This window comes from Pleurodeles waltl, chromosome 1_2, assembly GCF_031143425.1.
Source record: "Pleurodeles waltl isolate 20211129_DDA chromosome 1_2, aPleWal1.hap1.20221129, whole genome shotgun sequence".
Classification (NCBI taxonomy): domain Eukaryota; kingdom Metazoa; phylum Chordata; class Amphibia; order Caudata; family Salamandridae; genus Pleurodeles; species Pleurodeles waltl.
Genome location: NC_090437.1, coordinates 209380707 through 209524885, shown reverse-complemented (window position 1 = coordinate 209524885; position 144179 = coordinate 209380707).

The following is a 144179-nucleotide window of genomic DNA, read 5'->3' as shown; positions in this document are numbered from 1 at the left end:
TCTTAGGTGACACCTACATCTATGTCTGCATCATAATTATATGTATCTTGTGGTGACAGACCTGTAGCTACACACATTGCATGCACATTCCACACTGAGTGCTGCGTGAGATGGTGGCTGATTTCCAATGTGGCTTCAAGTCATAATAGAGTGGTAATCCACAAACTTGTACATATAGTGCAGGCCATAACAATGGCACTGTGGACTCATACATAGGCCCCTTAGTGATCCTGAGTGGCAGCTGATGTTTGTGCCGGGCATCAGGTGTCTAAGGGTGTGCATCTGATTGTTTCTGAATGATCACCATCACTGCCAATGTCTTTTCTATCTTCCTAAACATGATTCAGCATTTACACTGTCCACACATGCACAGTGCAGGCAATGGGATGGAGCTCAGCTACTTAGCAAATGTGTCCCTTAGCACAGAACATGTAAGGTCAGTGAGGTCCTCTATACTCCTACAGGGTCCCACTATGGCATCCATGGTCTGCACTCTCTGACAGTGACTGTACCCCATGGTGGGCCATTTATTGTTTATGGTACGGACATGATGGTGTTGTGGGTCAGTAAGTGGTGCATGTGAGGTGGCACTACAGTAGATGTGGTGCCACTTCTCACAAATCTGGCACATGGTATGTGATGGCTGTTAATGTCGTAGTCCTATGTGTGTGACCCAATGCATCAGGCAGATGTATATACACACTACAGGTAAGTTAGGTATGTGTTGATGAGATGTAGTTGGTAATGGCACCAGTTGTCTAGTATTTGATGTTTGTTCTGGCAGAGACTTGCACTGCGTGATTTGAGGGACCTCTGCCTATGTGTGACTTATGTTACATGAGCATGGTGTATGCCATTGACATTGCTGTGCCATTCTTTGTTTGGTGTACTATGTGTGTGAAATGTATGTAGTAGGCAACTTGTGGGCACTTGTAGTGGTTTGTGTACATCTTCTGTTTGCAAAGGGTACATATCTGCACCTGTCCTTCACGATGTGTGCCTTTGAAGTTGTGGGTGTGTTACGTATATGTGGGTGTATGTGTTTGTGGTGTGCACTGTTTGTGCTGTACTGCAGCATGGTGCATATGTGTTGTAACCTGAACATCTGTGTTACCCTGGCCATGTTTTTTGGAGTGGTGTATGTCTTGTGTGTCTTACAGGGTTGGTGTGTTGTATATAAATTGCTAGGTTTGTTGACTTACCCACAAGTAGACCATTTCCATATTGGCCATCCTGAAAGTGTTTGTTGATCCTGCTGTGCCTGAATATGTAGGCATCATGGACACTCCCAGGATACTTGGCCAAAATGTTTGTGAATAGTCCCTGGTGGTTCACCATACCCTGCACATTTATGGAATGCATGTGTTTGCGATTCCAGTAGAAATGCTCTGCTGCTGTAGGTGGAACAAGTCATACATGGGTGCAGTCAACTTCACCGAGCACATGCGGGAACCTTGTTTTATCTCCTGCATTTTCTGGGTGTTGGGGAGACAGATGTGGCGAGGTGTCAGAGAGATAATTGCATCTAACACCTTTTGGCAGGAACACCAAGAATGATGGCTGTGACACACCAGCAACCAGGGCACCCGTTGTTTTGAGCCAATGATGAATGAGCCACTTGCCAGCATGTGCAGGACAGCTAGCAGCTTTGTCACAGGTGGTATATTATGTGGGGTCTGCAGGCTGGCTGTGATCTGTGGCTCAATTTGGTGTAGCAGGTGTAGTATGGCTTTCCGGTTGAGTCTGTACGTCCTTGTGATGTCTTGTTCCCTGAGGTCAAGGAGGGTTGTCCTATTTCTGAATATCCTCTCCTGCTTTCTGCTTTGCCTTTGTGGGCCCCGTTGTGGTGGTGGTAGTTGCAGTTGTTGTTGCTGTCCTCTGCGTCGTCTTGCAAGCTGGAGCAGTATCTTGTTCTGTGGGTTGGTAATGTTGCTTCTTCGTGTTTTCCTTAAGTAGTGATGTGTTTGCCTCATTTTAATGCCTGATCTGACCTAGGCGTTAAAATTTGGCGCAAATCAGAGTTAACATCATTTTTGAGTCTGTCTCCCACCTGTGCGTCATTTTTGCCCAGGTGGATAAATATGGCGCTAGTTGCTTAGAGTCCTTTTTTGACGGGAACGCCTACCGTGCATCTCATTGATGCAGGGTGGTTTCACGCATCCAAAAAATTACGTTAACTCCAAACTTTTGGCACCAGGTGGGTATGGTGTCAAAAGGTAAATATAGAGTTAAGTTTGTGCGAATTAATGTGAAAAAAATGAAGCTAATTCAGCACAAAGCAAGTATAAATCTGGGCCTAATCATTCTGGATTTTTGAAGTGGGATTTCTTTTGATGTATAAAGAGTCAAGGCAGATAAGATGAGAGGAGAGTCTGTGCTCCGTAAAAGAGACTGATGAAGTAGTATGACAGAAGTTCAGCAAGTAAATTGGGGAAGGTAGATTGAAATGCTACTTTCAGTAAATTTCTTTGAGGAGGTTAATATTTGCACATATACCTTTGGTTCCAAAGAAAGAGTGAGCTGAATTTAGAATGATTCAAGAGTTGTCATGCCGTGAAGGTCAGTCAGTGAATGATTTCATATCTGAGAAATTGAGTTCCGGGAATTATTATTTGGTGAATATGGCTAAGGAGCTGGTGTAGACAGCAGGTGCTAGGGCACGTACGGCAAATAGTGACAAAAACCAGCATTCATACATTTATGGGTTCATTCAGAATATGTTGAGTTGTTGGATATGAAGTTTGAGAGTCAGTTGTTTGCAGATAAGGCACTACAGATGGACTGTTGCATTTGTTGTGCGTTATTAGAGAAATTTAGGAGCAGATTTATGCAAAGTGGTGCTGCACTGAATGAAGTGTCACTTGACCTGCACTTCTTAGCGCCCCCCCTGTGTGGACCATATTTACAATACAGCACACCATAGCGCAGGGTAGGGGGCAATAGCATCATTTAATGTGATGCTATTGATTTACTCTGCAAGAGTAGCTCCAAACTGTTGCACTCCTCCTGCAGAGTACATAGGGGCCCATTCTAAATTATGAAAGCACCCTTTTAACGCCTGCTCTGAGCAGGCATTAAAAGTGCTGTAAAAAATAGCGCAAGGAAATCTCATAGATTTCCTTGCGCCATATTTTGGGCTCCCCCTGATGGGGTAACGCCCCCTTTACATACATTATGCCTGGTGCAGGCACAATATAGCGCAAAAGGTTACAGAGTGGCGCAATGCATGCATTGCAAAACTCTGTAAATACTGCATGGGGATTTTGGCCTCGTTGGGCCACATTAACATAAAAAATAATTACGTTAGTGTGGCGCACGGTGGCGCTAGGGGATTATAAATATGCCCCTTAGTTCATTTCCACAAGGGCTGATTACCTATACATTTGTGTCATCTGTGAATCTTTATTTGGAAGATCTCATTTTTGTTGGCCAAATATTTGTAGTCAGGGACTGACAGTTTCTCAGGATTTTCTGTTGGATGTGGGACTTCCTTTAGCACCTGAAAAGACATTGGGCCCAAGCATAGTGTTGACTTTTCTTGGCATTTAGATTTATTCTGTCAGAATGGAGGGCAGGTTGCTGGAATATTAAAAAAAGTATTTCAGTTGTTACGTTAAATGTTGAAAATGATGATCAGGGACATTCAGGTGTAGGTTGGCCACCTACGTTTTGCACATAGAATTGTTCGGGCTGGAAGGACATTTTCAAGAGCCTTGGGGCCTGATTTAACCGCAAGCCATGTCAGAAGCGGGTTTGAAAAGACTCTCACATCAGCGGTCTCCCACCCTCTTTATTTAGATATATTGTCACTAAGCCAAAGACTGCCACGACGGAATGTACTCTGTGGTGTCAGCTGCACCCCATAGCCGATGCGGTGCACTCCAATACTGACGATTAGCACTCCGTTGCCATCTCAACAGCGGTATCCTGCAAAGCCTATTTAGATCCTATAGTCATGGTGGCGGTGTGCCAGTGGCAGGCCCATGACAATGGGAGTCCATGGCGGGACCAGTTCAGTATAGTACCATGGCTGTGGCCATTTGTTAAATGCTAATAGCCCACACCTGTCACAAATTGGCCAAATGTGAACACCTGTAAAACACACTTTAAAGCATACTCCATTTCAGACCATGATCCTTTGCCATTCCACTACAGAAGACCAGACAGCCAGCCAAATCTACAACATAGGAGGCAGGAGTTTTGATTCTGTTTACCTCTCCTTCTGAGTCTTTTTTGTCAAATAATTTATTTTACAGTAGCCATCTTTCTTTTGAGCACTTGTTTTAAGAATAATTTCATAATGGCAGTGAGAAGAAATTCCCATTTCACAGAGGAAGAATTGTCTTGCATGGTGTATGAAATCATTACAATTGTTTGGAGAACAATACCAAAATACTACAATTTTCCAGAATAGTTGACAAGATGAATGCAGCAGATAACAACCTGAGCACACAGGAGGAGATTAGGAAGAGGTGGAATGACCTGCGGGGGAAGGTTTGTTCACTGGCCTCTAAGCATCACCTGGAGAAGCAAAGGATTGGTGATGGTTTTTCTCTCCCCCCATTACAACTCTTTCACTGGGAAAAGGCCTAGCTAATCCTCCATCCAGAAGGCTTGACTGGAATCCCTGGTGGAATGGAGACTGGTAAGTGAGACCTATTTATGTCTCCCTATCATTAATGAGGTCCTGCCTTTAAGGTAGACCGTTAGAATGCTGCAACAACCTTAGCTACACGGATGTAGTTATTTGTGACTAAACAAAATATGTTTTGTCATACAAATTGCCAGCAGCATGGGTGTAGCTCTGCTCCTAATAGAATGATATATGGCTAGCCAGATTGTGTGTAGTTCCCCATGTATCACCCCTTACATTGCTCTGCCGATTGCTGTCTATCAATGTATGTTGTTGTCCTACCCAAAAAGAACAAGTGATGGATGGAATGTTAAACAATGTCACAAATTCACCACCATTCCAGTGAACGGTCCTAAGTTAATAATTTTTTTGCCAACCACTCTATTCCAGTTTGGATCCAGCCATATGTAAATCAGTCTTGGCCCTGCTCCTCATTGGAAAAGTACAGCCTAAACTGCCAAGCCAGGTTTTCCCTGGACTGGAAACAAGCATTCTGGGATTGGGTTTAGCATATCACCATCCATCAGCCAGGCTAGCTTGACTCCAGTGGCATTGGGAGCAAGGGACCTATGTCTTGACGTACCCTTCCTACTTAGGGCAACAAATGCAAAAAGAACAAGTGATGGATGGAATGCTGAACAATGTTAAACATTCACACTTAGTACAGAGATCTGGGCCTAAAACCATTGTTTATTTTGGTGCCCATGTCATTTAAGTTTGGGTCCAGCCATATGCAAATCAGTCTTGAGCCTGTTCCCCATGGGAACAGTCCAGTCTGAACTGCCAAGCCAGGTTCTCCCTGGACTGGTAAAAAAGCATCCTAAGACCGGGGTCAGGGTATCACCCCCTTTACATACATTATGCCTGGTGCAGGCACAATATAGCGCAAAAGGTTACAGAGTGGCGCAATGCATGCATTGCAAAACTCTGTAAATACTGCATGGGGATTTTGGCCTCGTTGGGCCACATTAACATAAAAAATAATTACGTTAGTGTGGCGCACGGTGGCGCTAGGGGATTATAAATATGCCCCTTAGTTCATTTCCACAAGGGCTGTTTACCTATACATTTGTGTCATCTGTGAATCTTTATTTGGAAGATCTCATTTTTGTTGGCCAAATATTTGTAGTCAGGGACTGACAGTTTCTCAGGATTTTCTGTTGGATGTGGGACTTCCTTTAGCACCTGAAAAGACATTGGGCCCAAGCATAGTGTTGACTTTTCTTGGCATTTAGATTTATTCTGTCAGAATGGAGGGCAGGTTGCTGGAATATTAAAAAAAGTATTTCAGTTGTTGCGTTAAATGTTGAAAATGATGATCAGGGACATTCAGGTGTAGGTTGGCCACCTACGTTTTGCACATAGAATTGTTCGGGCTGGAAGGACATTTTCAAGAGCCTTGGGGCCTGATTTAACCACAAGCCATGTCAGAAGCGGGTCTGAAAAGACTCTCACATCAGAGGTCTCCCACCCTCTTTATTTAGATATATTGTGACTAAGCCAAAGACTGCCACAACGGAATGTACTCTGTGGTGTCAGCTGCACCCCATACTGACGATTAGCACTCCGTTGCCATCTCAACGGCGGTATCCTGCAAAGCCTATTTAGATCCTATAGTCATGGTGGCGGTGTGCCAGTGGCAGGCCCATGACAGTGGGAGTCCATGGCGGGACCAGTTCAGTATAGTACCATGGCTGTGGCCATTTGTTAAATGCTAATAGCCCACACCTGTCACAAATTGGCCAAATGTGAACACCTGTAAAACACACTTTAAAGCATTCTCCATTTCAGACCATGATCCTTTGCCATTCCACTACAGAAGACCAGACAGCCAGCCAAATCTACAACATAGGAGGCAGGAGTTTTGATTCTGTTTACCTCTCCTTCTGAGTCTTTTTTGTCAAATAATTTATTTTACAGTAGCCATCTTTCTTTTGAGCACTTGTTTTAAGAATAATTTCATAATGGCAGTGAGAAGAAATTCCCATTTCACAGAGGAAGAATTGTCTTGCATGGTGTATGAAATCATTACAATTGTTTGGAGCACAATACCAAAATACTACAATTTTCCAGAATAGTTGACAAGATGAATGCAGCAGCTAACAACCTGAGCACACAGGAGGAGATTAGGAAGAGGTGGAATGACCTGCGGGGGAAGGTTTGTTCACTGGCCTCTAAGCATCACCTGGAGAAGCAAAGGATTGGTGATGGTTTTCCTCTCCCCCCATTACAACTCTTTCACTGGGAAAAGGCCTAGCTAATCCTCCATCCAGAAGGCTTGACTGGAATCCCTGGTGGAATGGAGACTGGTAAGTGAGACCTATTTATGTCTCCCTAATCATTAATGAGGTCCTGCCTTTAAGGTAGACCGTTAGAATGCTGCAACAACCTTAGCTACACGGATGTAGTTATTTGTGACTAAACAAAATATGTTTTGTCATACAAATTGCCAGCAGCATGGGTGTAGCTCTGCTCCTAATAGAATGATATATGGCTAGCCAGATTGTGTGTTGTTGTCCTACCCAAAAAGAACAAGTGATGGATGGAATGTTAAACAATGTCACAAATTCACCCCCATTCCAGTGAACGGTCCTAAGTTCATCATTTTTTTGCCAACCACTCTATTCCAGTTTGGATCCAGCCATATGTAAATCAGTCTTGGCCCTGCTCCCCATCGGAAAAGTACAGCCTAAACTGCCAAGCCAGGTTTTCCCTGGACTGGAAACAAGCATTCTGGGATTGGGTTTAGCATATCACCATCCATCAGCCAGGCTAGCTTAACTCCAGTGGCATTGGGAGCAAGGGACCTATGTCTTGACGTACCCTTCCTACTTAGGGCAACAAATGCAAAAAGAACAAGTGATGGATGGAATGCTGAACAATGTTAAACATTCACACTTAGTACAGAGATCTGGGCCTAAAACCATTGTTTTTTTTGGTGCCCATGTCATTTAAGTTTGGGTCCAGCCACATGCAAATCAGTCTTGAGCCTGTTCCCCATGGGAACAGTCCAGTCTGAACTGCCAAGCCAGGTTCTCCCTGGACTGGTAAAAAAGCATCCTAAGACCGGGGTCAGGGTATCACCCTTCATCAGCCAGGTTAGCTTGAATCCAGTGGCATGAGGGGGGGGGGGGGGGGGGACTTCTGGGTATACCCTTTCCACTTTTAGCAACAAATGCAAAAAGAACAAAGAGATGGACGGAACACTGAACAATGTCAAAAATAAACCTCCAGTACAGAGATCTGGGCCCAAATCTATTGTATTTTTTGATAACCATGCTATTCCAACTTGTATACAGACATTTGCAAATCAGTCTTGACCCTGTTCCCCCATGGGAACTGTCCATCGTAAGGCCAGGTTATTCGTTTTGCATTTGTCACCCTAAGTGCGCCGGGTATGCCCCGACGTGAGTCCCAGGCTCACTATGCCACTTGTTTCAAGCTAACCTTCCTTATGAAGGGTGATATCCTGAAGCTGGTTCCATGATTATTGTTGATGGGCCAGAGAGGATCTGGACTGATAGTTTGGGCTGAACTGTACCCATGGGGAGCAGGACCCCGACTAATTTGCATTTGGCTAGGTTCAAATTGAGGTGGCGTGGTGAGCAAAATAATTGTTGGATTAAACCCAGCTCTGTGATTGAGAGAGAATGCTTGATAGGTTATGCATTCTGTCCATCTTTTCTGTTTGTTTGCTTTTATCACCCTAAGGCCCATATTTATAAAAAATGGTGCAATACTGTGCAAACTCAGTTTCACCTCATTTTTCTTAACACCTGCTAGTGTCATTCCTTAGCGCCATCCTAGCACCATATTCATAAAATGACGTAGGATGACATTAAGGAATGGATGGCCCCAAAAAAAGGTGCTAACCGCTGCGCAATGCTGTAAGTAAAAATTACATTAATGTTGCAAAAATGGTCCAACACCGTTTTGCGGCACGTAAACATGTCGCAAAAGGGCTAGCGCCATCTTAATACCGCATCAGCGTCAAACTAAAATGCAAAAGCAGGAAAGAGAGCAATTACAACAGAAGATGGAATCAACAGGCCAGGAGAGACCCTAGGGGGACCCCCAACACCCAAGGACCAGCCAGGAGGGTACAGAAAAAACAAAGGAGAAGGAGAAAGCGTAAGTTTCGCTTTAGTGAAGAGGAGCACGACATCCTGGTCAGAGAGGTGACGGAGTACCAGCATTAGCTATTCGCCTCATCCAAATTGCCAGTTGGGAAGAAAGACACAATATAGCAGCAAATAGTGGACAAAATAGACAGTGTCGCTGAGGTGAAGAGAACTGTCACTGAGGTCAAAAAGCACTGGCACGATTGCAAGCGCAGAACTCAGGAAAAACTTGTTAGGAACCATAAAGCAGCACTGCAGACTGGAAGTGGAAGTCCTGCACCACAGGAGGACCTGGATGAGCTGGAGGAAATGGTTGCAATGGTCATCCCGGAGGAACTGGTCACTGGAATCGCAGGACAGGACAGCACAGACTACCAGGAACCACCACAAATGCAGGGTAAGTTGCAGGGGGGATATCTGGAACTCCACTAATGGCAGAAGGGGAGAGACATAGGGCACACTCATTACATACTAAAGGATTGCATTCGGACACATAGGCTTTGAGTAGATGTACCATCCCCACCCAAGACATATATGTACTGACGCTGTGGTTGTGCTATGCACACAAACATATACACAACATAGGCCAGTCACTATGGCTGTACACCACCATGTAAATGTGCACCACATTGCCTGGTAGGCACGAGCAAATAGTGTTGCTGTGGCTGTGCCATCCCAACCCCCATTGCATATAGTCTAAGCCCCTGCACTAACACAACGTAGACATCAGAGGCTAGGATGGAAGTCAATACTACCCCAGAGGGGGTGTCAGGGTGATGCACCCAGGCCAAAATGCTTCTCCAACTAAGGCCCATATTTATACTTTTTGACGCAAAACTGCGCCAACGCAGTTTTGCGTCAAAAAAATTAGCGCCGGCTAACGGCATTCTGAACCGCCATGGGGGCGCCGTATTTATTGAATGACGTTAGCCGGCGTTAGCCGCCGGCGCTGTCTGGTGTGCGTTAAAAAAAACGACGTACACCAGTCAGCGCCGGCATAGGGGGAAAATGGCGTATGGGCATCCAGAAATGGTGCAAGTCAGGCTGAGGCAAAAAAAGCGCCACAACCCGAATTGCGCCATTTTTTAACGATGCCCATCCCCCATTGAAATGACTTCTGTCTTAGCAAAGACAGGAGTCATGCCCCCTTGCCCAATGGCCATGCCCAGGGGACTTCTGTCCCCTGGGCATGGTCATTGGGCATAGTGGCATGTACGGGGGCACAAATCAGGCCCCTCTATGCCACAAAAAAATAAAATAATAATACCTACCTGGACTTACCTTAATGCCCCTGGGGTGGGTCCCTCCATCCTTGGGTGTCCTCCTGGGGTGGGCAAGGGTGGCAGGGGGTGTCCCTGGGGGCAGGGGAGGGCACCTCTGGGCTCATTCTGAGCCCACAGGTCCCTTAACGCCTGCCCTGACCCAGGCGCTAAAATCCGGTGCAAATGCAGGTTTTTTAGACCCGCCCACTCCCGGGCGTCATTTTTGCCCAGGAGTATAAATCCGACGCAATAGCATCGCAGTCATTTTTTAAGACGGGAACGCCTACCTTGCATATCATTAACGCAAGGAAGGTGTTCACGCAAAAAAATGACGCTAATTCCATGAACTTTGGCGGTAGACGCGTCTAACGCCAAAGTATAAATATGGAGTTAGTTTTGCGTCGAATTTGCGTCGAAAAAAACGACGCAAATTCGGCGCAAACGGAGTATAAATATGCCCCTAAATGTCACATTGCCTATACTCATGTGTGCTGAATCTTGCAGCACACATTAAAATGCCATGCCCACCCCCAAAAAAAATAAGATGTGCATATGCAGGAAGGAACACCTCCCTGCACATGAACAAATCATCACTTCAAGGCAGCCACCTTGTCAGTCATTGTGCTGCAACAACTCCAGTGTTGGTGCAAAGAGCACTAATCTGAGCAGGCACAGGGGGAATTGCAGGGCTATACAGGATACAGGAAAATATGGCACCTCACAGCGTATCGAAACTGTTGCAGTGTACTGCAACACATCTTGCAGCTGCCCTGAGCCATGCCAAATGAGTAAATATCTGCTCTAAAGCTTGCTACCTGTGGAACACAAGACATACAGGCTGAACCCACAACAGCTCACACACAGCCATATGCATCACATGGGGATGGTAACAAAATAAATCCATACAACACATTGTGCATGTATGGAAACATCATGTGTAAAGCTGTAAAAGTGGCTGTAATCTCAACATTTGACAAGTTAGAGGTCTAGATTAAACAGAAAATGATGGTGTGTGCTGCTGTGCAAAATTAGGCAGCATAATGCACTATTGTATTAGAAAAGGCAGGGATGCACCATATACATTACCGTTGTATATTACTGCTCCCCTGTATACTTCCCTGCACAAGTGGTAATCAGATGTTGTGCGACAGTGCAGCCACCCTTGCACCACAGTGTAAGGATGGCTGCATTGAAGGTGAAAATGTGTCTGTGCTGAAAGGAACTCCGTCCTGCACAACAACAACCTGAAAGTGTGATTTGCTCTTAGTCTGTGTGCTGTATAATGCAGCACACATAGTAAAAGCAAGAAATGGAGTACTAATGTAAGCATCACTCCTGGATCATGACATGCAAAACCCACCCCTGGACTGGTGCTGGGGCAGTGTCCAGAATACAATTAGTAATAAATCAGAGGAAGTGTCACTACGCAATGGGTGTTGCAGTGGTACACCCACTGCAACACCCATTGCATTTGGGCTCTGCCTTAGATTTACAAGTATCAGTGAACATGTAGCATCGTGAAAATCTAAGCCCAACCCAGGGGTGGTGCCAGCAAGGCCCAATCAGGAGGCATAAATTAATTTCCCGTTTTTTAATATGTGTGCTGCATTCTGCAGCACACACAGAGGAGCCAAATTGCCATGAGTGTTTGTGTATGTGCAAGAACGGACACCTTCCCACGCAGAAACAATCAAACCTTGCAACGCAGACATACTTGCACAATGGTGCAAGGATGCGTCTGTTGGTGCTAGGCAGCTCTATGTAGTGCCAGAGCAGGGGACAACACAAGGGGGCCCCGTGTGCAAATGACTACGGTGCATCCCTGCATTGTACAATGGATGCAGCAGGGACCTGCACTCGGAGTGCAACGTTGCGCTTCATCATATTCCATTACTAGTGAGCTTGACCAATGTGTGATGCACAATGTTACATATAAATGCAACCATAATTTTGGGTCAGTGACATGTCAGTGAGCCTCCAGTGGCAGATACATGATGTCCCATGTCTACGGCTGATGCAATACAATATTGATTTTATACTATCCTATTGCAGAGGATAATGGCTTACCTCCTGCCGACCTGCCTGTCCTGGATTTCCCTGATGACATGGATGACCAGATGCCAACCCTCAAAGAACAGACCCTTCAGGATGTCCTAGGAGCACTCCATACACCACCTCCAGTCGCAGGGAGAACACACAGCATTGCGGGGTCTCCACAGGAACCACCCAGCCAACAACACACTCTACCAGCCAGTACACACAGAGCCCTAGACTCCGAGGACCCAGAGATTAGCTTTCAGAGGACAGCACCTGGAGTCCAGCGGGAGCTGGCAAAGCAGGTTCGGGTGGGGATGGAGACCATGGCAGACAGCCATGAGGAAGTGCGGACGTGCCTCAGTCCAAATAATGACAACTCAGTTGCCATCAGAGGCACCCTCTCCCCGCTATGAGGAGTTCAGCAGTCTCTGGCGGACATAGCTGCTAGCATGAAGGAGAGGCTATGACAAATGCCCTCCCAAAATGCCGGCAGCATCTAGAATAGCCTGGACTCCATACAGTGTGAAGTGGCCTTCCTAAATAAGAACTTGGCTGCCTACCACTGTGATGTTGTAGCAGTCTCGAAGAATCAGCAGTTCCTCTTGCAGCAGCGATGCCTTATGTGTTGCCACAAATGGCAGCTGCCGGGTCCTTTGAACTCACATCCCTATCCCCTGAAGTGTGTGTGGCCCCCTCTACCTCTACAACAGCATCAGCCATGGCTCAGGAGGCACCACACATACCAGAGGATGAAGATGCAGAAGGAAAAACATTCACATTTGAAAGCACCTGGTATTACCTGTCTGTGTCACACAGACAGTTCCTCCTTAGTTCTGGGCTTAAGATCATGTCAGTTTTGAGACAGCATGAAATGTGCCCTCTTCATCTCACCACTGTAGAAATGTCTGCTACGTGCTGTCATTGTCTCTACACCTAACCATGTCTGATAATATGTCCCTCAGCCCTGGACTCCGACTGTGCTACATATGGCAAAAATTCACTCATGTTATGTTATGATATGTTATGAAAATGTATAGAGTGCATAGCTACCCGAAGGCCTCCCAGTGCTATAGAGAAAAACCTTTCTATATACAGCTTTGGGACACAAACTAAAATAACCAAGTTTTTAATGGTCGCCGGAACGACAGTTCATGGCTGGTTTGACGTAGATTCAGTGGTAATGAATTCCAGAGTCTAACTCCAAGATACAATATTGATCTTCCTTTTCATTTGGCCTTTTTTATTGGGGGGATGACAGCTAGGGCCATGGAGGATGATCTAAGATGTCTGGTAGGTTTGTAAAAAGGAGCCAGGGCTCGCCATATTGGTGGGCCTTTGTCATATAACGCTCTATGAATGTAACATAAAGATTAAAATTGTATCCGTTGCTCCACAGGAAGCCAGTGCAACGTTCATAAAGCTGATCTGGCCGATTCATGCCTGGGTAGGTTGAAGAGAAGGTGGACAGCAATGTTCTGCACCACATGCAATTTCTTCATTACATATTTTGATGCACCAAGAAACAGGGCGTTCTCATAATCCAGCCGAGAGATTATTAAGGCCTGTATGATGAGCCTCTTTGCAATGAACAGAAGTATTTCGGAAATCTTTCTAAGAAGTCAAGAAGTCTGAGTATGCCAAAACAGGAGGAGCATATTTTTTTCGCTTGATGATCCATTGTCAACCATGGATCAAACCATACACCCAGACTCTTAATGCTTTCTTTGGGCAATGGAAGATCTTCTAATGGTTGTAAGACTGGGGAGCTTAAGTTTGGTTTTGCCAGGTGACCCAGAAACATAACCTCTGTCTTGTCTCTGTTCAACTTAAGTCTACAGCTGGACATCCATTTGGAGATTGCCTGTAGACAAGGAATGAGCCAATAATTGGTTGGGTTCTGATCGGTAGAAAAGGATACCACAAGCTGGGTGTCATCTGCATATGACACTACAGAGAGTCCATAGGGCTCCACTACTTTTGCCAGAGGGCCCATATAGATATTAAATAATGTAGGGCTCAAAGAAGGGCCCTGAGGCACCCCCCACTTACTCTTAAAACAGCTTAAATAAAAGGAACAGTCCAAAAACTGAAATGATCTTGCTTCCAAGAATGTGGCAAACCAATTCAGGGCATTGCCTGAGGCTGTCAAAGCCCAGCTCACCTGAGTTCTTGTTCAGTTCTGATGGAGGTTGAAGACAATCCGACCCCACCCTGAAACTGCTTGTTCCAGCACACTAGTTTTTAAAACAGTGCACTAAGAACAGAAGCTCAAGGGAAGGGGGGAAGTGGATAAAATAAAAAATAAAAAGACAACACCGTTCTTGCGTTTCCACTGTTGAAGTGCTGCACAAATCTGCGGCCCTTTCTGACTTCTGTAGAAACTGGTGCCTAATGAAACATAAACAAAGAACAGATAAGTGCAACCTATTCCTAAATGGGTTCCTGACTATCCCTTTATTTATTAGAAATTCTCTTCTAAAAGTACCTCTTGGATCCTGGTCTCTAGTTTCCAGGTTTGGAATGTGTTACTGCTCTGGGATGTGTTTTCTATTACTGTAAAGCTTCTAAAACATTAAACAAATACCGTTATCAGAATTACCAATATCAAACATTCATCATAATATAACTAAAGCCTAAATTCCCAATAGTAGACTCACTTTTCCCATATTTCCAGAATCTTTTATAAAACAAATACTGTACTTTTACATCAAAATACAGCATGTAATTTGTGCAAGTCCTTGATTTACTGTTTGCCTTGCTGTCAATGGTTTTCACTGTTCGATTCCCAAAAGTTCCATTAAAAAAAACAATGTCCGCTTCACAAAGTTCTGCAAAATACTCCTGCAACAAAGAGCCTGAATCACAATGCTCGTGGAAGGCACTTCGCCTCAAACTGTCTATACACGAATCCAGAAATTGCCGTCAAAGCTTCCTCAGGTAATAAAAAGTTTTGCACTTACTTGTTGCTGGCAAGAGATACTGATCAGTCTAACCTTGTCTTCTTTCTCTTTTGCAGGTTACTCGTAGGAGAGAGGCTGAGGCAAGGAGGAACCGGAAACCGGAAGAAGGAAGAGCCAGCAGCTGCGCCCATTGAAGTCAAAGAAAGTCTGTAAAGAGCAGGAGTGCCAGCGCCGAGGGATCTGTTCTCAGGTAAGCTGGAGGTAGACGAGCACAAGCACTGGGTGAGGCTCGGGGGATGCCTTTTATAGACAGGGCTGGGTGTGGCTCAAACAGCTGGGTGTGGTTTGAAGGGCTGGGTGTGGTCCTCACATGCTGCACATGTTCTTGGAAGGTGTGCAAAGCTGGGTGTGGTTTGAAGAGCTGGGTGTGGTCCTCACATGCTGCACATGGTCTTGAAAGGTGTGCAGAGTTTCAGTTATTATGCAAATGAGTTGGATTAACACATGGCCTAGGGAGGAGTGTTTTAAAGAAGCCTTGGTAAAAGCAAGGCCCAATGTGTAAACAAAACAGCACATTAAACAACATACACAGAAGCCTAGGGGGGGGAAGGTGAAATAACAAGAAAGGCTTTTAATAGTAAGTTTAAAAGGGAGCTATTACAGAACCCACTAGTGCAGTGAGAGGGGACATGCTCTTTGCTGTGTACAAACCCTAACAGTTGCCCCCCTCAAAGGCCCTCCTACAGGACGGGGTTTTCCTGGATTTTTTAAATAAAACTGTCTAATCAGCTGTGGGGCATGTACATATGATGCTGGTTCCCATGAATTCTCAGATTCATCATATCCTTTCCATTCTACTAAATAAAACAGACGTCCACTAATTCTTTTTGAGTCTTTTATGCTTTTCACTTCATATTCCAGATTTCCCTTAATTGGTATGGGTGGAGGTGGTGGTTCAGGTCGGGTTTTTGAGTTGTACGGCTTAAGCAAGGACACATGGAATGTAGTATGTACTGGATATTCTTTTGGTAAATCTAATTTTACTGTTACCGGGTTTACTATGGCAGTTATACTAAAGGGTCCAATGAAACGTGGTTGCAGCTTTCAAGATCCCTCTATGTTTAGGTTTTTTGTGGAGAGCCATACCTTGTCACCAATTTTATACATTGGGGCCTCAGACCTGTGTTTGTCTGCTTGTCTTTTCATGCTTTCCTTGTACTTTAATAAATGTTTCCTGGCTTTGTCTTGTATGTCACCTAACCTCGTTAGTCTATCCGTTACTGTAGGCAACAGGGAATCTTCTAACAAAATGGGTATAGCTCTTGGATGATACCCCTGCAAGAAATAGAATGGTGAGCAAAGTAGAGCTGAATGCTCAGTATTATTATAAACAAACTCTGCTACAGGAAGAGCTTCCAACCATTCACTAGAATAATCAGCCAATAAACAACGTAGCGTTTGAAGTAAGGTTTGGTTCAGTCGTTCAGTCTGTCCATCTGTCTCTGGGTGGAAAGCAGTGGATAAGGCCACATCTATTTTCAGTTTTTCACATAATTTTTTCCAAAATCTGGAGTTGAACTGGCTCCCTCGGTCTGACACCACTTTGCTTGGCAAACCATGTAAACGCACAATTTCCCTTATAAAAATATCGGCAAATTCTGCCGCCGAGGGTAATTTCCGTAATGGTACAAAATGTGCCATTTTAGATAAAAAATCCACTATAACCAACACTGTTGTGAAGGATTTTACAGGTGGTAAACCTACAATAAAGTCTACGCTCACAGTGTGCCAAGGTTGTTTGGGTGTTGGCATTGGTATTAACAAGCCGTCAGGAGCCTTATGAGAAGATTTATGTCTTGCACAAATTGGACAGGTAGTGACAAATTGCTTAATGTCCTTTCTTATAGTGTCCCACCAAAAGTGTTTTTGCACATTTTCCAGGGTTTTTACCCAACCAGGATGACCTGCCAACGGTGAGGCGTGATGCCAAATTATCACCTGTGTTTGTAATTCAGAGGTGGGCACTAACAGCATGTTGTCGTGATACAATAAACCTCGTTGTATTGTGTTATGGGAATCCTTTAACCAATCCTGAGGTGCTATTTGCATGTGTGCATTATATAGATCTGTGATGAAATCCTTCTGTTGTACTGGTGCCAACAACTTTTGGGGAGGAATAATGGGTTCTCCTATTTTATCTTGTTTCATGTCTGAGGTATGTCCGTATCTAGATAACACATCAGATTGAATTTGTTGTGCACCTGGTCTATAGGTTATAACAAAGTCAAATGTGCTAAAAAAATTTAACCAGCGCATCTGACGTGGTGTTAGTGCTTTAAGTGATCCAAAAAACTGTAGGTTCTTATGGTCAGAAAAGATTGTAACTGGGTACTTGGCTCCCATTAAATGGTGCCTCCATTCTGAAAAGGCTACTTTGATAGCTAGTAGTTCCCTTTCAGCCACAGTGTAATTTTGTTCAGCTGGCAATAACTTTTTGGAATAGAAGGCTATAGGATGTAACTGGCCATCTACTGCATCTCGTTGAGAGAGAACTCCTCCTAAAGCTACTTGTGAAGCATCCGCTTCAACAAAAAAGGGCAAGTCAGGATCAGGATGTTTCAGAATTGGGGCTGAAGTGAACTTTTGTTTTAGGAGTTGAAAGGCGTGTGCCGCCTCATCAGTCAAAAGAAATCGTTGCCCTTTCCGCAACAAGGTAGTTATTGGGGACGCAATGTCTGCAAAATGTGCAATAAACCTCCTATAAAAATTGGCGAAACCCAGAAATTTCTGAATATCTTTTACAGAGGATGGTTCTGGCCAATCAGCAATAGCACTGATTTTCTTTACATCCATAGTTATTCCTTGAGGTGACAGGCAGTATCCTAAAAAGTCCACCTTGCTGACATTAAAAGTACACTTTTCTAACTTAGCAAAAAGATGATTTTCTTTTAACTTTGATAATACTGCACGAACATGTTGGGTATGTTCTTCTGAGTTCTTAGAGTAAATGAGGATGTCGTCTATGTATACTATGACACAAACGTCCAGGAATTCGTGTAGGACCTCATTTATAAAGAACTGAAAGGCCGCAGGGGCATTACATAACCCAAAGGGCATTACTGTGTACTCAAATAAACCAAACTTTGTCTTGAAAGCTGTCTTCCACTCATCCCCCTCTTTTACTCGGACCAGGTGGTAAGCTCCCCGCAGATCTAGTTTAGTGTATACAGTAGAATGTCTTAATTGATCCAACAACACAGGTATTAGAGGAAGAGGATATTTATTCTTTATTGTAGCCTTATTTAGTCCTCTATAATCGATACACGCGCGCAGGGATTTATCCGGCTTCGGGATAAAAAAGAGTGGAGATGACACCGGAGATGTGGAATGACGGATGAACCCAGACTGTAGCAGGTCATCTAGGTAGGTTCTTAAGTATTTGGTTTCTTCGTCAGTCAAAGCATATACTCTGTTATTAGGTAAAGGGGCCCCTGGGATAAGATCTATACGGCAGTCATAAGACCGATGTGGGGGCAGCACACTAGCCTTTACTGGATCAAAGACGTCTTTAAAGTCAGAATATTCAGGAGGGAGACTTGGTTCATCTTGTGTAACACTAGCACAGTGTAATACTGTGCTCTGTTCTGTACCTGCTTCTTGATAGCAATTGGTTCTACAGAAAGAGGAATCCAAAGTAACAGTTCTATTCACCCAATCAATTTTTGGGTTATGAGTTGTTAACCAGGGTACCCCGAGAATCAAACCAAAATTAGGAGTATCTATTAGATTAAAGCTAATCACCTTTGTGTGCCCGTTCTGACAGACCATAACAAGTGGACTTGTTTGTTTTGTGATTAATCCAGAGGTCAATTCTGACCCATCCACTGCACATACTGCTTCTGGACAAGGCTTTAGGCACATAGGAAGTCCTAAGATTTCAGCTAACTTATTATCCACAAAATTTCCTGTTGCGCCTGAGTCCAGTAGGACAGGGAGAGAATGCCTCACTTGGGTAGTAACAATTAAAACGACCTGAATTATGAAATGTCTAGGTATGTGCGGTACCCTGAAGGGTGCAGCATTAGAGGTTTGATTAAGATGTTTTCTCGAACAAGTAACCTCTCCCCTTGTCGAGCTTAATCGTTTCCCGATTCAGTTGAGGAGGTGGAGGAAACAGCACCCTTTCGTGGAGTTTTAGACTTTACTGGACATTCTCTGGCAAAGTGACCTGCCCTGCCACAATATAAACATAATTGAAATTTTCTCCTTCTTTCTTTTTCCTCTGATGTGAGTGGACCTCTGAGTGTCCCTATTTGCATAGGCTCTGGTTCAGGGAGTTTATTATCTGTGTCTTTCTTCTCATGTCTAATAAAAGTTAACCGTGATTCCAGTTTGTATTTATCTCTCTTTCTTTCTCCTAGTCTATGTTCTAATTTCACAACTAAATCTACAAAGTCCGAATAGTCTTTTGGCAAATCAACGATATGAGCCAGCGCGTCTTTTAACTCGTCTCTCAAACCTTTATAAAAAAGGGAGACACGCTTTTCTTCTGGCCACTGTGTCTCGGTGAGTAAACGATTAAAACTAGTGAGATAGGTCAATAAATCCTTGTTACCTTGTTTAAGATTTAAAAGCTCATTATCACTTGCCTGCATGAAAGTGTGTTTTGCAAAAAGGCTGGTCATGGTACGTTTAAATTGATTCCAATTATGGAGGATGGGATCATCTCTATCCACGAAAGGAATTGACCAATTGGCTGCTGTGCCACCCAAATAAGACAAGACGAATGCCACTTTCGTATCATCAGTAGGGAACTGTTGTGGCTTACAAATGAAGTGTAATTGACATTGATTGATAAAAACATGGAATTTGTTACTATCTCCATGAAAACGTTCAGGTGCTGCTAAGGGCACAACATTAGGAACATTAACAGTAACCTCAACTGGGGAAGGCAAAGTTGTATGTTTTGATGGCGCCCCTGTCTCTGAGGAGGTTTTAAACAAAGGCGTAGAAGCTGTGTTCCACTGAGATCCCCTAAATTTATACCTGCTTAAATCCTGTTTTAAAGAGGTATTCTCCATCTTTAATCTCTCTATTTCCTCTTGCATATGTTGCAAGATGCCAGACACTGATTCATTATGAGCCAAGTCCTCATTTAGGGCCAGCGCCATATCCGTGACGTCAATGCCCTCTATTTCTTCCCCGGTATTCATCATCCACCAGAACTGAAATTTTTTAAGGCTTGTGCTTCTGTCAAAGCCCAGCTCACCTGAGTTCTTGTTCAGTTCTGATGGAGGTTGAAGACAATCCGACCCCACCCTGAAACTGCTTGTTCCAGCACACTAGTTTTTAAAACAGTGCACTAAGAACAGAAGCTCAAGGGAAGGGGGGAAGTGGATAAAATAAAAAATAAAAAGACAACACCGTTCTTGCGTTTCCACTGTTGAAGTGCTGCACAAATCTGCGGCCCTTTCTGACTTCTGTAGAAACTGGTGCCTAATGAAACATAAACAAAGAACAGATAAGTGCAACCTATTCCTAAATGGGTTCCTGACTATCCCTTTATTTATTAGAAATTCTCTTCTAAAAGTACCTCTTGGATCCTGGTCTCTAGTTTCCAGGTTTGGAATGTGTTACTGCTCTGGGATGTGTTTTCTATTACTGTAAAGCTTCTAAAACATTAAACAAATACCGTTATCAGAATTACCAATATCAAACATTCATCATAATATAACTAAAGCCTAAATTCCCAATAGTAGACTCACTTTTCCCATATTTCCAGAATCTTTTATAAAACAAATACTGTACTTTTACATCAAAATACAGCATGTAATTTGTGCAAGTCCTTGATTTACTGTTTGCCTTGCTGTCAATGGTTTTCACTGTTCGATTCCCAAAAGTTCCATAAAAAAAAACAATGTCCGCTTCACAAAGTTCCGCAAAATACTCCTGCAACAAAGAGCCTGAATCACAATGCTCGTGGAAGGCACTTCGCCTCAAACTGTCTATACACGAATCCAGAAATTGCCGTCAAAGCTTCCTCAGGTAATAAAAAGTTTTGCACTTACTTGTTGCTGGCAAGAGATACTGATCAGTCTAACCTTGTCTTCTTTCTCTTTTGCAGGTTACTCGTAGGAGAGAGGCTGAGGCAAGGAGGAACCGGAAACCGGAAGAAGGAAGAGCCAGCAGCTGCGCCCATTGAAGTCAAAGAAAGTCTGTAAAGAGCAGGAGTGCCAGCGCCGAGGGATCTGTTCTCAGGTAAGCTGGAGGTAGACGAGCACAAGCACTGGGTGAGGCTCGGGGGATGCCTTTTATAGACAGGGCTGGGTGTGGCTCAAACAGCTGGGTGTGGTTTGAAGGGCTGGGTGTGGTCCTCACATGCTGCACATGTTCTTGGAAGGTGTGCAGAGCTGGGTGTGGTTTGAAGAGCTGGGTGTGGTCCTCACATGCTGCACATGGTCTTGAAAGGTGTGCAGAGTTTCAGTTATTATGCAAATGAGTTGGATTAACACATGGCCTAGGGAGGAGTGTTTTAAAGAAGCCTTGGTAAAAGCAAGGCCCAATGTGTAAACAAAACAGCACATTAAACAACATACACAGAAGCCTAGGGGGGGGAAGGTGAAATAACAAGAAAGGCTTTTAATAGTAAGTTTAAAAGGGAGCTATTACAGAACCCACTAGTGCAGTGAGAGGGGACATGCTCTTTGCTGTGTACAAACCCTAACAGAGGCTCCACTTTCCCTCATTCTCTGGAGTAAAATATTGTGCTTCCCCGTGTCAAAGGTGGCACTAAGATCGAGAAGCATGATTGCCGAGACCAAGCCCTGATCTACACGCTTCCTAACTTCTTCAGTGACTGCGATTAATGCAGATTCTGTACTATGTAATGGTCTAAAGCCCATCTGAGACGGATGGAGAATGTCATTTTCCTCCAAAAAACTCGAAAGATGAGTATTGACATGTATTTCAAGTACTTTGGCAAGGGCTGGCAGCATAGAGATTGGTCTATAGTTGCCAGGGATGAGTGGATCCAGGCTGGACTTCTTAAGCAACGGCTTCACAATTGCTTGTTTCCATTGTGGAGGAACGGTGCCGACTGATAGTGACATGTTCAGCAGCTCAGTTACCACAGGGACTATTATTGAAGCCCCTTATCCTAAGATTGAAGGCGGGCCGGATCCTGGGGAGACACTGATTTAAGGGTGGTCAATAGTATAGAGACTGCTTCAGGAGAGAGTGTAGGAATATATGTAAACCTTGCTGCACCCTTGGAGCACTCCTCATCTACTGCCTGGGGACTATGGGTATCTATTTGGAAGGTTGAATAGATCTCTGCAATTTTTTCCTGATAAAATCCAGCTAAGTCATTATTATGTTTATGCGAGGCTTCTACAGTGTCTGTGTGTGCCTGAGGAGAGGTAAATTCCTTTAACAGGAGAAAGATTTCCTTCGGGGAGTTAAAGCTCTGTTCGATTTTATCTGCATAATATGCGCTTTGGGCTCATGGGATCTATGAAAAGGATATTGCACAGAAATCACTACAGCTATTGTACCTGTAAATAAAGCACCTTGTACACATGCAGCATTTCTACGTTTACTGTGATCCATCTACTCAGATAAACGTTTTTCATTGTGTCAATCTATGTCAATGTGTACAGAATATCACTACATGAGTTAATGACTGTCAAACACTAAGGGGGTCATTCCGACTCCCGCCGGCGGCGGTAACCGCACGCCCGGCGGGAGCCGCCGAATGACTGCACCACGGTCAAATGACCGCAGCGGCCATTCTGGCTTTCCCGCTGGGCTGGCGGGCGACCGCCAGTAGGCCGCCCGCCGGCCCAGCGGTAAAGCGCCTTCAACGAGGAAGCCGGCGGAGTTGAAGGCGTGCGACGGGTGCAGTGGCACCCGTCGCGATTTTCAGTGTCTGCTTGGCAGACACTGAAAATCAATGTGGGGCCCTGTTAGGGGGCCCCTGCAGTGCCCATGCCCTTGGCATGGGCACTGCAGGGGCCCCCAGGGGCCCCACGACACCCGCTACCGCCATCCTGTTCCTGGCAGTGAAAGCCGCCAGGAACAGGATGGCGGTAAGGGGGTCGGAATCCCCATGGCGGCGCTGCTTGCAGCGCCGCTGTGGAGGATTCCCTGGGGCAGCTGGAAACCGGCGGGACACCGCCGGTTTCCCGTTTCTGACCGCGGCTGTACCGCAGCGGTCAGAATGCCCATGGAAGCACCGCCAGCCTGTTGGCGGTGCTTTTGTGGTCGTTGGCCCTGGCGGCCAGTGACCGCCAGGGTCAGAATGACCCCCTAAGTCACACACTAGGATCAAAACAAGAGGAAGCTGAATGATGGTGTTGTGGCAACAAACAACTGACTGTGCACAATAAATGCTTTGGGACCCATATCCTTTGAAGTGGACATACGGCATGTATAGCTCACTACTCGATCAATAATAAGTAACCTAGATGGGAGTACTAGTACGACTGATTTGTGTGGAACAAGAAAAGCAGTAATGGCCCCCTGTCAGTGTTGCAGAATACAGTTCCAAAATTAGGAGTTGTCAGATGTACCACACTCACCAACATTGAAATAGCAGGACCCCACCAATTACAGGTGAATTACCATGTTTACCTGTCCAATATAAAGATAAAATACACTTTGTGAATGGCTGGAACACAGGATGGCAAATGTATGCACTAGTAGACAGTATGTAGCTCCCATTCTGTAAGCTCCTTGGTAATGGGGATGCATATGGGAGACCTGGTAAATCAAGACAATAAGCATACCCTAGGCCATTCCCACAACTTGGCAAGTGCACTCATTTCAAGCCCCAGACCCAATCAAATACAAAACTGAATTTGCAATGATGAACAGTATTTAATATCAAAAACATCACGCTAATTATAATCTAAAGCCTATCCTTAACTTATTACTACACCTATCTAACCTATGCTAAACGTATCTTACACATGTGACATCACACTCTAAACAGTGTCCCTCACCCTCATAAGAGAGGAGATACAGATAGGACAACATAAACTCTGACTACAGATGTACTAACCTAACCTACGACCTAAACAAATTTATATTTTTTTTTTATTTGTTTTACACAAATACCCCAACATAATCTCCCACCCAACCCCCAACAATGAAAAAATGTAGAAAACCCCCCACCCCATTATACTTAACCTAACCTATGCCTACCCTACACTAACCTAACACTACACATCTAAAAACCCCACATAAACCATATACAAATGTAAAAGGGAGGGGAATGAACTGGGATGTCGTATCACAAGTAAAGGGTTAATTTCTTGCTCTTTTTTAACTTATTCTTGATGGATGTCAACAACTTGTGGTCTTCCGCAGCATCCTGCTCCAATTGTGTGAGTCTTGCCAAAATCTGGCCGATGTCCCTCCTTGTGCCCTGCTCAAATTGAGTCTGCACTACTGCTGCAGGTGGCTGTGGTGGGAGCTGCACTGTCACTGTTACTGTAGATGTTGATGGCTATGGTCCAGCTGGTACCCCCTGCACCCCTGATGTCTTGTCATCAGTGTCCGGTTGTGGCTGTCTTGGATGTCCCCCATGGGGAAAGGCACGCCATTCCCCTGATGCTTTCTCCTGACTGAATCCCCTGCCCATTCAGCAGTAGGCATCATCAACCTCCATTATGTGGTGGTACCAGTCGGCCCTTCTATAAAAGTCTCACCTCTGTGCCTCAGTAATGTTGGCAGCTGAAACATGAGAAGCAGCACGCATCAGTATCAGCATTGGTTGGAGGTAGCACAGACAAATAGGCCCTCATTACAAACCTGGCGGCCGGTGATAAAGCAGCGGTAATACCGCCAACAGGATGGCGGAAAATACCACCAAATTATGACCATGGAGGAAACAGCTCAGACAGACAGCCACTTTACCACACTGACCTCCAGGGCGGAAACAACAGGCACCACGGCGGTAACCGCCTACAGCTAGGCAGAAGCCAATGTTCCACCCACCGTATTATGTGACAGGAAACCGCTGCACAGAAGGGAAACGACTCACCTGTGGAGACTCAGGGAAGAACCCCGCTGCCATGGAGCCTGAACTGCATATATTCCCAATCCTGTTCTACGTTCTGCTCCACCACGAACAACAACGCCGGCGAAAACGACCGCAGTGAGTACAGCCACCTAGCACACATGGGAGGGGGGAAGGAAAAATAAAGTGACACACACACGCACAACACACACCCCCACCCCCAACACCATGCACACAAGCAGATGCAGTAACATAACATATTGACCCCATACCCCTCAGGAATAATGCAAGGACAACACCGATAGATCAAAGCGAGTGTAATAAAATAAATATAGTAGTAATACGTGCATCCAAATCTAAAAGTATATACATATTTACAAATGAAGGGACACTGCCCAGTCCTCAATGTTCGTGGGCCACAGGGCCACATTACAAAGTCCAAGGCCCCACTTGACTACTGCAATAACACAGAGAGAACACTGTGGGGGAATCGGTTAGCAAATAGGGAGGCACCTCAGGGGGACAGAGAACGGGGGTGTACCTCAGCTGGCAGATGGAACAAATCCACTGGTCCTGGAGGGGACAACATGCCCATTGTTCAGTCCTGGGGAGTGCAAGGCCACAGTCTCTCAAGTGACTGACTTGCCCACATGCTCTGGAGGAGGCAACATGCCCTGTGCTTGGTCCTGGGGAGTGCAAGGCCACAGTCTCTCAAGTGGGTGACTTTACCACTGAGTCTGGAGGGGGCATTGTGCCCTGTGATCTTTATCCTGGGGAGTATGGGGCGGGTGGATGGCTTCTCCACTGGTTCTGAAGGGGGCATTGTGCCCTATGATCTTCATCCTGGGGAGAATGGGGTGAGTGGGTGCCATAACCACTGGTTCTGCAGGGGGCATTGTTCCCTGTGATGCTGATCTTGGGGAGTACAAGGACACAGTCTCTCAAGTGGGTGACTTTACACCTGGTTCTGGAGGGGGCATCATGCCCTATGATCTTCATCCTGGGGAGGATGAGGTGAGTGGATGGCTTCTTCACTGGTTCTGGAGGGGGCATTGTGCCCTGTGATCTCCATCCTGGGAAGGATGGGGTGAGTAAGTGCCATACCCCCTGGTTCAGGAGGGGGCATTGTGCCCTATGATCTTCATCCTGGGGAGGATGGGGTGTGGGTGCCCTACCCACTGGTTCTGAAGGGGGCATTGTGCCCTGTGATGCTGATCTTGGGGAGTACAAGGACACAGTCTCTCAAGTGGGTGACTTTACCACTGGTTCTGGAGGGTGCATCATGCCCTGTGATCTTCATCCTGGGGAGGATGGGGTGAGTGGATGGCTTCTTCACTGGTTCTGGAGGGGGCATCTTGCCCTGTGATCTTCATCCTGGGAATGATGGTGTGAGTGGGTGCCATACCCACTGGTTCTGGAGGGGGCATCATGCCCTGTGATTATGATCTTGGGGAGTGCAATGCCACAGTCTCTCAAGTGGGTGACTTTACCAGTGGTTCTGGAGGGGCATCGTGCCTTGTGATTTTCATCCTAGGGAGGATGGGGTGAGTGGATGGCTTCTCCACTGGTTCTGTAGGGGGCATCGTGCCCTGTGATCCTCATCCTGGGAATGATGGGGTGAGTGGGTGCCATACCCACTGGTTCTGGAGGGGGCATCATGCCCTGTGATGCTGATCTTGGGGAGTGCAATGCCAAAGTCTCTGAGGTGGGTGACTTTACCACTGGTTCTGGAGGGGCATCGTGCCTTGTGGTTTTCATCCTGGGGAGGATGGGGTGAGTGGATGGCTTCTCCACTGGTTCTGTAGAGGGCATCGTGCCCGGTGATCCTCATCCTGGGGAGGATGGGGTGAGTGGGTGTCATACTTACTGGTTCTGGAGGGAGCATCATGCCCTGTGATGCTGATCTTGGGGAATGCAAGGCCACAGTCTCTCAAGTGGTTGACTTTACCACTGGTTCTGGAGGGGGCATCATGCCCTGTAATCTCCATCCTGGGGAGGATGGGGTGAGTGGATGGCTTCTCCACTGGTTCTGGAGGGGGCATCGTGCCCTGTGATCTTCATCCTGGGAAGGATGGGGTGTGTGGATGGCTTCCCCACTGGTTCTGGAGGGGGCATTGTGCCATGTGATCTTAATCCAGGGGAAGATGGGGTGAGTGGATGGCTTCTCCACTGGTTCTGGAGGGGGCATCGTGCACTGTGATCTCCATCCTGGGGAGGATTGGCTGAGTGGGTGCAATACCCACTGGTTCTGGAGGGGGCATTGTGCCCTGTGATCTCCATCCAGGGGAGGATGGGGTGAGTGGATGGCTTCTCCACTGGGTCTGGAGGGGGCATTGTGCCCTGTCATCTTCATCCTGAGGATGATGGGGTGAGTGGATGCCATACCTACTGGTTTCAGAAGGGGTATCATGCCCTGTGATGCTGAACTTAGGGAGTGCAAGGTCACAGTCTCTCAGCTTGGCGTCATACCCACAGGATTTGCAGGGACAGCCTGCACAACAGCCCACGGACGCAGTACTACACACTGTCCGCCGGCAGTGACGGCTGTTCAGTGGTGGCAGTGGTGCTGCTGCTGCTGCTGGTAGTGGTGAGGTGAGGCACCAGCCTATCCCCTGAAGCATTGGACGGCTGCCCACTGGTGCTGCTGGTGCTGGTGGCGGTGCTGCTGGTGGAGCAGCTGGTAGTGGCAGTGGAGGCTCTAGCCCATCCCCTGCAGCCTCAGACAGCTGCCCACTGTTTCTTCTGCTGCTGCTGGTGGTGCTAGTGGTGGTGCTTCTGATGGAGCTGCTGGTAGTGGGGAGGGGAGGCTCCAGCCCATTCCCTGCAGCCTCGGACCGCTGGCAACTGGTGCTGTTAGTGGTGGTGCTGGTGGTGGTGCTTGTGGCAGTGCTGCTAGTGGGGCTGGTGGTGGTGGTAGGGGGAGGCTCCAGCCCAGCCCCTGCAGCCTTGGACAGCTGCACCACAATGGTTGGTGGTGTGGGCTCCGACTGAGTCCCAGCACCAGGCCCCTTGTCCTTTCTACCTGCTGGTGCAGGCCCCTTGTCCTTCCTGTCAGCAGCTGGGGATTGATCCTTGCCCTTCCTTTCAGCAGCTGGGGGTGGCACCTTTCTCTTCCTTACAGCAGCTGAGGGTGGCACCTTTCCCTTCCTTTCAGCAGCTGGAGGTGGCACCTTTCCTTCCTTTCAGCAGCTGGGTGGCACCTTTCCCTTCTTTGCAGCAGGTGGGGGTGGCTCCTTGCCCTTCCTGGCAACACTTTCAGTGTGGCTGCCTAGTGCCCGGGACCTTTTTCCACCAGGAGTTGCTGTGGACACTACTGGGTCCATGAACTGGGTAGCTGAGGTGCTTGCCTGGGTTTTACCCACCCTGGCCAGACATGAAGGACGGGGGGAGGAGGGGTAGGGAAGAGGTCAACGGTGGAGAGAAAAAGCTTCTTAGGGACATTGGGGTGGGAAGAGGGAGATGGGTTAGGAGTGGAGGAAGAGGGAGTGGTTGTAGGAGGTGTCTGTCTGCTGATTTTGGGTGCCGATGCATGGGCTGAATGCTGTTGTGAGGTGGATGGCTGTAGGGTGTCTGAATGCTTGGGTTTGTGTACTTTTGGAGGAGAGGGCACAGACACATTGGGAGTGGACACAGGGGACGTGTGCATGGATGTGGCGGTGGTGACTGCCAGTGAGGTGTGTGCTCTGATAGGTGTACTGGTGATGTGGTAGTGGATGAGGATGTAGTGCTTGCAGGTGTAAGTGTAGACACAACTGGGATGGAGGTGAAGGACGGGGAGGAGGCCACAGTGAAGGGAGTGGATGTTGGTATGTCTGCATCTGGATGGTGTTTGTGCGAGTGCCTGTGGGATGATGTGTGGTGCTTGTGTTTGCCTGTGCCACTCTTGTGTGTTGTCCTGTGTGCATGCTCGTCTGCCTGTGTGCTTGGGATAGGTTGGGGTGAGAGGAGTTGGATTGAGTAGAGGAAGTTGGAGGGGGTGGTGGAAAGAGGGACAATAGCTGCCATCAGGGAGGAGGCCAGAGCCTGGATTGATCTCTTTTGGGCTGCCAAGCCAGTGTGGATGCCCTCCAGAAATGCATTGGTCTGTTGCATTTGGGCTGCCAGCCCCTGGATGGCATTCACAATGGTTGACTGCCCCACAGAAATGGAGCGCATGAGGTCAATAGCCTCCTCACTCAGGGCAGCAGGGCTAACTGGGGCAGGGCCTGAGGTGTCTGGGGTGAAGGAGATGCCCACCCTCCTGGATGAGCGGGCAAGGGCAACTCACTGAGGGGCTGCTGGGAGGGCAGTGCTGGTACAGGGTGGCAGCTGTACCTGTAGCTGGGGTGGGCACAGAGGTGTCCACCACCACCAGTGAGCTTCCATCGGAGGAGGTATCCGTGCCCTCCAGTCTCCGCTGTGGTGCTCCCCTCACCCTCTGTCCCACTGGTGCCTTCACCGTTGGTGGACTCTGCCTCTTGGGTCCTGTGGGATGCAGCTCCCTCCATCACCGGTGCCTCTGCTCCTTCGCCAGATGATGCTAATGCACATATGGAAAGGATGACAAAAGGATGACAAAACAGAAAGGGGTGAGAGACAAAGGAAACACTTGGTAAATTACTGTACCAACACCACCGTTGGTGTACACAACACACTCACACACAGGGAACAGCCCTATACACTAGGCAATGAACTACCAGTAACAATGCTAGTCACCAGGGAATCCTGGAGGGACACATACTGCCAACTGCAGCATACCTGGGACCCACACAGCCCTGCCCAGTAGTGGATGCCTACTAGCTACGTTGGAGGAATTTCACATCAGAACCCTGCCCAACATGGAACCTACTCTGCAATGTGAGGCCTGGCCTAGGGGCACCCACAGGTACACATCCCCCACCTGCATACCACTCTACCAGGCGTACGTACCCCCTTGTGGCTACTGTGTTGCCCCCAAGCGCCCATCCAGCTCCGGATAGGCCACCGCCAGTATGCGGCCATAAGGGGGGTCAGGGTATGACAGGAACCCCTTCCTCCTTAGTAGGCCATCCCCTGCTGGGCCTCCACTATCTTCCGTGCCCAGCATCTCATGTCCTCCCACCATTATCGACAGTGGGTGCTCCGCCTGCCGTAGACCCCTGGGGCCGCACATCCTTGGCAATGGCACGCCATATACCCTTCTTTTCATGGGCGCTGACCTGCAGAGGAAATATACACAGGGAAACGTATTGGTCAGACCGTCCTTCCTGTTACACTCATAGCCCACCATATCCCGTCCCATCCCCTTATGCACAGACATGGCCCAGCATACATGCTGCACGCTGCCCAGGGCCCATCCAACAGCCCCCCCATACACAAGGCCTTCACACACAGCACTCCATGCATTTATCCCCCATGCATCGTGCTCACAGTGTACTCACCCGTTGGTCTGGAGGCCCATACAGCAGTCGGTATTGGGGTAGGACCCCATCCACCAGTCGCTCCAACTCCGCCGAGGTGAAGGCAGTGGCCCTTTCCCCAGTCACACGAGCCATGGTATGTTCCAGACACATGCAGTGCAGGTCCTCTCCTGTTGAAGGTCAGGTAGCAAGTGATTGAACAGATAGAAAATGGCAGTGACGTCCGCTGCGGTGTATACCGTCACCACCGGCGTACATCGCCATTGGCCACTGTACCTCATAGGGCCCAATGATAACCAAGGAGGAGTTGCGCGGCAGTTCCCGACCTGCGCACAACGACAGCGGAATTACCTCACTCCTACCTGTCCCTCCATACAGGACAGTCAGATGCCATTTCAGGGGGGGCAGGCTATGGATCCTAACTGCGTCACAGTTCACAATTGTCCATTCAGGACATATGCCACTAATAAATTATAAAAATCACATCATACCTTGAACTGTAGTGGTTACAATGTACAGATTATGACCGGCTCCTCACTCTTTTTCCCCATAGATTGCAACCGCTGCGGATGAATATGAGATGGAGACGTCCCACCATGTACAGACCCCTGGTGGACTCGGCAACAATGGAGAACAGGCACATCATCCTCACCTACAGACTTGACAGGGCCACAATCACAGAGCTGTGTGCCCAATTGGAGCCTGATATCTGCCTCCGTCACCCCACTGGGATTCCCCCGCTTGTGCAAGTGCTATCAGTGCTCCATTTCTTTCAATAGTGCTGACAAGAGTGTTGTCTGCCCTGATTAAACACATGTGCAGCTACATCGTTTTGCCCAGGTGGAGGATTTGACCTCAGTGAAGGCTGACTTCTGTGCAATGGGACATATCCCCAACATTATTGGGGCTATTGATGGAACACATATTGCATGTGTACCCCTCCCCACCCAAATTAACAGGTTTTCAGAAATCGAAAAAGTTTTCACTCGATGAATGTGCAGATGGTGTGTTAGGTAGAACAGTACATCTCCTATGTCAATGCTAAGTTTCCTAGGTCAGTGCATGATGCTTTTATCCTGAGAATAGCAGCATCCCAAATGTGATGTGCCAACTCCAGAGGCACAGGTGTGACTAATAAGTGAGCCCTGGTTCCCACCCAGTAGATGGTGGTGTATGGAAATGGTATGGGGCATAAGAGTTAGTGTGTGTCTAAATGTCGTCCCTCAATATTTGCACGTGGCTCTGGTTACTCCAACCTCTCATGGCTACTGACCCCTGTGAGGAATCCCAGGACAAGGCCAGAGGACTGTTACAAAGAGGCACATGGTCAAACAAGAAGGATAATTGAACGTACACTTGGCCTCCTGAAGGTGAGGTTTTGGTGCCTCCATCTAACAGGTGGATCCCTATGCTACTCACCCAAGAAGGTCTGCCAGATCATGCCATGCTGTATGTTGCGCAACCTTGCCTTGAGACACCATGTGCCTTTTCTGAGGGTTGAGGAGGCTGGAGATGGCCGTGTGGCAGCAGTGGACCATGTGTACAGTGAAGATGAGGTGGCAGAGGATGAGGACAACAGAACAGCAGTGATCCGTCAATACTTCCAATGACACACAGGTAAGACAGTGTAACTTCACATTTCATTGGCAGTTTAATGTTTGACATTGTCACGGGCAGGCTGTGAACTCCTACTTCTATATCCACTCACTGAACCCTTTGGCATTTCTTTTTGCAGATATTGGTGCCCTACTATTGCTCCTGCTGTGTTCACTGCAGCCACCTACAGGTCTTTCCTATGTAAACATTACTGTACAGTTGAATTGCAATGTTTAAACCTTGTTACAATAATACATACTTAAATCATTTGACATGCTCCATACTTGTATTTTTTCATAGTGTGTTTATTGCAGTGCTCTGACGAAAAGGGGGAAGTGCAGTGGGCTGGGGGATAATGGAGGAAAGTCCAGGGTGGAATCCAGTCTATTGGTAGCACAGGTGCACTGGCCAAGGGGGCATAGGAAGGGGAGCAATGGCAGTTCAAGGTGGATAGGGTGACAGAGTGGGACACAAGGGTGACAAGGATAGTCTTATTTCCTGGTGGGGGTCTTGGCAATAGTCTTTTGCTTCTGCTTGGATCAGAGGGAATGTTTGTGGGGTGGTTCTCCTTCTGCAGGGGGAGGGGTGCTGGTGGCCTGATGGTCCTGTGGCGGGGCCTCCTGTCCACTAGCGGCAGCGGAAGTGGAGGGCTGGTAAGTAGTCTGGCTAGTGGCAGGGGCCCGCTGGTGTGACACTGCCTCCCTCATATTGTTGGCCATGTCTGTCAGCACCCCTGCAATGGAGACCAGGGTGGTAGTAATGGACTTCAAGTCCTCCCTGATCCCCAGGTACTGTTCCTCCTGAAGCTGCATGTTCTCCTGCAACTAGTCCAAGATCTGGCCCAGCGTGTCCTGGGAATTTTGGTATGCTCCCAGGATTGTGGCGAGCGACTCCTGGAGAGTCGGTTCCCTGGGCCTGTCCTCCCCCTGGCGCACAGCAGTCCTCCCAGCTTCCCTGTTGTCCTGTTCCTCTGTCCCCTGAACTGTGTGCCCACTGACCCTAGGCCCCTGATTGCCCTGGGTATGTGGGGTGGCATGGGGTCCCTGTAGTGGTGGACACACTGCTGATTGACATGTCCTGGAGACAGAGGTATGGGCCCGCTGGGTGGGTGCTGTGGTGGTGTTTCCTGAGGGGGTAGGCTCTGTGGTGGTGTGGTACTGTGCCTGGGTAACCAACTGTCCGGAGGTCCATGAAGGGCCAGGTTGGTCACCCAGATCCAGGCTACCAGAGCTGCTGTCATCACTGTGGGCCTCTTCCGTGGGAGAACTGGATGTTGCTGGCACCTCTTCTCCGGTGACATTGGCTGGGATAACGGTGGGGATGTAAATGCAGTGTTATTGTTTCTGTGTGTGACATATTGTGCATGGGTGGGCTGCCCTCTATGGTTGTTATTGCCCGGGCAGCTTTGCCTTGTGTGAGTTGTTATTTGGTGGGCTAGCTGTTTCCCTCTAGTGTGCATGCTTTAGTGGTAGGTGTCCATGTAGGTCTGTGAGTGGTGTCCATACATTTGTGGTGCATCCAGGGCTTGGCATTGGGATGAGTGGGTTGTGATGGTAGGGTGTCTGGGAGGTGGTGGAGTAATGGGAGTGAGTGTGAGGGTGGGGGTATGTGATGGCATGCAGGTAGGGGGATAGTAGTAATATAGAGCTGACTTACCAGAGTCCAGTGCTCCTGCTACTCATGCCAGGCCCTCAGGATGCATGATTGCCAAGGCTTGCTCCTCCCATGTTGTTAGTTATGGGAGAGGAGGTGGGGTCCACCGTCAGTCCTCTGTACAGCGAGTTGGTGTCTTGCTGCAATGGAACGCACCTTCTCCGTAGGTCGTTCCACCTCTTCCTGATGTCATCCCTTGTTCTGGAGTGCTGTCCCACGACGTTGACCCTGTTCACGATCCTCTTCCATAGCTCCATCTCTCTAGCAATGGATGTCTGCTGCACCTGTGATCCAAATAGCTGTGGCTCTACCTGGATGAGGTCCTCCACCATGACCCTTAGCTCCTCCTCAGAGAATCTAGGGTGTCGCTGTGGTGTCATGGGTGTAGTGTGAGTGGTGTGGGGGAGGGTGTGTAGGGTGATGTGTTGCGGTGTGTGATGTAAGGTGCGTGGGTGGTGTATAGGTGATGGTGGTATGTGGCTCTGGTTGTGTGAGTGGTCTTGCTGTCTCTCTCTCTGTTGGCAATTGTTTGTAGTCGTGAAGGGTTGTGGGTGATGCAGGTGTGTGTTTTATAGTGGTGTGGTATGTGTATGGGTGTCAGGTATGTGTTGTTTGAATTTTCCAATGTGGAATTTGTTTTGTTTGAGTGTGTGTATTTTGAGCTCAGTGGTATCTACCGCCAATGGTTTACCACCATTGAATGTCCGCAGTGGTGATTCATGGGTCATAATATGATGGGCGTTGTACTGTTGGCGTAATGGTGTGGGTTTGGATACCGCCAGTTTATCACTGACCTTTGATGTGGCAGACTTGTGTCTGTGGCTGTATAGTGATAGATTGGTATGTGTGTGTCATAATATGGTAAGCAGATATCCGCCGCGGTGGCGGTATGTTGGCGGCAGTCAGCATGGCGGTAAGTGGGATTTACCACCAATGTCATAATGAGGGCCATAATGTACACTGCAACTGCAGATAACACATACAGTCCAACACACATTCCCCAAAAGTGACATAGGGCCTGATTATGACTTTGGCGGAGGGGATTACTCTGTCCCAAAAGTGACGGATATCCCGCCCGCCGAATTACAAGTCCATAATATCCTATGGAACTCGTAATAGGGCGGGCGGGATATCCGTCACATTTGGGACGGAGTAATCCCATCCGCCGAAGTTGTAATCAGCCCCATAGTCCTCATCTATGACTATTTCTTACCAGCCATCATTAGTGCCATGCACATGTCACTAGGATGACGGAAGTGCACTTGAAACAACAGGGCCCGGAGCTGAGTGGACAAAATTGTCCATGATCAACATTTGTGTTTTCTAACTTGTAAGGATCACACAACCCTACAAGTTTGGATTTCCTGTGTCCCTGTGCATAAGGCTGGTTGTGCATGCAATGCATCACTTCGCCACACTTGGTGAAACACAAATGCCTGCCCAGTTATCATGGAGGCATGGTGTGGGACATATGATAGGGGGTCAGGTAACTTTCCACTTGCTATTCAAAGGTTTGGTTAATCAACACTAATGTGTCCTGTTGTAAGACCTGACCTGCGCATACGCAACAATGGGGCACGCCATTGCCCATAATGTGCCCACATAAACAATTGATTGAAACTTCCCAGAAGGTTTGGCTTTAAGCCTGAGCGGCACATCAGAGTTGAGAACACATTACAGAACTAAAGCCCCCTACCCTGTGCAATGTAGTGCTACATGTTATAAATGGCACACACATGGTTACTGTATGGGTCCCCTTAGGCTCACGGTGAGTTTGGCACTTCATTGGGTGCTGCAATACTATCCAGTAACATTGTACACCATGTGCACATGCATGTCAGACATCATCAAAGTACCAGGTATACTCAAAGCATTCACATCATATGCATATGTGATATAACCTACATCACTCACAAATATCATGGTGGCAGGACCATGTTGTGAAAACTGCTTGAGATCTGGTGTGGGAAGAATCATAGACTTTTCACACAACCATCTGGAGGTTAGTTGTCTACTAAATGTGTACACTACAGATTGTTGTGCAGCACAATATGGTTCCTTGCAGTACTACAGACTCATCCTGTTTGAAGGGTCTGAGGCACCTATAGTGTAGGTGTCTCCTACATAAGCCCCCTAGAGACCGCTGCAGATGTCACCCACAGCTGTACAGCCTGGTCATTAAGTGTAAGCTATGCGTGGGACACTGTGCTAACAATGGTGCTGTGAAAAAGTTGCTGTGACAAAGTGGTTGTAAACAGGCATGCTATGTACATAGACAGCTGCTCTGAGATCTATCATGGTAGACTCCAATGACGAACTGGCTATCCATGACAATTCCCATTTCACATAATTCCATGCCAGCACACGTTGCCCCTTGAGCTACATGCAAGCCATTATCATTGCACAATATTCCAGCATACATGTTGTCACCTTTCATTCTCCAATGATATCAGATCACTGGTCAGCCAAAACAATTTTTCATGGCATTCCACAATACAGACTGACTCACACCAAAACCTGGATTAGCACCCATGATGCACAAGATGACACTTACTGGATGCATCAAGGTCTTCGAATCACGCAACCTCTCCCACAATGTAGGGTGCAGGTCCACCTGCCTAACATGGATGGAAAACATTGGTCAGTGCGATTTGTACATTACAGTAAATGGACAACATTGTATACTGTTAACTTGTTAGGCTGAGTGAGCATGTCATCCTAGTGGTATGGCAGAGCAACTAACAAACATCTGTGAACAGTCAATCACACATAGTCACAGATAATGTAGACCCACACACCTTCAAACCATCACTGTCCCTGACACTCCTGTGGTGCTTCTCACTGCACCATTTACATATTTCATTGTCATGCAGGTGTCTGTTAGCTCTGCACTTCCATGAACATATGGGACTGCTTGACACTGTATTTTGCATCTGAGGGGAATGCAATGGTTGTTGCAGTGGCTGTCCCATTGTGGCACCCATAACAATTGGGGCTTCCTCAGATGTCGTAGACATCTACCTCATTGTCACAGCAAACTGACAAAGGGTTTGTGTGCGTATTCCAAGGTGTTGAAGAATGATGTGATGCATCCTTCAGTAAAATTAGTAATGTGTGTGTGCATCAAAAGGCACATACATGAGCAATAATGCTATAGGAATATACTAATGTGAAGAAAGTTGTACTTACGTGCACATTGACTGATAGAAATCATGGATGTCTTGCCAATAGTGTGTGGCCAGGCATTTTTGCCTTGGGCTATCATTATTTGTCCAGGGAGGGATAAGGCCATGGCCAAAGAATATGCCTCAACACAGAAACACTTGCTCTGTGGTCCAAGGATGCTTTTGTTGCTGCAGGTTCCTGAGTGATGTGCCAGTGAAGAAGCAGTTGCAGGGGCACGCCGTACTGTCAGTGAGAAGTGGCAGGCTTGTTGGACTTACTCTGCACATGTGTGTGGTGATAGACATAGTATAGGGTGTATGTGATGCACAAGGAACAGGGACAGGGAAGTGCTAGTAGTCTGGACCCAGTGCATGGTGAAGCTCCATTACATGGCCTTGGCCAATGACGCAAAAGGCCAATAGAACAAGAGCGGGGCTGCTCCAATTGCATTAATACAGTCCTTGTGGCCATCATTGCACCCCTCACCCCTGCCATGTCTGTGCCTAATGAGAATTAAGGCACAGCATGATGCAGGTAGGGTCCTAATGGATCAATTTCTGTGTAGGCAAATGATTTACTCAGCAGGAGTTGCAACAGATCTTTACGACTTGTACTGAGTACATTGGGGACCCAGCTCATACATTTTCATCACCCCATATCACACCTGCTCTCAGCAGCTGTTCACAGTGCCGGCATAATAATACTAAGGGATTTCCCAACTTACTCAGTGACTTATACATATGCAACCCATATAGATTTTAGGACACCTTCCATACATGATGCATGGTGCAGCCCTAATTTGGTGCTGTTCATCACTGACTAGGCCTATGCATTCATTACAACACTTTGTAATGATTGTGCAGTGAAAATGTACATCTGCCCAGCATTGGCTTCATCAGTGTACATCTGACTTGAAGGCCTAAGGTGGCTCTGGGACTCATCATACAGGTAGCACACAACATGTCCACATCCACAGGCATGACATGCAGCACAAACATATCTGGAACTGTCTTTCACATGTAAAGTAAGGACTTTGCATGGAAATGTGAGACTTCCCAACTGCTCCACCAATCTCAATATCCAAGGTGGTCCAGCAGATCTTGCTCCCTTGTCACCAGATCTGCCCATTGATGTTTTAGTTAATGGTCATTCTTTTCAACGTTGACTATTACAATTGCAGTTCACCTCAAACAAAAAACTGAAAGTAATTCTAACCCCTGACCCAACTACCCCAATAACTATTCTACTCCAGACAAACACCCTACAATCCAGAGACAAAATACAGTAAAATTACACTACAAAATACAAGTTGAATGACAACTAAGGACAACACTTACAAGACACAGCACACAAAACACTACAAACACTACAAAAACTACCAATTCAACTCCAACAACACCTACACACACCCTCACTCAGTCACATACAATAAGTCTGTACCATGTTTGGAGGCAGTATGTCTTGTTTCATCACTTCCTGGGCCTGTGTGTCACATTTCCAGGCATGTGTCATTTTTTTTTTACGCATGACGGTCATGTATCATTTTTCTCACCGTTAGCGTGAAAAGGCCTGTGGATGTGCAATAGACGCTTAGGGGCAAGGCGTCTTTTAGGTTAGGGGTATTGTATGGTATATACATATGCGGGAAAAAGTTTGATGCGTGACTATCATGTGTGGATTATACACAATGGTGCGTTCAGAGGTGTGTATACGTGTACTTGCTGCTCAGAGCCAAGACGTCATTTTACAAATGTTGCAATGTGTGGGTTATGCGTTTGCGTCCAAAAATGTTCTACACATGACTAATTTGAGTGGATTTTTGCATTGTAGGCCTCGAGTGCACCCTGCTTAACTTAACATGTTATATGGGCTGTGCAAGAATGTTGAACATGTGTTATGGCAACATGCGTGTGTATGACCAGTACTATCATTGCAGTGACAATGGTATGTGTAACCTATAGATTTGTTTATGAATCTTCTGGATGCGACTACTCATACCTTGTGCATATGTGCATAAGTAGCTACACTGTGTCCACATACATGTTTGCACATGTGTGTTATGTGTTTACACATGTGTATGTATACTAATTTGTGGGTGGACTACGTTGTTATGTCTGAGATACAAATGTACACATTCCTACAAAACATCCTATATGGTGGCTGTTAGAAACGGGGTCTTTGGTTGGCAGTCAGGTTACCCCCTGTCCAAGCAAGGACCCTCACTCCAGTCAGGGTAAGTCACACATAATCCAAATTATCCTGTGCCCACCCTCTGGTAGCTTGGCACTGAGCAGTCAGGCTTAACTTAGAAGGCAATGTGTAAAGTATTTGTGCAATAAATCATACAATAACACCATAAAGCACCACAAAATTACACTTCATAGTGTTTAGAAAAATGTTAGACTTTTCATCCTTGCCATGGTCTCCCTTAACTTTTTGACTCTGTTTCCCAGGTTGCTGATGTGTGCCGGACTCTGATTTTGCTATTTTTGTTACTCTGGGCACTTTACACTGCTAACCAGTGCTAAAGTGCAATGCTCCTATACAACATGTGTATGTAATTGGCTTATCCATGATTGGCATAATTGATTTATTAGTAAGTCCCTAGTACAGTGCACTAGAGGTGCCCAGGGCCTGTAAATCAAATGCTACTAGTGGGCCTGCAGCACTGGTTGTGCCACCCACATAAGTAGCTCTGTAGGGGAAGGCTTTGCGTTGATTTCCGCCGCACAGACTTGGTTCCTCTTCAGGTTGCGGGGTTTTTTGTTGCCCCGGGGACTGTGCGTGGAATCTTGAACTTCCGGAGCAAAGTCACAAGCGATGCGTCGATCCAGTGGGCGTTGCATGGAAATTTCTCCTGCACAGCAGGTGCTGCGTTGATTCCACTCTGCGTCGTCCCGGGTCAGCTGTGCGTCAATCTAGTGGGCCGTGCGTTGAAGTTCCGGTCGCAACGCTGGCGTTGCATCGATCTTCTCCTTACAAAGTCAGGCTGTGTCGTTCCAGTTCGCGTGCAGTGCATTTCTCACCACGGGGCAGGCTGTGCGTCGTTTATAGCAGGCTGTGCTTTGAATTTTCACCGCACAAGGAGTCCAGTTGTAGGAGTGAAGTCTTTTTGGTCCTGAGACTTCAGGGAACAGGAGGCAAGCTCTATCCTAGCCCTTGGAGATCACTTCTCAGCACAGCCAGGGATCAGCAAGGCAGCAGGGCAACAGCAAGGCAGCAGTCCTTGACAGAAAAGCAGTCCCAGTGAGTCCTTTGGGCAGCCAGACAGTTCCTCTTTGCAGGTCTGGTTCAGGGATTCTTCACCAGCAGGTTTATTGTCCAGAAGAGTTTGTGAGGTAGAGTATCTACCCCAAGAAGTGTCTGTGAGGTGGAGTGTCTAACCCAGGAAGAAGCTAAAGTCTGTGGTTTTAGGTCCTCTTCTTATACCCATTTTGGCCCCTGAAGTAGGCTTACTTCAAAGGAAAAGTCTCAATTGTTTTTGAAATCCTGCCTTGCCCAGGCAAGGCCTCAGACACACCCCGGGGGGTTGGAGACTTCATTGTGTGAGGGCAGGCACAGGCCTTTCATGTGGGAGAGACCACTCCTCCCCTCCCTCCTAGCACAGATGGCTCATAAGAATATGCAGGCTACACCCCAGCCCCCTTTGTGTCACTGTCTGGAGAGAGGTGTAAACAGCCCAACTGTCAAACTAACCCAGACAGGGAATCCACAAACAGAGTCACAAAAATGGTTTAAGCAAGAAAATGCCTACTTTCTAAAAGTGGCATTTTCAAACACACAGTCTCAAAACCAACTTTACTAAAAGATGTATTTTTAAATTGTGAGTTCGGAGGTCCCAAACTCTGCATGTCTATCTGCTCCCAAAGGGAATCTATGCTTTAATTATGTTTAAAGGCAGTCCCCAGGTTAATCAATGAGAGGGATAGGCCTTACAACAGTGAAAAACGAATATGGCAGCATTTCACTGTCAGGACATATAAAACACATTAGTATATGTCCTACCTTAACCATACACTGCACCCTGCCCATGGGGATACCTAGGGCCTACCTTAGGGGTGTCTTATATGTAGGAAAAGGGAAGGCTTAGCCCTGGCAAGTGGGGACACTTGGCAAGTTGAATTTACAGTTTAAAACTGCACACACAAACACTGCAGTAGCTTGTCTTCAACTTCTGTCAAGCAGGTCCCTCTATCAGAAAGAGGACCTTTCATCTCCGTTCCCTGTCTATTAAGTGTGGTTACTCAGTGATTCCACATTGAAAAATGATCTGAAGTCCTTCATGGAGTTGAATGCATCACTGATCTATTGGAGTGCAATCTGTATGTGACTGCGATGAGTGGGTTCATTCTTGTACTCCCCTGATGAGAGCAGAGTCCATTGTTCTCCCTTTAAATTGCCACAAGTATACAAATGTGCAAATCACCTGAAAGCTCTACCACCTGGCCCACACCATCCACCTTAGTAGTATGCAAAGGTCTTCCTGCCTTTTACCAGGATGATGGACAGCTTCCCAAAGGGCCCCTGGAGTGTTTGCTGTCAATTTTGGTGGTGCGTTCTTGATGCTGAAGGATATGAGGAAATCTCCACAAAACAAAGGAGTACTTAAGTCATATAGATAACTTGAAGGACCCTAGTTTGGTGGAGGTTTACTTCTTTGTAGTCTCATTGGCCTCTATAGGGGTATTCATGTTAACACATATTTCTAGATAAAGACTCACGAGGAACAATTACATTGCCAAAATGCACACAAAGTCACTGGTGACATTTTCTTGTGCTCCACTGCACAGCTATAGTGTAAAATACATACTGGATATTTTCCCATGGAGGCAGAAAGAACTCCACTTGGGTAAAAATTTTGAACAAAACTATGGACTCTTGTTGGATAAAATGGCAGGTGAGGTTCCTTTGTGGCTGAGTCACTCACACAGCTATTGACGCACCCACTCAAACACTCACCCAGACCCTCATGCACCCACTCACAGACACACTTTGACTCATGTACTCACAGACCCACTCAGACACTAATTCACCCACTCAGAGGCCCACTCAGACATTCACGTACCCACTCACAGACCCTCTTAGACATTCATGCACCCACTCGCAGACACCACTCAGGTAAGAACCCACTCACAAACCCCTCAGAGATTCATGGACTCACTTACAGACCCACTCAGAAACGCATGCACTCACCCACAGACACACTCAGACACTCATTGGTGGGTACACTAGCACACCAAAGAGCTCAATCACAGTAAGGTGTGTTGCTTGCAACATTAACACTTATTTGGGTATTCATTACATCCTTGAATATCAAGTTTGCAATAACCAATCCTTTTTGAATGTCTCATTTATTATAACCAATGCTTGTTGATTATGCACATTGTATCCCACCTGCTAAACTCGTGCCAACTGTAACTGCCAAAACGTGCTCTTCACAATGTGATCTGTATTGAACATTTGCACAATCAGGAGGATAATAGCTAATTTCCTTAACAAGCAATCAACTGCATCTACACCTGCTCCAACTGTATTGCCAAAATGTGTGCTCTTCACAATGTAATCTGTATTGAACATGTACCACAACCAGGAGGATAATTGTTAATTTCCTTAACAAGTAATCAACTGCCAAAAGGCACATATGCACATTCGATTATATAAGGATGCTTGTGAGTCTGGGGGCTTGCTTGGCTTTGTACCTATCGTTCTGCTCAGCTGTTTCTAGTCAAATCAAGTTCCTTGTCCTCCAACCTTTCTCCAGTTGAGTTCCAGTGTTCCTTGTTCTCCGACCAGCTTCCAGTCATGTTCCAGCAATTCTTGTTTTCCAGACAGCCTCCAGTCAAGTTCCGGCAATCCTTGCTCTTCTGTAGGCTTCCTGCAGAGTCCTGGCACTCCTCTTTCGTCTTCTGCCAATGATCCCATATTTCCTGTAAAAGAGAGAAAATAAGAAAGGAGAAAAAACTCAGTTTGGGTTCTTCTGAAGTTTTCAAGCAGTATCTCCATTTAAAGGTGAAGAAAGATTAACCACTTAATGCATGCTGCACTAAAATCAATGAAACAAAACAGCTCTGTCTTTTAAAGAATTTATGATAATAAGGACTAGAGTGATTTATCGTTTGGGTGGTAATCCAAGATACCACTAAACAGACATTAAGGAAAGACGTATTTACTGTAACAAGCACTCCCCTGAGAATTAGGGGATCTGAAATACAGCTAGTTGATCAAATCTATTATTGACAAGAGATTACCCCAGAACACAAAGAAGCCCTTTAGTCGAGTTGATTGTTTTTGAGTTTGGACATTGCTTCAGAGACTCTGTGAAAGTATGGTAAAAAGAAGAAGAAACTTGTTCAGCCTTATAGAAATGGATGTAAAGAATGCATAAAGGTTTGGCAATAACTAACATTATGCAATGGATAATTCTGCAATATTTTATGCAAGTTCAATGTCTTAATGAAGTAATTTTTTGCAGCCCAGTATCCTAAAAACCAAGCACTCAGTATTTTGAAAAATTAGAAGTCCTGATACCTAACACAACACGAAGTCAAGGGTCCAGCAGTCCGGTTTCCCAGTCCACGAAGCAGAAGCTGGTAATTTCGCTTTATCTCGTCTCAAACCCCCTTCCACTTGAGGACTAGTGAAAGGGTAATGTACTCTTCATCGTGGTCATGGTAGTCCTCACCGGGATTAGGGAATTGTCATCACCCTTTCGGACTGCCTGGAATTCAGGTGAGTGGCTCACACAGAAAATTCACACGCCCTTTCACAGACCCACTAAGGTCCTCACCCACCCTCACGGACGCACGCAGACCATCGTGCACACACTCACAGACCCACTCACACTCATGCACCCACTCACAGATCCATTCAGACCCTCATGCCCCCCCATTCACAGTCCCAATCAGAGAAGCATGCACCAACTGACAAAACCCCTGAGGTACTCATGCATACACTCTTCAGCCCACTGAGATACTTATGCATGTGGGGTTGGGGGTTATTGGGAGCTGGCTGTATGGCTTGGCCAAAGGCCAGGCCCTGTGCCTAACCCAACCATGTACGGCTGAAGGCCTGCATGGATCAGGGTTGGGTGGTTATAGGGGGTTGCCTGCAGGGCTTGGCCAAATGCCAGACCCTGCTGCCAATCCCTGCCACCCCCAACCAATCAAAATTACTTTAAGTAAAAAAAAAACATAGAAATTCACTGAAAAATCAAAGGTTACAGGGAGGTTCTAGTTAGGAAATAAAATGATTAATAGAAATTCACTTAAAAACCAAAGGTTACAGGGACATTATAGTTAGGATCTGAATTTACTCACATAAAACCATGGAAATTCAGCAGTTGTAGTTATGGTTAACTCAATTAACTATAACTAGTGCCATAAGGTAACTATAACTTGTGCACTCCCCATGCACTGCTAATTGCCCCACATATCACATCACTCATCTCATCTTTGATAACATCATTGATAATATCAATGTAATATTTGCAATAAAATTATTTAGGCAAAAACTGTGCATGGCAGGGGCGCAAGTTCTAATTATGTTAGGGGACGAGTTATAGTTACTTGTGCTAACCATAACTGTAATTGCTGAACTTCTATGGTTTTGTATGAGTAAATTCAGATCCTAACTATGACGTCCCTGTAACCTTTGTTTTTTAAGTGAAATCTGGCCCCCCTATGACACTTAAAAAAAACGAAAAAAAAACTTACCTCAACTTCCCTGGGATGGGTCCCTCCATCCTTGGGTGTCCTCCTGGGGTGGGCAAGGGTGGCATGGGGTGTACCTGGGGGCAGGGGAGGGCACCTCTGGGCTCCTTCCGAGCCCACAGGTCCCTTAACGCCTGCCCTGACCCAGGCGTTAAAAAACGGCGCCCATCAGGCTGTGCGCCGTTTTTTAAGGCCCACCCCCTCCTGTGCGTCAAAATGACGTCAGAGTATAAATATGGGGCACAGGCCTTAAAGTCATTTTTTGGAAGGGAACGCCTACCTTGCATATAATTAACGCAAGGCTGGTTCCCCCTTCCAAAAAATGAAGCACATGGTGGAATTTTGACGCCCGCGGGGTCGGACGTCAAAGTATAAATATGGGGCAGGGTTTGCGCCGATTGTGCGTCAAAATTTTTGGCGCACATTCGGCGCAAACAGAGTGCAAATATGCCCCTAAATGTATTATGAGTATACATTCTAGAATAATGCTTATATAATTCTCTTTCAATAAACAAATGTATTGCTACATACTTTTAAACACTTTTCCCCAGTGGAATTGTAACTATTAAATCACAGTCTTTTTATATCCCCCCATGCTCCTCTAGCTATGCTACCATGGTAACACTGTTTGTAGCATTCTCTTGCACCAGTAGGTCACAAGTTCTTAACAGTTTCTGCAAGCAGCAAGCTTACTAGTATATGAAAAATAGCAGGTGTGTTTGACTTTTTCAAATAATACACATATCACAAACATCAACAATTTTTGGCTTTCTCAAAAGCCAATCCAACATCTATTTTCTTTTTTTTTACAATATCACTACCTACCTTTATGTACCAACATAATTAGAACAACCAATACAAAATGTTGTTTAAAGTCTTAACGAGTACCCTCCATTTTCAACTATGGTTGTGGGAGAGTGTGTCAGGGTATGAGACTGGATGTGAGAGTGCTTGGGTGTGAGAGTGTCTGGGTGTGAGAGTGGGTGTGAGATGATGTGTTTCTGGGTGTGAGAGTGGGGTGTAAGAGTGTCTGGGTGTGAAAGTGAATGTAAGAGTGCTTATCTTGGTGTGAGAGTGGGTTTGAGAGTGTCTGGGTGTGAAAATGGGTGTGAGAGTGTCTGACTGTGTGAGAGTGGGCATTAGATTGTCAGTTTTAGTGTGTGAGAATGTCTGTCTGGGTGTGAGAGTGGGTGTGAGAATTTCTGTCTTAGTGTAAGAGTGGGTATAAGAGTGTCTGGGTGTGACAGTGGATGTGAGAGGGTATGTCTTGCAGTGAGAGTGTGTGTGAGAGTATCTCTATTGATGTGCAAGTGGGTGTGAGAGTGTCTCGCTGGATGTGAGAGTGTCTTTCCTGGTGTGAGAGAGGATGTAAGAGTGTATGTGTGTCAGTGTGAGTATGAAAGTGTCTGGGTGTGACAATGAATATGAGAGGGTATGTATTGCTAAGAGAATGGGTTTGACAGTGTCTCTGTTGATGTGAGACTGGGTGTGAGAGTGTATGGATGTGAGAGTGGGTGTGAAAATGAATCTATTGGTGTTTGAGAAAGGGTTTGAGACTGTATGGATATGAGACTGCATGTAAGAGTTCTGTCTGGGTGTACAAGAGAGTGTGAGACTGTCTGGATGTGAGAGTGGGTGTGAGATTGTCTGTGTGGGTTAGAGGGTATGTCTTGCGTTGAGAATGGGTGTGAGTGTATCTCTGTTGATGTGCAAGTAGGTGTGAGAGTGCCTTTCTGGATGTAAGAGTGTCTTTCTTGGTGTGAGAGTGTATGTGTGTGAGAGAGAGTGTAAAGGGTCTGTCTGGGTGTGAGAAGGAATATGAGAGGGTATGTCTTGCTAGGAGAGTGGGTGTGACAGTGTCTCTGTTAATGCGATACTGTGTGTGAGAGTGCATGTCTGGATGTGAGAGTGGGGGTGGGTAGGAGTGGGTGTAAGAGTGTCTATCTGGGTGTGAGATTGGGTGCAATAAGGTATGTCTTGGTATCAGAGTGGATGTGGGAGTGTCTGTAGGAATACCTGAGTATGTGTGCTAATATTTAATATTTTGTTCATGGGTTCCAAAATACGGGGATCCATCTGCGGGGCTCAGCGTGCCTCCCATGTTAATCAAGGGTGGATCGATGGATCTCAGAAAATTTCAAAAAGTACTTTTTACACATTTTTTCCAAATTATTTACTCATCAGCCACATTTACATGAACACTCTGGGGTTGGGGGAACTCCTACCTTGACCCTTTCACATCAATTTCAGCCCACATCTTAGTCCTGGAGACCGTTCCCCAATAAAACAAAATAGTGGCCACAACTTCCCTGTCAGGTTGCGGCCAGCCAATCTAAAACTTTCTATAACTTGTGGATCTGCAGATGATCCACATTGCTATATATCTACATTTGTTGGCCTTAAATAACTCCAAAACAACAGAACAGATTTACACAAAATCTTAAAAAGCATGCTTTTGGGACAAAGATATAGCTTTCTGACAAATTTGTTGTAATTCCCTTCAGCAGTTCGGGCACTAGTCGTGTTCAAAATTTTGAAAAATCCCATTAACATAATATGGGGAAAAAGTGCTTCGGGAATCCCCCTTTTCTCGTCCCCCACTTGAGAGATCACCTTGAAACTTTCTGGAAAGCAGCTGAACTGACCATGGTATACGTTTTGACAATTTTGCGAAGTTTTGTCAAGCAGCACCTCAGTTATTGGCAAAACAAAAAACACCCATCTATGGTAAAAACTAATTGTAACTATGGCAATTGACACTGGGTAATATGTAATATGTAATACATTCACCCCCAGTACAGAGATCTGGGCCTAAATCCATCATTTTTTTGCTACCCATGGCATTCTAGTTTGGACCCAGCCATATGCAAATCAGTCTTGATCCTGTTCCCAATAGGAACAGTCGAGCCCGAACTGCCAGGCCACGTCTTCCCTGGACTGGAAACACACATTCTGGGACCGGTTTCACCCCTCATCAGCCAGGCTAGCTTGAATCCAGTGGTATGGGAAGCACGGGACCCACGTCTGGGCATACCCTTCCCACTTAGGGCGACAAATGCAAAAAGAATGAGTGATGGACGGAATGCTGAACAATGTCGAACATTCACCCCCAGTACAGAGATCTGGGCCTAAATCCATCGTTTTTTTGCTGCCCATGCCATTCCAGCTTGGACCCAGCCATATGCACATATATATACAACTCAAATTGCTATTAACAAAGGGATAAAACCACTGACATAACACTTACATACTGAGGGCTGCATATACATTCATGCATATGGTTAGACAGTAGTTATGTTTCCAGCAGTATTGGACCCGGTTGCACAGATAGTTAGATACCCCTGTACTCATCATATTTACTTAAACATCGGTGAGACATTCACAGACGTACTTATACAATCAGACAGATATGTAGCTAAATAGTGACACAGTCTGCTCACCTATACACACAGGTACTAGTTTAAACATACTTGAGGACTACTGCTGGAGACTCTAAGGGCCAGATTTACAAGGCTATAGCGCCACTGAAGCGTCACTTTTAGTGACGCTCCAGTGGCGCTGTGCCCTGCGCTATATTTACAATGCTGCGCTAAGCCACTTTTTGTTGCTCAACGCCACCTTGTATGTATGGGCCTCTCCGACTCAGTTTTCTGCATCAGAGTGGTGTGCAATGGAGGTTGCTGTGGGTGTTCCACCCATTGCTTTTTACACTGCCACAGATTTACAAGAAGGAATAAATCTGTGGGAGGTCCAAAAACTAACACCATTCCTGGGGTGGTGTTAGCATGGCACAACAGAGAGGAATACTTTTATTCCTCCTCATTTTTTTCTTTTTCCATGTGTGCTGCATTCTGCAACACACATAGAAAGAACAAAAGTCCATGAATAGTTGTTTATGTGCAGGAAGGTGTACTTTCCTGCACATAAACAATCATACTAAAATGATGATTTGCTACTCCTGTGTGCTGCATTCTGCAGCACACATAGGTCTGCACTTTTATTGGCAGCTTGACTAGCCATTAGAAAGACTGATTGAGAATTCTCAAACTGTGGTTTTACTACTATGAATTTAGCACCCAGCTAGTCTGTAGGTAGGTGATACAGGACGGAGCTTTGTGGTTAAAACATTAAACATGTACTTCTAAGTTTTACTGAGTTAAACATGCACTTCCACACTCATTCTCACTTATAAAAGCAGTGCCCCACACATTTTTCAACTCATACATCTATTAAGAAAAGGATATAGCCACTGACACAACTATGCAGACTGTGAGAAGGCTGCTTTTAGATTCATACACACATGGAGGCAGCAGTTATGCATCCAATAAACAGTGAGTCAGTTGCACATGTAGATACATACGTCTGTACTCACCATATTTAGTTAGACATATGCTGGGATGCTCATAGACGGGAACTGATACACTAAATCAGATATGTACCAAATACTGACATATTGTGCACATCAATCCACAGAAGTACTACTTTAAACATGCCGCAGGCCTACTACTGTAGACCCTGAGTATGCAGTTCTACTGTCAGAAGAACTTGCCATTAAAAATCCTGCTTGTTAATCCTTAAAATATCACTCATGTATATACCAAGATAGCAGTTATGTATCCAGCAGAATTGGTTTCAGATGCACACACATTTACATACCCCTTTACTCACAATATATACTTAAATATATGGGGGGATAGTTATAGAGGTACCAAATACTAACAAAATGTATTTAGCTATCCACACAAGTACTGTTTAAAATATGTCAGCACTTTAGACACTGAGGGGCAGATTGAAGATTCCCTTGCACCACTTAAGAACAGACTTAGGGGGTCAGTCCGACCCTGGCGGTCCATGACCGCCAGGGCCGGGGACCGCGGAAGCACCGCCAACAGGCTGGCGGTGCTTCCAGGGCCATTCTGACCGCGGCGGTAAAGCCGCGGTCAGAAAAGGGCAACCGGCGGTTTCCCGCCGGTTTACTCCTGGCCCAAGGAATCCGCCATGGCGGCGCTGCTTGCAGCACCGCCATGGGGATTCCGACCCCCTTCCCGCCATCCTGGTCCTGGCGGTAAATACCGCCAGGAACAGGATGGCGGGAACGGGTGTCGTGGGGCCCCCTCACAGGGCCCCATAATGATTTTCAATGTCTGCAAAGCAGACACTGAAAATCGCGACGGGTGCCACTGCACCCGTCGCACACCAGCAACTCCGCCGGCTCCATTCGGAGCCGGCTTCATCGTTGCTGGGGCTTTCCCGCTGGGCCGGCGGGAGGCCTTTTGGCGGTCGCCCGCCGGCCCAGCGGGAAAGCCAGAATGGCCGCCGCGGTCTTTTGACCGCGGTGCGGTCATTCGGCGGTAACCGCATGGCGGGCGGCTACCGCCGCCCGGCGCGGTTGGAATGGCCGCCTTAATGTCATTTTGTTATGCTAAGGCAGCACTAATGTCACCTTTTTCCAGCGCCATATTTACATTTGCATATTTGTATGCATTCCACCACTTTCTAACCCTTTGCATCACAATATGCATGTGCCATGCATAATGTTTGCAAATGGGCCTTTACCAAGCAATGAGGTACGCAAAAATGGTGCAATAAAATCTACAAGATTTCATTGTGACATTTTGGCGTCATTTTTATTGCCTGCTCAGAGCAGACATTAGGAGGACGCACCCATTGTAGTCAATGGACCTCCTTTCACTCCGCTCCACTAGCATAAGAAATGTTGATGCTAGTGGAGCCGAGCTCCACAATAGCGTAAAAAATGTAAACACTATTGTTCCTAATACCACCATGGTGCACCATATCATAAATACAGCACCCACTTGGTGACGTTAAGGGGGTGCAGGAGGGCGCAAGAAAAGTGTCGCTGCCAGGAATATGTATCAGGTTTACTTAAATATATGATGGGACACTGATTTATGTACTGCTAAACTCTCTCAGATATGTAGAGATAAACCGACTGATCCTACGCACCTATCTAAACAAGTACTACTTAACACATGGGTCAGGCCTATTAATGCAGAATGTAAATGTGCAATTTTACTGTGAGGTAGTCTTTCCATTAGAAAGGCTGCTTGACAATCCTTAGCTATGCAAAACTGAACACTCAGCTACTACGTATATAGATGATACAGCAGGGTGGCTTCTGTTTAAAAAAAAATAGATATCCTTCTAAGAGTCACTGAGTTACAGATATACTTGCAGAGACCTGTGCTTGCTTATAAATGCAGTGAACAGGCTATTGTAGTAATGGTATAGCTATTAACAAGAGGGCAGATAAACTGACAAATCCATTGTCACACCCACAGACCCACTCTAACATCCACTCTCACATCCAGAAATAATACCTCACACGCACTCTCATACACAGAGGGACACTCTCACACCCACTCTCACACAGATATACTCACAAAAGCACTGTCTCTTCCAGACACTCTTTCACTCACTCTTACAAATATACAGATCGTTTTCTACTTATTGCCACACCTAGACAGACACTCTCACAACTACTCTCACATCCACACACTCAAGCACCCACTGCTACACCTAGAGAAAGACAGTTACATCCAGTCTCACACTCAGACAGATGTTCTTACACCCAGTTTCATATCCATACAGAGAATCTCAGCTGCTCTGTGACTATGGCAAACAGATACTGTCTACTCTGACACCCACATAGAGACTGTCACACACACTCTCATAGCAAAACAGATACTCTCACACCGATGCCCACACCAACACAGTGTTGCACCAAGACAGACACTGTCACACCCATTTTACACCTAGAGAGAGTCTGTCACACCCATTCTGACATTGAAACACAACAGTCACTCTCAAACCTATAGATTCTGACAGCCTAATTTCATATCAGAACAGACAGTCTCACTTCCAGTCTTACAGTGACACACATAGGGTCTAATTGATGAGGTCCTATCGGCACACTGCACCACCGAGGCTTCATTTTTTACACCGCTGGCGCAGTGTGCCATCCCATATTTACAAGGCCACGCAAAGCCACCTTTCGTGGCCTTGTACATGAGTTCCTTTAACACATAATACTGCATGTAAGGGGTGTTCCATGGGTGTTGCTGTGGGTGTTCCCACGCAACAGCCATGGAATGCTAACGAATCTGATGCATTCCCAGATTTTCAAGTTTGGGAATGCTTCAGATTCCTACACCACCTCAGAGGTGGTGTAGAAGTAATGCATTGGGGGAAATATCTTTATTTCTCACCGTTCTTTCCCCTTTCTACGGGTGCTGCATTTTGCAGCACACATAGAAAAAGGAAAACACTTCTCTTGATTGCTTTTGTGCAGGAAGGAATCTCTTCTTGCACAAAACAGTCCTCCCCACAATACAGGCATCCTTGCACCATGGTGAAAGGGTGCCGGCGTTGCGCTAGGCAGCAATTTCTGTAACAGCGCAGGGGGAGAGGACAGAAATGTGACGTATCTTGTAGATATTGCACACTTCAATCCTTTACTTGTGGCGCAGGCGACGCAGCAAGACACTTGCTGCGCCACCTCCCACCACAGGGCTTGTAAATAAGCCTAATAGATTTGATGTGATTTTAGAAAGATAGTGGGATGGTTATTTATAAATTCAAGCACATACCTATGTAGCAGTTTGGCGGTGTAGGAGGCTGGCCTGGCTTGTAGTGGGTACCAGAGGTACTTACACCTTGTGCCAGGACCAGTTATCCCTTATTAGTGTAGAAGAGGTGTTTCTAGCAGCTTAGGCTGATAGAAGATAGCTATGGCAAAGCAGCTAAGGCTGAACTAGGAGACATGTCAAGCTCCTACTATACCACTGGTGTCATATGCACAATATCATAAGAAAACACAATACACAGAAGTACTAAAAATAAAGGTACTTTATTTTTATGACAATATGCCAAAAGTATCTCAGTGAATACCCTCAATATGAGGATAAGATATATACACAAGATATATGTACACAAACCAAAATTATGCAGGTAATAGCAAGAAAAGTAATACAAGCAGTGTAAAGTTACAGTAGATTGCAATAGGAGCACATCGGTATAGGGGCAACACAAACCATATACTCCAAAAGTGGAATGCGAACCACGAATGGACCCCAAACCTATGTGAGCTTGTAGAGGGTCGCTGGGGCTGTAAGAAAACAGTGAGGGTTAGAAAAATAGCCCACCCCAAGACCCTGAAAGGTAGGTGTAAAGTGTACCTACGACCCCCAGAGAGCACAGAAGTCGTGATAGGGGGATTCTGCAGGAAGAACAAACACCAGCAATGCAACAACAGTGGATTTCCGGACCTGAGTACCTGTAAGACAAGGGGACCAAGTCCAATAGTCGCGACAGTGTTGAGAGTGGGCAGGAGCCCAGGAAATGCCAGCTGAGGGTGCAAGGAAGCTGCCACCTGTTGGAAGAAGCTTGGAGTTCTGCAAGAAAGAAGAGGACTAGGAACTTCTCCTTTAGAGGATGGATGTCCCACGTTGCGATGAAGCTTGCAGAGACTGCAAACAAGCCTTGCTATCTGCAAGGGTCGCGGTAGAGGTTTTTGGGTGCTGCTGTGGCCCAGGAGGGACCAAGATGTCGCCACTTGGAGGAGGAGACAGAGGGGGCGCCCAGCAAGTCGGGGAGCCCTCACAGAAGCAGGCAGCACCCGCAGAAGTACCTGAACAGGCACATAGAAGAAAAGTGAACCAGAGTCCACCCGAAGTCACAAAAGGGAGTCCCACGACGCTGGAGGACAACTCAGAAGGTTGTGCACTGCAGGAAGAAGTGTCGGGGAACCAGGCTTGGCTGTGCATGAAGGAAATCCTGGAAGAGTGCACAGGAGCCGGAGCAGCTGCAAATCACACGGAACCCAGCAATGCAGTCTAGCGTGGGGAGGCAAGGACTTACCTCCACCAAACTTGGACTGAAGAGTCACTGGACTGTGCGAGTCACTTGGACAGAGTTGCTGAGTTCCTGGGACCATGCTCGTGGTGCTGAGAGGGGACCCAGAGGACCAGTGATGCAGTCTTTTGGTGCCTGCGGTTGCAGGGGGAAGATTCCGTCGACCCACAGGAGATTTCTTCAGAGCTCCTGATGCAGGGTGAAGGCAGGCTACCTCCAGAGCATGCACCACCTGGAAACAGTCGAGAAAGCTGGCAGGATGAGGCGATACAAGGTTGCTAGCAGTCGTCTTGCTACTTTGTTGTGGTTTTGCAGGCGTCCTGAGCAGTCAGCGGTCGATCCTTTGGCAGAAGGTAAAGAGGGAGATGCAGAGGAACTCTGATGAGCTCTTGCATTCGTTATCTGGTGAGATCCCCAAAGCAGAGACCCTAAATAGCCAGAAAAGGAGGTTTGGCTACCTAGGAAGGAGGCTTGGCTACCAATAGAGGTAAGAGCCTATCAGAAGGAGCCTCTGACGTCACCTGCTGGCACTGGCCACTCAGAGCAGTCCAGTGTGCCACAGACACCTCTGTTTCCAAGATGGCAGAGGTCTGGGACACGCTGGAGGAGCTCTGGGCACCTCCCCTGGGAGGTGCAGGTCAGGGGAGTGGTCACTCCCCTTTCCTTTGTCTAGTTTTGCACCAGAGCAGGGCTGGGGGATCCCTAAACCGGTGTAGACTGGCTTATGCAGAGATGGGCGCCATCTGTGCCCATCAAAGCATTTCCAGAGGCTGGGGGAGGCTACTCCTCCCCAGCCTTCACACCTATTTCCAAAGGGAGAGGGTGTTACACCCTCTCTCAGAGGAAATCCTTTGTTCTGCCTTCCTGGGCCAGGGCTGCCTGGACCCCAGGAGGGCAGAAACCTGTCTGAGGGGTTGGCAGCAGCAGCTTCAGTGGAGACCCCGGAAAGGCAGTTTGGCAGTACCCGGGTTCTGTGCTAGGGACCTGGGGGATCATGGAATTGTCCCCCCCAATGCCAGAATGGCATTGGGGGGGACAATTCCATGATCTTAGACATGTTACATGGCCATGTTCGGAGTTACCATTGTGATGCTGTACATAGGTAGTGACCTATGTTCAGTGCACACGTGTAATGGTGTCCCCGCACTCACAAAGTCCGGGTAATTTGCCCTGAACAATGTGGGGGCACCTTGGCTAGTACCAGGGTGCCCACACACTAAGTAACTTTGCACCCAACCTTCACCAGGTGAAGGTTAAACACATAGGTGACGTATAAGTTACTTAAGTGCAGTGGTAAATGGCTGTGAAATAACAAGGACGTTATTTCACGCAGGCTGCAGTGGCAGGCCTGTGTAAGAATTGTCAGAGCTCCCTATGGGTGGCAAAAGAAATGCTGCAGCCCATAGGGATCTCCTGGAACCCCAATACCCTGGGTACCTCAGTACCATATACTAGGGAATTATATGGGTTACCAGTATGCCAATGTGAGTTGGTAGATTTAGTCACTAGCCTGTTAGTGACAAATTTGGAAAGCAGAGAGAGCATAATCACTGAGGTTCTGGTTAGCAGAGCCTCAGTGAGACAGTTAGGCATCACACAGGGAACACATACAGGGCACATACTTATGAGCACTGGGGCCCTGCCCGTCAGGGTCCCAGTGACACATAGACTAAAACAACATATATACAGTGAAATATGGGGGTAACATGCCAGGCAAGATGGTACTTTCCTACAGGTGGCCAGCAATATCAAAGTGAATTCGCACCCAGAGATACATAGGCCCATATTTATGGATGGTTAGCGTCACCTAAGTGGCAATCATTTTGGTGCTAAAACAGCGCTAACCTAACTCAACATTTATATTTTGGCACTAGACCCATCTAGTGTCAAAATATTGGGGTTAGCCCCATTTCTAGGATGTGCAAAATCTCCTTGTGTCAATGAGAATCAAGGTAGACGTTCCCGTCCTATACACAACGCTAACCCCCTAGCGCCATATTTAACTCCTGACACAAAAATGATGCTAGCTAAGTAAGCGGACTCAAAAAATGGTGCTAAGTCTCAGTACCATCAAATTTTAATGACTGGTCAGAACAGGTGTTAAAAAGAGGGTCACACACCACCAATCATGAAAAGCACACTGAAGGAGCTTTGGAAACATCCAGAACAACATGGAAGTCTTACTGCTCCAGCTGGATACATGCCGCAGACATCTGCGAAGACAGCAGATCCCTCCATCACTACCGCAGCAACCCCAAACACAACCACAGAAGCCACAAAGGCAGTGCAGTAGGAGGTGGAGTATATTCAGACAGCGTACAACCATCCTTGGAATGAAGGAACAAGATGTGGTCCAGATGTACAGACTCAACCAGGAGGGCACTGTACGCCTGCTGCACCATATTGCGCCAAACATCACGGCAAAGGTGCAAACTCCCCATAACATTCCACCCATGACAAAACTCCTCACTGTTCTCCATATGATTGCATTTGAATCATTCCAGATAACGGGTGCACAAATGGTTGGCATCTCCCAGTCATCTGTCTCCGTTTTTCTCCCAAAGGTCCTGGATGCAATCCTAAGCCTCACACCCCACCACACCTGCTTCCCAATCACCCAGAATCTGCAGCAGGAGACAAAGCAAAGTTTCTATCAAATTGCTAGGTTCCCGCATGTGCTGGGTGCAATGGACTGTACCCATGTACAACTGGTGCTACCTGTAGCAACAGAACACCTATATAGGACCGCAAGCACCCACATTTTGTCAATGTACAGGCCATTGTCGACCACCGTGGGCTCTTCAGCAACATCCTGGCAAAATATCCCGGCAGTGCCCATGACACATATACCTTTCGTCATTGCACCATCAACCAGTGGTTCTGACATGGCCAATATGGCAATGGGCCCTATAATTACACACAACACACCAACCATCTAGGACAAACAAGACAAACACCACACTAAATACACATGGGCAGGGCCACAGAGATGTACAGGCAATAATGCATATGCCACATTTCACACTACACTACATACGTTGTAAGTCACAAATACACATACTCAAATGTTCATAACACAGCCACACCCTGAATAGGCACTCTATGTGTGGACAGGTGGAGCCAAGTTCCCTTTGCCTACAGAAGCTGCTCAGATACCACTACAAGTGTCCATAGGTTGACAACAAAATACAGATCTCACATACATATTAAACCAAACAAAGTAGCGCACAGGCATGTCAATGGCATAGGCTATGGTCATTTTGAGGAAGTCACACATAGGCACAGTCCTACGTAAACCATGGAGGGCAAGCCTCTGGCAGAACCTAAATCAAATGCCACACAAGTGGTGCCATAACCAAATATTTATCAGCTACACACACCTGAGATACCTATAGTATGTACATACACCTGTCTGCTGCATTATGTTGCACACATATACATACAAACTGACCTGCCATTAAAGACCATGGGGCTGAATCATGAGAAATGGGGCAGCACATACTCCAGTGCCACCTCATATGCGCCCCTAGTGCCCCCTAACAGCATCATTTCAATTGCAAATACCAGAAACGGTCTACCATGGTGCTGACTCTGTAAAAACAACACTAATAATCATGGATGTCATAGTAGGACTCATTAGGAGTATAGAGGACATACCTGACCTTACATGCACTGGACTAAGGGACCCATGTTAAAATTAGATGTGCCCCCTCCCGAAGCCTGCACTGTACATGTGTAGAAAGTGTTTTGTCAGAAATCATGAATTGGAAGATACTACTGCACCAAATTACAAAATCCTAGTAATGTGTTATACACACTCATGTACACTTGATGGCTGGCACAACCATCATCTGCCACAAAGGGTCACAAAGTGTCACACTTCATGCATAGTGCCACATGGTAACATGGACAGCACAGTCTGGCTTTGTAGGGCAACTATGGTGTTTCAACATCTGACGCTATTGTAGTTCTAGGAGGTGGTAGGTTCCATCTAACAATAGAACACCACATCAAATATGGACTACACAACACATTTACCTTAATCATAACCATCATTTTGTGATTCAACATAAATTTACCCAGGCCGTTGAGCCACTACCCAAGATTGTCATGTCCATCAACACAGTCCAAGAAAACCATTTCACAAGAACAGAAAAATACGCTATACCACAAGCAAGCCTGTGTCACCACTCCCACTAAAAATTACAACTGCCATAGTATGTTCCAAACCACTATCAAAACTTACTAACACATCTTCTCTCTATCCTTTTCAGCTGATCAAGAGTAGGGCATACAGCCTTGGGTAATGACCCCATTTGTCAATCCCACAATGGTGGAAGAGCGGGCCTACAACAAGGGACACAAGAAAACTCGCAATTTGGTGGAAAGGACATTTGAGCTCTTGAAATCAAGGTTCAGGTGCCTGGCCCTGACAGGAGGAAGCCTCTTGTATGCTCCATCACTTGTGTGTTTGCTAGATCATTCTGGCATGTGCAATCCTGCACAACATTTGATTGTGGACAAATATCCCCTGGGATGAACAGATTGATGTTCACAGCGAGGAGGAGGATGACGATGGAGCAGATAATGTGGAGGTGGAACAAATGAACACTGCTGCAGGTGTTTGTGGGAGACTCCACATTGTTGAGACCTTCTACACACAGTCACTATACTATAAACAACACATTGTAAATAACACAGATAAATCACTTTGCACCTGAATCTCCTTGGTCTACTCATTCTCCACTACATACACTATTGGAATGTGACTCAAACCTCAGTGAGCAGGTAAGTAACACAAAGGTGACCAGCATGGTAGCAACATTGATTGTTACGTAACAGGGTCTACTGCCACCATCTCACATATCAGTGACATGAAACTTGCAGCCATGTGACTCCTGAAGGTCTAGATCCACGCACCACTACAGATCTTGTTTTGACAAGTGGGCAAGGTGCAAACATCTAGCCCATTCACCATAACAACACCATGCATAATAGGATGTATGCAAGGGGGGCACACATAAGGTAGGGGCTGTCAACAAATGGATATTAAGTTATGTAGGAACTGAACACTGTCACAATTCATGATGACAGTAGCTTTGCCTGCATGGGACATGTGTGACAAGGGTAGAATGTCATTGCTTGCTGTGGTCCTTCAGTAAAGATCCAGGGATTATAACCAATGTGCGATGCTGAGCCTTCACAGTGTATCCATGGGAATGTGTCCTGGCACTGCCATTGGGCTCAACCCTGGCACATGGTGGATTGCACCCTACGTATGGCACACAAGTGTTAGCTGTGGAGTGTGCAATGGGTTACCTAACTAAATTATCAGCCATGGGTGGAGAATCACTATCCAAACACATGACCCAAAGTCACGATCCATGGATTTATTGGGCCAATGCACCATCAATTATTTATCTGGGTCATATGCAGTCAGAGTGTTTAATTTTCACTATGTACATGAGTTGCACACTTGGCACACAAATCTGCTGTCTTGACAAATGCCTAGAGCGAATCCAGGCAAACATGTGAGGACTGATGTACGGGTGTATGTCCTACGTAGCAACGGGTTTGCCAGTATCAACAATTCTTGAGGGGCCTGCATGTATACCTAGTATGCTGTGTATAAAAACATCATCCAGCAGAAAGCAATATATACCACTCATTGTCACTCACATGACAGAACAAGTGCATGATAGCAACAGTAACAAATTGTCCCATACATGTTGTGGCCCCAACATCGCAGTCAGGTGTGGGATCTGCTGCTATGTTCAGCATTGTTGAAAAATGTCTGAGACACAACATCAATCTGAGTGTGAGTAGACCTAGCCATATATGTAGCCAATGGCAAATTCAATGTACAGAACTGAGATGATTTCACACCTCAATATCATTCAGTCATTGTGAGAGTTACGTAGAAGGCGGCATGCTGGAAGAAATTAATACCCATGTTAATTGGAGATTGTGGATGAACAGCTACGAGATACGCACAGATACTTGCAAATACAACATGGGAGGTGAAATGGAGACAACACAAGTGCTGTGGCAGGAGTAATGTCATGTGTAGGAGTGTAACTCATGACATCTCACAAATACTGTCAATGGAACCATAACTATCAAGTAGCCAGTAGAAGGAGATGTGTACATCTCCCAATTACACAAGTCACATGTTGCATCATGTCCATGTATGACCAGAGAATGATGCTGTAGAAGATGTGTACAAAGTGTAAGCAGCCTAAATATTGGGATCAATCTAGGTGGCAATACATGCCTTACCAGTAGTGCAGGAATACATGGAGAGAGGACATACATAGACCAACACTAACTGTACAACACATCAATGTCTACATGTCAACATTTCACAAATGTACAGAGAGGGTGAGTAGGTCAGTACAAAATGCAGTCATGCTCGGCAGTAGCATACTATGGTATTTGCCCATCGCATGCCACCATGACAAGAGGCTCTGACAGACAACACCATCTGTACCCTGGCACGATTCCAGTATTGAAGTCACAACAGATATAGAAGCCCAAAAAGCTGCCCAAGGAAACAACTCAGGACATTAAATAATGGCACATGGCCCACATGTGTAAGCACCCAAGCTCTGTACATGAGAGTGGAAAGCTGAAACCAGTACATCAGAGAGAAATGTGATATCCTGGACTGTATAACCACAGTTGCACATGTGTCTGTCTGGTGGGGAGTGTGCATAGTTCTGCTGAGTAGCAATCATGAAGAGGCTAGGTCCCTGCTCAATAAACCCACACACCACTGCTCTCACTACATTGATGAATTACATTGTCAGGGGGCTTATGCATGTGCCCAGGGGGCTGAGTAAACTGGCGCTCTATCAAATTGCCCCTTCACATGATACCATGGGTTTGTGTTGCCTTACAAACTCACACAGTTGTGATGATGAGTAGGCTGCCATCTATTCCAGACTGCAACACTGTCACACATTGGCATGCCATTGTTTGTGACTGTCATAACAAACATGATGTGGACAAATGTGAGTGCCTAGTTGATGGCATGCACACATATGCCATATTTCTCAGCGCACATGTACCAACGTAATAGCTCAGGCATGGCAATGTGTATGGATTCTGAGCAAAATGCAACCTAGCACAATAGTAAGGGTATAGGTGTCACAAGATCAGTGACTGAAAGAAATGACCTTCACATGTGTTCTGACATATTGAAACATAGGTGGCAGTGATGTGACAACGCATGCATTTGTCAAATGCCAACATGTGTCCATGCAGGAAGATAGTAATATGAGGTTTCACATCCCATGAACACCCCACTGTCGTCATATGTTTCAGATTTTACAAAACACATGTCAATACACACACAGCATATACCAATCTTCACCAACACATGTGTACAGAACATCTACTGCAACTAAGATGCATGAGGACCAACTGGCACACGTGTAGCAGACCAACAGGAAGCAAAATACAACAACACACCACAGAGTGGGCACACATGCACACACAAATTGGCAGGGTTTAAGTGATGTCATTGCAGCCCAAGTTCACTGAATACTGTGACTAGAAACTGTCAGGGTTATCACACGCTTTACCATGTGTTGAACATAGGCCACCATATATATTGTGTTGTAGGTATGTGTACATTTGTATCTCAGAAAAAACAATGTAGTCCATCCACAAATTAGTATACATACACATGTGTATATACACAGCACCCATGTGCCAACATGTGTGTGGACATAGTGTAGCTATACATGCACATCTGTACAAGCTATGAGTAGTTGCATTCAGCAGACTCATAAACAAACCTATAAGTTCAATATCCCATTGTCACTGTAGTGACAGTTCTTGTTGTACATGAACATATATACAGCATTCTTGCACAGCCCATGTAACTTGTTAAGTTAATCAGGGTGGACTCAAGGCCTACAATGCAAGAATCGACGCAAATTTGTCATGTGTCAAAGAATTTTTACGCAAACGCATAAACCACACTTTGCAAATTTTTTAAAATTACGCTTGGACCCTGACTGACAATTACACGTACACACAAAAAAATAGAATATTTATCTGGATAAATGCAGGTCAAAACTATCAAGATTTGGTAAGTACACACTGAAATATCACTTCAGAGAATGATAAAAAGAGTCTTTAGTCTTTAAAAAGCAACAAGTGTCTCTTGCAAGCACAAAGTACCTGGTTTGCATTCAAATTCTCTGCAAGGGACTGCAGAGGAGGTGATGCGTGGAAAACGGGGAGGTGTACGTCAGTTTCTCCGGGTGCCCACCGGTGATGCGTTGATAATTTTCTCACCGCGATGAAGGCTGTGCATCGTTTCCGGCAGGCTGTGCGTTGAAATTTCGCAGCACAAGGTGTTCTTTGCAGGAGGAAGTCTTTTTGGCCCTGAGACTTTAAGGAACAGGATGCAAGCTCTATTCAAGCCCTTAGAGAGCATTTCTAGGCAGAGCCAGAGGGCAGAAAGGCAGCAGGGCAACAGCAGGGCAGCAGTCCTTTGCAGAACAGCAGTCAGGTGAGTCCTGAGGGCAGCCAGGCAGTTCTGCTTGGCAGGTTGCAGGATCTGGTTCAGAGTTTCTTCACCAGTGGTATCTTGTTAAGAGCTGGTAGGGTCAGAGGCCCTGTTTAAAAACCCAAATGTGCTTTTGAAGTGAGGGAGGATTCAAAGAGTGGCTTAGAAGTGCACAAGGTCCCCTTTCAGTTCCATCCTGTCTGCCAGGGTCCCAGTACGGAGTTTGGCAGTCCATTGTGTGAGGGCAGGTCACTGTCCTTTCAAATGTAAGTGTCAGGCCCTCCACCCTCTCAGCCCAGGAAGACCCATTCAGTATGCAGATGTGTGCATGTGTGACTGAGTATCCTGTGTTTGGGATGGTCCGAGTGAAATGCACAAGGGAGCTATCAACTAACTTAGCCAGAGGTGGATTGTAAGGCACAGAAGGATTTAAGTGCAGAGAACTGCTTTCTAAAAGTGGCAGTTCTAAAACAGTAATATTAAATCCAACTTCACCAGTCAGCATTATTTTGTATTATCATTCTGGCCATACTAAATATGACCTTCTTACTCCTAAACTGTATATGAGGGTACACCTAATGTTAGCCTATGAAAGGAGCAGGCCTCACAGCAGTGTAAAACAAATGTAGGAACTCTACACTACCAGGGCATGTAAACGACACAGCCATATGTTCTGCCTTTTACCAACATAGCACCCTGCCATATGTGTTATCCAGGGCCTAACTTAGGGGTGACTTATATGTAGAAAAAGGGGGATTTACGGCTTGGTAAGTACTTTTAAATTCCAACTCGAAGTGGCAGTGAAACTGCACACAGAGGTCTTGGAATGGCAGGGCTGAGAAATGGTTAAGGGGCTACTTATGTGGGTGGCACAATCAGTGCTGTAGGCCCACTAGTAGTATTTAAGCTACAGGCCCTGGGCACATGTAGTGTGCTTTACTCAGGACTTCAAGTAGATTAAGTAAGCCAATAGGGTATGAACCAATGTCACCATGTTTTAAGGGAGAGAGCATATGCACTTTAGCACTGGTTAGCAGTGGTAAAGTGTGCAGAGTCCTGAAACCAGAAACAAACAGTGTCCAAAAAGTGGAGGGAGGCAGGCAAAAAGTTAAGGGTGACCACCCTAAAACTGTCAGGTCTAACAAGTGGCATATGTATAAGCCACTGAGTAAGTTGGGAAAGCCCTTAGTACAATTATACCGGCACTCTGAACGGCTGCTGAGAGCAGGTGTGATATGGGGGAATGAAAGTGTATGAGATGGGCCCCCAATGTACTCTGTAGAAGTCGTGAGTATCTGTTGCAACACCTGCTGAGTACATCATTTAACTACAGAGAAATAGATCCATTTGGACCCTATCTGCATTATGCTGTGCCTTAATTCTCATTACCAGCACGCATAGCGGGGGTAAGGGGTGCACCAATGGTTACAAGGACTGTATTAATGTACTTGGTGCTGCACCCCTATTGTTCTATTGGCCCCTTTGTGTCATTGGCCAAGGCCATATAAGGGAGCTTGGTCATGCACTTGGTCCAGACTACTAGCACTTTCCTGTTACAGTTCCTTGTGCATCACATACACCCTATACTATGTCTATTATCACACAGATGTGCAGAGTCAGTTCCACAAGCCTGTCTGTTTCTCACTGACAGTATGGGGCTGCCCTGCATCTGCTCCTTCACTGGCACCTCACTCAGTAACCTGCAACAACAAATGCATCCTTACACCACAGAGCAAGTGTTTCTATGTTGAGGTATTTTCAATGCCCATGTCCTTATCCCTCCCTGGACAAATAATGGTATACCATGGCAACAATGCCTGGCCACACACTATTGGCAAGACAACCATGATTTCAATACGTCAATGTGCCGTTTGGTACAACTATCTTCACATTATTATATTCCCCTAGCATTACTGTTCATGTGTGTGCCATGTGATTGCATACACACATTACTTACTTCACTGAAGGATGTGTCACGCCATTCCTCAACACCTTGGAATACCCCCACAACCTTGGGCAGTAGTTTGTTAGTTTTCTGTGACAATGAGGTAGATGCCTACGATATCTGAGGGATCCTCAATTGCTATTGGTGCCACAATGGGACAGCCACTGCAACAACCATTGCCTGTCCCTCAGATGCAATATACAGTGTCAAACAGTCCCATATGGTCATGGAGGTGTAGAGCTAACAGACACCTGAATGCCTATGCCATGTATAAAGGGTGACACAGGAGTGTCAGGGACAGTGATGGTTTGTAGGCGTGTGGGTCTACATTATCTGAGACTATGTGTGATCAACTAATCACAGATGTTTGTTAGTTGCTTTACCCTACCACTAGGATGACATGCTCACTTTCCCAAACAAGTTAACAGTATACAATGTCATTCATTTACTGAAATGTACAATTCACACTACCCAATGTTTTTCATCCATGTCTTGCAGGTGGACCTGTACCCTAAACCGTGGGAGAAGTTGCTCAATTCGAAGACCATGATGCATCCAGTAAGTGTCATCTTGTGCGTCAACGGTGCTAATCCAGGATTTGGTGTGAGTCAGTCTGAAGTATGGAATGCCATGAAAGATGGTTTTGCCTGACTAATGATCTAATATCATTGGAGAATGGTTGGTGACATCATGGGGGTCATTACAACATTGGTGGTAAAAGGCGCTTACCGCCGTGCAGATGACCGCCAATACACCGCGGAGGCCGCGGAATTCCACCACAGCCATTATGACACACAGCTCGGAATCCGCCAAAATTCTGACACCCACACAACTCCGCCACACCAAAGGTCAGTGATAAACTGGCGAAAACAAAACCGACACCTCCACGCCAACAGAAACACGCCCATGCTATTACGACCCACGAATCCACGCGGCGGTCTTACAACCGCGGTATTCCATTGGCGGTAAACACTGCTGCGCTCTAAATACACACACATCTCCAAAACACCGCCACATTGGACAATTCAAAATACACACACCTGATACACATACACACACCACTCCCACACACCCAACACTATATAAACCACACACCCACATCACCCGCAAACCCCTACGACTGAAAAATCACGAACGAAGGCCAGAGAGAGAGCACAGAATAGACAACCCCATCACACAGATGCACACAACACCATCACCCACACAACATCCACGCACCAAACACCACACACCGCTACACATCACCACACTCATCAACACATACACCACCCCACGCATCACACACACCACCCCATGTCACGCCATAGACACCCCCGCTTCTCCGAGGAGGAGCTCAAGGTCATGGTGGAGGAAATCATCAGGGTAGAGCCACAGCTATTTGGCTCACAGGTACAGCACACATCAATAGCAAGGAAGATGGAGCTATGGCGCAGAATAGTGGACAGGGTCAACGCCGTGGGACAGCACCCAAGAAATAGGGAGGACATCAGGAAGAGGTGGAACGACCTACGGGGGAAGGTGCGTTCAACGGTCTCCAGGCACAACATCTCGGTGCAGCGGACTGGCGCCGGACCCCCACCTCCTCCCCCACAACTAACAACATGGGAGGAGCAAGTCTTGACCATCATGCATCCAGAGGGCCTCGGAGGAGTCGGTGGAGGATGGGACATTGGTAAGTCAAATCTTAACTATCATATCCCCCACCCTACCTGCATGCTCTCACACCCCCCCACCCTCACCCCCTCCCCTATCACTCCAACTCCTCACTAATGTACTAATAACACAAACCACACATCCCAACACCAAGCCCTGCATGACACAACTAAGCATGGTCACCCCTCACTAAAGCTAATGCTCACTGCACATACTCAGAACAACCACCTAACAATCATCACACAAGCCCACACACAGGAATGCATGCACTGGGGTACACAGACACCCACCCATTGCACACCATCACACACACATGCAATAATCATGCTCTGATGCCCCTGCAGGAACCCGAAGGACCGTCACCACACCAGAGGGTCCAGACAACACCACTCCACCCCCAGAAGAGGCCCACAGTGATGATAGCAGCTCTGCCCTACTGGATCCTGATGACCAGCCCGGACCATCGTGGGCCTCGGGACAGTCGGTTCCCCTTGCACAGGCACAGCCCAACACTGACCTTCCACCCTCTGGTAACACCAGCACAGCACCCACCCAGCGGGCCCAAACCTCCCTACCCAGGACAGGTCAATCAGCGGTGTGTCCACCACTACAGGGAACCCAGGATAACCCACCACCCCAACAACAACAGGGACCTGGGGGCAGTGGTAGTGGGCACACAGTCCAAGGGACGGAGGCACAGGAACACAGGGGAACTGGGAGGGCTTCTGTGCGACAGGGGGCGGACAGGCCAAGGAAACCCACTCTCCACGAGGCCCTATCCTCCATCATGGAAGCCTACCACCACTCCCAGGAGACGATGGCGACGGTCCTGGCCAAGTTTCAGGAGACCCTGCGCCTGCAGGAGGAACAGTATTTGGGGTTCAGGGAGGAACTCAGGACCATCAGCTCCGCCTTGGGCACCATCGTAGGGGTGCTGAAGGACATACAGAACACCATGAGGGACACCGTGGCACTCCAAGGGGCCCCTGACACTAGCCAGGACGATGAACTGCCCACCACCTCCGCCGGCGCTAGTGGACAGGACGCCCCGCCACAGGACCAACACACCAGCACCCCACCCCCTGCAGACGGACAACCCATCAAGCTGTCCCTGAGATCCAGGAACAGGACAGAGCAAGATGGCAAGACCCCCGCCAGGAAATGAGACCACCCTGTTTGTCCTCCCACTGTACCACCTTGTTACCCTGTCCATACTTAAACTGCCCCAGCTCCACTTCCTATGCCAAGATGGGCAGTGCATCTGTGAGACTAATAGACTGGACTCTGCCATGGACATTCCTCCACCATCACCCATCCTCATTTTACAACCCCCTCACATTTCTGAGCACTTCAATAAACACCCTTGAAACACAAAACAATCTTGAGTCAGTCTGTGATTTACTAATTATGTATTATCAATGACAGTGTCATAATGCGTTTCCCATTGTAAGGCTAACATACCTATGTCACACATCACAAGTCCTTGAAGGATGCAAGCAGATGACACGTTGGTAACCACATCTGTGAAACCGTAATGGAAAGGTATAACTCAGTTACCAAATAGTGTTTGAAATCGACAAACCGGATAGAGGTAGACGTGTGAAAGTTAATGTAATGTTAAACATGAAAATGTGCTCACCTGTGTGTCACTGGAAATATTGCTGTATGACTGACTCCCTGTTGTCGTTGTCTTCTTCCTCAGCTTCCTCCTCATCACTGTCCACAGGCTCCACAGGCTCCACAGCTACAACAACACCGTCATCTGGATCATCCTCCTGCAGAAAAGGCACCTGGCGTCGCAAAGCCAAATTATGGAGCATGGAGCAGGCGATGATGATCTCGCACACCTTCTTCGGTGAGTAGAATAGGGATCCACCTGTCATATCGAGGCACCTGAACCTGGCCTTCAGGAGGCCGAAGGTGCGTTCAATCACTATCCTAGTCCGCCCATGGGCCTCATTGTACCGTTCCTCTGCCCTGGTCCTGGGATTCCTCACTGGGGTCAATAGCCAGGAAAGGTTGGGGTAACCAGAGTCCCCCAATAGCCTTACACTGTGCCTCTGGAGTTGACCCATCATGTCAGGGATGCTGCTATTTCGCAGGATGTAGGCGTCATGCACTGAGCCAGGGAACATAGCATTTACCTGCGAGATGTACTGGTCTGCCAAACATACCATATGGACATTCATTGAATGATAACTCTTCCTGTTCCTATACACCTGTTCACTCCTGTGGGGGGAGACCAGAGCTACATGGGTCCCATCAATGGCACCTATGACGTTGGGGATATGTCCAAGGGCATAGAAGTCACCTTTCACTGCAGGCAAATCTGCCACCTCAGGGAAAATGATGTATCTCCGCACGTGTTTCAGCAGGGCAGACAGCACTCTGGACAACACGTTGGAAAACATAGGCTGGGACATCCCTGATGCCATGGCCACTGTTGTCTGAAAAGACCCACTTGCAAGGAAATGGAGCATTGACAGCACCTGCACGTCAGGGGGGATTCCAGTGGGATGGCGGATTGGTGACATCAGGTCTGGCTCCAACTGGGTACATAGTTCCTGGATTGTGGCACAGTCAAACCGGTAGGTGACGATGACATGTCGCTCTTCCATTGTCAACAGGTCCATCAGCGGTCGGTACACCGGAGGATTCCGCCATCTTCTCAACTGTCCCAGCTGACGGTGCCTACGAAGGACAACAGCGAAGAATCAGTCATTATTCCTCCAGGTATGTACCCACAGTTACACACAAGACTACACCACTCACAGAACCCTTCCTGTATGTGTGTTGAGTGTAGGCCTAGCTATGTGTGACGCAGAGGTAAATGAAGCCATATGGCCCCCTGAAAAGGCGGCTGCCTGACCTCTAAACTGGGACAATGGGATTGTGGGGTAACTGCGCTGGCGTTGCACACCGTTGCGGTAGGCGGTCGTAGACCACGGCGCAATGCTGCATTGGTTAACTTTGGACCCTATGGTTCCCAGGAGCCAATGAACAGGTGCGCCGGCGGTGATGATGCGCACTGCCGCGGACGTCACCGCCGCGGACGTCACCGCCATTTTCTATCTGTTCAATCACTAGATACCTGACCTTTGACAGAAGAGGACCTACACTGCAAGTGCTGCTGTGACCTCAGTCTGGAAGCGACGATGGCTGCTGCGTCTGGGGAAAGGGCCCCCGCCTTCATTGCACAGGAGTTGGAGAAACTGGTAGACGGGGTCCTCCCCCAGTACACGCTACTCTACGGTCCTCCAGACCAACAGGTTAGTACACAGGGAGCACGTGGTATGGGCTAGGCCTGGGTGGAGAGGGCTGGTTGGAAGAGGGAAGGGGCAGAGTTCATAGTACATTAATGCATGGGAATGAATAGGCCACATGGCCAGAGTAGGGAGGGGGCCACTCACAACGACGGTGCAGTTGTTAATGACTGGTCCTCTTTCCTTGTGTATGTCATGTAGGTCAGCGCCCACCAGAAGAGGGACATTTGCCGTGCCATCGCCAAGGAGGTCCGGACCCTGGGGGCCCACCAGAGACGGGGCACCCACTGCCATAAGAGATGGGAGGACATTCGCTGCTGCAGCAAGAAGACGGCGGAGGCTCAGCTGGGGATGGCCTCCCAACGTGGGAGGGGTGCCCGTCGTACCATGACCCCCCTGATGTTCCGTATCTTGGCAGTGGCCTACCCGGAGTTGGATGGGCGCTTGAGGGCATCACAGCAGACACAAGGGGGTGAATACACTCTCATTCTGCGGACTTTGCGCACAGTGGAGGTGTCTGGGTGGGGGAGGTGGGCTGTGGGTGTCCCTAGGCCAGGGCGAGTTCGGTAGGCAAGGCCCCTCCGTAATGTAGGCCATGTGGCACTCTACCCCACCTCAGCAGAGTGCCAAGTCGAGGTATAGTTGCCCCTGTGGCATCCATGTGCGCAGATGTCCACCATTGCCATGTAAGCCATATCCCAGGAATTGCATGTGCAGAGGGCAGGAGCACGGCGTAATGCAGGGGGCTGCTGTGTCTGTCTTGTCCGCCAAAGGTAGCGGTATGCCATGCACTAAAACTCTCTTTCTTCTGTCCCCCCCCCTTTTTCTGCTCTCCCTGTCCTTTTGTACATCAGCATCATCAGGCGGAGGTACAGTGGCACCGGAGCACGAGGGAGCTGCATCCCACATGGCCATGGAGGGCCACACCACAGACTCTGAATGCACCAGTGGGACGGAGGGCGAGGGGAGCTTCACGTCGTCCACCAGATCACCAAGCAGCGACACGGACTCGTCCGCCGATGGGGGCTCCCTTGTGGTGGCGGCACCATCTGCGTGCCCCACTTCTACAGGTACAGCCGCCACCTCCCCTACCAGCACTGCCCTCCCAGTAGCCCCTCAGCGTTCGCCCCGTGCCTGCTTACCCAGGAGGGTGGGCATCACCTTTGCCCCATGCACCTCAGGCCCTGTCCCAGTCACCCCTGCTGCCCTCAGTGAGGAGGCCATTTACTTAATCAGGTCACTCACTGTTGGACAGTCTACCATTGTGAATGCCATCCAGGGTGTAGAAAGAGAGTTGCAACACGGTAATGCTTTCCTGGAGGGCATTCATTCTGGTCAGGCTGTCCTTCAGCGAACCCTGCAATCTCTGGCCTCAGCACTGATGGCAGCCATTGTCCCTGTGTCTAGCCTCCCCCCTCCAACCTCTCCACCCAGACCCTATCTCCTGTACCCCAGCCCATCCCAAACACACCTACAGACCAGCATGCACACAAGTCAGCACACACAGGTAGCTCAAGCAAACATAGGCACCACACAACCCACAGGCACTCACGCAAGCCTCACCCACGTACAGACACAGCAACATCCACTGCCTCCACTGTGTCCCCCTCCTCCTCTTCTCCCTCCTCCCTCCCAGTCTCGTCTACACACACGCATGCATGCACCACATCTACAGGCACTAGGACTCGCACCAGAACACCCAGCACCACACCCCGCTCACCTGCACTCACCACCTCCACTCCCATTTACACGTCCCCTGTGTCCTCTCCCAGTGTGTCTGTGACGCCCCATCCCATAGTACACAAACGCCGCCAATCACTCACCCAACATCCATCCACCTCACGACAGCCTCCAGTACCTGCACCTGCACCCAAAACACCTAAAGTGACACCTCCGACAACCACCTCCTCTTCCTCCACTCCCAGGCCCCCTCCAACTACCCATCCCAGTGTTCGTCAGAAACTGTCCCTCTGTAAAGTTGACCTATTTGCCCCCAGCCCCCCTCCAATTCATCAGTCCCGTCGTAGCGCCTCAGCCAAAAAGCATCCAATACCAGTGGTGCCTGTTCAAAGTTTGTGGAGTGCACCGGCCACCAGGACTGGCAGTATGACCCGGAGCCAAGGGACTGGCAGCCCACCCCCTGTAAAGGCTCTAAAATTGGAGAGTGGACGACGGGACCGTGTGAAGACTCCTGGTGGGAAAACAACTCACATGGGTTCCAAGGGGTTTAGAGAGTCAGGTGTGACTCCACCAAAGGTGGGGAAGGGCCAGAGGAAGTCTGCCCAGCCTGTTGTGAGTGTCACGGCGGAGAAGTGCGCCATCATTTCCGGCGGTCGAGACACAACCGCCAGGATCATCGTCACTGGTCCAGAGACCACTGCCAGAGTCATTGCCCAGGAGAGCCCAAGTATCGTCACTGGTCAGGAGACCTCCACCAGAGTCATTGCCCAGGAGGGCACAAGTATCGTCACTGGTCAGGAGACCACCGCCGGAGTCACAGCCCAGGAGGGCACAAGTATCGTCACTGGTCAGGAGACCACCGCCACCGCCAGAGTCACAGCCCAGGAGGGCCCGGCTGCCACAGCCCAGGTGGGGTATGATGGAACGTCATGCCACACACCAATTCCCAGTGTAGGGAACGTCATGCCACACACCAATGTCCGTACCAGAACCGCCATGGCAAAGCACCGCTGAACAGGGCAAAGACCGCCATGGCAAAGCACCGCTGAACAGGGCAAAGACCGCCATGGCAAGGCACCGCTGAACAGTCCTGAACCGCCATGTCGAAGCACCGCTGAACAGGGCAAAGACCGCCATGGCAAAGCACCGCTGAACAGGGCAAAGACCGCCATGGCAAGGCACCGCTGAACAGTCCTGAACCGCCATGTCGAAGCACCGCTGAACAGGGCAAAGACCGCCATGGCAAAGCACCGCTGAACAGGGCAAAGACCGCCATGGCACAGCACCGCTGAACAGTCCTGAACCGCCATGTCGAAGCACTGCTGAACAGGGCAAAGACCGCCATAGCAAAGCACCGCTGAACAGGGCAAAGCACCGCTGAACAGGGCAAAGACCGCCATGGCAAGGCACTGCTGAACAGTCCTGAACCTCCATGTCGAAGCACCGCTGAACAGGGCAAAGACCGCCATGGCAAAGCACCGCTGAACAGGGCAAAGACCGCCATGGCAAGGCACCGCTGAACAGTCCTGAACCGCCATGTCGAAGCACCGCTGAACAGGGCAAAGACCGCCATGTCGAAGCACCGCTGAACAGGGCAAAGACCACCATGGCAAAGCACTGCTGAACAGGGCAATCACTGGGTAGGAATGAATAGACCGCCACATCAGGCATCCTTATCCCATGTGCAGCTGGGACAGTGACAGGACAGGAACTTTCACGGGGAGACTCATCCAGTCTGAGCACCAGTCCCCCTCCAGAACCAGTGGAGACCTGCATCCACTCTGTCTGTCCTGCACAGGATGAAGCACTCTGGTCACCAGTCCCCCCCAGTACCAGTGGAGACCTGCATCTACTTGAATGACTGTGGCTTTGCACTCCCCAGGATGGCACAGTGGGCAAGCCACCCACTGTAGAGACTTGAGAGACTGTGGCTTTGCACTCCCCAGGATGGCACAGTGGGCAAGCCACCCACTGTAGAGACTTGAGAGACTGTGGCTTTGCACTCCCCAGGATACATAAACGGGCATGGAGCCCCTTCGTGGATCTGGATTTGCAGTCATCCGGCTGAGGTGCCCCCCCTTCCCTTCCCCCTGAGGTGCCTGTAGTATTTCTATCTGATGCCCCGGCAGTGTTCTCTCCGATTGTGGTCAGGTATCCTTTGTGGGCCTCGTCCATGCATTTTTGGACTGTTGGTGCACGGACATTGTTGTGTACATATCTGCACTACTTCTCGTACTGTCTATAATTATGACTGATTTTCATATATATCTGTATATTTCTGTATGACATGCATATTGCAACATTACAATGTTTGACCGAATTTCGCTTTGTCTTTTCATTCTTCCGGGGGGATTGTAGGTTGTTACTGTGGTTTTTGTGAATGCATTGGTGTGTATGTTGGATAATGCGAGGTTGGGGGTGGGGGTGTTTGGTGGGTGTCCCCCTAACTTTTGTCTCCCCCCTCCTCCATGTCGTGGGTGCAGTACTCACCGTTGTCTTCGGTGCCTACGTAGATGATGGTCGTAGAGGAGCAGAAACACAAGGGCAGGGAGTATTTGTAGTTCGGGTCCATGGAGTCCTCGTTCCTCGTGGGATGTGTTGAGGTGAGCGTTTTCCCATTGCCAAAGCTGTTTCCGCCGTGTTTTTATCCACGGTGAATCCACCCCGGAAAAGGTGACGGATTGGCGGGTCGTGATACTATGGGCGGTACATTGTGTTCCGCCTGTCTGTTGACGGTGACCACTGCGCTGCTCGTCTGTACCGCCATGGCGGGCGGTGTGTTAAAGTGGCTGTCTTTGTTGGCGGCTCCCGCCAGGGTCATGATTCTCTTTTTTTGTCCACCGGCCTGTTGGCGGTCTTACCGCCGCTTTAACACCGTCCGCCAGGGTTGTAATGACCACCCATGTGTGTTGGAATGTTGTGCAATGAGAATGGCTTGCATGCAGTCCAAGGGACAACGTGTGCTGGCATGGAATTGTATGAAATGGAAATTGTCATGGCTGGCCATTTGGTCATTGGTGTCTACCATGTTAGGTTTCAGGGCAGCTGTCTGTGTACAAAGCGTGCCTGCTTACAACCACTTTGTCACAGCACCATTGTCAGCACAGTGTGCCATACATAGCTCACACTTACTGACAAGACAGTACAGATGTGGATGATCTCTGCAGAGGTTGATAGGGGGCCTATGTAGGAGACACATACACTACAGGTGCCTCAGTATCCTTCAGATATAATGAGTCTGTTTTGTACAACAATCAGTAGTGTACACATTTAGTAGACAACTAACTGCCAGATTGTTGGTGAAACATCTATGATTCTTCCCACACCAGATCTCAAGCAGTTTTCACAACATGATCCTGCCACCCATTCAGGAACCATGTGTATGTTGTTTAACACATGTAGAACTACATTACACAGGGTATGGGGCTTCAGTTCTGGAACGTTTTGACAACTCTGATGTGCAGCTCAGGCTTAAAGCCAAACTTTCTAGGAAGTTTCAATCAGTTGTACATGTGGGCACATCATGAGCAATGACGTGCCCCCTTGTTACATGTGCTCGGGTCATGTCTTACAACAGGACACATTAGTGTTGATTAACTCAGCCTTTGAACTGCAGGTGGAAAGTTACCTGACCCCCTATCATATGGCCCACCCCTTGCCTCCATGATTAGTGGGCAAGCATTGATGTTTCACCAGGTGTGTTGACTCTGTCTGTCATATTACGATACGCAATACTGCATGGTGGAGTCCTGTATGGCAGTTCAGTGCTGGTGGTGGAAAATGCCTGGACCCATCCCCTCCCAAACAACCACCTTGTCAGAAAAGGTAAGTTGGATCATCCGAAAGGGGGGCTGGGGGTGTTGGGTGCATGTATGTGGTGTGTGCATGTATGTGTGCCTGAATTGGTGTGCATGAGTACATGCCTGTATGTGTGGAGGGTGTGTGTGCAGGTGTGTGGATGAAGGGGGTGTGGATGAGTGTGAATGAAGGGGGAGTGGATGAAGGGGGTGTGGATGAGAGTGGATAAAAGGGTGGGATGTGTTGCATGTGGGTGGATGAAAGGGGTGTGTGCATGAGTATGAATTAGGAGGTGATGGTGTGTGCATGTGTGCTGATGAGTGGGAGATGCAGGGGTGTGTGTGTATATGTGTGTGTGAGTGCGTGACCACCAGGTTTTTTTTGTGGCGGGGTGACCGCCCCAAAATGCCTGGCAGTCTGCAGCCTCATAATATGGCCAGCGGCATTAATACTGCTGCTGGCCCAGAGGCACTCACCGCCAGCCACATCGGTGCGAATGCACCAACAGGCCAGGTAGCGTTGTGGCAGTTTGGCTGCAGCCAAACCACCTATCCCATAATGCAGAGGGCTTCACTTCTGGGTCTGCAGCTGGGAGACAATCTCTGTGAGGCTGGCAGTCTAAAAACTGCCAGCCTCGTAATCAGGGCCTAAATGTCTGTAGGACCTCCCCCTGTAGTGTTAGGTTAGTGCAGGGTAGACATAGGTTAGGTTAAGTATAGTGGAGGTGTTTTTTGACATTTTTTCATTGTTGGAGGTTGGGGTTATGTTGGGGTATTTGTCTAGTGAGAATATACATACATATGTTTAGGCCATAGGTTAGGTTAGTAGATGTGAAGTCATAGTTTATGTTGTCCATCTTTTATCTCGTGTCTTAAGTGGGGTGAGGGGGCAACAATTAGAGTGTGGTGTTACATGTGTAAGATAAGTTTAAAATAGGTTAGATAGATGAAGTTATAATTTAAGGATAGTTAGTATGGGTTAGTTTAGATTAGGGTAGGTTTTAGGTTTTCATTTGCTTGATGGTTTTGATATTAAATACTGTTCATCTTAGCCTTATTAGAGATTAATCGACAACTAGCAGACACGCTGGCATTTGTAAAATTGAAAGACAATCTTATGCACACAATTGTACATAAATTGAAGAATCTTCTACACAAATGGCAAGATGAATGCCTGCTATCTGACTTGGAATATAAATATATTTTAAACCAGCATTCAAAAGCACCATGTATTTACATATTACCCAAAATACACAAAAATAACACATCACCACCAGGTAGACCCATAATATCAGGGATTAGTGGACCCACTGAAAGACTCTCTATATTGACAGTTACTTACAACCCATTGTTAAAAATTTATTGTCATACTTGCAAGACACAAAAGATGTTCTTATGAAATTAGAAGATATAGGGGGTCATTACAACTTTGGCGAGCAGGCTACCGCCGCCCGCCAAGCTGTAACTGCCGGGCTACCGCCAATGTGACCGCACTCCCGCGGTGCCCATTTGGACATCCCCGCTGGGCCGGCGGGCGGAAACCAGCGGGGATGTGGGCCGCAACATGGAAGCCGGCTCCAAATGGAGCCGGCGGTGTTGCGGCCGTCCGACGTGTGCAGTTGCACCCGTCGCACTTTTCACTGTCTACTATGCAGACAGTGAAAAGCTGCACGGGGCCCTGTCAGGGGGCCCCTGCACTGCCCATGCCTGTGGTATGGGCAGTGCTGGGGCCCCCAGGGGCCCCATTACTCCCCGCACCGCCAGCCTTTTCCTGGCGGTTCATACTGCCAGAAAAAGGCTGGCGGTCGGGGACTCGTAATCCCCTGGGCCCAGGCGGATTATCACCGCCAGGGCAAAAGTGGCGGAATACCGCCGGCCCCGGCGGTGTGACCGCGGCGCTTCCGCCGCGGTCGTAATAGGCCAGGAAGCACCGCCAGCCTGTTGGCGGTGCTTCCGTCATTTTAGCCCTGGCGGTCTCAGACCACCAGGGTCAAAATGACCCCCATTGTATGGTCACCTGAGAGGATCTGGGTAACAATGGATGTAACGTCACTATACACATGTATACCCAAAATCAAGGGTCTGGAAGCAGTACGATCCTTTCTTTCAAGTGGCTCAACTTCACACCTAGAACATACTGATATATTGATACAGATGACTGAGTTTACATTAGATAATTATGTTTTTGTCCATGAAGGTGAATGGTTTCGCCAAACTCAGGGAGTAGCTATGGGTTCTCGATTTTCACCATCATATGCCAATTTATACATGGGCCTATTTGAAAAAATACACATTTGGCAAAGGGGACCACCTAATTTGACTGAGCATATCTTCTTTTGGGGATGTTATATAGACGATATATTAGTTATTTGGATGGGAACAACATCATCACTGTTGGAATTTTGTGATGATGTTAACACAAACGATTTTAACATTAAAATGACATATGAATACAGCAAAGACCGCATACATTTTTTGGATTTAGAGATTTATAACAGCGATAATACTGTTTAAAGCAAAATCTATCGGAAGCCAACTGCATATAATGCTTTATTACACGTATCTAGTAGTCATCCTAAGTCCCAAATATCGGGCAACCCATTTGGTGAAATGATTAGAATAAAGAGGAATTGTAGCCAACCAAAATCAGTGGAAACTGAATTAAACATTTTGAAAAACAGATTTCTCCAAGGGGGCTACCCTAGTAGTCTATTAGTGATGTCTAGGAAAAAGATTAACAAACTATCGAGGACCTCTATAATGAGAGCAAACAATAGATCGAGATCTCAATCATTTCAGAAATCTATATCTTTCTGTACAGTTTACAGTCAAAATAGCTATGACATTTACAAAATCCTTTGCAAACATTGGAATGTTTTTCATACTGACCAAACTTTATCTAAGATATTACCCTCTAAACCAAAAAAGATTCATAACAGGGGGAAAACAATCAGAGAGTTGATATGTAAGAGCTATCTACCTCCAATTAAGGACAAGATTGAAACTTGGCTTCCTAATGAGACCTGTGGGTTTTACAAATGTGGACACTGTAATATGTGTAATATAGCATTAAACAAAACCACAGACTTTAGTTTTAATGGGAGTAATAGATATAAGATCAAGACTTTTATAAATTGTAACACCAAATATGTTGTTTATTTACTGGTATGTGAATGTGGTGAAGTATATGTGGGCAGTACCATCAGGCCAGTCAAAGAAAGAGTACAGGACCATATGCGGTCTTTACGGAATAATGATCTTACATCGCCCTTACTAGGCCATATAAGTCAGAAGCATGGCGCATAGGAAATTCCAGCATTCAAATATATGGGTATTAGTCACACTCCAGCACATCCTAGAGGAGGTGACAGAATGATGGATCTCAGGAGAAATGAGGCTAGATGGATTATTAGATTGCAATCTATTGAAAAAGGTCTAGGGGGTTGGCCCTCACAACCTGTGCACCGAAAAGTGCCATAAATTGCATATATATAATAAAGGAAGAAGGTGCGGTTTCAATTCACCTTGATCCCGATTTTTTTTTTTTAAAGAGTTCTATTGAAAAAGGTATCAACATAGATGATGAAATGCACCATTTTTTATGAAATCAATAGCTTGTGTGGATATCAGATCGAATAGATTATAATGTGTACACTGATAAGTATATGAAAATATGATGATTGATATTGTATTTATTTAAAATGTTCACCAATCTAATAATATAGGCCTTCTGTGTTGTGCATACCAGAAAACATGATTGGACAAGTTAAAACACATTTAATGTGTCTAAATGTTATATAGTTAATAACCGAATGGTATTGGTCAATATTATTGTATGAACTTTGTGAAACATTGCTCTAACTCTTATTTTACACTTCCTTATTGACACACTCGGGTGCTGTGGGATTAAAATACCACTGGAGGACGGACTGATTTGATTAGGCTAATGATGTATGATTTTAATTTTTATATCTCTCTTTGATTGATTTGACCATGAAATGGGAATACATTTGGTACATTGTGAGATTAAGTTTGGTTTAATGGAATTAGTTACATTCGTACTATTGCCGGAATTTCTGGTACGATGTGAAACCTTGTAGAGTTTACAGGCCTTCTGATTTATTTATAGTTGTTATTTCTTGCTAATGGATATTATAAATAAGTACCTTTATTAACATTGAATTTTAATTTGGCCATATATGGACCAGTCAGCCTATTTTAAGGCTCTTTTCTACTTTTGTTTCTCATTTTAGGGGATAGTTGGTATATACTTAGGGCCTGATTACAACTTTGGAGGACGGTGTTAATCCGTCCCAAATGTGACGGATACACCACCTACCGTATTACGAGTCCATTATATCCTATGGAACTCGTAATACGGTAGGTGGTATATCCGTCACATTTGGGACGGATTAACACCGTCCTCCAAAGGTGTATTCAGGCCCTTAGTGCCTTGAATTGTTATCGATATTAGTCCAATAAAGGAAGCTTGCACCGCTTACTAGCATTACCAGCGTAGGTCTTTTGACAAGTCTGGTTCAAAATTCAAATAACATTGAACACTGCTCCAAATATAGAAGAGGAGTGTGGAAAATAGCAAAGGGACCAATATAAATGAGAGTTTTTGGGTCATCAATAAAAACGTAGAGTACTAGATTCCCCTAACACGAACGGTTAATTCGGAAGTCATAATATTCACCGCCGTGAAGTTACAATACAGCTTTGGTTATTTATTTATATATCACACAATAAGGAGTACACTGTTCCAAAAGGAATTCAAGGGAACCTTCAAGTTTAGGAGCAAGAGCCCTCACACATCCTTTCGGATGTCATGCTTCATCATCAGGGTGCTCCTCGTCAGACTGGCACTGCAATGTCTGACGGGCTCCCCGTGAGGGGGCTCTGTGCCAGAGATCTTTTTGTGGTGACTGCTGTGGTAGAATATACTGAAGTGATACCTACGGACAGGCACTGCTCAAGGCAGGAGAGGCAATTAAAATTGGTTCTAAACCCCAGTAAACATCACCATTTAATTAATCAAAAACAAAGGGGGTGTCACCTCTCTGACCAGGATGCCATGCTCTCCTCACTAAAACAACACTTGTGCTTTTTCTTCTCCTATGATTTTTCTCTACCCTCCTGGCTGGTACTTGGGTGTTGGGGGTCTCTCCTGGCGAAGTGTTAAAACGTCGCTAGCCTTTTTGTGACATGTTTACGTGTTGCAATAAACAGTGTTGCGCAATTTCTGCAGCATTAACGTCATTTTTCTTACAGCATTGCACAACTGTTAGCACCTTTTTTTTGCGCTATCATCCCTTAACGCCATCCTACGTCATTTGATAAATATGGTGCTAGGATGGCGCTAAGGAATGACGCTAACCGGCTTTAAGTAAAATGACGAAAAACTGCATTTGCACGGTTTTGTGTCATTTTTCATAAATGTGCCCCATACTATTGCATTTACCAATACAGCAAGTAACTTATTTATTGAGTCACTTAGAGACACATTTATAGATTCATAGATTTAGTAAAAGAGTCAGTGAAATAGTCTCATATTTACTTAAACATCTGATAGGACACTAATGAGGGGCTCATACACTCACTTAGACATGTTGCCAGGTACTGACACAAACTAGTCAGACATTTAGACAACTACTCCTTAAAAAGTAACTTCACCCAAATACTGCAAAGGCTGAGTGTGCACTTTTAGAACTTTCTTGAGTTGACATTAAAAATATATTTGCAAAGTTTAATGTGTACAGTTAGTACAAATAATGTATACTCCTTTGGATAATCACTAAGACACATGTATACAGCAGTGTACACACAGGCAGAGCTAATTGGTTCTAGTATAACATTTTATACTGCTTTCTATAGAGGTAAACTTATTTTTCATTTGATTTGTAGATATTCATTTGTACTGGAAAAAAGAGAATCAGAATGCCTAATAAGAGACAAAGAAAAAGCAAACAAGGGAAACAATACTACCTAATTCAAACTGACAGTAAACAGCCAGATAAGATGGACAATGTGGACCAGAAAAACAGCTGATAAGAGCACTAAAGACTTTCTAAAATAAAGTATGTCGAAAATTGCAAACTGAAAACAAAATTTGACCAATAAAAAGAGGAGTTGTAAATTAAATGATGAAGAGGGAGAAGAACATGCTGGTAAAAGTAGAAAATGTACTTAGGAAAAGAAGGAGTTTTCTTGGAGACAAATCAGTTTAAGGAGATAAGAGTGCAAATGTTTCAACCTAGAGTAATACAAAATTTGCTGAAAGAGAAGAAGTATATAAAAAGAAGTGCTATAATATAGCAGAAGCAAATTATTGAGAGCATAGTGAACAAAGCATTTGTTTTGAAAAGGAAACTTTTAACCTAATATTGAACAGAATGAAGACATTAGACAAAACAGTAGCCTGCATGAGGAAAAGAAAAGGCTTACTAACAAAAGTAATTTTTGTAAAATCTTTAAAGGTGAATGAATGCACACATCTAGCACAGAACCATTTTTAATGAAGAGAGCTACATGCAAGAGAGCACATTAGTGCATGCAGTTGAGAAAAGTGGCCGTTGCTATGAAATGAAGAATGGCACTCCCATAGAAAAACAACAGATAGTTCCTAAGAATGGAGGACAAATGACAGCTGAAGAAGTACAAGGTAGGCATACGCAATATCCTGTGTGCAAGTGGAAGTATAGCAGTATTTGTAGTGTCCATCAGGAATCAATTGATAAATTGAACTATTTTCTAAGAGAACTTTCATGGAGGAGTCACAAACAGACAATTAAGATGCTTCAAGAATTAGATCCAGAAAAGTTAGAAAATACACTAACTTACAAGGTCATTCTTTGGCATGTCTGTCAAAGTAATGTGAAAAAGTACTTTTCATCACTTTAGAATAGCTGTGCATCATTAAAAAATGTGCAATCTAGTTAGGAGATTTTATCATGTAAAATGTCCAGCTTTATGTTTAGGAGATTTAAATAGAGCTCTGTTACATGGTAGTGTGGCAGAAGTTGGGAAAGTTTCTGAAGATATTCAATTCTGTTTCTTTGGGCCTGAAAAAGATAATAGAGAAAATGAGGAGGAGGTGTTGAGAGTTGCAGAAGAAGTGGAAAGGCAGATAAGTATTGAAAAATGTACACAGGTGATAGAAATGTTCAGTACACTGTGTTCTGAGAAACCTGAGTATGTATGTTTTTGTTGTTGGCGTACTCATTACAAAAACCAAACTCGTAATGTAGTTCTATTCTTTAAAACTGAAGAAAACAGCAATGATCAGTGGAAGGAATTAGGTACATATCTATTGCTAGAAGATCAGTTTAATTTAGACATAAAAGAAACAACATGTAAGTATTGTTATAACAAATTGGAGAAGGATATAAAGCCAGCTAGATTAATTCGTAATAAATTCAAATTAGTGCCAATTCCAGAAGAATGTAATTAATCAAATGTGTATGAATCAATTCTAATACAAACTGTGCACCCATTTAAAGTCATTATTCAAATGGAGCCAAAAACAGGGAAACTGCAACCAAAAGAATTAAAGAAGAAATGTGTATTTAACTCTATATTTCTAAAAACTGTTGATACCGCTGTGTTGAAAAAGATGTAGAAGAACCACTCATTATTTCAGTAAATCGAGTACCCACCAAAATCTTAAAAATCTGGCAAGACTTAGTGGATGTGAATAAAGTACAAAAGCTGCAATATGCTTGAAAGAAAATAATGTTTTATATAAACATGTTAATATTACTGGAAAAGTAAGTTGTATCAATGATGAAGCACTGCAATTAAGTGGACAAATAGAAAAAGTTGACAAGCAGCATTCAGAAGAAATACATGACTACTTTAGTATCCATCCACTACATTCAATAGAAGTTGCTGTGGATGCTATTGATCTGTTTCAAATTAAACAAGCTAGAGAAGTTCCTATGAATGTGTGGGACAAAATTTTAGGGGCTTGCTGTTTTCCACAGCTATTTTCCACAGGAGTAGGTGGGTGCTACGATGAGAGACCCATACAAATATCAGCAGCCGAATATAGGTGAACAAGACTATGGGGGTCATTCCAACCTCGGCGGTAAAAGACGCTTACCGCCGTTCAGAAGACCGCCATAACACCGCAGCGGCCGCGGTAAACCGCCACGGTCATTCTGACCCACAACAGGCAAACCGCCAAAATACAGACATCCACAAAAGTCCGCCACACCAAAGGCCAGCGAGAAACTGGCGATGACCAAACCTCCACCGTCACGCCAACAGAAATACGCCCACACTATCACGACACACGAATCCTCGCAGTGGTCTTTCAACCACGGTTTTCCATTGGCGGTACACACCGCTGCGCTCAAAATACACACACATCTCCAAAACACCACCACATTGGACAATTCAAAATACACACACCTGATACACATACACACACCACTCCCACACACCCAATACAAAAAAAATACACACCCACATCACCCACAAACCTCCACTCCTAGAGATTCGTGAACACGCACCGAGAAAAGACATCCGAGCACCCAGACGCCCAATTCACTGTCACCCAGCAATATTTGCACGCACTTAACACAACACAACAATACACATCACCACACTTAGCACCACACAATCCACCCTACACATCACCCACACCACCCCATGGCACCGCAAAGACACCCCAGGTTCTCTGATGATGAACTCAGGGTCATGGTGGAGGAAATTGTACGAGTAGAGCCACAGCTGTTCGGGACACAGGTGCAGCACACCACCATTGCCAGGAAGATTGAGCTATGGAGCAGAATAGTGGACAGGGTCAACGCTGTGGGACAGCACCCAAGAAATAGGGACGACATCAGGAAGAGGTGGAACGACCTACGGGGGAAGGTGCGTTCCATGGTATCCAGGCACAACATCGCGGTGCAGCGGACTGGTGGCGGACCCCCACCTCCTCCCCCAGAATTTACAACATGGGAGGAGCAGGTCTTGAACATCCTGCATCCTGAGGGCCTCGCAGGAGTAGGCGGAGGAATGGACTCTGGTAAGTCTCATCTTCACTGCTTCATCCCCCCCACCCCACCCCACCTGCATGCCAACTCATACCCCCACCCTCACCCCCACCCCCATCACACCTACTCCTTGCAAATGTCTCACCATCACAACCCACCCATCCCAACACCTAGCCCTGCATGCGTCCACAAAGCATGGACACCCATCACCAAAGCATGCCCACTGCACATACACATACAACCCCCCCAAAACCACAGTCACAATAGCCCCCACAAAGGAATGCCAGCACTGGGGCACACGGGCACCCACCCATTGCACGCTATGGCACACACAGAGGCAATAACCATACTTTTATACCCCTGCAGGAACTGAACACCAGGTCACCACGCAGGAGGGTCCACAAATGTCCACTCCACCCCCAGAAGAGGCCCACAGTGAGGACAGCAGCTCTGTCTCCCTGGATCTAGATGACCAGCCCGGTCCATCGGGGACCTCGGGACAGTTGGTTCCCCTCAGACAGCCACAGGCCACAGCAGACCTTCCCCCCTCTGGGAACACCAGCACAGCACCCACCCAGTGGGCCCATACCTCTGTCCCCAGGACACGTCAATCAGCGGTGTGTCCACCACTACAGGGAACCCGGGCTAACCCACCACCCCAACAACAACAGGGACCTGGGGGCAGTGGTAGTGGTAGTGGGCACACGGTCCAGGGGACAGAGGCCCAGGGAAACAGGGGAACTGGGAGGGCTGCTGTGCGACAGGGGGGGGACAGGCCCAGGGAACCCACTCTCCACGAGGCCCTCTCCTCCATCATGGGAGCATACCACCACTACCAGGAGACGATGGCGACGGTCCTGGCCAGGTTTCAGGAGATCCAGCTTCTGCAGGAGCAACAGTATATGGGGTTCAGGGAGGAGCTAAGAAACATCAGTTCCGCCATGGGTACCATCGTAGTGGCCCTGAATCAGGTAGTCACCACATTGCAGGACACTGAGGCACCTCAAAGGGCCCCTGACACTAGCATGGACCAAGAACTGCCTACCACCTCCGCCGGCGCTAGTGGACAGGAGGCCCCGACACAAGACCAACAGGCCACCAGAACCCCACCCCCTGCAGAAGGAGAACCACCCCGCAAGCGGGCCCTGAGATCCAGGAAGAAGACAGAGTAAGATGTCAAGACCCCCGCCAGCAAAGGATACCACCCTGATTGTCATCCCACTGTCCCACATTGTCACCCTGTCCAACCTTAAACTTAACTGCTCCACTTTCCACAGGCATTTGGACAATGCACCTGTGATACTGATAGTCTGGACTCTGCCATGGACCATCCTCCACCATCACCCCTCACCGATTTGCAACCACCCATCCAATTTAGAGCACTTGAATAAACACACTTATTGCAGAAAACAATCTGGAGTCTGGCTGTGATTTTGAACAAATGTATTAGACATGACCATGCCAAAATGTTCATTCACATTGTGATGCCAACAAACCGCTGTCACACAGCTGTAGTCCATGGGGAAACAAAGCAGATGTCACGCAGTGGGGCCCATATCTCTGAAAACGGAAGGGAATGTCACAACACAGTTACCATACACTGGGGGAAAAAGTCAGACAGTAGAGAGGTAGGAGTCTTTAAGTAAATGTAATATGCCGGTGTGTACTCTTACATGTGTGTCATTGAAAATACTGCTGTATTACTGTGTTCCTGTTCTCTATGTCGTCCTCTTCGCCTTCCTCCTCTTCACTCTCCACAGGCTCCACAGCTGCTACAACCCCACCATCTGGACCATCCTCCTGCAGAAAAGGCACCTGGCGTCGCAAAGCCAGGTTGTGAAGCATACAGCAGGCCACAATGATCTGGCACACCTTCTTTGGTGAGTACATTAGGGATCCACCTGTCATATGGAGGCACCTGAACCTGGCCTTCAGGAGGCCAAAGGTTCCCTCGATCACCCTCCTAGTTCTCCCATGGTCCTCATTGTAGCGTTCCTCTGCCCTTGTCCTGGGATTACTCACTGGGGTAAGTAGCCATGACAGGTTGGGGTAACCAGAGTCCCCTAATAGCCACACCCGGTGCCTCTGGAGTTGACCCATCACATACGGGATGCTGCTATTCTGCAGGATGTAGGCGTCATGCACTGACCCAGGGAACTTGGCATTAACATGGGAGATGTACTGGTCAGCCAAACAGACCATCTGTACATTCATGGAATGATAACTCTTCCGGTTCCTGTACACCTGTTCACTCCTGCTGGGGGGGACGAAAGCAACATGTGTCCCATCAATGGCACCAATGATGTTGGGAATATGTCCAAGGGCATAGAAATCACCCTTCACTGTAACCAAATCCCCCACCTCAGGGAAAATGATGTAGCTCCGCATGTGTTTGAGCAGGGCAGACAACACTCTGGACAACACCTTGGAAAACATGGGCTGGGACATCCCTGATGATATGGCCACTGTTGTTTGAAAAGACCCACTGGCTAAAAAATGGAGTACTGACAGCACCTTCACTAGAGGGGGGATCAGTGTGGGTTGGCGGATGGGTGACATCAGGTCTGGCTCCAGCTGGGCACACAGTTTCTGTATAGTGGCTCGGTCAAGCCTGTATGTCAGTATGACATGTCGTTCCTCCATTGTCGACAGGTCCACCAGCGGTCTGTACACGGCAGGATTCCTCCATCTCCTCGCATGTCCCAGCGGACGGTGCCTATGAAGGACAACAGCGAGCACAGAGTCAATCAACCCACAGGTACGTAACCACAGCTTGCACATAACACGATTCCCAATGCATTGAATGGCTTGTATGAGTGTTGATGCAAGGCCTAGGTATGTGTGACGCAGTAGAAATTAAGCCATGTGGGCCCTTGAAATGGCGGCTGCCTGACCTGTGAAGTGCGACAGTGGGATGTGAGGTCAATGCGCTGGCGTGGCACACCGTGGCGGTAGGCGGTCGAAGACCGCGGCGGAAAGCCGCATTGGTTAACATTGAACCCTATGGGTTTCAGGAGCCAATGACGATGTGCGCCGGCGGTCACGGAACGCACCGCCGCGGTACGCACCGCCGCGGGTGTGACCGCCATTTTCTATCTGCTTAATCACTCGATACCTGATCTTCCACAGGAGAGGACCTACACTGCAAGTGCTGCTGTGACCTCGGCCTGGAAGAGACAATGGCTCATGCGACTGGGGAAAGGGCCCCTGCCTTCACTGCGGAGGAGTTGGAGAAACTTGTGGATGGGGTCCTCCCCCAGTATGCGCTACTCTACGGTCCTCCAGACCAACAGGTAAGTAACCAGGGACCATGCTTAGTGGGCAATGCCTGGGTTGAGTCGGGTGGATGAAAGATGGTGGGGAGGGGAGCGATTGAGGCATGCATCAAACGACAGATGAGAGCATGTGCCACACGGCAAGGGTGGGGATGGGGGGCCACTCACATGGAGCATGCAGAAGGTGATTACTATTTTTCTCTCCCTGTACATGTCACATAGGTCAGCGCCCACCAGAAAGTCGCTATTTGGCGTGCCATCGCCAAAGACGTCCGGACCCTGGGGGTCCACAACAGACGGGCACCCACTGCAAGAAGAGGTGGGAGGACATCCGGCGCTGGAGCAGGACGACGGCGGAGGCTCAGCTGGGGATGGCCTCCCAACGTAGGAGGGGTGCCAGTCGTACTTTGACCCCCCTGATGTCCCGGATCGTGGCGGTGGCCTACCCCGATTTGGATGGGCGCGTGAGGACATCACAGCAGACACAAGGGGGTGAGTACAAACACATTCTGCTGACTTTGCGCGCAGTGGAGGTGTCTGGGTGGGGGAGGAGGGCTGTGGGTATCCCTAGGCCAGGGCGATTTCTGTAGGCTAGGCCCCTCCGTAAGGCATGGCCCTGTGCCCCGTCCCCCACCTCTATAGGGTGCCAAGTACAGGTATCCATTGCCCTGTGTCATCTATGTGTGCAGTTGTCGTCCATAGGCTTGTATGCCATGTCCCACGGATTGAGTGGTGGACCCTAAGTGCGCGGCGTAGTGCAGGGGGCTTCTGTGTCTGTCCTCTCCGCCAACGGTGTCGCTAATGCATGCACTCAACATGTCTTTATTTCTCCCCCCCACCCTTTTTTGTGGTCTTCCTGTTCATGTGTGCATTAGCATCATCAGGCGGAGGAGAAGTGGCATCGGAGCACGAGGGAGCTGCATCCCACATGGCCCTGGAGGGCCATGCAACGGAGTCCGAATACACCAGTGGGACGGAGGGCGAGGGAGCTCCACAGCGGGGACTCGTGCTGATGTCAGTGACAGCGACTCGTCCTCTGAAGGGAGCTCCCTTGTGGTGGCGGAAACATCCGTGTCCCCCGCAACAACAGGTACAGCCGCCACCCAGCGCACCAGCACCGCCCTCCCAGCAGCCCCTCAGCGTTTGCCCCGTGCCCGCTCACTCAGGAAGGTGGGCATCTTCTTCGCCCCAGGCACCTCAGGCCCTGCCCCTGTCACCCCTGCTGCCCTCAGTGAGGAGGTCATTGACCTCCTGAGGACCATCATTGTTGGGCAGTCTACCCTTTTGAATGCCATCCAGGGTGTAGAAAGGGAGGTGCACCAGAGTAATGCATACCTGGAGGGCATTCATTCGGGTCAGGCTGCCCATCAGCGATCGTTCAACGCTCTGGCCTCAGCACTGACGGCAGCAATTGTCCCTGTCTCTAGCCTCCCCCCTCCAACTTCCTCCACCCAGACCCAATCCCCTGTACCTCTGCCTATCCCAGACACACCATCAGACCAGCCTGCACACACCTCAACACCCAAGGGAAGCTCATCCAGACATAAGCACCACACATCACACAAGCATTCACACAAGCAACATCCACATGCAGACATACCAACACCCACTGCCTCCACTGTGTCCCCCTCCTCCTCGTCTCCCTCCTCCCTCCCTGTGACGTCTCCACTCACACTTGCATGCACAACATCTTCAGCCACTACGTCCATCACCAGCACACCCACCAGAACACTTTGCACACGTGCAGTCACCACCCCCACTACCATTTACACGTCCCCTGTGTCCTCTCCCAGTGTGTCTGTCACCCCCTCTTCCAAACTACACAAACGCAGGCAGCCACCCACCCAACAGCCATCCACCTCACGACAGCCTCCAGCCCAAGCACCTGCACTTAAAGACACCAGACTTCACACTCCTACAACCACATCCTCTTCCTCCACTCCCATACCCACTACACCTACCAGTCCCACTCTTTCGAAATTACTTTTCTTTTCCAAACTTGACCTCTTTCCAACAACTCCCCCACCCCGTCCATCTCATAAGACTCCAATCAGCACCTCAACCACCACAAAACCGGGACCTGTAAAGACTGTTGGCCATGGACTGTGGAGTCCCCCACCCTCAAGGGCAGCCAGGTCAGCTAGGAGCCAAGGCACGGCCATCCCACCCCCGGAAAAGCATCCGAAGATTGCCAGTGCTCGGCGCGAGAGGCCAAAGACACCAGGGACCAAAATCCCTACCATGGCTCCGGCAGGAAGTCAGGTGCCACCTGGCACACCGCCAAAGGTGGGAAAGGGCCACAGGCGAACAGGGAAGGGTGGGAAGGGCAGCACTCCTGACAAGTCCGGCAGCAAGCCAGCTGGCCAGGAGGGCCCCACCAGCCCCATCCCAGGTGTGCAGGAGGACACCCACAGGCCCGGTACTGCAGCCCAGGAGGGCCCCGCAAGCTACGTCCCAGGTGGGCAGGAGGACACCCACAGGCCCGGTACTGCAGCCCAGGAGGGCCCTGCAAGCCACGTCCCAGGTGGGCAGGAGGACACCCACAGGCCCGGTACTGCAGCCCAGGAGGGCCCCGCAAGCCACCAGACAGATGGGCAGGAAGGCCCCGCCAGCCACATGTCAGGTGGCAAGTGACATCCATGCCATGGCCGGATCCGCTGACCTGGACACTCATCTCAAGCACCGCTGAACAGGGCACCGCCGTCTCAAGCACCGCTGAACAGGGCACCGCCGTCTCAAGCACCGCTGAGCAGGGCCCTTCATCTCAAGCACCGTTGAACTGGGCACCGCCGTCTCAAGCACCGCTGAACAGGGCACCGCCGTCTCAAGCACCGCTGAACAGGGCACCGCTGTCTCAAGCACCGCTAAACAGGGCCCTTCATCTCAAGCACCGCTGAACTGGGCACCGCCGTCTCAAGCACCGCTGAACAGGGCACCGCCGTCTCAAGCACCGCTGAACTGGGCACCGTCGTCTCAAGCACCGCTGAACTGGGCCCTTCATCTCAAGCACCGCTGAACTGGGCACCGCCGTCTCAAGCACCGCTGAACTGGGCCCTTCATCTCAAGCACCGCTGAACTGGGCACCGTTGTCTCAAGCACCGCTAAACAGGGCACCGCCGTCTCAAGCACCGCTGAACTGGGCACCGCCGTCTCAAGCACCGCTGAACAGGGCACTGCCGTCTCAAGCACCGCTGAACTGGGCACCGCCGTCTCAAGCACCGCTGAACAGGGCCCTTCATCTCAAGCACCGCTGAACAGGGCACCGCCGTCTCAAGCACCGCTGAACAGGGTCCTTCATCTCAAGCAACGGGGCACCGCCGTCTCAAGCACCGCTGAACAGGGCCCTTCATCTCAAGCACCCTTGAACTGGGCACCGCCGTCTCAAGCACCCCTGAACAGGGCACCGCCGTCTCAAGCACCGCTGAACTGGGCACCGCCGTCTCAAGCACCGCTGAACTGGGCCCTTCATCTCAAGCACCGCTGAACAGGGCACCGCCGTCTCAAGCACCGCTGAACAGGGCCCTTCATCTCAAGCACCGCTGAACTGGGCCCTTCATCTCAAGCACCGCTGAACTGGGCACCGCCGTCTCAAGAACCGCTGAACAGGGCACCGCCGTCTCAAGCACCGCTGAATAGGGCAGCGCCGTCTCAAGCACCGCTGAACAGGGCCCTTCATCTCAAGCACCGCTGAACTGGGCACCGCCATCTCAAGCACCGCTGAACAGGGCCCTTCATCTCAAGCACCGCTGAACAGGGCACCGCCGTCTCAAGAACCGCTGAACTGGGCACCGCCGTCTCAAGCACCGCTGAACAGGGCCCTTCATCTCAAGCACTGCTGAACTGGGCACCGCCGTCTCAAGCACCGCTGAACTGGGCCCTTCATCTCAAGCACCGCTGAACTGGGCACCGCCGTCTCAAGCACCACTGAACTGGGCCCTTCATCTCAAGCACCGCTGAACTGGGCACCGCCGTCTCGAGCACCGCTGAACAGGGCACCGCCGTCTCAAGCACCGCTGAACAGGGCACCGCCGTCTCAAGCACCGCTGAACTGGGCACCGCCGTCTCAAGCACCGCTGAACTGGGCCCTTCATCTCAAGCACCGCTGAACTGGGCACCGCCGTCTCAAGCACCGCTGAACTGGGCCCTTCATCTCAAGCACCGCTGAACAGGGCACCGCCGTCTCAAGCACCGCTGAACAGGGCACCGCCGTCTCAAGCACCGCTGGCCCATTGGCAGATGGGGCAGGCCCTCATCTGTGTCGGGCAGGGCTGCACGAAGCACTCTGGGCACCAAGCCCCCTCCAGAACCAGTGGAGACTGTCATCCACTTGTGAGACTGTGGCTTTGCACTCCCCAGGATGGAACAGTGGGCAAACCACCCACTGTAGAGACTTGAGAGACTGTGGCTTTGCACTCCCCAGGATTGAACAGTGGGCAAACCACCCACTGAAAAGACTTGAGAGACTGTGGCTTTGCACTCCCCAGGATGGAACAGTGGGCAAACCACCCACTGTAGAGACTTGAGAGACTGTGGCTTTGCACTCCCCAGGATGGTACAGTGGGCAAGCCACCCACTGTAGAGACTTGAGAGACTGTGGCTTTGCACTCCCCAGGATGGAACAGTGGCCATGGAGGCCCCTTGTGGATCTGGCGTTGTGGACTCATCTGGCTGAGGTGCCCCCCCTTCCCTTCCCCCTGAGGTACCTGTAGTTTTGCTATCTGATGCCCCTGCAGTGTTCTATCCGTTGGTGTCAGGTATCCTGTGTGGGCTTTGCCCATGTAATTTGGGCCCTGTGGTCCACGGACAATCCCTGCAAAAATTATCGGACTTTTAATATTTATGTATATAATAGTTTTAGATGTGTGATATATTTATAAGCCAGTGATACAATATATTCGACTGTTTATGATCATTTCCTTTTGTCTTTGCATTCTTCTGGGGGGTTTGGGGGGTGTAACTATGATGTATTGCTATGCATTGATGTGCGTGTTGTAGTGGGTGAGGGTGGGGGTGGGTGTGTCGCTTATGTGTGTGCCCGTAATATTTTCTCCTCCCCCCTCCCCTGTGTCGTAGGTGCAGTACTCACCGTTGTCTTCAGCGCCGGCGTTCGTGCTCCTGGTAGAGGAGCAGGAAGACAATAGCTGGGAGGATGTGGAGTTCGGGTTCCATGCTGTCCAGATTCCTCGTGGGGTGTATGGAGGTGAGCGTTTCCCGTTTGAAATGTCTGTTTCCGCCGTGTTTTTATCGGCGGGGCTACCGCCCCGGAAAATGTGGCGGATTGGTGGGTTGTGATAGGGTGGGCGGTACATTGTCTCCCGCCTGTCTGTTGGCGGTGACCGCCGCGCTGTTTGTTTGTCCCACCGTGGCGGTCGGAGTGTTGAAGTGGCGGTCTTTGTTGGCAGTTTCCGCCAGGGTCGGAATTCAATTTTTTAAACTGCCAGCCTGTTGGCGGGTTAGCCGCCGCTTTAACACCGACCGCCAGGGTTGGAATGACCCCCTATATTTAGAGGACCCTAGGATTCGACAATGTATTCCCTATATAGTCCGTTTGTTATTTGAGAGTGACTTGTCAGGAGTTTCCTCTGCTGTGAACAATATTCTTAAAACAGGAACCAATCTGCAAAATGTTTCTACAAGATAGTTTGTTGATAGAATACAATGTAAGAATGAAAATCTGGAATACAACTTAATTAATTTGATGGCATGGTTAGGTGGGATCAATGAATACTGGTACTGTCGTCTTGGAGAACTGAATTGCATGCTCTGCAACTTAGGTTCACCTACTTGCTTTGTAACACCAAGTTGCACCTAGTATGGATGGGATGATTTGCTACAGTTTATAAGATAAGCAAACACTAATATTAAAGATGTACATTTGAAGACAGCAGGAGAACTTTGCTCTCTCGATCCTGCTAAAGTATGCAGGTATTTCAATCACAACTTTCAAGCAGTGATGAGTTTTAAATGCAATAAAACAAATCATCCTTTTGGAGAAGTCACAGATTTTTTTGGGGGGGGAAGAATATCAGGCAAGAGGTGCTGGACATATACACATGCTCTTATGGATAAAGAATGCACCAAAATTTGGAACTGATACTGATGACCGTGTGCTGTCTTTCATAGAACAATATGCAACATGTAGTACTCCAGATGAGAAGAATAACAAAACAATGCAGCAGGAAGTTGTATGCTTCCAAATACATAAATAGAGATGCAAAGGAAAGTTTTATACAAGGTGTTGTTTTGCATTTCCAAGTCCCATCATTTCAAAGGAAGAGTGAACAGCTTTTTATCTGCAGTGAGACACACACTGACAATAAAATCACAAAAAATACATATAATTGGAAAAGATCAGAGGCCTCCAAATATATTAACTATTATAATCCTGTCATCCTGAAATTCTGGAATACAAATGTGGACATACAGTTGTTGCTGACAATTCCATTGCTGTTGTTCACTATGTGACTTCATACATCACAAAATCAAAGAAAACAGAGATGATGGAAACGTGGGAGAATAGTTTTGCATAAAAATCTCTATCAAAGAAATTATATAGTTTCAGCTTGAAAATGCTCTCACATAAAGAGATAAGCTCTTTTGAGTGCTGTGATAGGTGGAGTTCAGCTAGTTTGTTCTCAAAGTCTAGAGGAATTGTTTGGATTACTCTAGGCCTTGCCAACATATAAAACAGAGTCTTGAAATCATAGCCAGAAATTCAGTACTTAGCAGAGTTTGATCCAGAGAGTACACATATTGTAAAAACAAATATGCTGGATACTCACTGACCAAGAACAAGTCCTCACCTAGAAAATATGGCCTGAATTTAAGAAGGGCCTAGCGCCACCTAGCACCACATTAGCATCATTTTGCTTTACGCTAATGTGGTGCTAGGTTGGCAAAAACGCCACGCCAAATTTACAAAGTGGTGCACTGCACACATTGTGCTACTTTGTAAACACTTGCATCTCATAATGCCTGTGCCAGGCATAATGTATGTAAGGAGGGCCTTACCTCCATTAGGAGGTCCAGAAAAGTGGTGAAGTGGAATCTATGAGGTTCCACTGCACCATTTTTCTTATGATTTTTAATGACTACTCAGTGAAGCGTTAAATTGAGGCACACCACTGTTTAGAATGGGCCTCTATGTACGTTGCAGGATTAGCGCCAACATTTTTGGCGCTAATCCTGCAAAATACCACAATAGCATCAGAAATTATAATGCTGTTGATCCTAACGTGCGCGATGGTGCGTCGTATCATTAATACGGCACACACATGGTGGCGTTAGGGGGGCGCAATGGGGTGCAAAAAAAGTGGCACTTCATGTAATAAAGCTTCACTTTTCTTAAATCTGGGCCTATGTGTCTTTACAAAATTCTGCAGCACTATACATACAAAAATAATGTTTCAGAAAATATTGATGAAGGGAAATCAATTGTAGCTGATTGCGATAGTTGTTTGGTTTGGCATGCAAATGGTGACTTAATAAGCCAAAGAGAAAACACTTGTCAAACTGCTGAGAAAAAAAATCTATTTAGCGCTTCTCCAGCTATTCAAACCTTGTCATTCTGAAACAGAGTTAGTTGGACAGTATGACTTCTATGAAGACTCTTTGAATGCTATAAAAGATACTATTGAGTGTCCAATATTTCTGAACTACCTGAAAATGTGAAATGAAGAAATCGAATAAGAGGAAACAATTGATATTGAGAAAGAAAAGGATAGTTCTCAAAGCAGTTAGAGTTCTAGACCTCTCAGTGAAGATCCCCTTGGACAGCCAATTATGAAGCTGCCATAGCAATGAATGAAGTGGAGACAGTAATGCAACAAGCAATAGAAGAAAATGTTGAGTTGGAACATTTAGTAGAACAACTCAATGAAGAGCAGAAAGAAATATAATGAAAGTTAAAGAAAAAAAAGAATATGGATTGCTCCACCAAGAGGATCAATCTAAATGTTCAAGTTTTAAACCTGTTCTTTTGTATGTAAGTAGATAAGCTGGCACTGGAAAAAGTTTTTTAATACAAGTTCAAACCACTTATCTGCAAAAGACTACATAGTCTATTTTATCATGTGTAGTAATGGCCCCTATTGGATTGGCTGCACACAATATCAAAGATATTACCTTATATTTTCTACTTATGCTCGCTGTTGAACACAGTAATAAACTGGAGTTCCAAACGTTATCTGAAGAACCTCGTCATTAAGTTTCAAGAGTCTTGAAGAAATTGAAACTTTTAATCATCGAAGAGATGAGCAAAGTCTCAAACTTAATGCTCATGTTTGTACATTTAAAATGCAACAGATATTGAAGGGAGAATATGATGCCCTTTTTGGAGGAAAGCATCTACTTGTTTTGGTGATTTATTACAACTCAACCCTGTAAAAGGACAGCCTGCCTTTAAAGCTCTCTTACACAAAGAAACTCACAATTCTTGAGGGAGCATTGAAAATGTTAACATTTGGTTGAATTTCCAACACAATGAACTAACTAGAAACATGCATCAAGTATCTGATATGCAATATGGAAGTATTCTGAAGGATAGTAGAATAGGAATACTGTCAAAAGAATGGAAATGCTGCTTGGAAAACCAACTTGCAAAAAAAACACATTTCCATCAAAAACATCTACAGCACAGCTAATATTTGAATTCATTCAACGAGGAAAATCCATTGTATGCCTAATGCCTACTCTCAAAGGAAGTACCTCTTTCAATGAAGAATTACTACAATTGGAGAAAGAACACATATTTGAATTAATATCAATTAATAAAATTTAACATCAGGGAGTGACAATACTGTTGAGTGAAAAACTACAACCAAAACATAACTCTTCAGAAAGCTCTGTTTCCAAAACTGCAGGATTAGAAAAGTGTTTACATGTTTGTTAGCATTCTAGGGTAATTTTGTGGCGTAATTTGAATGTTGATGAAGGATTGGGTAATGGAGCTATGAGAAAAATAATAGATTTTATTTTGTATCCAAACAGAAATGAGGTTCAATACCTAGCAATTAAGTGTGATGATCTTGAAAGTGTAAAACAGATAGCAAGGTCAGTTGCATGTTTTTTACTCGTAAAAGACTGCTATGTTTGCAGAAAACAATTTCCAATATATTTTGCATATGCTGTAACAATACATACGTCTCAAGGTCTAAGTGTAGATGCAGCATTTATCAATATTGGTAGTACTGTTTTCAAAGAAGGTATGTCTTATATAGCTTTGTCATGGGTTAGAACTTTGTCTGGTTTATATCTGATAGAGTTTGATGACACTACAGTAAATGCTGATTCCAGTTTTGGAATTGAGTATAACTGTTTGAGAAGCCTGCATGCTCCTCACCTAGGGCAGTACCCAGTTTACAAAAAGCCTACATCTTACCAAAACAAAAGATTTTAAAGGTTCATAGTGACAGTCCAGTGAAAAAGAAGAAAAAAGATAAGAAAGAAGTATTGCATAAAAAAACAACACTGAAATAATGGCAACATTGTAGGCTACCAGTTCTCATCATCTCTGGAGTCAACTGCTATGCCAATGTAGTTCTCAGTGCACTATTCCCTTTAGCAACTCTGGTTCATTAAATTAAACAAAAAAAATGATGAAACATTCTGTTCAGCACTCCTTTCCTGATTTGAACGATTGTGCAGCGATCAGACAAAATCATATTCTGCATCATCTATTAGAGATCTTTCAGATTTCTGCACTGGATCTGTACATTTTACTGAAAATAGTCAAAGAGATGCACAAGAACTCCTTATGGTTGTACTTGGTATCTTAGAAGAAGTGATGATACTTATTTATGACCTATTCAGGATAGATTATTCGTGGGAGCATAATTGTGACAGTTGTTCCTTTTCTTCAAAAACAGAGTTACATTCACTATCTACATAGGTTTATTAGCTTGAAAAACTGTACATTTTCACAAATTGTTTAAAGATGCGTCACAGAACATTATCTGTACAAAATGCAACTCAGATCTGCTGTCAAACTTTGATCATAAGCAAAACTGGCACTGATTTCACTTTAATTCTACAGCAATGAAAAGCAGATGGAACTAAATTAGAAACTCAAATTACACATTTAAAGTAGGTGAAATCTCAATTTCTGGTAAAACCTATACCTGTACAGCCATTATTTTTTATGAAGGAGTAAATGTTACATCTGAACATTACACCATCAATTTAAAAATACAAATAGATGGACAGAATTCAGTGATAGCAAACTTACATTTAAGAAAAGATTACCCTATAAGTTACCAAATTCTTACCTTCTGTTTCTTGAAAGAAAGTTCTACAAAGGATTATTACTGAACACATGGAATAGTATATTTCTGGGACTTTCAATACAACAAAATATGACATCCTATGGCCTAACAAGGATGATATCTTTTTTAAGGAATTCTAAATCTTCAAATCTTCTTACTCTTGAAAAGAAACCACAGATAAAGTACTACACTCGAAATAGAGATAAGAAAGTTTCAACTAGGACAAACATCTACAGAAGATAAAAAGAAAGACTGCCAAACTTCTGTTTTAACAACACCTGAAATGTAATTTAAAAAAATAACAACACTGGCAGACTCTACTCTTCGTCAATTGCTTACTAGACTTTATGACACCCTGTGGCCTAGCAAGGGTGATGTCTTTATACACCTTTATAACCACTACTATGATTCATACACATTAATTATATTATAAAGTTATAATATACTTTATATTATTTAACAAATATACCTAACAAAATTTGGTAAACATTTCTAGTGAGTGTCATACATAGTGTTGTTGATTTCAAATAACATGCTATGTAGTTATGTTTTTTTTTTACTGTCCATATGACTGTTCCTCCCCCTCCCCCCACCACTGTTCAAGGTGGAGTATCTATACACACTTTATTTTATAGTGCAAAAGTATGGAAGCTGAGAACAGTGGATAAGGGAATGTCTCATGGTTTAATAATATTTGTAATTACTATATAGTAATATATGATTTGTGTCTTCTAATTTGCAGTCTATTTTTTGATACTGAAACCACAACACATTAGCACAAATAGAAATATGTATACACATATGCATACATTAATACATGCACGAAACACTCATGTATAACATTATATACCCAGGCATACACTAATGCAAACACTGATATACAAAAGTAAACACTGGTATATACCCTGACACATCTAGTGACTCAATCATCTATACACCTACACATACAGGTACACACTCATACTGAAACTGACACACTCATATAGACACTAATCTATATATTAACATACTTACGGAAACAATGAAGCATACACTAACATTGCCAGGTACACACTTATATATACACCACATACAAACTGACACATACAGGCACACTCTCATGCATATGCTGACATTCCCAGGCAGACACCTAGGCATCCACTAACATATACAGGTACACACTGATGTATATACTAACACAACCAAGTATACTCTCTTAGATATACTTAGATACCCAGCCACACCTGCGCATACACTGACACACCCAGGTACAATCTCATGTGTACACTAACACATCCAGACACATACTGAAATATATACTGACACACCCAGACACCGAATAATGCATACACAAACCCACCCACTAACAATAACATATACTCAGACACACCTAGACACACACTGATATATACTCTGAAACACTCACACACTTTTTTATACACTGACACACGCAGGCATATACTGATACAGAGAATTCCACATTATGATAGACACTGAAGCCTCCACTGACATACCCAAGCAAACAGTAATGTATACATTGACATATCCATGCATAGACTTATCTATAAGCTGACACACTCATGTACATCCTGACATCTCTGCTAACATATCCAACACATAAATCAGAAAAAGGAGGAATAATACTAACTCCTGTTGAATCAGTGGGCTCTAGCAGAGAAATGCACAGGCCCAGATTTATTAAAAAGTAGTGCATCAGCTGTGATGCACCTTTTTTTCTTGTGCCTCTCCCAATACTGGTACCTAACAACTCCATGGTTGTGCCGTATTTAACATATGGCACACCATGGAGGTATCTAGAACAATAGCGTCAACATTTTTTATGCTATTGTGGTGCTTTGCTACCCTAGCAACAAAGAGTTTGACGCTAGTTTAGCAAAGTACAAGGAGGCCCATTGATATAAATGAGTGTGTCATTTCAATGCCTGCTGTCTGCAAGTGTTAAAAATGGCAGAAAAAATGGTCCAGTGAAATTTCGTGCCTCCTAGCACCAGAAAGCCCCCTCTCTCATACATTATACCTGGCACAGGAGTTACTTAGGGGCCCAATGCATGCATTGCGCCACTTTGCAAATATGTCTCCTTAACACCACATTTGCATTAAAAAAAGTATGCGAATGTGGCGCAAGGTGGCACCAGGGGCTTCTTAAATCTGGTCCATAGTTCTTCAAAAAAGTGCCCTCACCCATTAATAGTGGCATGTTTTATCATCAGGCCTCCTTCCACACCCCAGCACAGACCAACATCAAGGATGGAACAAAAGGGACTAGGAAAGACACTAAACAAATATATATTGGGAACTACTCTGCAGAACAAAACAATTACTGCTCAAATTACCTCAAGGGAGTCCACCTTCCTCTTTAATATTGAACCCTTTAGATAGGTTTAAAATCACTAACTGTGATGATCTAGGGGTATTCATGCCTCTTCATCCAAATTCTCTGGTCTCTGGTTGACATGTTTAGGCCTTCTCTGATTGCCCCTACCGGTCACTCAGCCTTCCTCAGTACTAGAGATCCCACTTATGTGTTACCCCTAGACAACTTGTCTTACTTCGGGGAGACAGGGATACCTTTATCCACCAGGAGATGACTTTACTTGCCATCCGTCCAAAACCACACTCTGATCATTCAAGTTTCACAGTGTAACTCCCTGAAACTGGATCGCGATCGGGTGCGTCCGGTGTTGTGGATCTCTGATAACATACCCAGACACACACTGATACATACACTAACATACCCAGGCACACACTCATGCATACACTATCACATACAGGCACACACTAATGTATGCTTTAACAAACCCAGGCACAGACTAATACTTGCACAATCATACCCAGGCACATACTAATCTATACATTGACATAGCCAGGAACACACTGATGAATACACTGACATACCCATGCATATACTCATACATGCACTGACACACCGAGGAAGACTCTGATGCATACTCTAACACATCCACACAAACACTAATTCATACACTAACATAGCCAGGTACACTCTAATCCACACACTCATAAACCAAAACACCCTGACAGATAGACTAACACACCCAGCTGGACAGTAAAGCATACATTAACAGACCCATGCACAAACTGACGCACACAAGACACTCTGGCACACACTTATGTACACACTAATACACCCAGGCAAACACTGATATATACCCTAACACATCAAAGTACACACTACTCTATATACTAATACATGGAGACATACTATTCCAGACACTGACACACATAGATAGACATATATGTATACACTTGTACACCTACACAGTCACATATAAACTAATACACCCAGCCACACACCAATATATACACTGATACACTCAGGGACATACTAATCTATACACTGAGGCATACACTAATACAGAGACTGACATGGGTAGATAGCCACTAAAGACTACACATACCCAGGTAAACGCTGATACATACACTAACATATCCAAACACACACTTATCTATGACCTGACACACTCATGCCCATCCTGACATCTCTATTAACATACACAGACACACACTGATAGATACACTAACATACCCAGGCACACACTCATGCATATACTGACTCACCCACACAAAGGGTAATGCATACACTAACAAACGCAGGCAGACACATATACATACACTGACACAACACAGGCATATACGTTGACATACCCGGGGAGACACTGATGCATATATTGACATACCCAGACAAACACTGATGCATACAATAACATAGCCAGATACACACTCATCCATACACTCATACATCCAAGCACATACTGATGTGTGCACTGACACACGCAGTGAGACACTAGTACATACACTAACACACCAAAGCAAACAGTCATCACACATAGAGTAAAACACCCCAGAACACACTTATGTATACAGTGACACACCAAGGTACACATTGAGGCAGACACTAACACAACAGACACACACTTATACATACATTCACATACTCAAGCATGCACTGTTACAGACGGTAACACACCTAGACACACACGGATGCTCACATTGACACACCCAGGTGCACACGCAGAAACTGACACAAACACTGACACACTGGTACATAGAATAACACACCCAGGCACACAATGACTGATACACTGACATACCCAGACACACACTGAAGCATACAGTGACACACCAGACACACACTGTTGAATACACTAACACACAAGGACACACACTGCTACATACAGTGAGACACCCCAGAATGCACTCATACATGCACTTACAAATCCACACACAGTTATGCATATACTGAAACATTCAAGCACACACTAATGCATTATGTGACATACCCACACACACACTCATGCATACACTTACATACTGAGGCATACACTGATGCATACACTAACACACCCAGTGACACAATCATTAATGCACTGATACACCCAAGTTCACACTCATTTATAAAATTACATACCCAGCCATACTCACATTCATATGCTGACACAACCAGGCACACACTCATGGATACACTGACACACTCAGATGCACACTGATGCATACACTGACACACTCAGATGCATACACTGACACACTCAGGCACAGACTGATGCATACACCCATGCACACACCAATGCATTCACTGACACATCCAGACACACACTGATATACACCGTCCCACCTAGGCTCACTCTGATGAATACACTGACACATCTAGGCACATACTAATGCATACACTGACATACCAGGCACACACTGATGCATGCACTAAAACACTCAGGTACATACTATTGCATACACAGACACACCCAGGCACACCCTGATGTATACACTGATACATCCAGGCATACATTGATGCATACATTGACACACTCAGGCACAAGCTGATGCACACAGTGACACTTTCAGGGACAAACTGATGCATACACCTATACACCCAAGCACACATTCATCCATACACTAACACACATCCAGGCTGACAACAAAGCAAATGCCCACAAACCCAGGCACACACTAACACACACTCTGAGACAGCCAGACAGACACTGTTACATACACTGACATACCCAGGCAAAGACTGATGCATACACTAACACACCAAGGCACATATTCACCCCTAGCCTGATATACCAAGGCGTACGCTAATGCACACGTTAACACATCCCGGTAAACACTCATTCATACACTGATACATCCAGGCACATACTCTTACACACACAGTCGTACACTTATGCATAGACTGACATACCAAGGCACACACTCACGCACACACTGACACAACAGGACACACAGTGATTCATACACTGACACACACAGGTTCACACTCATGAACACACTGGCAAACAATAACACATACTATAACACAGCTAGACACACTCACACACCCAGATACACACTGATGCATACACTGACGTATCTACATAAACATTCATATACTAACAAACCCAGGTATACACTGACATGTACAGGCACACCCTTGTTTACAAACTGACACACTCATGCCCACCCTGAAATATCTGCTAAAATACCCATACATAAACTAATGCCTCTTTGTTGCCAACTTTGCCTGGGGTAGGACCATATCCCCCAGACTCCTCTGCTGCTGACATCGCACTACTAAAGCGCGGGAGAATACCTGCTGGGTGGGACACGCTCTTTGTTGCCGACTTTGCCTGGGGTAGGACCACATCCCCCAGTCTCCTCTGCTGCTGACATCGTGCTACTAAAGGGCGGGAGAATACCTGCTGCGCGGGACCCGCTCTTTGTTGCCGACTTTGCCTGGGGTGGGACCACATCCCCCAGGCTCCTCTGCTGTTGACATTGTGCTACTAAAGTGCAGGAGAATACCCACTGTGTGGGACGTGCTCTTTGTTGCCGGCTTTGCCTGGGGTGGGACCACATCCCCCAAGCTCCTCTGCTGCTAACATCATGCTACTAAAGCGCAGGAGAATACCCGTTGTGCCGGACATGCACCGGACGTGCCCGGGCGTGTGCCTGGGCGCAGACCGGGCCAAGACAGCCCCGTCTTCGCCTGTCATCGCTTGATAGAGGCAGGGTCGGGTGCATCTATATGAATTTTAGAAGAACGTTTTTTTGCTGGAAGCTAACCCCAGGTCCTACCTATTGCTATTTTATCCACAATTTCTGTTGCTTTATGATGGGGAAACGTAAAGCTGTGGATGTCCCTGCACCATCGAATGGTATAAAAAAATAAAAAAAACGGTCAAGTAACCATATGAGCTCTTTAACTTATAAAGGAAATAATCCCCTAGAAGATATAGATACACTGTTTGAAGAGGTGGAGGCCATTTTAAGAAGTAATTCCAACCCACCTCCTGTAAAGAGTGGCACCCTTGGGAAAACAATTCCTGACATATTCAATAAGAAGTTGCAACTATCTAATTCCCCCTTGGAGACTGATTTAAAACAGGCATCTCAAGTTCCCAGGGTAAATCCTCCCTCTCTGTTGACTACAACATTGTGCAGTGACTTGGGCGCTGTATCCTGTGCCACTGGTGATTCCCACATGGGGGATGAGGTTCCCAGCCCCCCATTAAGTCCGGTGGTTACGGTGGTTCCCAACATACCGTGTACGAATATGTTTGGGCTCCTGGCGGAGGAAAGGGGGTTCCCTGTCTGTGCTTCACATATACATCCTGGAGCCCGTGTCGATGACAATGCCATGATCAACCTGCCCCTTGACACTGGTAGACCGTCACTGTTTTATGATGGAATTGATTTGGCCACTGTTCTTCAGAGGGTGGATGAAGTCAAGAGTTTGGTGCTACTCTTGATGGACTCTTTAATGGGGGATCAGATACAGAAGCATGTGTGCAAGTGTCAGAGGTCAAATGGGGGCGGGAGTACCATCATGCCCGAGTTTAGGTCAAGAGCAGGCATCCTTCCCTCAGGGTTTGTCACTATTCCCCCTCTAAAAAGTCCATCTATATCTTGCAGAGGGATCCCAGCTTGCACCTGCAATTGCAAGGTGGAAGCATAATACAGTTTCTAAAAATAGGAATCCCTTTGGGTCACAAAGGCCTGTTAAAGCTCACTTTACTGACCTTGCTAAGAGCCCTCGGGGGAATGGTGTCACCCAGGTGCCTGCCGGGGCTGTAAGTTCTATTGCAGATTTTACTAAGTCTTCTAATGACGCTGTATACCTGGCTGGCACAAGTCAGCCAGCTTTTATAGAACAGGGGTAAAGACTGAGGAGCAAAGGTGGAATTATTTACATGGCTGAGGTACCCTAATTACCCTCTGGGACTTTGGAAACCCATGATTCCCTGTTAAATAAGGTTATTTATAGGTAACGTGTCCAGCGCAATTGTCTCTCTGTCATCCGCGCTGATATTCTAGAGGTGGGCAGACATAGTCAACCTGGCTTAAATTTTGATTTTATTTCTATTTGTTTTGTAGACAGGTTGTTGGTGGACAAACTTATTGATTTTGAATTACGTACCTGCCACCTTAGGGATTTGAGAGGGGTTAGTATCAGACTTGTACCTCTCCCACCCACCGTCTGTTCACTTACTCCCCTGATGGCCTAGCTTCCACACAAAAGTGTACTTTAGTTCCGGTAGTAAAATCTTCTTATATACCACCAGTAACTGATTGACTAAATATTAATCTATATCCTATAGTCTTAAACTTGTTTATGGAGGTTAAATCTGGAGTACCCGATGAGGATATATATATATCACAGGGAGGCTCAGCATTCCAGGCCTAGAGCTGTGGCAACTAGCTCGGAACTATCTATTATGTCCTGGAACTTAGCAGGGCTTGATAGAAAGAATGGAGACCCTGAGTGGGTCAACGACATTAATAATCAGGATATTTGCCTTTTTCAGGAGACTTGGGCTGAGGACCAAGTTTACATAGATGGGTTTTTATCTTACCGTGTCGCGGCTCAGCCCGCAGAGAGGGGTTTAGGTCGTGTTAAAGGGGGGCTATTGATATTGCTAAATAAGAAATTACAGTGTGATCACTCTGTACTAAAAATAGATTCACCAGATTTATCAGGAGTACAACTCATATTTGATTTTGATTTTAAGGTTACTATAATTAACATATACGCCCGGTCCATCCCATGGGACTCAGAGTCCCAGACCCTGGCGCAGTTGTCCGAATTCTTGGATACCTTGCATCCTTTGACAAATTTAGTGGTTGCAGGAGATATGAACTGTACCTTTGAACCTTCTTGTTTAAACAGTGATTTAACGGATGAAGAGGATGAATTCTGGGGCATTCCACAATTAATGAATAAATGACAGTGTACTTGTTCCTGTGCTGCTTCCCAGCTGGTATCCTTATGTCTTAAATATGGACTTAGGGCCTGTAATGGTCGTACTCCCTCTGATTTGTGTACCGTTTCTACCTTCAAGCGAGGCCAGTCCCCTATTGTAATTGAATATTTCTTAGTGGATGTTAGGTGATGGGCTTTCATAAAAGATGTGGAGGTGGATTTACGTCATGAGAGTGATCATTATCCCCTGCTCCTTACCTTACACAGTGGCGTATTTAGAAGATCACAGAATGACCATCTTACTGTGGTCCCAGCACCACTGTTGGATAATAGTCATACTCGTGTCTGCTGGCCAAAAGTGTTGTCTAATCCCTATTTGACTAATGGAATTTATCAATTGTTTGTTGATGTTATGGTCGTTTATGAGGAGTACAAAGTTAATAACATCCCTATTCTTAGCATTCATGAAGATATGCTGAAGAAATTGCAGAATTATTTTTATAAAAAAACACCACCAAGCATTTTTACGACAACTCCAAAAATATGAATGTGGGGTTGAGAGTGGCTGCGAGAGTGTGTGTCACAGTGTGGGAGTTCATATATCAGTGCTTTAGTGGGTGCACCAATGTGTGCGCGGGACTGAGACTAGGTCCATGAGGGTGTCATTGGGTCTGTGATTGGGTGTGTGAGGCCATTGGGCAGCCCCCATATGTTAAAAGCATTTTGCCCTGGGTGGTGGTCCCCTGGGGGGCCGTGTGGCTCCCCCACACATATTTAAATAATTGCCCTTGGGAGATAGTGGTCCAGGGTGCTGTGGGGGAGGCCATCAGGTAATTTAAATAAAGCCCGGGGGTGTTCCCCGGGGCTATGGATGGGGGTTGTGCAGCACCCTCCTTTGCTTATAAGTGCCCTGGATAGAGGTGGAGAAATGAAAGCAACATCACAGCGCTGTGAGGCACATCCTCATGAATCGGTATGCCTTGCAAAAATGCCAAGTAATGTGACCATTGTTTTATTTGTGTTTATTCAATTAAGATTTCATACTAGCTATAAAAGGATAGGGGGTGCAGCCCCTTTGCTACACACAGGAGCCATTGCTGCCCATACATCAGAGTGGGGCCTTGTACAGTGCAAGTAACCAGAAGGTGGAAGATGTAGGTTCTGGTGTGGGTGCTTGTGCTTTTGTGTATTTTTAAGCATACATGAATGCACGTTTGTGTGTGTGTGTGTTTGTTTTTGTGTGTCTAGACCTTATCTCATCCGTATAACGTATTTACCCCTCCCCAAGGCATAAAGGTAGCCATTTACTAAATAATCCTTAGTATTCCTTAATCCACTGGGAGCTATTACGGACTTGTTGATGATGACATTGTAATTTCATCCCTGGCATACGGAGGCTCTTCTTTGCATATGTTGACCACCAGTAACATAATTGTGGCAAGTCTTTGCCTAACAGTAGTCCTGGAATACGCTGGCCAGGGTCCTTGGCACATTATGAGCATCCTTTTCAGTGTGTGGCCATCCTTGGCTTAAGGTACAGTATTCCTTACATCTATTGGTGACCTCTGCCATGAAGTGGGTATCCATGTCATGGGCTAATGATATTGGGACCTGAATGTGTAACCTGCCCATATGAGCCAGTAGTATGTGTGAGTCATTGATAAGCATGTCAAGTAGGTATTTAAAGACTAAGGCCCTCATTACGACCCTGGCGGTCAGTGATAAAGCGGCGGTAATACCGCCAACAGGCCAGCGGTAATAAATATGAAATTATGACCACGGCGGAATACGCTCAGACAGACCCTTTAACACACCAACTGCCAGGGCGAAACTAACAGGCCCCACGGTGGTAACCGCCTACAGCCAGACGGAAGACAATGTTCCACCCACTGTATTATGAGACACTAATCCACCACCTTTTCCGGGGTGATACCAACGCCATCAAAAGCCTGGCAGAAACACTGCACAGAAGGGAAACAACTCACCTCTGGAGACTCAAGGAAGAACCACGCTGCCATGGAGCCCGAGTTTCATGTCTTCCCCATGCTCTTCTACCTTCTGCTCCATTATGAACACCAACGCCGGCGAAGACGACCATGGTGAGTACTGTCACCTAGCACACAGGGGAGGAAAAAGAGAGTGACACACACATGCAGCACCCCCACCCTCAACACCATACACATAACAAGATGCAGTAACATTACATATACACCCTGTACCTCTCAGGAATAATGCAAGGACAAAAGGAATTGATTAAAGTGAGTGTAATAAGATAAAATAGTATAAATACGTGCATCAAAATCAAAACGTATATACATATTTACAAATGTAGAGACCCTGCCCAGTCCTCAATGTCCGTGGGCCACAGGGCGACATCACATAGTCCAAGGCCCCACCTCACTCCAGTAAAAAAACACAGAGAGAACACTGCAGGGGCATCAGATCGAAAAAAGACAGGTACCTCAGGGGGACGGGGAAAGGGGGGCACCTCAGTCTGAAGATGGTACAACGCCACCGGTCCTGGGAAGTGCAAGGCCACAGTCTCTCAAGTGGTTGATTTGCCCACTGCTTGGTTCTGGGGAGTGCAGGCCACAGTCTTTCAAGTGGGTGATTTGCCCACAGCTTGGTCCTGGGGAGTGCAAGGCCACAGTCTCTCAAGTGGGTGACTTCTTCCATTGGTTCTGGAGGGGGCATTGTGCCCAGTGAGCTTCATCCTGTGGAGGATGGGGTGAGTGGATGGCTTCTCCACTGGTTCTGGAGGGGGCATTGTGCCCTGTGAGCTTCATCCTGTGAAGGATGGGGTGAGTGGATGGCTTCTTCCACTGGTTCTGGAGGGGGCATTGTGCCCAGTGAGCTTCCTCCTGTGGAGGATGGGTGAGTGGATGGCTTCTCCACTGGTTCTGGAGGGGGCATCGTGCCCTGTAATGCAGATCTTGGGGAGTGCAAGGTCACAGTCTCTCACCTGGGTGTCAGACCCACAGGATGTGCTGGGGCCAGGCCGCACAACAGCCCAGGGACGCAGAACTACACACTGTCCGCCAGCAGTGACGGCTGCTCAATGGTGGCAGTGGTGGTGCTGCTGATGGAACTGGCATTGGTGGGGGGAGGCTCCAGCCCATCTCCTGCAACCTCGGACGGCTGCCCAGTGGGGATGCTGCTGCTGGTGGAGGTGCTGGCGGTGGCACTGGTGGTGATGCTGGTGGCAGTGGTGGCAGTGGTAGCAGTGGTGGGAGGAGGCTCCAGCCCATCCCTTGCAACCTTGGACGGCTGCCCACTGGGGCTGCTGCTGCTGGCAGTGGTGCTGGAGGCTGTGCTGGCAGTGGTGGGGGGAGGCTCCAGCCCATTCCCAGCAGCCTCAGATGGCTTGTCCACTGGGGCTGCTGGCAGTGGTGCTGGTGGCAGTGCTGGCAGGTGTGGGGGAGGCTACAGCCCATCCCATGTAGCCTTGGACGGCTGTCCACTGGGGTTGCTGCTCCTGGCATTGGTGCTGGTAGCGGTGCTGGCAGTCATGGGGGGAGGCTCCAGCCCATCCCCCGCAGCTGCGGATGGCTGCCCACTGGGCTGCTGCTGCTGGCAGTGGTGCTGATGGCGGTACTGGTGGCAGTGCAGCCACGGACGGCTGCCCACAGGGACTGCTGCTGCTGGCTGTGGTGCTGATGGTGGTGCTGGTGGCGGTGTTGGCAGTGGTGGGGGGAGGCTCCAGCCCTTCCCCTGCAGCATCAGACAGCTGCCCACTGGGGCTACTGCGGCTGGCAGTGGTGCTGGTGGTGGTGCTAGTGGCGGTGCTAGCAGTGGTGGGGGGAGGCTCCAGCCCTTTCCCTTCAGGCTCATCAGACTGAACCACCATGGTTGGTGGTGGGGGCTCCGAATGAATCCAAGCACCAGCCCTCTTGTCCTTTCTGCCTGCTTCCATCTGAGGAGAAATCCATGTCCAAACTGTTCCCTTCTGTCTCTGCCATTGTGCTCCTCTTTCCCTCTGTCCCACTGGTGCCCTCACCGTCGGTGGATTCGGCATCCTGGATCCTGTGGGTTGCAGCTCCCTCCGTCGCCAGTGCCTCTGCTCCTCCGCCAGATGATGCTAATGCACATAAGGACAGGGTGACAAAACAAAAAGGGAGGGGAGACACAAAAGATACACTTGGTCACTGGTGCCAACAACACCACCAACACACTCACACACAGGGAACAGCCCTACACACTAGGTAATGCACTACCAGTCACAAAGCTAGTCACCAGGCCATGGATAGGGACACCTAACACCAATTGCAGCATACCTGGGACCCACAGACCCCTGCCCAGTAGTGGATGCCTACTAGCTTGTTTGGAGGACTTTCACATCAGAACCCTGCCCAACATGGGACCAACCCTGCACTACCAGGCCTGGCCTAGGGGCACACACATGGTCCACACCCCCCACCCGGATCCCATCCCACCATACGCAAGTTGTATATTGGGGCACTGTACTCACCCCCTTGTGGCTGCTGTAATGCCCCCCAGCGCCAATCTAGCTCCGGATAGGCCACTGCCAGTATGCAGGCCATCGGAGGGGCCAGGGTTCGACGGGCACCCCTTTCTCGTTGGGAGGCCATCCCCAGCTGGGCCTCCGTGATCTTCCGTGCTCAGGGTCCCAGGTCCTCCCACTGTTTCCAACAGTGAGTGCTCTGTCTGCCGTAGACCCCCAGGGTCCGCATGTCCTTGGCGATGGCATGCCTATACCCTTCTTTTGATGGGCACTGACCTGCAGGGAAATGGACATAGGGAAAGGTATTAGTCCGACCGTCCTGCCTGTTACACTCATGGACCACAATGCCCCTTCCCATCCCCATTAGCACAGACATAGCCCACCATACATGCTGCATGCTGCCCAGGGCCCATCCAACACACACCCCCTACATGAGGCCTTCACATACAGCACTCCATGCATTCACGCACCATGAATCATGCTCACGGTGTACTCACCTCTTGTTCTGGAGGCCCATACAGCATTCTCTCCAACTCCGCTGAGGTGAAGGCAGGGGCCCTTTCCCCAGTCACACAAGCCATGGTCAGTTCCAGACACAGGTCACAGCAGCACATGCAGTGTAGGTCCTCTCCTGTTGAAGGTCAGGTAGCAAGTGAGTGAACAGATAGAAAATGTCTCAGCCGATGTTCTCAATAGTGCTGACCAGAGTGTTGTCTGCCCTGAATAAACACATGTGCAGCTACATTGTTTTCCCCCAGGTGGAGGATTTGGCCACAGTGAAAGCTGATTTCTATGCAATGGGACATATCCCCAACATTATTGAGGCAATTGATGGTACTCATATTGCATTTGTTCCCCCCCCCGGCGAAATGAACAGGGGTTCAGAAATCGAAAGAGCTTTCACTCCATGAATGTACAGAGGGTGTGCCTGGCGGACCAGTACATCTCCCACGTCAATGCAAAATATCCTGGGTCCCTGCATGATGCCTTTATCCTAAGGAATATCAGCAACCCAAATGTGATGGCCCAACTACAGAGGCACAGGGTGTGGCTAATAGGTGAGCCCTGATTCCCACCCAGTATATGTTGGTGTATGAGTATGGTGTGGGCCAGAGGGTTAGTGTGTGGCTATCAGTTGTCCCTTGATATTTGCAGGTGACTCTGGTTACCCCAACCTCTCATGGATACTGACCCCTGTGAGGAATCCCAGGACAAGGGCAGAGGAATGCTACAGTGAGGCACATGGGCGAACAAGAAGAATTATAGAGAGGGCTTTTGGCCTCCTGAAGGCCAGGTTTTGTTGTCTCCATCTAACAGGTGTACCCTTGTTCCTCTCACCTAAGAAGGTCTGCCAGATCATCGTGGCATGTTATATGTTGCACAACCTTGCCTTGCATCGCCAGGTGCCTTTTCCACAGGAGGAGGAGGCTGGAGATGGCCGTGTTGGAGAAGTAGACCCTGTGGATAGTGAAGATGAGGAGGCAGAGAATGAGGATGCGGACAACAGAAGCACAATAATTTGTCAATACTTCCAATGACACACAGGTAAGACAGTGTAAGTTCACATTTAATTGACAGTTTGGTGTTTGACATTATCACTGGCTGGCTGTTTTTGCCACTTCAATGGCCACTCACTGTACCCTTCAGCATCTCTATTTGCAGATATGTGTGCCCCACTATCGCTCCTGGTGTGTTGACTGCAGCCAATTATAGGTCTTTCCTATGTATACATTACTGTTCAGTTGCACTGCAATGTTTAAACCTGGAAAAACAAATTGTGAGAAAACAGGGCTGATTGCAGAGGCCCCCTAACTTTTTTCCCCCATTTTTCACTTTTTGCTGGTGTTTTCCTGACTCTGATGGTGCCCTGGGTACTGCTAACCAGTCCCAGGGCCTGTGCTCTGTGTAAAATCAATATGCAAATTAGGCTAATTATAATTAGCTAAGTTAACCTACCTATAAGTCCCTAGTATATGGTAGGGCATGTAGGTTTAGGGACCACAGCATAGGTAGTGCACCCATAGGCGCACTGCTGAGGTGCCCAGTGTCATTTTAAAGGCAGGCCTGCCTTGCTGGCTGCTTTTAAATTAAAGATATATGCAAATTCAACTTTGGAATTAAAAGTAGTTCCAAAGTCTTAAAATACCTTCTTTTTTCTTATAAGTCACCCCTAAGGTGTGCCCTATGTGCCTCTAGGGCTGGGTGCCATGTAACTATAAGCAGGGACCTTATAAAAATAGTTTTATAAGCCCTGGTGAGGTAAAAACAGCCAAATTCGTTTTTCTCTCATTGTAGTAAATGGCCTTCATAGGCTAGAATAGGGAGACTTTATTTTAATTTTTAAAGTCTCCTTAAATGATGGATACCAAGAGTTTGTTGTTGTATTTAATATAACTTGGTCAGGGAAAGAGTTTTAAACTTTACCTGAAAAGTTGCCAATTTCAGCCCTGCATTGTTTTTGCTGCTGTGCTCTGATTGGCCAGCCTCTAGTAGCCTGGCCAGGCTGCCCTGATGAGGTGTGAAGTGGCCTGGCTTCACACAAAGGAATGTGCCTGTGGGAGGGAATCTCCCCTCAGCAGATGGTGAGGCAGGAAGGGGAAGGGCTGCCAAACTGGTCTTCAAAGGCAGAGAAGGACATTTGGAGCAACCAGCAACACCTCCACATCCTGCAATCCCAGACAACTAGGTGCCCCCTTGATTAGATTAGGAGAGGGCAGGAGAGGGGTGTGTTTATGATTTTTAGCCACACCAGTGGGTGGGCTCAGCCAAATGTAACCTCCAAAAATCAGATTCAGCCATGATGGATTTTTGGAGAATGTTGCCTCCTGGGATTGATTTTTGCCACACTTCCCAGGAAGTGGTCATCACTGGGGGAAGGACCCTGCACCTGATTGGAGAACCAGGACCCCCCTGCTTTTCGCCCAGGAGCAAGGATAAAACTGGCAGACCTGCACCCACACCTCAGTTCCCTATCACATCCAACAAGGAAGAACTACAGAAGAAGGAGGACTGCCCTGCTGGACCCCTGGCCTGCACCTGGAACCTGCACTCAGAAGGACTGCATCAGCTGCACACCTGGGCTTCACCACAAGAAGGACTTTGGCTGGCTTCAACTGGTTCAAGGAGGGACTCCCTGTATGCTACAGGTAAAAAATTGCTAACCAGAGTCCCCTGCACCAACTCCTGAAGAAATCAACCAGCTTACCACTGTCCAGTGGCCAAAAAGGAGTTTGCGCCAGGTGCATTCTGGGAGTTGTAGTCCGCACCCCCAAGGACCATCTCAGAACTTCTGGACCCTTGGGGTGAGCTGTGGACCTCAAGAGAACCTTAAAAGGACATCTGGGAGAAGCCCCAGAAGTTGGGAGAACTTTTGAAAAAAGCTCCATAGAGGGACTGACCCGCCGCGGCAACTCTAGCCGGCTTGCCTCAACCACGACCTGGCCTGATTTGCAGGTTCGTCCCTGTAAAGAAAATCTCTGAAAAAGAGACTAAGTCCGAAGGTAAAAAGTAGACCGGGACCTCCCAGTCAGCGTATCCGAGGAGGGCTCCAGGGACGTCGGATCAAGATCCAGGTTTACCCCGGTCGAAGGATTTTCACCTCGAAAAAACGACTAAGTCCGAAGGCAAAAATCTCCACCGAGGATTCCCACATCGCGTATCCGGAGAAGGGCTCCAGGAGGTCGGATTGGACTGGCAGGTTCGTCCCGCTGAACAAAATCTTCGAAAAAGAGACTAAGGTGGTCATTACAACACTGGCGCACGGTGTTAAAACGGCTGTAACACCGCCAACAGGCCGGCGGAATTTTTTTGGGAATTATGACCGTGGCGGAAATCGCCAACAAAGACAGCCACTTTAACACTCCGACCGCCACGGCGGTACAGACAAACTTTGCGGCGGTCACCGCCAACAGACAGGCGGAAGACATTGTACCGCCTACAGTATCATAACCTACCAATCCGCTACCTTTTCCGGGGCGGATTCACCGCAAATAAAAACACGGCGGAAACAGCCATTTCAAAGGGAAAACGCTCACCTCTACACTTCCCACGAGGAATCAGGACACCATGGAGCCGGAACTCCACATTCTGCCAGCGATAGTCTTCCTGCTCCTATACTACTATACTGAGTACTGCACCTACGACATAGGGGAGGGGGGAGTCAAAAACACAGGGACACACACAACCAACATCCCAACCCCCACCCCGACCCTCACCCACTACAACACACACACCAATGCTTATCTATACATTACAGTAACACCCCCCAACCCCCCCGGAAGAATGCAAAGACAAAAGGAAATTAGTGGAACCATTGTAATATATCAAAATAGTCAGCAAATATATACAGATATATATACACATTAAACAAAATATACACCACGATTAGTAGTGCAGGTAATGCACCATTCATTGTCCGTGGACCACTGGGCCCAAAATGCATGGGCGAGGCCCACACAAGATACCTGATCAAAACGGAGAGAACACTGCTGGGGCATCAGATAGAAATACAACAGGCCCCTCAGGGGGAAGGGAAGGGGGGGCAACTCAGCCGGATGAGTGCATCTCGCCAGATCCACGAGGGGGCTCCATGCCCATTGATGTATCCTGGGGAGTGGAAAGCCACAGTCTCTCAAGTCTCTACAGTGGGTGGGTTGCCCACTGCTTTATCCTGGCGAGTGCAAAGCCACAGTCTCTCAAGTCTCTCCAGTGGTTGGTTTGCCCACTGTTACATCCTGGGGAGTGCAAAGCCACAGTCTCTCAAGTCTCTACAGTGGGTGGGTTGCACACTGCTTTATCCTGGGGAGTGCAAAGCCACAGTCTCTCAAGTCTCTACAGTGGGTGGGTTGCCCACTGTTACATCCTGGGGAGTGCAAAGCCACAGTCTCTCAAGTCACTACAGTGGGTGGGTTGCCCACTGCTTTATCCTGGGGAGTGCAAAGCCACAGTCTCTCAAGTCTCTAAAGTGGGTGGGTTGCCCACTGTTACATCCTGGGGAGTGCAAAGCCACAGTCACTCAAGTCTCTACAGTGGGTGGGTTGCCCACTGTTCAATCCTGGGGAGTGCAAAGCCACAGACTCACAAGTGGATAACGGTCTCCACTGGTGGTGGAGGGGGACTGGTGCCCAGAGAGCAGCACACACCCCGTGACGGTCCCAATTGCGTCACTGCCCCTGCCACAAATGGGGGTCTTTGCCCTGTTCAGCGATCCCTGGCCTGTTCAGCGGTGCTTGTGTTGCCAGTGTCAGACCTGTTCAGCGGTGCATTCCATGGTGGTCTTTGCCCTGTTCAGCGGTCCCTGGCCTGTTCAGTGGTGCTTGCGTTGCCAGTGTCAGACCTGTTCTGCGGTGCATTCCATGGCGGTCTTTGCCCTGTTCAGCGGTCCCTGGCCTGTTCAGCGGTGCTTGCCTTGCCAGTGTCAGACCTGTTCAGCGGTGCATTCCATGGCGGTCTTTGCCCTGTTCAGCGGTCCCTGGCCTGTTCAGCGGTGCTTGCGTTGCCAGTGTCAGACCTGTTCAGTGGTGCATTCCATGGCGGTCTTTGCCCTGTTCAGCGGTTCCTGGCCTGTTCAGCGATGCTTGCCAAGGCGGTCCTTAATTGCCCAGCAGGGCTGTGGCTGGCGGTCCTTCATGGGTCAGCTGGGCTGTGGCTTGCGGGGCCCTCCTGGCCAGCTGGGCAGTGACTCTGGAGGTGGCCTCCTGGCCAGTGACGATGGGGCTGGCCTCTTGGGCAGTGACTCTGGCGGTGGCCTCCTGGCCAGTGACAATGGGGCTGGCCTCTTGGGCAGTGACTCTGGCGGTGGCAGCACTGGTCCCGGAGATTTCTTGGCTGAGGTGCTAGTACGGGACCTATGAGTTGGAGGGGGGGTGGTGGTGGGAAATAGGTTAAGGGGGGCCAGGAAACGTTTTTGGGAGACACTGGGATGGGTAGATGGAGGGGGTTTGGGAGTGGAGGAAGAGGTGGTGGTTGTAGGAGGTGTAAGTTTTGTGGATTTGGGTGCAGGTGCATGGGCTGGAGGCTGTCGTGAGGTGGATGGCTGTTGGGTGGGTGTGTGCCTGCGTTTGTGTATCTTCGGAGGGGGCGTCACAGACACACTGGGAGAGAACACAGGGGACGTGTAAATGGTAGTGGGGGTGGTGAGTGCACGTGAGCGGGGTATGGTGATGGGTGTGCTGGTGCGGGACGTAGTGGCTGTAGTGGTAGTGCATGCAGGTGTGAGTGTAGACGAGACTGGGAGGGAGGAGGGAGACGACGAGGAGGGGGACACAGAGGAGGCAGTGGATGTTGGTGTATCTGTATGTGTGATGCTTGCGTAAGTGCCTGTGGGATGTGTGGTGCTTATGTTTGCCTGAGCTTCCCTTGTGTGGTGAGGTGTGTGCAGGTTGGTCTGATGGTGTGCTTGGGATAGGCAGAGGTACAGGGGATTGGGTCGGGGTGGAGGAAGTTGGAGGGGGGAGGCTAGAGACAGGGACAATGGCTGCCATCAGTGCTGAGGCCAGAGTTTGCAGGGTTCGATGAAGGGCAGCCTGACCAGAATGAATGCCCTCCAGGAATGCATTAGTGTGTTGCAATTCCCTTTCTACACACCTGGATGGCATTCAAAATGGTAGACTGCCCAACAGTGAGGGACCAGAGGAGGTCAATGGCCTCCTCACTGAGGGCAGCAGAGGTGACAGGGGCAGGGGCTGAGGTGCCTGGGGCGAAGGTGATGCCCACCCTCCTGGGTGAGCGGGCCCAGGGGCTTCTGGGAGGGCGGTGCTGGTAGGGGGGTGGCGGCTGTACCTGTAGAAGTGGGGGGCACAGATGTTGCCGCCACCACAAGGGAGCTCCCATCGGAGGACAAGTCTGTGTCGCTGGTTGCAGATCCTGTGACCGCCGTGGTGCTCCCCTCGCCCTCCATCCCACTGGTGTATTCTGAGTCCGTGGTGTGGCCCTACATGGCCATGTGGGATGCAGTTCCCTCGTGCTCCGGTGCCACTGTACCTCCGCCTGATGATGCTGATGCACACAAGAACAGGGAGACCACAAAAAGGGGGGGGACAACAGAAGAAAGACAGGTTGAGTGCATGGCTTACCGCTACCGTTGGCGGACAATACAGACACAGCAGCCCCCTGCACTACGTCACGCTGTTGGGCTCTACAGATGCAATTCCTGGGATATGGCCTACAAGGCTATGGACGACATCTGCACACATAGATGACACAGGGGCATGAATACCTGTACTTGGCACTCTACAGAGGTGGGCTGGGGTGCCACATGGCCTGCATTACGGAGGGGCCTAGCCTACGGAACTCGCCCTGGCCTAGGGAAACCTACAGCCCTCCTCCCCCACCCAGACACCTTCACTGCGTGCAAAGTCCGCTGAATGATGTTGTACTCACCCCCTTGTGTCTGCTGTGATGCCCTCAAGCACCCATCCAACTCAGGGTAGGCCACCGCCAGGATCCGGAACATCAGGGGGGTCATGGTTCGACGGGCACCCCTCCCACGTTGGGAGGCCATCCCCAGCTGAGCCTCCGACGTCTTCTTGCTCCAGCGGCGAATGTCCTCCCATCTCTTCCGGCAGTAGGTGCTCCGTCTGTGGTGGACCCCCAGGGTCCAAACGTCCATGGCGATGGCACGCCAAATATCCTTCTTCTGGTGGGCGCTGACCTACATGACATGTACAGGGGAAGAAGAGAAGTCTGCACCGTCTAAGTGAGTGGCCCACAAGGGCAGGAGCCCTTTAAATTTGGACTACCGCGTTCCCGCTCTGCGGGAAGCGCGGCTTTGACAAGGGAGGCGGCGGTGGCATTCTTGAAGGGGCAGGAGCCCTTTAATTTGATCACAAGGGCAGGAGCCCTTTAAATGTGGACTACCGCGTTCCCGCTCTGCGGGAAGCGCGGCTTTGACAAGGGAGGCGGCGGCGGCATTCTTGAAGGGGCAGGAGCCCTTTAATTTGATCACAAGGGCAGGAGCCCTTTAACCCCTTCGCTGCCAGGCCTTTTCCCCCTCATGTGCCAGGCCTTTTTTTTGCCTATTTGGGGCAGTTTGCGCTTAGGCCCTCATAACTTTTTGTCCACATAAGCTAACCAAGCCAAATTTGCGTCCTTTTTTTCCAACATCCTAGGGATTCTAGAGGTACCCATACTTTGTGGGTTCCCTTGAAGGAGGCCAAGAAATTGGCCAAAATACAGTGAAGATTTCGTTTTTTTCAAAAAAATTGGAAAAAGTGGCTGCAGAAGAAGGCTTGTGGATTTCCCCCTGAAAATGGCATCAACAAAGAGTTTGCAGTGCTAAACTCAGTCAGTCAGTCAGTCACAAAACTTTATTCGGCAAATGCCATAAAAGTACAGACAAAAACACAAATACCACACAATAATTACGTTACAGTAAATAGATAGAAGAATAAAATAGTACCATATCTAAAACATTACTAAACTCAACAGCTTCCTAGCTTTCAGGAACAGGCAGACTTGAATCAGAAAACCCAATTTTTCAACACAATTTTGGCATTTTACTGGGGCATACCCCATTTTTGCAATTTTTTGTGCTTTCAGCCTCCTTCCAGTCAGTGACAGGAATGGGCATGAAACCAATGCTGGATCCCAGAAACCTAACCATTTCTGAAAAGGAGACAAAATTCTGAATTCAGCAAGGGGTCATTTGTGTAGATCCTACAAGGGTTTCCTACAGAAAATAACAGCTGAAAAAGAAAAATATTGAAATTGAGGTGAAAAAAACATCAATTTTTCTCTACGTTTTACTCTGTAACTTTTCCCTGCAATGTCAGATTATGGAAAGCAATATACTGTTACGTCTGCTGGACTCCTCTGGTTGCGGGGATATATAGGGCTTGTAGGTTCATTAAGAACCCGAGGAACCCAGAGCCAATAAATGAGCTGCACCCTGCAGTGCGTTTTCATTCTATACCGGGTATACAGCAATTCATTTGCTGAAATATAAAGAGTAAAAAATTGCTATCAAGAAAACCTTTGCATTTCCAAAAAGGGCACAAGATAAGGTGCTGAGGAGCAGTGGTTATTTGCACATCTCTGAATTCCGGGGTGACCATACAAGCATGTGAATTATAGGGAATTTCTCAAATAGATGTCTTTTTTACACACTCTCCTATATTTGGAAGGAAAAAATGTAGAGAAAGACAAGGGGCAATAGCACTTGTTTTGCTAATCTATGTTCCCCCAAGTCTCCCGATAAAAATGATACCTCACTTGTGTGGGTAGGCCTAGCGCCCGCGACAGGAAACGCCCCAAAGCGCAACGTGGACACATCCAAAATTTTGGGAGAAAACAGAGGTGTTTTTTGCGAAGTGCCTACCTGTAGATTTTGGCCTCTAGCTCAGCCGGCACCTAGGGAAACCTACCAAACCTGTGCATTTCTGAAAACTAGAGACCTAGGGGAATCCAAGGAGGGGTGACTTGCGGGGCTCGGACCAGGTTCTGTTACCCAGAATCCTTTGCAAACCTCAAAATTTGGCTAAAAAAACACATGTTCCTCACATTTCTGTGGCAGAAAGTTCTGTAATCTGAGAGGAGCTACAAATTTCCTTCCACCCAGCGTTCCCCCAAGTCTCCTGATAAAAATGATACCTCACTTGCGTGGGTAGGCCTAGCGCCGGCGACAGGAAACACCCCAAAGCGCAACGTGGACACATCCTAAATTTTGGAAAAAAACAGAGGTGTTTTTTGCGAAGTGCCTACCCGTAGATTTTGGCCTCTAGCTCAGCCGGCACCTAGGGAAACCTACCAAACCTGTGCATTTCTGAAAACTAGAGACCTAGGGGAATCCAAGGAGGGGTGACTTGCGGGGCTCGGACCAGGTTCTGTTACCCAGAATCCTTTGCAAACCTCAAAATTTGGCTAAAAAAACACATGTTCCTCACATTTCTGTGGCAGAAAGTTCTGGAATCTGAGAGGAGCTACAAATTTCCTTCCACCCAGCGTTCCCCCAAGTCTCCCGATAAAAATGATACCTCACTTGCGTGGGTAGGCCTAGCGCCGGCGACAGGAAACACCCCAAAGCGCAACGTGGACACATCCTAAATTTTGGAAAAAAACAGAGGTGTTTTTTGCGAAGTGCCTACCCGTAGATTTTGGCCTCTAGCTCAGCCGGTACCTAGGGAAACCTACCAAACCTGTGCATTTCTGAAAACTAGAGACCTAGGGGAATCCAAGGAGGGGTGACTTGCGGGGCTCGGACCAGGTTCTGTTACCCAGAATCCTTTGCAAACCTCAAAATTTGGCTAAAAAAACACATGTTCCTCACATTTCTGTGGCAAAAAGTTCTGGAATCTTAGAGGAGCTACAAATTTCCTTCCACCCAGCGTTCCCCCAAGTCTCCCGATAAAAATGATACCTCACTTGCGTGGGTAGGCCTAGCGCCGGCGACAGGAAACACCCCAAAGCGCAACGTGGACACATCCTAAATTTTGGAAAAAAACAGAGGTGTTTTTTGCGAAGTGCCTACCCGTAGATTTTGGCCTCTAGCTCAGCCGGCACCTAGGGAAACCTACCAAACCTGTGCATTTCTGAAAACTAGAGACCTAGGGGAATCCAAGGAGGGGTGACTTGCGGGGCTCGGACCAGGTTCTGTTACCCAGAATCCTTTGCAAACCTCAAAATTTGGCTAAAAAAACACGTTCCTCACATTTCTGTGGCAAAAAGTTCTGGAATCTGAGAGGAGCTACAAATTTCCTTCCACCCAGCGTTCCCCCAAGTCTCCCGATAAAAATGATACCTCACTTGCGTGGGTAGGCCTAGCGCCGGCGACAAGAAACACCCCAAAGCGCAACGTGGACACATCCTAAATTTTGGAAAAAAACAGAGGTGTTTTTTGCGAAGTGCCTACCTGTAGATTTTGGCATCTAGCTCAGCCGGCACCTAGGGAAACCTACCAAACCTGTGCATTTCTGAAAACTAGAGACCTAGGGGAATCCAAGGAGGGGTGACTAGCGGGGCTCGGACCAGGTTCTGTTACCCAGAATCCTTTGCAAACCTCAAAATTTGGCTAAAAAAACACATGCTCCTCACATTTTTGTGGCAGAAAGTTCTGGAATCTGAGAGGAGCTACAAATTTCCTTCCACCCAGCGTTCCCCCAAGTCTCCCGATAAAAATGATACCTCACTTGCGTGGGTAGGCCTAGCGCCCGCAACAGGAAACGTCCCAAAACGCAACGTGGACACATCCCATTTTTTGGAAAAAAACAGAGGTGTTTTTTGCGAAGTGCCTACCCGTAGATTTTGGCCTCTAGCTCAGCCGGCACCTAGGGAAACCTACCAAACCTGTGCATTTCTGAAAACTAGAGACCTAGGGGAATCCAAGGAGGGGTGACTTGCGAGGCTCGGACCAGGTTCTGTTACCCAGAATCCTTTGCAAACCTCAAAATTTGGCTAAAAAAACACATGTTCCTCACATTTCTGTGGCAGAAAGTTCTGGAATCTGAGAGGAGCTACAAATTTCCTTCCACCCAGCGTTTCCCCAAGTCTCCCGATAAAAATGATACCTCACTTGCGTGGGTAGGCCTAGCGCCGGCGACAGGAAACACCCCAAAGCGCAACGTGGACACATCCTAAATTTTGGGAGAAAACAGAGTTTTTTTTTGCGAAGTGCCTACCTGTAGATTTTGGCCTCTAGCTCAGCCGGCACCTAGGGAAACCTACCAAACCTGTGCATTTCTGAAAACTAGAGACCTAGGGGAATCCAAGGAGGGGTGACTTGTGGGGCTCGGACCAGGTTCTGTTACCCAGAATCCTTTGCAAACCTCAAAATTTGGCTAAAAAAACACATGTTCCTCACATTTCTGTGGCAGAAAGTTCTGGAATCTGAGAGGAGCTACAAATTTCCTTCCACCCAGCGTTTCCCCAAGTCTCCCGATAAAAATGATACCTCACTTGCGTGGGTAGGCCTAGCGCCGGCGACAGGAAACACCCCAAAGCGCAACGTGGACACATCCTAAATTTTGGGAGAAAACAGAGGTGTTTTTTGCGAAGTGCCTACCTGTAGATTTTGGCCTCTAGCTCAGCCGGCACCTAGGGAAACCTACCAAACCTGTGCATTTCTGAAATCTAGAGACCTAGGGGAATCCAAGGAGGGGTGACTTGCGGGGCTCAGACCAGGTTCTGTTACCCAGAATCCTTTGCAAACCTCAAAATTTGGCTAAAAAAACACATGTTCCTCACATTTCTGTGGCAGAAAGTTCTGGAATCTGAGAGGAGCTACAAATTTCCTTCCACCCAGCGTTCCCCCAAGTCTCCCGATAAAAATGATACCTCACTTGCTTGGGTAGGCCTAGCGCCGGCTACAGGAAACACCCCAAAGCGCAACGTGGACACATCCTAAATTTTGGAAAAAAACAGAGGTGTTTTTTGCGAAGTGCCTACCCGTAGATTTTGGCCTCTAGCTCAGCCGGCACCTAGGGAAACCTACCAAACCTGTGCATTTCTGAAAACTAGAGACCTAGGGGAATCCAAGGAGGGGTGACTTGCGGGGCTCGGACCAGGTTCTGTTACCCAGAATCCTTTGCAAACCTCAAAATTTGGCTAAAAAAACACATGTTCCTCACATTTCTGTGGCAGAAAGTTCTGGAATCTGAGAGGAGCTACAAATTTCCTTCCACCCAGCGTTTCCCCAAGTCTCCCGATAAAAATGATACCTCACTTGCGTGGGTAGGCCTAGCGCCGGCGACAGGAAACACCCCAAAGCGCAACGTGGACACATCCTAAATTTTGGGAGAAAACAGAGGTGTTTTTTGCGAAGTGCCTACCTGTAGATTTTGGCCTCTAGCTCAGCCGGCACCTAGGGAAACCTACCAAACCTGTGCATTTCTGAAAATTGGAGACCTAGGGGAATCCAAGGAGGGGTGACTTGCGGGGCTCGGACCAGGTTCTGTTACCCAGAATCCTTTGCAAACCTCAAAATTTGGCTAAAAAAACACATGTTCCTCACATTTCTGTGGCAGAAAGTTCTGGAATCTGAGAGGAGCTACAAATTTCCTTCCACCCAGCGTTCCCCCAAGTCTCCCGATAAAAATGATACCTCACTTGCGTGGGTAGGCCTAGCGCCGGTGACAGGAAACACCCCAAAGCGCAACGTGGACACATCCTAAATTTTGGAAAAAAACAGAGGTGTTTTTTGCGAAGTGCCTACCTGTAGATTTTGGCCTCTAGCTCAGCCGGCACCTAGGGAAACCTACCAAACCTGTGCATTTCTGAAAACTAGAGACCTAGGGGAATCCAAGGAGGGGTGACTAGCGGGGCTCGGACCAGGTTCTGTTACCCAGAATCCTTTGCAAACCTCAAAATTTGGCTAAAAAAACACATGCTCCTCACATTTTTGTGGCAGAAAGTTCTGGAATCTGAGAGGAGCTACAAATTTCCTTCCACCCAGCGTTCCCCCAAGTCTCCCGATAAAAATGATACCTCACTTGCGTGGGTAGGCCTAGCGCCGGCGACAGGAAACACCCCAAAGCGCAACGTGGACACATCCTAAATTTTGGAAAAAAACAGAGGTGTTTTTTGCGAAGTGCCTACCCGTAGATTTTGGCCTCTAGCTCAGCCGGCACCTAGGGAAACCTACCAAACCTGTGCATTTCTGAAAACTAGAGACCTAGGGGAATCCAAGGAGGGGTGACTTGCGGGGCTCGGACCAGGTTCTGTTACCCAGAATCCTTTGCAAACCTCAAAATTTGGCTAAAAAAACACGTTCCTCACATTTCTGTGGCAGAAAGTTCTGGAATCTGAGAGGAGCTACAAATTTCCTTCCACCCAGCGTTCCCCCAAGTCTCCCGATAAAAATGATACCTCACTTGCGTGGGTAGGCCTAGCGCCGGCGACAGGAAACACCCCAAAGCGCAACGTGGACACATCCTAAATTTTGGAAAAAAACAGAGGTGTTTTTTGCGAAGTGCCTACCTGTAGATTTTGGCATCTAGCTCAGCCGGCACCTAGGGAAACCTACCAAACCTGTGCATTTCTGAAAACTAGAGACCTAGGGGAATCCAAGGAGGGGTGACTAGCGGGGCTCGGACCAGGTTCTGTTACCCAGAATCCTTTGCAAACCTCAAAATTTGGCTAAAAAAACACATGCTCCTCACATTTTTGTGGCAGAAAGTTCTGGAATCTGAGAGGAGCTACAAATTTCCTTCCACCCAGCGTTCCCCCAAGTCTCCCGATAAAAATGATACCTCACTTGCGTGGGTAGGCCTAGCGCCCGCAACAGGAAACGCCCCAAAACGCAACGTGGACACATCCCATTTTTTGGAAAAAAACAGAGGTGTTTTTTGCGAAGTGCCTACCCGTAGATTTTGGCCTCTAGCTCAGCCGGCACCTAGGGAAACCTACCAAACCTGTGCATTTCTGAAAACTAGAGACCTAGGGGAATCCAAGGAGGGGTGACTTGCGAGGCTCGGACCAGGTTCTGTTACCCAGAATCCTTTGCAAACCTCAAAATTTGGCTAAAAAAACACATGTTCCTCACATTTCTGTGGCAGAAAGTTCTGGAATCTGAGAGGAGCTACAAATTTCCTTCCACCCAGCGTTCCCCAAGTCTCCCGATAAAAATGATACCTCACTTGCGTGGGTAGGCCTAGCGCCGGCGACAGGAAACACCCCAAAGCGCAACGTGGACACATCCTAAATTTTGGGAGAAAACAGAGTTTTTTTTTGCGAAGTGCCTACCTGTAGATTTTGGCCTCTAGCTCAGCCGGCACCTAGGGAAACCTACCAAACCTGTGCATTTCTGAAAACTAGAGACCTAGGGGAATCCAAGGAGGGGTGACTTGTGGCGCTCGGACCAGGTTCTGTTACCCAGAATCCTTTGCAAACCTCAAAATTTGGCTAAAAAAACACATGTTCCTCACATTTCTGTGGCAGAAAGTTCTGGAATCTGAGAGGAGCTACAAATTTCCTTCCACCCAGCGTTTCCCCAAGTCTCCCGATAAAAATGATACCTCACTTGCGTGGGTAGGCCTAGCGCCGGCGACAGGAAACACCCCAAAGCGCAACGTGGACACATCCTAAATTTTGGAAGAAAACAGAGGTGTTTTTTGCGAAGTGCCTACCTGTAGATTTTGGCCTCTAGCTCAGCCGGCACCTAGGGAAACCTACCAAACCTGTGCATTTCTGAAAACTGGAGACCTAGGGGAATCCAAGGAGGGGTGACTTGCGGGGCTCGGACCAGGTTCTGTTACCCAGAATCCTTTGCAAACCTCAAAATTTGGCTAAAAAAACACATGTTCCTCACATTTCTGTGGCAGAAAGTTCTGGAATCTGAGAGGAGCTACAAATTTCCTTCCACCCAGCGTTCCCCCAAGTCTCCTGATAAAAATGATACCTCACTTGCGTGGGTAGGCCTAGCGCCGGCGACAGGAAACACCCCAAAGCGCAACGTGGACACATCCTAAATTTTGGAAAAAAACAGAGGTGTTTTTTGCGAAGTGCCTACCCGTAGATTTTGGCCTCTAGCTCAGCCGGCACCTAGGGAAACCTACCAAACCTGTGCATTTCTGAAAACTAGAGACCTAGGGGAATCCAAGGAGGGGTGACTTGCGGGGCTCGGACCAGGTTCTGTTACCCAGAATCCTTTGCAAACCTCAAAATTTGGCTAAAAAAACACGTTCCTCACATTTCTGTGGCAGAAAGTTCTGGAATCTGAGAGGAGCTACAAATTTCCTTCCACCCAGCGTTCCCCCAAGTCTCCCGATAAAAATTATACCTCACTTGCGTGGGTAGGCCTAGCGCCGGCGACAGGAAACACCCCAAAGCGCAACGTGGACACATCCTAAATTTTGGGAGAAAACAGAGTTTTTTTTTGCGAAGTGCCTACCTGTAGATTTTGGCCTCTAGCTCAGCCGGCACCTAGGGAAACCTACCAAACCTGTGCATTTCTGAAAACTAGAGACCTAGGGGAATCCAAGGAGGGGTGACTTGTGGGGCTCGGACCAGGTTCTGTTACCCAGAATCCTTTGCAAACCTCAAAATTTGGCTAAAAAAACACATGTTCCTCACATTTCTGTGGCAGAAAGTTCTGGAATCTGAGAGGAGCTACAAATTTCCTTCCACCCAGTGTTTCCCCAAGTCTCCCGATAAAAATGATACCTCACTTGCGTGGGTAGGCCTAGCGCCGGCGACAGGAAACACCCCAAAGCGCAACGTGGACACATCCTAAATTTTGGGAGAAAACAGAGGTGTTTTTTGCGAAGTGCCTACCTGTAGATTTTGGCCTCTAGCTCAGCCGGCACCTAGGGAAACCTACCAAACCTGTGCATTTCTGAAAACTAGAGACCTAGGGGAATCCAAGGAGGGGTGACTTGCGGGGCTCAGACCAGGTTCTGTTACCCAGAATCCTTTGCAAACCTCAAAATTTGGCTAAAAAACCACATGTTCCTCACATTTCTGTGGCAGAAAGTTCTGGAATCTGAGAGGAGCTACAAATTTCCTTCCACCCAGCGTTCCCCCAAGTCTCCCGATAAAAATGATACCTCACTTGCTTGGGTAGGCCTAGCGCCGGCTACAGGAAACACCCCAAAGCGCAACGTGGACACATCATAAATTTTGGGAAAAAACAGAGGTGTTTTTTGCGAAGTGCCTACCCGTAGATTTTGGCCTCTAGCTCAGCCGGCACCTAGGGAAACCTACCAAACCTGTGCATTTCTGAAAACTAGAGACCTAGGGGAATCCAAGGAGGGGTGACTTGCGGGGCTCGGACCAGGTTCTGTTACCCAGAATCCTTTGCAAACCTCAAAATTTGGCTAAAAAAACACATGTTCCTCACATTTCTGTGGCAGAAAGTTCTGGAATCTGAGAGAAGCTACAAATTTCCTTCCACCCAGCGTTCCCCCAAGTCTCCCGATAAAAATGATACCTCACTTGCGTGGGTAGGCCTAGCGCCGGCGACAGGAAACCCCCCAAAGCGCAACGTGGACACATCCTAAATTTTGGAAAAAAACAGAGGTGTTTTTTGCGAAGTGCCTACCCGTAGATTTTGGCCTCTAGCTCAGCCGGCACCTAGGGAAACCTACCAAACCTGTGCATTTCTGAAAACTAGAGACCTAGGGGAATCCAAGGAGGGGTGACTTGCGGGGCTCGGACCAGGTTCTGTTACCCAGAATCCTTTGCAAACCTCAAAATTTGGCTAAAAAAACACGTTCCTCACATTTCTGTGGCAGAAAGTTCTGGAATCTGAGAGGAGCTACAAATTTCCTTCCACCCAGCGTTCCCCCAAGTCTCCCGATAAAAATGATACCTCACTTGCATGGGTAGGCCTAGCGCCGGCGACAGGAAACACCCCAAAGCGCAACGTGGACACATCCTAAATTTTGGAAAAAAACAGAGGTGTTTTTTGCGAAGTGCCTACCTGTAGATTTTGGCATCTAGCTCAGCCGGCACCTAGGGAAACCTACCAAACCTGTGCATTTCTGAAAACTAGAGACCTAGGGGAATCCAAGGAGGGGTGACTAGCGGGGCTCGGACCAGGTTCTGTTACCCAGAATCCTTTGCAAACCTCAAAATTTGGCTAAAAAAACACATGCTCCTCACATTTTTGTGGCAGAAAGTTCTGGAATCTGAGAGGAGCTACAAATTTCCTTCCACCCAGCGTTCCCCCAAGTCTCCCGATAAAAATGATACCTCACTTGCGTGGGTAGGCCTAGCGCCCGCAACAGGAAACGCCCCAAAACGCAACGTGGACACATCCCATTTTTTGGAAAAAAACAGAGGTGTTTTTTGCGAAGTGCCTACCCGTAGATTTTGGCCTCTAGCTCAGCCGACACCTAGGGAAACCTACCAAACCTGTGCATTTCTGAAAACTAGAGACCTAGGGGAATCCAAGGAGGGGTGACTTGCGAGGCTCGGACCAGGTTCTGTTACCCAGAATCCTTTGCAAACCTCAAAATTTGGCTAAAAAAACACATGTTCCTCACATTTCTGTGGCAGAAAGTTCTGGAATCTGAGAGGAGCTACAAATTTCCTTCCACCCAGCGTTTCCCCAAGTCTCCCGATAAAAATGATACCTCACTTGCGTGGGTAGGCCTAGCGCCGGCGACAGGAAACACCCCAAAGCGCAACGTGGACACATCCTAAATTTTGGGAGAAAACAGAGTTTTTTTTTGCGAAGTGCCTACCTGTAGATTTTGGCCTCTAGCTCAGCCGGCACCTAGGGAAACCTACCAAACCTGTGCATTTCTGAAAACTAGAGACCTAGGGGAATCCAAGGAGGGGTGACTTGTGGCGCTCGGACCAGGTTCTGTTACCCAGAATCCTTTGCAAACCTCAAAATTTGGCTAAAAAAACACATGTTCCTCACATTTCTGTGGCAGAAAGTTCTGGAATCTGAGAGGAGCTACAAATTTCCTTCCACCCAGCGTTTCCCCAAGTCTCCCGATAAAAATGATACCTCACTTGCGTGGGTAGGCCTAGCGCCGGCGACAGGAAACACCCCAAAGCGCAACGTGGACACATCCTAAATTTTGGGAGAAAACAGAGGTGTTTTTTGCGAAGTGCCTACCTGTAGATTTTGGCCTCTAGCTCAGCCGGCACCTAGGGAAACCTACCAAACCTGTGCATTTCTGAAAACTGGAGACCTAGGGGAATCCAAGGAGGGGTGACTTGCGGGGCTCGGACCAGGTTCTGTTACCCAGAATCCTTTGCAAACCTCAAAATTTGGCAAAAAAAACACATGTTCCTCACATTTCTGTGGCAGAAAGTTCTGGAATCTGAGAGGAGCTACAAATTTCCTTCCACCCAGCGTTCCCCCAAGTCTCCCGATAAAAATGATACCTCACTTGCGTGGGTAGGCCTAGCGCCGGCGACAGGAAACACCCCAAAGCGCAACGTGGACACATCCTAAATTTTGGAAAAAAACAGAGGTGTTTTTTGCGAAGTGCCTACCCGTAGATTTTGGCCTCTAGCTCAGCCGGCACCTAGGGAAACCTACCAAACCTGTGCATTTCTGAAAACTAGAGACCTAGGGGAATCCAAGGAGGGGTGACTTGCGGGGCTCGGACCAGGTTCTGTTACCCAGAATCCTTTGCAAACCTCAAAATTTGGCTAAAAAAACACGTTCCTCACATTTCTGTGGCAGAAAGTTCTGGAATCTGAGAGGAGCTACAAATTTCCTTCCACCCAGCGTTCCCCCAAGTCTCCCGATAAAAATGATACCTCACTTGCGTGGGTAGGCCTAGCGCCGGCGACAGGAAACACCCCAAAGCGCAACGTGGACACATCCTAAATTTTGGAAAAAAACAGAGGTGTTTTTTGCGAAGTGCCTACCTGTAGATTTTGGCATCTAGCTCAGCCGGCACCTAGGGAAACCTACCAAACCTGTGCATTTCTGAAAACTAGAGACCTAGGGGAATCCAAGGAGGGGTGACTAGCGGGGCTCGGACCAGGTTCTGTTACCCAGAATCCTTTGCAAACCTCAAAATTTGGCTAAAAAAACACATGCTCCTCACATTTTTGTGGCAGAAAGTTCTGGAATCTGAGAGGAGCTACAAATTTCCTTCCACCCAGCGTTCCCCCAAGTCTCCCGATAAAAATGATACCTCACTTGCGTGGGTAGGCCTAGCGCCCGCAACAGGAAACGCCCCAAAACGCAACGTGGACACATCCCATTTTTTGGAAAAAAACAGAGGTGTTTTTTGCGAAGTGCCTACCCGTAGATTTTGGCCTCTAGCTCAGCCGGCACCTAGGGAAACCTACCAAACCTGTGCATTTCTGAAAACTAGAGACCTAGGGGAATCCAAGGAGGGGTGACTTGCGAGGCTCGGACCAGGTTCTGTTACCCAGAATCCTTTGCAAACCTCAAAATTTGGCTAAAAAAACACATGTTCCTCACATTTCTGTGGCAGAAAGTTCTGGAATCTGAGAGGAGCTACAAATTTCCTTCCACCCAGCGTTTCCCCAAGTCTCCCGATAAAAATGATACCTCACTTGCGTGGGTAGGCCTAGCGCCGGCGACAGGAAACACCCCAAAGCGCAACGTGGACACATCCTAAATTTTGGGAGAAAACAGAGTTTTTTTTTGCGAAGTGCCTACCTGTAGATTTTGGCCTCTAGCTCAGCCGGCACCTAGGGAAACCTACCAAACCTGTGCATTTCTGAAAACTAGAGACCTAGGGGAATCCAAGGAGGGGTGACTTGTGGGGCTCGGACCAGGTTCTGTTACCCAGAATCCTTTGCAAACCTCAAAATTTGGCTAAAAAAACACATGTTCCTCACATTTCTGTGGCAGAAAGTTCTGGAATCTGAGAGGAGCTACAAATTTCCTTCCACCCAGCGTTTCCCCAAGTCTCCCGATAAAAATGATACCTCATTTGCGTGGGTAGGCCTAGCGCCGGCGACAGGAAACACCCCAAAGCGCAACGTGGACACATCCTAAATTTTGGGAGAAAACAGAGGTGTTTTTTGCGAAGTGCCTACCTGTAGGTTTTGGCCTCTAGCTCAGCCGGCACCTAGGGAAACCTACCAAACCTGTGCATTTCTGAAAACTAGAGACCTAGGGGAATCCAAGGAGGGGTGACTTGCGGGGCTCAGACCAGGTTCTGTTACCCAGAATCCTTTGCAAACCTCAAAATTTGGCTAAAAAAACACATGTTCCTCACATTTCTGTGGCAGAAAGTTCTGGAATCTGAGAGGAGCTACAAATTTCCTTCCACCCAGCGTTCCCCCAAGTCTCCCGATAAAAATGATACCTCACTTGCTTGGGTAGGCCTAGCGCCGGCTACAGGAAACACCCCAAAGCGCAACGTGGACACATCCTAAATTTTGGGAAAAAACAGAGGTGTTTTTTGCGAAGTGCCTACCTGTAGATTTTGGCCTCTAGCCCAGCCGGCACCTAGGGAAACCTACCAAACCTGTGCATTTCTGAAAACTAGAGACCTAGGGGAATCCAAGGAGGGGTGACTAGCGGGGCTCGGACCAGGTTCTGTTACCCAGAATCCTTTGCAAACCTCAAAATTTGGCTAAAAAAACACATGCTCCTCACATTTTTGTGGCAGAAAGTTCTGGAATCTGAGAGGAGCTACAAATTTCCTTCCACCCAGCGTTCCCCCAAGTCTCCCGATAAAAATGATACCTCACTTGCGTGGGTAGGCCTAGCGCCCGCAACAGGAATCGCCCCAAAACGCAACGTGGACACATCCCATTTTTTGAAAGAAAACAGTGCCTACCTGTGGATTTTGGCCTGTAGCTCACCCGGCACCTAGGGAAACCTACCAAACCTGTGCATTTCTGAAAACTAGAGACCTAGGGGAATCCAAGGAGGGGTGACTTGCGGGGCTCGGACCAGGTTCTGTTACCCAGAATCCTTTGCAAACCTCAAAATGTGGCTAAAAAAACACATGTTCCTCACATTTCTGTGGCAGAAAGTTCTGGAATCTGAGAGAAGCCACAAATTTCCTTCCACCCAGCATTCCCTAAAGTCTCTCAATAAAAATGGTACCTCACTTCTGTGGGTAGGCCTAGCGCCCACGAAAGGAAATGGCCCAAAACACAACGTGGACAGAACATATTTTTTTCACAGAAAACAGAGGTGTTTTTTGCAAAGTGCCTACCTGTGGAGTTTGGCCTCTAGCTCAGCCGGCCCCGGGAGGGGTCGCTCCCCCTGCGTGACATTGGCGCCAAAAAACAAATCCCAGGTGCCTAGTGGTTTCTGCCTTGGGGGGCAGAAATGGCCTAAATACAATTTGCCCCCCAGGGGAGCGACCCTTGCCTGATGGGTCGCTCCCAATCTAAAAAAAAACTAAAAAAACAAAAAAACAGAACAAAAAAATTTGCCCAGCCCCCCTCCCCCCGGGAGCGACCCTTGCCTACGGGGTCGCTCCCCCTGCGTGACATTGGCGCCAAAAATCAAATCCCAGTTGCCTAGTGGTTTCTGCCCCCTTGGGGGCAGATTGACCTAAAATCGGCCAATCTGCCCCCAAGAGGGGCAGAAATGGCCTAAATACAATTTGCCCCCCAGGGGAGCGACCCTTGCCTGATGGGTCGCTCCCCATCTCGAAAAAAACAAACAAACAAAAAAAAAAACACAACAAAAAAATTTGCCCTGGTGCCCTGAGGGTTCTGCCCCCCCCCTGGGGGCAGTTCGGCCTAATAATAGGCCAATCTGCCCCCAGGGGGGGCAGAAATGGCCTAAAATAAATTTGCCCCCCCAGCCCCTACCCCCCCCGGGAGCGACCCTTGCCTACGGGGTCGCTCCCCCTGCGTGACATTGGCGCCAAAAACCAAATCCCCGGTGCCTAGTGGTTTCTGCCCCCTTGGGGGCAGATTGACCTAAAATCGGCCAATCTGCCCCCAAGGGGGGCAGAAATGGCCTAAATACAATTTGCCCCCCAGGGGAGCGCCCCTTGCCTGATGGGTCGCGCCCCATCTCGAAAACAACAAACAAACAAAAAAAAAACACAACAAAAAAATTTGCCCTGGTGCCTAGAGGGTTCTGCCCCCCCTGGGGGCAGTTCGGCCTAATAATAGGCCGATCTGCCCCCAGGGGGGGCAGAAATGGCCTAAAATAAATTTGCCCCCCCCAGCCCCCACCCCCCCTAGGAGTGACTCTTGCCTACGGGGTCGCTCCCCCTGCGTGACATTGGCGCCAAAAAACAAATCCCCGGTGCCTAGTGGTTTCTGCCCCCTTGGGGGCAGATTGACCTAAAATCGGCCAATCTGCCCCCAAGAGGGGCAGAAATGGCCTAAATACAATTTGCCCCCCAGGGGAGCGACCCTTGCCTGATGGGTCGCTCCCCATCTCGAAAAAAACAAACAAACAAAAAAAAAACAACACAACTAAAAAAAAATCCCTGGTGCCCTGAGGGTTCTGCCCCCCCCGGGGCAGTTCGGCCTAATAATAGGCCGATCTGCCCCCAGGGGGGGCAGAAATGGCCTAAAATAAATTTGCCCCTCCAGCCCCCACTCCCCCCCGGGAGCGACCCTTGCCTACGGGGTCGCTCCCCCTGCGTGACATTGGCGCCAAAAAACAAATCCCCGGTGCCTAGTGGTTTCTGCCCCCTTGGGGGCAGATTGACCTAAAATCGGCCAATCTGCCCCCAAGGGGGGCAGAAATGGCCTAAATACAATTTGCCCCCCAGGGGAGCGAGCCTTGCCTGATGGGTCGCTCCCCATCTCGAAAAAAAGAAAAAAAAACACAACAAAAAAATTTGCCCTGGTGCCCTGAGGGTTCTGCCCCCCCCTGGGGGCAGTTCGGCCTAGTAATAGGCCGATCTGCCCCCAGGGGGGGCAGAAATGGCCTAAAATAAATTTGTCCCCCCCCGGCCCCCACCCCCCCCAGGGAGCGACCCTTGCCTACGGGGTCGCTCACCCTGCGTGACATTGGCGCCAAAAAACAAATCCCCGGTGCCTAGTGTTTTCTGCCCCCTTGGGGGCAGATTGACCTAAAATCGGCCAATCTGCCCCCAGGGGGCCAGAAATGGCCTAAATACAATTTGCCCCCCAAGGGGAGCGACCCTTGCCTGATGGGTCGCTCCCCATCTCTAAAAAAACAAACAAACAAAAAAAAAATTGCCCTGGCGCCTAGAGGTTTCTGCCCCCCCCCCGGGGGCAGATCAGTCTAATATTAGGCCGATCTGCCCCCGGGGGGGCAGAAATGACCTAAAATAAATTTGCCCCCCCCAGCCCCCACCCCACCCGGGAGCGACCCTTGCCTACGGGGTCGCTCCCCCTGCGTGACATTGGCGCCACAAAACAAATCCCCGGTGCCTAGTGGTTTCTGCCCCCTTGGGGGCAGATTGACCTAAAATCGGCCAATCTGCCCCCAGGGGGGCAGAAATGGTCTAAATATAATTTGCCCCCCAGGGGAGCGACCCTTGCCTGATGGGCCGCTCCCCATCTCTAAAAAAAGAAACAACAAAAAAAAAAACACAACAAAAAAAATTTGCCCTGGCGCCTAGAGGTTTCTGCCCCTTCCTGGGGGCAGAAATGGCCTAAAATAAATTGCCCTCCTCCCCAGGGAGCGACCCTTGCCTAAGGGGTCGCTCCCTTTGGGTGAAATTCACGCAAAGAAAAAATTCCCTGGTGTCTAGTGGTTTCTACCCTCCTTGGGGGCAGATTGGCCTCATCAAAATAGGCCAATCTGCCCCCAAGGGGGGCAGAAATGGCCAAAATATAATTTTCTCAAAAAAATGCCCCCCCTGGGAGCGACCCTTGCCCAAGGGGTCGCTCCCTTTTGTCTGTTTCAATAAAAAAAAAATCCCTGGTGTCTAGTGGGGTTTCAAAGGGAAGGAAATACTTTTCCTTCCCTTTGAAGCCCCTCCGGGCCTCCCAAGTGATTGAAAAAGAAATGCTTTTGCATTTCTTTTTCAATCGCGCTGGAAGCAGAGCTTCCAGCGCGACTAGGGAGGCCCCTGTGACAAATCAGCGCGCGCTCGCGCGCTGACGTCACGGGGGGTGGGGGGGGTCGGGGGTGGAAGGGGAAGGTCTTCCCCTTCCATCCCGACTTGGGGGGGGAAGGGGGGTGCACGGGGGGCGCGCTAGCGCGCCCCCAAGTTCCCCTGTGCCTAAGACGAGATGATCTCGTCCAAGGCACAGGGGAACTGTAGCCTTGGACGAGATCATCTCGTCCAAGGCACAGAAGGGGTTAAATTTGGACTACCGCGTTCCCGCTCCGCGGTAAGCGCAGCTTTGACAAGGGAGGCAGCGGCAGCATTCTTGAAGGGGCAGGAGCCCTTTAATTTGATCACAAGGGCAGGAGCCCTTTAAATCTGGACTACCGCGTTCCCGCCCGCTTGACGCGCCCGGGCAAAGCCCGGGCCAAGGGCGGGCCCGTCTTGCGCCCTTCATCGCCAGGAGGTGCCTGGGCTGGGCCACCCCACTAAAGTTTTGTTTGTTTTGCTATTTGGACTTGGTCTAGAGGTTTCAGGAATCTTGTCTGTTTAGTCTGACTAGTTTTATTTGACCTCAAGCTTTATCCGGTATTAAAGGGGCCAGTGGAGCAAGTCTTTATCACCCCTTGTTCTTAGGGGCTTCTTTTCCCCCGATATCATTCGTACCCGATAGTAGGAAATTCTTTAGCTGGGCCATCGGAAAGACGATATGGGAAAGAGGAAGGCCGATGATGTAGCAGTATCCCACTCTCGGGTTAAAAAACCCAAAAAACGTACTGTTGGGAAAGTGGAGGGATGTTCTACCACAAATCTACAGCAATTCAAAACAATTGATTCATTGTTTGAAGAGGTTAAGGCAATACTAAGGAGTCCCTCTGTTGCTGGCCCTTCTATACTGGACACCATTCCTTCAAAAAAGATTCCTGATCTCTTTAAGAAAAAAACACAGATGCATAGAGTCGAGGTCAAGGCGGATCTACACCCTCCACCTCACTCCCAGGGTGTAATTCCTTCACTTTTGGAGATTTCACCATCTTTGGTGGAAACAAATGGATGTTTACCTGTAGAAGGTGCACCTTTCTCGAGGTGCACGTCTCCGCCTCTTATTACCATTCCTTGTTCTAATAGGTTTTTGGTTTTATCCTCTAATTCTGTAAGTCCTGGACATTTACAAACCTTATTCGCAGAAGGAACTGACAAAGACTCCCCGGATAGGAAGATGGGCAACAATGAAGCTTCTCAGTTAGCTATCATTTCTCAGAAACTAGATGATGTTAAGGGTCTGCTGGTATCTTTGATGAACAAAATCTCTGGACTCTATGATCAAAAGTCTGGTTGTAATTGCATTGTGCCATATGAGTCTGCTCCTTCCTCTGATTCACTGCTGGAAACCAAAAAACCTAGTTTCTTTACCTTAGGTGACAAATCGACATCTCTTTCTACACATAATATTGTTAGGGGAAGTAATGGCAGCTCTCCAAGGCATGGCAGGTCTGTCTGTCAGACCATGTCTACCATCAATGAGCGAGTTCCAAAATTAGGTGCAAACAAGTGCGGATCCACCTCTGGAAGGGGGGACAAAGGTATTCCCTGTTCTAAAACTCCTCAGTTAAACTCAGGTGGAATGCCCTCTGCAGCAAGTTGTCGTGCTAGTCCCCGTTCAGCTACACACCCTGACTATTTGACATTCCTACAGACCCGTGATCTCAAGGGAAGGTCAAGAAGATGGAGGGAAGATGCTATTATATATTTGACTAGGGTGCCAAAGCTACCTCAGGGCAACAGAGAGTCGAGTGACTCTCTAATTAATAAAGTCATTCATTGGATACGCTCCCAGAGGAACTGTCTCTCTGTTATCAGGTCTGATATATGCGAGGTCCATAGATATAATCAGTTAGGGTCGGATTTGGATTATATTGCGATTCTTTTTAATGATAGTAGTCTAGTCAATGATCTCCTGGCCTTCGACACACGGACAGGTACATTAAGTTCAGGTAGGGAATCGAACCTTAGATTTAGTAGTCAGCCGTCTGGGGTCCCGTTATGCAGAGGATGTTGTACATCTGGAACTATTGTAGCTGGGGTTATTCCTTCTTCAGACAACTCTTTAACATCTAAATCTGAGAACCCTTCCCCTTCACTTTCTGAACTGGACTGACTGATTGCCCCCTGTACAGTACTTCCTAAAACAGTAAACGATATGTGTCAATTTACAGGGACTCTATCTACTGCCTCTCTATTGAGAACTAAGTTAATATCTACGCCTCCCAAAATCAACATCATATCTTGGAATGTTGCAGGAATTAAGTCAAAGTTGGGTGACCCGGAATGGGTAAGCCTTGTTAATAAACAAGATATCTGTCTTTTTCAGGAAACTTGGACTGCAGAACAGATATCCATTCAAGGCTTTACAACCTATCTTTCTGCTGCCCAACCTGCCTCTGGTGGTTTTGGAAGACAGATAGGAGGGTTAATGATTTTATTGAACAACAAGTTAGAATGTGACCACTCTATGATAAAGTTTAATTCCTATGATCTGCTGGGTGTGCAACTCACATTCCGACCTGGATTTAGGATGATAGTTCTGAATACTTATGCAAGATCCGTTCCACGTGGGTCAGAATCAATTGTTCTCACCCAGTTGACGGATTATATAGAGCTTTTGGACTCTTCAGATCTTCTGATTATAGCTGGTGACTTTAATTGCTCTTTTGTGTTGGACAATACCATCAGCAATTTGACTACTGAGGAGGACGAATATTGGGGTATTCCCCAATCTAAGGAAATGGCGTCTCTGCCTGTTTCCCGTGTTGCATCTCAGTTGTCCTCCCTTTGTCTGAAATATGGCCTGAGAGAATGTAATGGCCGCACTAAATCAGATCCTGAGCGAGCTATTACTTTCAAGCGAGGGCTTTCCTTTAGTACTATTGATTATATTCTGGTGGACATGAGGCTATGGTCAAGTTCACTGGACATGGAAATAGTACCTCGCCTGGACAGTGATCATAATCCCTTGTGCCTTGTACTGACCAACCATGCATTTTTAAGAGTCCAGCACACAACGATCACTAACGTCCCACTCCCTTACCTGAATCATAGACGTTCTCGGGTCTGTTGGCCGAAGGTTGAATCCAACCTGTACTTGATTAGGGAAATATATTCATCATTTTTAAAACTTTTTGCAGATTACGAGGAACAAGAAGCCTCTGATATTCCTATTATGGCTATCCACAACAAATTGGTGGATTCCCTACAGGGTATCTTCTATAGGGAAATCCCTTCCAAACCGAGATCTGTTGACATCCCTCGTAGGGATTGGTACAATCAGGATTGTGTGCGAGCAAGATCTAATTTAAACGAGGCTGTAAAAAACTCTACTCAAGTGGCTATTAAAGAGGCCCGAGGTAGGTATGCTAATGCCCTGAAACAAGCTAAAAAAGACTGGGATAATGAGATATGGCAGAAGCTGCTTGAAGCAGTTAAACATCTAGATGATAGTTCCTTTTGGCGGCTGTTGACCTCCAGCTCGAAAAGGGGTAATGATGACATTGGCATGTATATTCAGCCCGAAAGATGGGTGTCCTATTTTTCTGGAATTTATGTTCTGCCTGCACCGCAAGGTCTGGAGGTCCCTGGATATGATGAGTGTTGGGCTGTTACCAAGACTTCAACTGAGAGCATTGTTTTTACATTAGCCGAAACAACAGCTGCAATTAATTCTTTGAGGTCAGCTAAAGCCCCTGGTCCAGATAAGATTCCAGGGGACCTGTTTAAATCAGAACCAAAGATATGGGCATGGAACATTAATTTATTGTCTAATGCCATAGCAGCTGGTAGCCCTATTCCAGATTCTTGGCGTGGTGCAGAAATAATTCCGATTCACAAAAAGGGTGATGTAGGTTTACCTGCAAATTATCGACCAATCAGCCTTATCGATATCCTTCAGAAGACGTTTGCTAAGCTAGTCTTAGATAGGCTTACTGATTGGATTCAGGATAATCAAATTTTATCCCTCTTACAGGCCGGCTTTCGGCCCAAAACTAACACCATGGACCAAGTCTTCAGGCTGTCATTACTATTTTGGAAGTATGTCACCCTATCTAAGCAAAAACTCTATGTTGCTTTTGTAGATCTAAGATCTGCGTTCGACTTTGTCCCAAGAGAGAAACTATGGGGAGTATTAAACAAAATCGGTATCCCAGGAAACTTAGTGCATTTAATTCAAAGGTTACATGAAAAAACATTTGCACAAGTTAGATGGGGCAATCGGGGGGAACTCACCGACAAAATAGATATTAGGAGAGGAGTGCGCCAGGGCTGTGTTCTTGCCCCAACTCTATTCACATTGTTTATTAACGAGGTGGTGCAAGTCGTTACCAACTGCCAAAATGATGCTCCATCCTTGAATAACCACAAAATTCCAATCTTGCTATTTGCTGACGATTCCCTCCTGATCTCCAGAACTCCTATGGGTCTCCAGGTACTTGTGGATAAGTTTAGTTCGTTTTGTGGTGACTGTGGACTTGAACTTAATCATAGCAAAACTAAACTTATGACCCTGGGCTGTGGTCCCACTAAGAGATATTAAATTTTCTATAATGGAACCCCCCTAGGCATGGTAAGCTCCATAGATTATTTGGGGGTGAGAATTAGCAACAATCTGCATTGGGGGGCCCAAATCGATAAAAGTTGAGCTCTTTTGGCCCAGAGATCTGGGGCTATTCTACGCTTCCACAAGTCTACCTCTGAGAGAGTGATTACTCCAATCATTAAAATCTACCGAGCTAAGGCACAGAATGCTGCGGTCTATGGGGCAGAAATCTGGGGGTCTTCGAACACTGGCAAGTTGGCAGTGGGGGAAAACAACTTTGTAAGGTCAACTTTGGCTGCCAATGTTCTGGGACCTTGGCCTTTCACGCATCTCAGATGTAATTGCCCTACGACCACTGCTTTTCTAGGTCCGTGTATGGACTACCCCTGAGCTATCTACATTCAAGGAGTCTATTCAAGGCATTCTAGATAGACCAAATGTTCTTACCATTCCTTGGTTTAATCACATCTCAAAATGGTTTCATAGATTGGGTCTTAGCGAGTTTTGGAGCCATCCAGAAAGTATAAGGAAGGATCAGAAGAACCATTTGAAAACTGTTTACTGGATATATGTCAGGGAAAACTATCTGCTGTGCTCAACACACGGCAGATTGACCTCACAATTTTTTGGTTTCAAATGGAATTCGTATCTGGAACCATTCATGAATACAATTCTTGACCCATTAAGTAAGAGTTTATACATTCAGTTCAGATATGGTTGCCTGCCTCTTATATCTTATGGTAGTACACGGGGTTTGACTACAAGATCTGATACTTCTCCTAGTTGTAATCATATTTCAGAATCTATTGTACATTTTGGGCCGTATTTATACTCCGTTTGCGCCGAATTTGCGTCGTTTTTTTCGACGCAAATTCGACGCTAAACTAACGCCAACTAACGCCATATTTATACTATGGCGTTAGAGGCGAATAGCGCCAAAGTTCCCGGAATGTGCGTCATTTTTTAGCGTGAACCCCTTCCTTGCGTTAATGATATGCAAGGGAGGCGTTCCCGTCTAAAAAAATGACTCCCAGGCCTTTACGTGGTATTTATACTCCCGGGCAAAAGAGACGCCCGGGAGTGGGCGTGGCTAAAAACGGCGCATTTGCGCCGCTTTTTAACGCCTGGGTCAGGCATGGCGTTAAGGGACAAGTGGGCTCAAAATGAGCCCAGAGTGCCCTCCCCTGCCCCCAGGGACCCCCCCTGCCACCCTTGCCCACCCCAGGAGGACACCCAAGGCTGGAGGGACCCACCCCAGGGACATTCAGGTAAGTTCAGGTAAGTATTTTTTTATTTTTTTTTAATAATTTTTTTTGGCATAGGGGGGCCTGATTTGTGCCCCCCTACATGCCACTATGCCCAATGACCATGCCCAGGGGACAGAAGTCCCCTGGGCATGGCCATTGGGCAAGGGGGCATGACTCCTATCTTTACAATGATAGGAGTCATGTTGATGGGGGATGGGCGTCGTTAAAAAATGGCGCAAGTCGGGTTAAGACGATTTTTTCGACGTAACCTGACTTGCCCCATTTTAAGACGCCCATACGCCATTTTCCCCCTACGCCGGCGCTGTCTGGTCTACGTGGTTTTTTCCCACGCAAACCAGGCAGCGCCGGTCTGATTGTGCCGTCTAACGCCATTCCATAAATACGGCGCCCGCATGGCGCTTCAGAATGGCGTTAGACGGCGCAAAACTTTTTGACGCTAAACTGCGTTAGCGCAGTTTAGCGTCAAAAAGTATAAATATGGGCCTTTATGTTTATATGCCCTGCATATATGATTGCGCAACGGAAGTGGTTACGACCTGTGTGTAGAAATATGGGGATAAGACACTGCATGGCTGCCTTAAGGATCATGATGAGGGATACTTCCCTCCCTCTATCTTGTGCGGTTAGCAAGTATATTGTAGCTGCTTGGCATATACGTATCTGTTCCCTGGGGAAAAACGATGATGAGGAACAAATTTTAAAAGGAAAAAAATAAAAAATAACATAAGAAAAAAGTGTTTTAGCTGCTAAATTTTAATTATGCACCTAAGATTGAAATAAAACCCCATGTTTAATTTAAATGATAGATATTAGGGGGTCAGGTGCATTTTGATTTTGATGGCAAGTAATTTTATGTGTTTTAAGGCTGAACATATGTTATTCTATTTTATTCTTATCCCTTTTTTTAACTAAACTTCTTTTTCTTTTTTACTCAATTGTTGGTTGTTTGCTTTTATGGTTGAAAGTAACCGAATAAAGCTATGTGACTTGACTTGAATGGCCCACATCCCTACCCTTGCCATGTGGCACATGCATTCACATTCCATCATGCATGCAGAACTGTGCCCCCTTCATTCTTACAACCAGCCCTCTCCACACAGGCATAGCCCATGCAACATGCTCCCTGTGTACTTACCTGTTGGTCTGGAGGATCGTAGAGTAGCGTGTACTGGGGGAGGACCCCGTCCACGAGCTTCTCCAACTCCTCTGCAGTGAAGGCAGGGGCCCTTTCCCCAGACGCACGAGCCATTGTCTCTTCCAGACCGAGGTCACAGCAGCACTTGCAGTGTAGGTCCTCTCCTGTCGAAGATCAGGTATCGAGTGATTGAACAGATAGAAAATGGCGGTCACGTCCGCGGCGGTGCGTAACATCACCGCCGGCGTACTTTGTAATTGGCTCCTGGGACCCATAGGGTCCAATTTTAACCAATGCAGCATTGCGCCGCAGTCTTTGACCGCCTACCGCGACGGTGTACAACGCCAGCGCAGTTACCTCACATCCCAATGTCCCACTTTAGAGGTCAGGCAGCCGCCATTTCAGGGGCCCACATGCCCTAATTACCAACTGCGTCACACAGACCTAGGCCTTGTCGCACAACACAAATACAGGCCAGATTTTGTGTATGAATGGTGTTCTGTGTAGACTGTGGGTACATACCTCTGAGTTGTTTGACTCTGTGGTTGCTGTTGTCATTCCTAGGCACCGTCTGCTGGGACATGTGAGGAGATGGCAGAATCCTCCGGTGTACCGACCGCTGGTGGACCTGTTGACAATGGAGGAAAGACATTTGATCATCACCTACAGGTTTGACCGTACTGACCCCAGTGAGGAATCCCAGGACAAGGGCAGAGGAACACTACAATGAGGCACATGGGCGGACTAGGAGGGTGATTGAACGGACCTTCGGCCTCCTGAAGGCGAGGTTCAGGTGCCTCCATATGACAGGTGGTTCCCTATTCTACTCACCATAGAAGGTGTGCCAGATCATCGTGGCCTGCTGTGTGCTTCACAACTTGGCTTTGCAACGACAGGTGCCTATTCTGCAGGAGGATGGTCCAGATGACGGTGTTGTGGCAGCTGTGGAGCCTGTGGACAGTGATGAGGAGGAAACAGAGGAAGAAGACATTGACAACAGGGACTCAGTTATCCAGCAATATTTCCAGTGACACACAGGTGAGAACACATTCCTGCCTACTACAAGTACCCTTCACACTTCTACCTCTATCCTGTCTGTCGATTTCTACCAGTATATGGTAACTGAGTTGTACATTTCCCATACAGTTCCACAGGTGTGGTTTCCAACGTGTGTCATCTGCTTACATTCCTCATGGACTTGTGATGTGTGACATAGGTATGTTGACATTACATTTGAAAGAGCATTTTGCAACTGTAATTGCTAATACACATTTTCGAAATCACAGACTGACTCCAGATTGTTTTGTGATTCAAGGGTGTTTATTTAAATACAAAATATTGGAGGAGGAAGGTAAATGGTGAGGGGTGATGGCAGAGGAATGTCCATGGCAGAGTCCAGTCTATTAGTCTCACAGGTGCATTGCCCATATGGGCATAGGAAGTGGAGCTGGGGCAGTTTAAATATGAACAGGGTTACAAAGTGGGACAGTGGGATGAGAATCAGGGTGGTCTAATTTCTTGGCGGGGTCTTGGCTTCGTGCTCTGTCCTGTTCCTGGATCTCAGGGACCGTTTGCGGGGTGGTTCTCCATCTGCAGGGAGTGGGGTGCTGGTATGGTGGTCCTGTGGCGGTGCCTCCTGTCCACTAGCGCCGGCGGAGGTGGTGGGCACTTCATCGTCCATGCTAGTGTCAGGGGCCCCTTGTAGTGCCACAGTGTCCCTCCTGGTGTTAAGTATTTCCTTCAGCATGCCCACGATGGTGCCCAGGGTGGAGCTGATGGTTCTGATTTCCTCCCTGAACCCCAAATACTGTTCCTCCTGCATGCACTGGGTCTCCTGAAACTTGGCCAGGACCGTTGCCATCGTCTCCTGGGAGTGGTGGTATGCTCCCATGATGGAGGAGAGGGCCTCGTGGAGAGTGGGTTCCCTTGGCCTGTCCGCCCCCTGTCACACAGCAGCCCTCCCAGTTCCCCTGTGTTCCTGGGCCTCCGTCTCCTGGACTGTGTGCCCACTACCACTGCCCCCAGGTCCCTGTTGTTGTTGGGGTGGTGGGTTATCCTGGGTTCCCTGTAGTGGTGGACACACAGCTGATTGACATGTCCTGGGGACGGAGGTATGGGCCCGCTGGGTGGGTGCTGTGCTGGTGTTACCAGAGGGTAGAAGCTCTGTGGTGGCCTGTGACTGGGTGTGGGGAACCAACTGTCCCGAGGCCCACGATGGTCCGGGCTGGTCATCTGGATCCAGTTGGACAGAGCTGCTGTCATCACTGTGGGCCTCTTCAGTGGGTGGGGTGGAGATGTCTGGACCCTCCTGTCTGGTGACGTTGGGTAGTGGTCCTGCAGGGGTGTAAAAGCATGATTATTGCATCTGTGTGTGTCATGGTGTGCAATGGGTGGGTGAGCGTGTACCCCAGTGCTAGCATTCCTGTGTGGGGGCTTGTGTGATGATGGTTGAGGGGGGTGTTATGGGTATGTGCAGTGGGCATGCTTTAGTGATGGGTGTCCATGCTTTGTTGCTGCATGCAGGGCTTGGTGTTGGAATGTGTGGTTTGTGATGTTGGGACATTTGTGAGGAGTTGGATTGATAGGGGAGGGGGCGAGGGTGGGGGTCTGTGATAGCATGTAGGTAGGTTGGGGGATATGAAAGTTAAGATTTGACTTACCAGAGTCCATTCCTCCACCGACTCCTGCGAGGCCCTCAGGATGCAGAATCTCCAAAACCTGCTCCTCCCATGTTGTTAGTTGTGGGGGAGGAGGTGGGGGTCCGCCGCCAGTCCGCTGTACCGCGATGTGGTGTCTTTAGACCACGGAACGCACCTTCCCCCGTAGGTCGTTCCACCTCTTCCTGATGTCGTCCCGATTTCTTGGGTGCTGTCCCACTGCGTTGACCCTGTCGACTATTCTTCTCCATAGCTCCATCTTCCTTGCAATTGAGGTGTGCTGCACCTGTGCTCCAAATAGCTGTGGCTCTACCCGGACGATTTCCTCCACCATGACCCTGAGCTCCTCCTCAGAGAATCTGGGGTGTCTTTGCCGTGCCATGTCGTGGTGTAGGTGATGTGTGGGGTGGTGTATGTGGTGATAAGTGTAGTGATGTGTAGTGGTGTGTGGTGTTTTATGCGTGGAAGTAGTGTGGGTGATGGTGTTGAGTGCCTGTGGCTGCTAGTTTGTGGATGGTGGTGTCTCTCTCTGGCCTTCTCTCTGTAATGGTGGTCGTAGGGGTTTGTGAGTGATGTGGTGTGTGTTTTATATTGTAATGGGTGTGAGGGAGTGGTGTGTGTATGTGTATCAGCTGTGTGTATTTCGAATTGTCCAATGTGGCTGTGTTTTGTAAATGTGTGTGTATTTTTAGCGCGGCGGTGTGTACCGCCAATGGAATACCGCGGTTGAAAGACCGCCGCGTGGATTCGTGGGTCGTGATAGTGTGGGCGTATTTCTGTTGGCGTGATGGTGGAGGTTTTG